The 144,179-nt window shown below is 33.3% G+C and overlaps 1 pseudogene; it reads left to right on the top strand.

Annotated features, from left to right (window-relative positions):
* Positions 1-69,336: 69,336 nt before the first annotated feature.
* On the top strand, positions 69,337-139,014 carry LOC143385880 (sodium-dependent phosphate transport protein 2B pseudogene; annotated as a pseudogene).
* The last annotated feature ends 5,165 nt before the right edge of the window (positions 139,015-144,179 follow it).

Genomic DNA, 144,179 nt, shown 5'->3' with positions numbered 1-144,179 from the left:
CAGAGATATAAGGACAAAGTTTTAATAGTTAGAAGATAAAATTAAAATTAAAAAATTATGTCAATATGGTTAATTCATTTTATTTCTCATATAAAAAGAAACCAGAGTTTCAAAGACAGCTTTAATCTTGCCCTTGCTTATTTCTTAGAGGAACTGAAAATTTTCCTTAATAATTGAGCCATAAGACACTTAAAAAAGAGAATAATTGTTCAGCAATATAAAACATTTTGTATTTTGAGTTATTGTCAATTTTAAAATTCAAGAACTGCAGTAGTTTAGCAATCAAACCTATGCTTATTCCATGTGTATTATATTTTTGGTTCTATGCGTATTTAATCTTTTGCATTATCATTATTAGATGTACTTTTATCACTCTTCTTATGGTCACATCTTGACTACATGAGATTTATATCACAATAAAACTTTGCTAATTTTTTTTCTCTCATTTAAACGAAAATGTGGTCTTTTAGAGATGGAAGCATTTTCTTATGCTAAATTCTTATTCTTTTGCTATTCTGCAAAATATATTTCTTGCTATCAAACTTCTCAGCAACGTGGCAAATGCACTCTTGAAATCACAAACTAGAGAGTAATTTGGGAATCATTGAAATGGGACTCCCTAAAGATCAGCTGGAGGGCCTTTACCCAGAAAGGTCAGAGCTGTAGGAGAGTCACTTTGTCACAGACAGTATCTATCACTCTTGAGGGAAATGATTAACAAGGTTTGGTGGCGGATGTGTATGACATTACCTTTCTTCTACCAATGATAGTAGCATAGAGAGATACTATTAAAGGGATTACTTATTTTTACAGCATGTTTTCTCAAAGGACCCTTCAAATAGTATGTTAAAAAGCAATGGCCTTTTATGAAGTTAATAAACCACAAATGAACAAAAGATGTATTTGAGCATTAACATGCCATTGGCCCATGAGTGTGACATCTTAATCCCCAGGACAAAAACTATTTTAATCTCTGAGGAATAGTTTTGCTTCATCATAGGTTAGAAAATTTATTCCTAATGCAGAAGACTACATACTACTGTCTCTTATTTTCTTGCATAGAAAACTTTAAATAGGAAGTGAAATATCTTATGGATATCTGTTTCTCTCATTTACCTTGACAGTGTACTTTTTCCCCAGGCTCAGTCATTCCTCTCTTATTTCTGAGCCAAAGTTTCTAGATTTTTAATACTTACATTACTTAAAAAGTTTTTGAATACTTAATATCCCTCCCTAGATTCAAAAATGTAAAAGTTATTACAGGGTTTAACATTTTTGGTACTAATACATACCATAATAACTAATGATGTCATTTTCAAATATGGACATTAAAATCCTGGGTAAAATGATTTAGCCAAATTCAGAGTGAAAGAGAGTCTTTCAAAGAATATTGAGTAAATTTCTCAGAATTTAAGATTAATAATTTTATAACATGGTGGTGTGGAATATTGCATTCTGACAGAAGATCAAAAGCACATTAGATTTCCATTACAGATCTGTGATGCAAAGAGTTATATTTTCTTGCATAAGGTGAAGTATACTGCTGATAATAACTTGTGCATTTAATTATTTAGTAAAGTCTATTTTAATAAATGAAGGTTAGAGTGTCAAATGAGCATAATGTAAACTATACAGGCCAATGCTCATGTGGTATATAAAGCTTAATGTTGCCTACTGTAAATATAATCCTGTGCTAGTATCCTGAGTTCACTAGAATTTATGAGGGAGTTGAATTATTTCCAACTCTAAGATAATCAATCTCTCTAAAAGAAAAAATCTACATTTATTGAAAATGCATATACCTTCTATATACAAAAGATCATTTTAATGCATTTATTATGTCAATTGAACTGCAAGTAATTTGAAATACCTTTGGATTTTAAGGAATTATTTGAAATCAGTATTCTTATTTGTTGACATTTTATTTTATACTTTGCATGTACCTAAGATATTTGATATATATTATATCTAATTAATCTTCACTCATTAATTCATTAAGTAAAATTAATCATACACTTAACCTTAAATTTATATGGAAAAATAGGGGATCTAGACTATCCAAGATATTTAGTTAAAGAGGAACAAAGCAAGAGAACTAACACAATTTCAAGATATAATTCAATGGAAGAGCAATCAAGACTGTGTGGTATAAAAAGTGCCAGATCAGTGGAAGAAGAGAGAATGAAAAATGTGGAAACATTCCCTTACATATAAGGACAATTTTTGACAAAAAATGTGCAAAGACAACTCAGTATATTTAATAATTAAAATCCATTTGCAAAAAATAAACAAATAAAATCCTATACACACAAAAATATTGTATACCATGTACAAAAATTAATTCAAAATGATTCACAGTTGAAAATGTTAAATCTGCAATAATAAATCTTCAGAATAAGACACAGGAGAAAATCTTTGTATACTGTGTTATACCAACATATTTTAAGATATGATACCAAAAGCAAGATCCATAAGAACAAATCAATAAATTGGACTGTTTTAAAATAAATACATATGCTCTTAGAAATATCTATCTGCATATATAAAATATGGAATAATGAATCTCACTGTCATGTATAATTACAGTGCATCAATAAAATAATAATAATTTTAAAAGAAATATATTATGAAAAGAATCAAGAGACAAGTTATGTGTGGGGAGAATATATTTCCAAATAATTTCTTTTCTGAAAAAGACTTGTACTCAAAATTCTCAAAATCAACCAATTTAGCGAAAATCATAAAATATTTCACAAACACCAAAAAAATATGCAGTCAAGAATCACATCAGAAGATGCATATCATCACTTGTTATTAGAGAAATAAATATTGAAATTTCTAATATCACAATGGCAAAAATTTAAGAGACTGGCTATTCTAAACATTGTCAAGGATAGGAGGAATTCGAATTCTGACATACTGATGGTGGAGATGTAAATTAATATAACCACCTTGCAAAATGTTGGTTTCTTAAGAAATTAAGTATATGACTTCCATAGATCTATCCACTCCACTTATATGTATTCATTAAAGTTAAATGGAAATATATTCATATAATACAACTTTTACAAGATTGATTAAAGAAGTTTACTTGTAACAACTAGGTCACATATGCAACTCAAATATTAATTGATGAATAAATAGATTTTTAAAAAATTGTGTCATGTCTATAATGTGACCCATTATTTAGTAATAAGAAAGAAGGTAAGAATAACACGTATCACAGCTTTGATAAATTTAAAAATAATAATACAAAGTGAAACAAGTCATGAGTATAATATGATTTCATTTACATAAAACACTAGGAATAGAAAATTCAAATGAATCTTTTGAGCCTGTCTATAAAACTGATAACTTTGTTTACCTGGAAAAGAGGTAAGGGAGTTGGTGATTAAAGGGAGGAATGGATGCATTATAAAGAAACATATGGAAAAAAGTGATGTAATAGTTTCGTGGACATATACATATCCAAAACCTATCAAATTATATATTTTGAATGTGTCCCAATAAAGCTGTTTAAAATATGTGAAAAATACTTTAAGCTTAATACCTACATGAAAGTTCATTACAATATGATTAATGTAAAATACATATTGATTAACAAAATAGAGAAAACAATAGTATTATATAAAAATTCATATATATATATATATGCATATAGAGTAAATATATTATAAAGTGAAAGAAATAAATTGAGTCATAAAAGACAATATAAATGTTGGGCAAAATGGTGATATAATGGGAAAGAGAAAAAAGTAAAAATAAACATATTTGCTTATCATTTGCTTTATTATGAATTTGTAAAAAGCAAAGTCATTTTGTTAATCTCTTACTTGTTTTATCATAATTTGGTTGGTGAATATTGTAACTGCACCCCACACAAGGTCAAATAATACTGCTTATGGTCTCTAGAGTTCAGGCTGTTTTAATTGCACATTGGAAAACAAATATGTTTATGCTTTGCAGTGTGTGTAGTGTTTAAATGGAGGAGAAGGGAACATCTGGGGTGTCATAAAATTAGAGGCATGACTACAAAAAATTAATCAGCTGCCACTTTTCATTATCATAGGGCTAAATGACTTTCAAAAGACCACAGTGTCTGTGCTCATTTGGACACTGACATTAAAATGTTTTAGGTACAAAATAGCATCACTTTGACACATTTTGTCTTCTTAAAAAATAACATGATATTACAAAGAATACTGAAGTTAGAATGCCAGAGGCTAATTTGTAACCTTCCTGTCTTTCTGCCAGTGATTATTTTATTCTAGTTGTGACAAATAAATGTTAATGATGAAAACGTTTTCCAAACTCTTTTTTAAAACATCATATCATATCATATCATAACATATATCCCATCATATTATTTCTTTAACTAGGACATTTATTTTGAAGCTTTGGTTTCTGGTAATTTCCTCTCATCCCTTATTGTGTGTTTAAATCCTATACACTGTTCAGTGTACAATATAAGCATTGTTATTATAAGAACAGCCTCAAATCTACAGACTTGCTTTAGTACTTCACATGTTTTCTAAATATGTCATCTTGTGTTTATTACCTTAATAGCATTTAGTCCATGGGTTATCTTTTATCTTTTTTGTCTCCTCCACTGGGTCCTCTTGTATTAATTACCATGAGTACTTCTACATGCCTAGAGACCCCTAACATTGAACACCTATTTGATTGGAAGCACTAGGTTCAATGCCTTTTTTCTGAACTGTTACTAAAAACTGCACTGAAAAGATAAAACTTAAATAATTATATAACATACCAAATAATTGGAAAAACCAACTAGTCATATTGAAGAATTTATAGAAACTGAAGAGTTCTTTTGTACAAATCAACAACAAAACTAAAGATAGTCATGCAAATAAGTAACTGAATATAGAAGGGTTAATGAAGAAATGAATATTGACAAGAAATTTCCAGAAACCATTAGTCAGCAGCAACTGTTTGGTGTTGTAAGGGGTGACTAACTAGATTAATTCGCTGTATTCCAATCAAAGCATAATTATAGAGAATATATGTATGACAATGTGAGGGAAAAAAAAGAAGTGAGTCACATTAGATGGGTAGAGAGAAGTGATGGGAGGGGAGGGGAGGGGAAGGGGGGAAAGGAAGGACAGCAAAATAAAATAGACATTATTATTGCTGTGGGTATATACGTAAATGTATGACCAAAGTGTTTCTGCAACCTGTACAATCAGAAAAATGAGAAATTATACCCTTCTGATTCAAATGTATGATATGTCAAGATCATTGTACTGTCATGTATAACTAATTAAAACAAATAAAAAATTAAAAAAAAACAGTTCTATCATGCTTTGTTCTTACATTAAGGATAGCTAGAAAAACCAACTTTCTAAGCACAAATGAGTTGTTTGTCTATGATAGTCTATATACAAAGCATGTCAGAAAGAAAAGTAAAATGGTGTAGTTGGTGACTTCAATTTTTCTCAAATGATCTGTATAGCGCACACATTTTAAGCATAGCTGACTCATATATCTCCAGTAGGTTTTAGTCATTAGTAGTTACATTTCATGACAATGACCTGTATAAGGAAACAGAGTAGTTTCCTATACAAATCATTCAGTATTACTAATCATTATTGATCACTCTGATCAATAATTATTTATATGAATTGACAATTAATTATCACCAGATATGTGAGGCAAATGGAGACAAGGAAATAGAATTACCAAGCCAACAAATAAATCAATTTTTAAGAAAATAGAAAAATATATTGTAAAGAATATATCTAATTTATATTGTCAGAAATTTAAGCAGAGTTCATATCCTTAAAACAAGAATTGGTAGCTTTGGCTAAAGGAACAACGAGATTAAGCAAATAATTCAAATTTAATTTTAAAAAGTCAATTTATTCAATAAATAACAACAATCATGTGAATAATTAGACTATTAGTATGTGGAATACATACTTACTCAAATTTTTTATGAAAACCAGCTTAAGTTAATAAAGGAGCCAATTTTAAAAAACTAATAATTTAATTAACCTAAATTCCATTTGTCTTAAATACCAACAGTAATGAAAATACTTATTAAATCTTTTATTCCCATCACTAATGACAATAAATATATCTGCACATCGAATATACACACACACACATACACACACACCACAGAGGTAAGAAATATATTATGCCTCTGTGTAGAGAAAATAACTATTCCTGAAAAATGCCTATACCTTATCTCTGGAGCCTGTGAACCGCTACCTTATAAGGTAAAATGTTACATTTATGGATGTCATTAAGAATATTAAGATGGAAATATTATTTTGCAATATTTGGATAGACACTATGCAATCACATTATAAGGCTCTTAAATAAGGGGAAGGCAAGAGGTTCAATGTCAGAAAAACAGTATACATTGAAGAACACAGAGTTTATTCTGGTGCATATTCAAGGTTGAAGAAGGGGTCACAAGCCAAGGACTCAAACTGACCTCTAGAATTTGGACAAAGCCAAGAAATGTGTTTTCTCTGGAGTCTCCAGAACCTGGAGTCTCCAAACCTCCAGAACCATAAGGTAACATATTTGTGATATTATAAGTGATACATTTATAGTAATTTGTCACAACAGCAACAATTCTAAAACTGTTATGGAAAAAAAAGGAAACTTGCATACATATTGTAAATATATGAATAACCCCCCAATTAATCCAAAAATTCAAAGTGACAAAATTCATATTTTGTATTGTTTAAAACTCATGAAAGTCATTCATTATTTTTGTCATTGCCAAAATAGTTCTTAATTACCGAATATGTGATAGACATACATTTAAATTTAAAACGTTATTACAAGCAAAACTGAAAGTTCTATTGCTAATTAAGGTTATAGTTCATAAAGGAGATAGAAATAAACTTTATAACGATACATACATATATATGTGTAGTGTGTGTGTGTGTGTGTATGAGCTTCTGACAAGCTCAAGAAAAAAGAGGATATGGAGTTCCATAAGAAAATACAATAGAAGAATTGAACAAGAACATCAGGAAGCGATACTTGAGACATAATCTTCATACTGAGTTGAAGCAGCCTGCTAGGGGGAATGATGGTACGGCATATGTAGAAACATTTCAATGAAAAGATTCCTTAAGCTGTGTTCATGGATCATAGATAGAAAGGTCATTATATATTAAATCTTATTTTTTGGCATAGGTCAAATTAAGAATTTTGTTTTTTCCAAATAACACAAGTGTAACTCGGGTGCACAAGATATGTGTAAGAATGCTTACCATGAAGTTTTTATAATATCATAATAATGCGGGACAAACTTAAATGTTTATGACTGAATAGATGAGTAAGACATATCCATATACACATAAATGCACAAAAATGTAAAATTACCCACATAGCCCAAAGAAGATAAAAAAGGTAGTAACATTTGAAAAAATCCATAATACATTATAATGTCAAGTACGTTATCAATATCTGTACAATAGCAGTTTTCATTTTAAAATATGTACGTGTATAAATTTACAAAATTATATATACATTCACATATGCTTATTTCCTTATGTTTTATAGTGTAAATAATACAGACCAAACATTTAATAGTAGTTTCATTCAGAATGTGGGGTTGGGCAAATAGTATTTTTGTACTACTTGAGCTGATTTTAAAGAGAGAGAGAGAGAGAGAGAGAGAGAGAGAGAGAATTTACATATTTGTTGTAAATATACATGAGTAAATGTTGAACTGAAGTGAAACAAAGTTGATGTGAATGGAAAACATTGGCAAAGTTTTGTTTTAAACATATGTGATAATTGATCACCCACTGCTTATTGAGTATTCATTACACTTAAGTGATTAAAAGTCTGGGTCTTAAACTTATTATTATTTAAATTTTCTAAAAGTAAATACATGGATGGTTGAAACTATGTGGGAATTATTTACTGTTTCATCCTTGATGGTTGTATTATACTACCAATGCTCATATTTAAAATCCTCTTATAAGCAGCCCCTAGTTTAAGCTAATTCCAGGAACAAATTAAAGTAACAAATTTGTTCATAACTTTTTCTATGTGATGAATCATCCAAAGATATCTTGAGTGGTATAACTGAAAAAAATCTGTGTCATACCTTCTGATTTAAAATTTGAGGACGAGATAGCAAAGCAAAGATACAGCGCTGCTGATTCTGCGGGCTCCTGCCAGCTGTGCATTTACTGTACTCAGAGCTGAATTCTGGGTTTGAGATGGGGGAAGGAAGCGGCCCAATTCAGTTCTCCACACCGGTCAGACCACAGAGGAAGCCAGCGGCCACCATCTTGGAGAGCTGACGTCACCATCCCTGTTTTCGACTGATCTCAGCTCTTTCAGCTATAGAACAGGTAATTTCAGGCTGACATTTGTCTGCGTCTCGCAGACAAATTACAGGCTCAGTGATAAAGAACCCGCGGAAACTGCTTCTTGGAGCCTGCTCCTATCAGAACATACACCGAGCCCGGAGAGGCCGAATTCCGGCTCCCAGAACTGCTCTGGCCCAGGGATAAAGAACCCGCGGAAACTGCTTCTTGGTCCAGGTCCTGCTGAATACTCTGGAGGCCAGTGGAGCAGAGCAGAGCCTCCGCCCGCGCCTGGAACAGGCCCAGCGACCCGCCGGCGTGGCAGTCACGTCACCCCATTTGGAGTAGGGGCAGAACAGAGCCGCCGCCCGCATCCGGAACAGGCCCAACGACCCGCTGGCGTGGTAGTCACATCACCCCAATTGGAGTAGGGGCAGAGCAGAGCCTTCGCCCGCGGCCAGAAAAGGCCCAGCGGCCTGACAGCGTGGTAGTCACGTCACCCCAACTGGAGTAGGGGCAGAGCAGAGCCGCCACCCGCGCCCGCAAGGTAGGCAGACTTGCGACCGACCGGCAGATCAGGCCAAGCGGCCTGCCGGCGTGGTAGACACGTCACCCCAACTGGAGTAGGGGCAGAGCAGAGCCGCCACCTGCACTCGCAAGGTAGGCAGGACTGTGACTGACCGGCGGAACAGGCCCAGCGGCCTGCCAGCATGGTAGACACGTCACCCCAACTGGAGTAGGTGCAGAGCAGAGCCGCCTCCTGCGCCCGGAACAGGCCCAGCGACCCGCAGGCATGGTAGTCACGTCACCCCAATTGGAGTAGGGGCAGAGCAGAGCCGCTGCCCGAGCCTCCAAGGTAGGCAGACCTGTGACCAACCGGCAGAACAGTCCCAGTGGCCCGCCAGCGTGGTAGACAGATCACCCCAATTGGAGGAGGAGCAGAGCCGCCGCCCGCCCCTGCAAGGAAGACTTTTCAACCATACAAGAGCAATACAAATATATAGGGGGAAATTTTCAAAAACACAATAGTTTCACCAAGCAGAAAGAAACACAAGCAATATGAAAAGACAAGGAAATAAAGGACCACAAGCAATGCAGGTCAACTCAACTTTAGAAGAGGTAATAGCTGCAGCAGATGGAATGTCAGATAAAGAATTCAGGATATACATGCTTCAGATGATCTGGAGTCTCAAGGAAGACATTAGACTGCAAAATCAGACAATGAAAGATCACTTTGACGACTTCGACAATGAATTACATAAACAAATCCAAGAAGCAAAAGATCAACTATACAGGGAGATAGAGGTAATAAAAAACAAACAAACAGAAATCCTAGAAATGCAGGAAGCAATAAACCAACTTAAAAACTCAATTGAGAATACTACCAACAGAGTAGAACATTTAGAAGATAGAACATCAGACAATGAAGACAAAGTATTTCAACTTGAAAAGAACATAGACAACTCAGCAAGACTGTTAAGAAACCATGAGCAGAACATCCAAGAGATATGGGATAATATAAAGAGACCAAACTTAAGAGACATTGGGATATAGGAAGGTATAGAGGTTCAAACCAAAGGAATGAGCAACCTATTCAATGAAATAATAGGAGAAAACTTCCCAGACTTGAAGAATGAGACAGAATCCCAAATCCTAGAAGCCTACAGGACGCCGAATGTGCAAAATCATAAGAAATCCACACCTAGACACATTATAATAAAGATGCCCAACATACAGAATAAGGAGAGAATTTTAAAAGCTACAAGAGAAAGGAAGCAGATTACATTTAGGGGTAAACCAATCAGGATTACAGCTGATCTTTCAACACAGACTCTGAAAGCTAGAAGATCCTGGAATAACATATTTCAAACACTGAAAGAAAATGGGTTCCAACCAAGTATTGTGTATCCAGCGAAATTAAGCTTCAGGATGGAAGATGAAATTAAAACCTTCCACGATAAACAAAAGTTAAAAGAATTTGCAGCTAGAAAACCATGTCTTCAAAACATCCTCGGCAAAACATTACAGGAAGAGGAAATGGAAAATAACAATGAAAATCAACAGTGGGAGGTAGGACAGTAAAGGGGGGAAAATAATCAAAAAAGAAAACAAACCATGTTTAGTAACATAAATAAACAAATATGGCTGGAAGAACAACCCATATCTCAATAATAACCCTAAATGTTAATGGCTTAAACTCACCAAATAAGAGACACAGGCTAGTAGAATGGATCACAAAACAAGACCCAACAATATGCTGCCTACAGGAGACACATTTGATAGGAAAAGACATACATAGACTGAAGGTGAAAGGTTGGAAAAAATCATATCACTCAGATGGACTTCGGAAACAAGCAGGAGTGTCTATACTCATATCAAATAAAATAGATTTCAAGCCAAAGTTAATCAAAAGGGATAAAGAGGGACACTACATACTGCTCAAGGGAAACATACACCAACAAGACATAACAATCATAAATATATATGCCCCAAACAATGGTGCAGCTATGTTCATCAAACAAACTCTTCTCAAGTTCAAGAGTCTAATAGACCACCATACAATAATCATGGGAGACTTCAACACACCTCTCTCACCACTGGACAGATCTTCCAAACAAAAGTTGAATAAGGAAACTATAGAACTCAATAATACAATTAATAACCTAGACTTAATTGATATATATATAGAATATACTACCCAACATCAAGCAGTTACACTTTTTTCTCAGCAGCACATGGATCCTTCTCAAAAATAGATCATATATTATATCACAGGGCAACTCTTAGACAATATAAAGGAGTAGAGATAATACCATGCATCTCATCTTATTATAATGGAATGAAACTGAAAATCAACGATAAGAGAAGGAAGGAAAAATCATGCATCACTTGGAGAATGAAGAATAGGTTACTGAATGATCAATGGGTTATAGAAGACATCAAGGAGGAAATTTAAAAAAGTCCTAGAGATAAATGAAAACACAGACACAACATATCGAAATCTATGGGACACATTGAAAGCAGTTCTAAGAGGAAAATTCATTGCTTGGAGTACATTCCTTAAAAAAAGAAAAAACCAACAAATAAATGATCTCATACTTCATCTCAAAATCCTAGAAAAAGAAGAGCAAAACAACAGCAAATGTAGCAGAAGGCAAGAAATAATTGAAATCAGAGCTGAAATTAATGAAATCGAAACAAAAGAAACACTTGAAAAAATTGACAAAACTAAAAGTTGGTTCTTTGAAAAAATAAATAAAATCGACAGACCCTTAGCCATGCTAACAAAGAGAAGAAGAGAGAGAACTCAAATTACTAGCATATGGGATGAAAAAGGCAATATCACAACAGACACTTCAGAAATACAGAAGATAATCAGAAACTATTTTGAATCCTTATACTCCAATAAAATAGAAGTTAGTGAAGGCATCGATAAATTTCTTAAGTCATATGATCTGCCCAGATTGAGTCAGGAGGATATAGACAAACTAAACAGACCAATATCAATTGAGGAAATAGAAGAAACCATCAAAAGACTACCAACTAAGAAAAGCCCAGGACCGGATGGGTATACAGCAGAGTTTTACAAAACCTTTAAAGAGGAACTAATACCAATACTTTTCAAGCTATTTCAGGAAATAGAAAAAGAGGGAGAACTTCCAAATTCATTCTACGAGGCCAACATCACCCTGATTCCTAAACCAGACAAAGACACTTCAAAGAAAGAAAACTACAGACCAATATCTCTAATGAACCTAGATCCAAAAATCCTCAATAAAATTCTGGCGAACCGGATACAAAAACATATCAAAAAAATTGTGCACCATGATCAGGTAGGATTTATCCCTGGGATGCAAGGTTGGTTCAATATACTGAAATCAATAAATGTTATTCACCACATCAATAGGCTTAAAAATAAGAACCATATGATCATCTCGATAGATGCGGAAAAAGCATTCGACAAAGTACAGCATCTCATTATGTTCAAAACTCTAGAAAAACTAGGGATAACAGGAACTTACCTCAACATTGTAAAAGCAATCTATGCTAAGCCTCAGGCTAGCATCATTCTGAATGGAGAAAAATTGAAGGCATTCCCTCTAAAATCTGGAACAAGACAGGGATGCTCTCTCTCACCACTTCTGTTCAACATAGTTCTCGAAACACTGGCCAGAGCAATTAGACAGATGAAAGAAATTAAAGGCATAAAAATAGGAAAAGAAGAACTTAAATTATCACTATTTGCAGATGACATGATTCTATACCTAGCAGACCCAAAATGGTCTACAAAGAAACTATTAGAGCTAATAAATGAATTCAGCAAAGTGGCAGGATATAAAATCAACACACATAAATCAAAGGCATCCCTGTATATCAGTGACAAATCCTCTGAAATGGAAATGAGGACAACCACTCCATTCACAATATCCTAAAAAAAAAAAATACTTGGGAATCAACCTAACAAAAGAGGTTAAAGACTTATACAATGAAAACTACAGAACCCTAAAGAGAGAAATAGAAGAAGATCTTAGAAGATGGAAAAATATACCCTGTTCATGGATAGGCAGAACTAACATCATCAAAATGGCGATATTACCAAAAGTTCTATATAGGTTTAATGCAATGCCAATCAAAATCCCAATGGCATTTCTTGTAGAAATAGAGAATGCAATCATGAAATTCATATGGAAAAATAAAAGACCCAGAATAGCAAGAACAATGCTAAGCAGGAAGTGTGAATCAGGTGGTATAGCGATACCAGACTTCAAACTATACTACAGAGCAATAGTAACAAAAACAGCATGGTACTGGTACCAAAACAGGCAGGTGGACCAATGGTACAGAATAGAGGACACAGAAACCAATCCACAAAACTACAACTATCTTATATTTGATAAAGGGGCTAAAAACATGCAATGGAGGAAGGATAGCATCTTCAACAAATGGTGTTGGGAAAACTGGAAATCCATATGCAACAAAATGAAACTGAATCCCTTTCTCTCGCCATGCACAAAAGTTAACTCAAAATGGATCAAGGAGCTTGACATGGTGTCTGATAGAAGAAAAAGTTGGCTACAATCTACATACTGTGGAGTCGGGCTCCAAATTCCTCAATAGGACACCCATAGCACAAGAGTTAATAACTAGAATCAGCAAATGGGACTTACTCAAACTAAAAAGTTTTTTCTCAGCAAAAGAAACAATAAGAGAGGTAAATAGGGAGCCTACATCCTGGGAACAAATCTTTACTCCTCACACTTCAGATAGAGCCCTAATATCCAGAGTATACAAAGAACTCAAAAAATTAGACAATAAGATAACAAATAACCCAATCAACAAATGGGCCAAGGACCTGAACAGACACTTCTCAGAGGAGGACATACAATCAATCAACAAGTACATGAAAAAATGCTCACCATCTCTAGCAGTCAGAGAAATGCAAATCAAAACCACCCTAAGATACATCTCACTCCAGTAAGATGGCAGCCATTATGAAGTCAAACAACAACAAGTGCTGGCAAGGATGTGTGGAAAAGGGTATACTTGTTCATTGTTGGTGGGACTGCAAATTGGTGCAGCCAATCTGGAAAGCAGTATGGAGATTTCTTGGAAAGCTGGGAATGAAACCACCATTTGACCCAGCTATTCCTCTAAATAGAGCATGCTACAGGGACACTGCTACATCGATGTTCATAGCAGCACAATTCACAATAGCAAGACTGTGGAACCAACCTAGATGCCCTTCAATAGATGAATGGATAAAAAAAATGTGGCATTTATACACAATGGAGTATTACTCTGCATTAAGAAATGACAAAATCATAGAATTTGGAGGGAAATGGATGGCATTAGAGCAGATTATGCTAAGTGAAGCCAGCCAATCCCTAAAAAAACAAATGCCAAATGTCTTCTTTGATATAAGGAGAGTAACTAAGAACAGAGTAGGGATGAAGAGCATGAGAAGAAGATTAACATTAAACAGGGATGAGAGGTGGGAGGGAAGGGGAGAGAGAAGGGAAATTACATGGAAATGGAAGGAGATCCTCAGGGTTATACAAAATTACATACAAGAGGAAGCGAGGGGAAATGGAAAAATAATACAAGGGGGAGAAATGAATTATAGTAGAGGGGGTAGAGAGAGAAGAGGGGAGGGGAGGGGAGGGGAGGGGGGATAGTAAAGGATAGGAAAGGCAGCAGAATACAACAGACACTAGTATGGCAATATATAAATCACTGGAACTGTAACTGATGTGATTCTGCAATCTGTATATGGGGTAAAAATGGGAGTTCATAACCCACTTGAATCAAATGTATGAAATATGATATGTCAAGAGTTTTGTAATGTTTTGAACAACTTATAATAAAAAAAATTTGTAAAATTAAAAAAAAATAAAATTTGACATAAAAAAATGCAGATGGACAAGTGGATCTCCACAGTGAAAACAAACTGCCCTAAGGCTATGAGCCCTGATAACTGCTATCTTTAGAGTTTGTTTCCATCAGAAAGAAAATCAAACTTTCTGAACATTAAAAAATGACACAGAAACATTTTAGTGTAAATTTCTTAAATGAAAAAATCAAAATTTAACATTTTCAAGCAAAAATAAATTCATATAATTTTGAAATAATATTATGTTGATTAGATAAATAATAAAAACATATACTTATAACTTTTAAACTCTGCCTCCATTATTAGTTTAAATTGGGGAAATTTCAGCGTTTGGAGGTAGACATTTTCTTTGAAATATAGATGATGAAATTGAGCTACAGTATGGCTACTACTTTCCTAAATTTTCTCTCAGGAATTCAAAATCAGGGACAGCTTCCTTTTCCCACTTTAAATAGTACAATTTTAAGGTTCTTCTATGGATAAAGAAATATGTAGTTTGACATTCAACCTACACAACACATGGATTTACCCTGAATGCAAATCTTCATTTAGTTTGTCTACTTTGATATAGGGAATTGTCATGAATATATAACTTACTATTCTGTTGCTAACCCTCCTTCAGAATGCAAGTTCTATTCACACTCTGTGAACTCATATCCAACAATTTCAATTCTACTGAATACGCTATGACAGTTATATTCTGTATTGTGTACATTTGCATATTTAACTGTGTGCTTCTATGTGTTAGCTTTGTTTCTACAACTAAACTGTCATCTTCTTAAATTCAGGCAGCATGTTCTGCACTTATTGGTTGAACTGACATTCACAATACATATGGTATATTTGACTAATTTATTGCTAATTGGAGAATGGTGTGGGTTGACTTAACTTTCAAGCAGGATTGTGGAGAAGTTTTGCATGATTTGTGGAGAAGTTTTGAAGCTGATATTAAATGAAGCAGTCAATGTAACTTTAAAGATTTTTTAAACATTATTTTTTGCCTTTGTATTTTGTATTTTCTTATGATTTGATTTATAGCAGGTTTTTGTACAGATGCTTGAAAGTAACTTCACAATAAAGACAACTAATGTCCACTAATGTCCAGTCTATTGATGCATATGGGGTTCATTCAGTTGTTATGGGTGATTTCTTTTTTCTGAGTACTCTCAGCATTTGGAATAGCCTCTTATCTTGCTAGTGTGGTAGCCTCAATTTGTATCTTTGCAGAATTTGGTATGCCTTTGCACTCTGCAGACAGTCTTTGGGAGACACTACAACTATTGCATAACCTTTTGCAGATGAATTGGGCCTTAATTTATAGTATAATTCCCATTGTGCCAGGACATTCGTACCTCTGCTGTTTCCATACTTCTAATGGACCTCCATTTGGGTTTTGCTTTGTGGCATGATTTTGTGGTCTCCTGGACTGTTAAGCTCATGTTTGTCTATTAAACATACCACATTTAACCCACTAACAGGTTAGTAAAAACAATCCTATCGCCTATAGATTGTTCTTCCTTCAGCTTGTACTGCAAATTTGCCTAGATATTAAGACTTTAGAGTGTTAGGCTGTAAAGAAACATCTGTGAGGGGAGACTTGTGGAGGAGGCTCACAAAGGACAGACACAGCACACAGGGAAGGTGCAGGCAGACAGAAGGATAGCAGACAAAAGGGTGTCTACCCCTCTCTGCTGTGGTCTTTAATAATCCCAAAAGTTATTACCCACCACCAATGACAACTCTTTAGCCAGTATTTTTTTTTTTTTTTAATCCGGAGTACTAGCTAATTGAGATAAGGTCCAGGTTAATGCAAACACAGAGCCTCTCTCCTTCAAAGAATGTCACTATGTAAACCAGGTAGTGCAACCGCAGAATTATCTTCATAGCCTCAGTGGGGAATTGTTGGGCATTCCAATCCTGGGAATCAGGGAACCAGTTACCCTTCTGAAATGCACTCACCAGGGGAAGAGTTTCTGGTCTATTTCCATGGTCAGAACACGTACAGCAGGCTCAAGTTTTTGTGTGTGATGCTGGGGGATAGAACACAGGGCCTTGTGCATGCTAGGCAAGCACTCTATCACTGGGTTACATTCCCACGCTAGGCCCAAGCTTTCAGATGGGATAAGTATAAGAAATAATCATCATGATGTTTCTGGAATCTGATCCATTGTTGAGGATACCTCCCTCACTTTTTATGTATTTTCCTTAAGCAATAAAATCATTCGTTCATTGTTTTTATAAAGTCTTTCCATCCTCATCCAATGTACCAAAAAATACATGTGCATATTTAAAGCCTTAAACATCAATATAATTGATTTGTTTTCCCATTAATCCTCTCAAATAAGTCTAAGAAAATAGTAATCTCAAATTTCTATTAAACTGAGATCAAACTACCTATTATAAAGGAGCAAAATGTTATCTTTTTCCTTATAAAGTTTTTTTTTTAAATAGGAATTACAAAATTCAGTCACTATGTCTGTTTTCAATACTACACATTTGAAAATAATTATGTTACCATTTAGGGAGACAAGATTTATATACATATCTACCTTATTGTGTTAGATGAGAAGAACAATAAATTAGATAATGGGAAAAAGAGGGGGTATGGAGTGACTTACTGGTGTGTGTGTGTGTGTGTGTGTGTGTGTGTGTGTGTGTGTTTTCCCCACTGCGCATGTCTACTAGGAGAAGACTTTCCTCATAAAATTTTATTTATCAGCTTGAAGAAAAAGAGTTTGTGAATCATGGGGAAAGAGGTTTCAAAGCACAAGGGAGAGTAAATATAAATACGCAGACAAGAATCATGTTCTTTAAATGTTCAGAGAATAAGGAGCTAAAGTGGGTGATGGGGACTTCAGGCAAGAGCTGATGGAGCAGCCACTGGGGAAGGACTGTGTACAAATCTCTAGCTCTTGCCTTTGACAATCCTTTGTCAGTAGAATCAGATTGGATAAGCGAAAATAGTGAGAAAAGTCATTGTAATATTTTGAAACGTGGTGATGAGATTGTGAATATACTTTGAAAGGAAAGTATGAACTCTTAAGAGAGAAGATAGAGATTAATTTATGTGCTGGTCATTCTTTCAGGAACTTGCTATCTCGCATCAGACAAATGGACATACACTGTCTCACAGACATAATTTAATGGTGATATTTCTCACTCTTTGTTCTGTGTTTTCTTTAAGAAGTATAAACTGAACACAAATAATAAATTCCTAATTATTTATGACACAGCCATTTACAGATGTACTTTTGTTTAAAACCCCAAGAATGACTTTTGAATATTGAAACCTGGGGGAACTACTGCTGTATTTTTAAAACTGTAAATTAACCAATTTATACCTTATGACAGAGTAGTGGGTCACAAGTTCCAGTAAGACAGCTGGTAACAAATATATTTTTAAAATAAACAGAACAAGACATACCAAAACAGCAAAATCAGAGTAAAGAGCATATAGTAAGTGCAAATATGTCTCATGATCATTTGTTTCCTTTATGTCTGCATGTGTGCATGTAGTATTTGAAGACTAATAGTTATTTTAAAAGTTTGTAAGTCACGTGTAAAAACCTAAGCTTCCACTTCACAGATTTTATGTGCCCCAGAAATGGTATTCAAAATTCTTCATATATGCATTTTTTCCTGGAGAAAATTGTTATGGCTTTTATCTGATGCTTATAAAATATTTTTAAAAGCAGCTCAAGAGACATACTAATTTTAAAGCACAATTAAATTATTATATTTCTGGTTTGGTAATAAGTCTACTTTAAAATATAATATAACAATTATAGTAATTTCTCTTGACATATTTCTCTATTTTGTAAACAGATGCACCATAATTAATTACTTATTTGCTCCTAACTTAAATTCAGTTTCCAATCAACTAACATACTAAATTTATTTATATTCCTAAAAATAAAATGCATTTAGAATTATAACAATGTGAAAAACATACCATATTTCTTACTAAAGTATCTCATTTTCCTTAAAACAACTATATGTGTTAAAATTTATCAAAATATTATATTCATAGGCTTATGATAATATATAATACATTAAGCAAATAATGAGGACTGTGGTCATAGATGTATAGATATGTGGGAATGTAGATGAAAGACTACAGAAGACCTATTAGTAAAATAGAGGAACAAAGCAAAAATCATGCATCCTGGTCAGTAATTATGTGCCTCCCACAGTGCCAAGATCTCTATAATCACTATGGTTTTCAGCATAGAAACACCGAGTTGGACTCCATTTATATATATCAAAATACACTCTACTGTCATGTATATCTAAAAACAACAATTAAAAACAACAACAACAACAAAAACCACCCTGTGAAGAAGAAAATGCTACCCAGAATTTGAAAATAAATAAAATGAAGTCAAGAACTTTTGCCATGAAACACAAAAACCAGGGAGGGATAGGACTTGGACATTAATCCACCTGTGTCATACTGTACAGGATAATGAAAGAGAAAGTAAGAATTCTCAATTCTGGTTCTCTAATGCATGTAATTCACGGATATAAAGTACTGACTTCCCCCTTACTACCCAATTATGGGGACAACCTGAAAGTAGAATTATTGTGGAAAACAGCACCCCATACAAAGGGTATTACATTCTTTAGCTTCACACAATTTATTCCAGTCCATTAAGGCTGAAATGAGACAGAACTGATTTGGCAGCATTTGTTAACAGAAGGAATAAAATGGATCTGGAGAAGGTATATGTAAACAAAAAGCACATAATTGTGGGCATTGGTGTTATGAGGGAGTTGGACAAACACTGGGACTGGAGAAATAGGAAAAAAACACACCATATATTATAAGAAGGTATGTGGAAAAGGTCAGAGGTGAGTAGTGGATACTGTGTTGAGTTTCCCAGGTCCCCACTGAGAAATGGATGGACCTATTTCACTATCTGCTGTGAGCGTGCTGCAAAGTGGCTCTCTGCTGCCATCTCTCCCTGGAAGTTGCTCTGGGTTTGAGATTGCCTCACTTCCTGATGAGCAGCCTGAATCCAATGACTGGTAACTTTCATAGCTTAAAGGACTGGTCCTCAGAGCAACACAGGACTACCTAAAGAAATATTTTGTATGCAGAAAAACCTTCACCAATGCACCATCAGTTGATGCTATTTTTTATTAGTTCATTTGTTTATACATAATATTAGGGTTTATTTTGACATAATAATACAAGTATGGAATATAATTTGGTTCAATTAAGTCCCCAGTACTTCTCTTTTTTCCTTCCTTTCTGCCTCCCCTCATTCCTTTTTCTCTAATCTAGTGATACTTATTCTATTTATATGTCTTTTTAAATAGATATATATATATATTCATATATGTACATAGGAAAGTTTGGTATATTTATATATGTACATAGGAAAGTTTGGTCAGATTCATTCCACTCTTCTCTCTCCCTCAATCCTTCCTGTGCCCCACTGATATATCTTCTATTTTCATGTAATTCTCCCAACTTTTTCCTTCCCTCCCTCCCCCTCCCTCCCTCCCTCCCTCCCTCCCTTCCTTCCTTCCTTCCTTCCTTCCTTCCTTCCTTCCTTCCTTCCTTCCTTCCTTCTTCTTTATTTTTGACTAGACTCTGCATATCAGAGAAAACATTCAACCCTTAACTCTCTTGAATATGGATTAATTCATTTAGCATCATGTTCTTTAGTTCCACCTACTTACCAGTAAATCCCATAATTTCATTCTTCCTTATGGATAAATAATACTCCACTGTGTATATATGCCACATTTAGAAAAAAAATCCATTCATCTGTGCCGGTTCCATAGGTTGACTATTGTGAATTGAGCTACTAAAAAACACTGATTTGGCTGCATTCCTCTAATATGATGCTTTTAGATTTTTGGATATATATGGAGGAGAGGGATAACTGGGTCATATGGTATTTCCATTTGTACTTTTGGTGAGGAGTCATGATACTGCTTTAGAGTGGTTGTACTAATTTGTAGTCCTTACCAACAACAATGTATAACTTTTCCCTCACATCCTTGCAAAATTTCTTACTATTTGTATTCTTGACAATTGTCTTTCTGAATGGAGTTTTCATTTGTATTCTCCTGATTGCTAGAGATGCTGAACATTTTTTCATATATTTATTGGCAATTTGAATTTATTCTTTTTAGAAGTGTCTATTTAGCCTAGTTCTTTTGCCCATTTATTAATTGGGTTCTTTATTTTTTTAGTTTTTTTTTTCAGTTCTTTATTCTGGATATTAATTCCCTGTTAGAGTAGCAGCTAGCAAAGATCTCCCATTCTGTAGGCTCTTTATTTGATAGCAGCCTTTTCTCTTCCTTTTTCTAATTCTTCTCCTGTTTCCCTCTTCTTCTATAATGATAATTCCTAAAGCACACCCTAAATATGTACAGGGAGATGGAAATGCTAAATTATCCTAGCTTGATCATTACACATTGTTTATATGTCCTACAATTGATTCTCCACCTCATAGTCTGTTTTCAAAGGGAACCCACCTTCAAGAGGAGCCACAAAAAAATCTGAGAATACATCCATTATCAGCTGCCAGAATATCCACAGATATTGCATAAGATACACAGGTATGGATAGACAAAGAATTTTTTTTTTATTGTTGGTTTGGGATAGCAAACACTCAAAGGGGAAAAAAAGGAAAGGTTTTTGGTAGTGATCATATATGTTCAAACTGTAAGCATGTTACCATACATGGCAAAAGGGACTTTGCTTATGTGATCAATGTTAAAGACCTTTATATAAAGATGGTGTTCTATATTATCCATGTGGACCCAATCTAAATATACAGTTCCTTAAAAGCAGATAACTTTTCCAAGCATTTCTCAGAATGGTAGATGATCATGGGAAAATGCATCAGAGAGCTATAAGGTTGCTGGTTTTAAAATAGTGAAAAAATGTAAAGATTTGAGTACTGAAATCCCCCCCCCCCATTTGAAACTGGGAAAGGTGAAGAAACAAGTTCAGCCTAGAACTTTCCAGTAAAGAGCACAGCTGTGCAGGCATATTGATGGTAGCTGGATGAGTCCTATCTTGAGCATCTCACATGTTTCTAAGAAAATATATTTTTTTTCCAAAAACTAATTTTGTAATAATCTACTATAGAAGTAAAAGAAATATATCATTTTTCAATAAAACTAACTATAGTACTTGAGACACTTGTGAGAGGCCAATATGGAAACTATAAGTGTTCTGAGGAGCAAAGGATGATGAGACTTAATGTGTACTATCCAAAAGTGACTAACAGGTCCAATACAATTCCCATCAAAATGGCAAGAATATTTTTCACAGAAATAAAAAAAAATAAACTTAGAATTTATGTGCTATCCCAAGAAAGCCTAGATAGCCAAAGAAATCTTGAGTATAAAGAACAAAGCTGAAAGCACACAATACCTGATCTCATAATATACTGCAAAGTCATATTAACCAAAACACTGACACACATAAACCATTGGAACAGAATAGAGAACCTAAAAATAAATCTTTGAATGTATAGCCAACTAATCTTTGAAAATAATGCCCAAAACATAAATTGGAGAAAATATAGTCTTCTTAAGAAATGGCACTGGGAAAACTGGTTATTCACATGTCAAAGAATGAAAGTAGATTCCTTTCACTTAATATATAAAAATCAGGTCAAAATTGATCAAAACTTAAGTGTAATATCTCAAACTATGAAAAACATTGGATAACAAGAAAAATAAGTAAAATACTTCAAGTAATTGTTATGTGTAATGTTTAGGAGGATTAGTCCTAATGTTCTATGTCACTGTAGGGAGACTATAGTTCACAACAAGGTTTTATATTTTTTATAAAGAGAATTTCAAAGGAAGAGTTTGAAGTTTCCTAACACAAGTAATTGATAAACATATAGACAGATGGAAATGCTAAATTACCTAGTTTGATCATTACACATTGTTGACAGGTATTGAATTGTCATATTATGTCCTATAAATGTATACAACTACTAATGTTAAGAAGGAATTTTTTTTGAAAAATCACTATAATCTCTTTTTTGAGATATCTTCTAATATTTTAAATTAAAAAATCCATATTCAAGAAAATGATAATTAATATTTATATGTAGATAATCCTAAATTCAAAACTTCCAGTAAGCATTCTTAATGCCCCTTCTCACATGAGATCTAAAATTACAACAAGTAAATTTGTGAAACTTCTTTGCAGAGACAAATAACATATTCTCTTTTATTATATCATACTTTTTTCTATATATGAAGCATGAGTGGATTATCTTGTCCTTTCATAGCAACAGTTACTTCATTGACTGGAATTTCTTCTTGAATGTTTACTTTCCACTGAATTAAAAAGATATTGCTTCTTTTATCTCATCTGACATGACTGAAATACTTATACTGAAAAATTCTGACAGACATGTTCTCTCAAGAGACTACTGTTATACCTCCTTTCCCCCCATTTTTTTTGGAAAAGTACATATGGAAAATGGGGTTTCAGTCTTGAAAAATTATTTGTTCTGAAGTAACTAAACAGACAGAATTAGCATTAACTTTTGAAACTGTCATAAAATTTATACATGAGTCCAGATTGCTAGAAATATTTCATGCAGACACTAAGTTTGTAAGGCAATTTAAAAGGCATTCTGTAAATAGTAATTCAGAAAAAATACTGTGTTTCATCTATGGGAAAGTAAGTAAAACCCCTATGTTAATAAACTTGCTATTTGAAGAATTTTCCAAGCTTCAAGGTAAAGTGTTATTTCTTTTAATTCTTTTCATGACTTTTGAAGCCTCATTGTCTTTCTACACCTACAGCTTTTAAATTTTTCTGAGCTATTTCATATTGATTGAATTTTGCTCTTGTCTTCCAGTCTTGTGCAGTAAGTTATTCAGTACTTTTTTCCCCCAATACAGAAAATATAGGTTCACTTTACTGGACCCACATTCATTTATTAGTTTTTGGCTGCTAGTTTAACTAGATAGATACAAAAATAATTTTCTCAGAATTTTAAAGGAAATTGCACATTATCTTTTATCTATGGATGTTGATGTTAGAAGTTACACCAATGACTTGTATTCATTTGTACATAAAAATTTCATCTTTCTTCAAATAGCATCATGATCAATGAAGTTCTGACTTAGCTAGCATATTGCTTTCCATTCATTCTGTTTTGAAGGAATATTTGTGCACACTGAAAATATTGCATTTTTAAGTTCAGGAAAATATGTTTTGTCATACCATAGTGTTGATAATTGCTTTGTTCACTTTCTAGAATCTTCTTAGATGGATTAATTATCCACAATTCTTATGGTTTTATATTTTCCATAATATTCTTCCTGCTCTGGATTTTAGTCTTAACTAAATTTGTAATTACAAATTACACATATTGCTCCCTTCAGTCTGTTACTTAACTATCCTATTTAAAAATTGACCTGGTTAAGATCATATAATCCTTAATAAATCTTTCTTCACCCAACTCTTTTTTACTTGTTGGCTATTTGTATTTTCTGAGAATATTGACAAGAATTAAAAAAAATCTTCTCTTAGGTTTCTAAGTCAGTTTCCTCCTAATACATATATATATATATATATATATATATATATATATATGCATATGTGTGTGTGTGTGTGTGTGTGTGTATGCAGTCAAGTGCTAAGGGTTATTTGTCCACATTTTTTAATGCATAGTCAGGCTGATAAGTGGAGGTAATTTCTATGTGTTTTCTCTGCAGATGTGTAATTCCATTTCTACAATAGCTCCTTCCCTGGATAAAATAAAAAGTGAGTATTAAATGAGTTTTCTGGATGCCCTGATTATCATGTTTGGCTTAAGAGCTTTATACAGCATATAATATATCCACCTATGTCCAAAATAAAAATGTGGATATTGTTTGAGTGCATTTGCTTCATAGAAATACTTATTTCCCTCTCTCTCTCCCTTCCTCTCTCTCTAATTTGGAAGTTCCAACTATGTACTCCTTTTCTCAGATCCTAATTCTGTGCAAGATACATTCCTGTGTATTGAACTAATGTTTACTTTAGAAAAAAATTTTTTTTTGATCTATTAAGGTAGCTTTTAAAATTAGAATCATTTTTTATAACTTGGGGTATCATAAACATTTATTTTTCTTCTTGTTTTCCCTTCCTTGTGTTGTATGTTGGGAATTATTATGCTTTTGTTTTATTTTTCTCTTTTTTCAAAAATTTGTTCTTTTAGATATACATGAAAGTAGAGTGTATTTTGACATATTATGCATACATGGAGTATAACTTATTCTAATTAGGATCCCATTCTTGTAGTTGTACATGATATGGCATTTCACTAGTAGTGTTTTCATATATAAACATAGGAAAGTTATGTCATATTCTGATTTACTTTTGAATTAAACTCATTTTTTATATTTGCATTTTGTAATTCAGAAATTCTTTAATTCTCTGATTCAGTGGGAGTGTTTTCCTTTAATTTAGAGATATACTTTATCTTAGCAAATGAAGTTCTTATGCCATTGTTTAATCTACACAGCTTCTCTAAAAAAGCTTTCTTTACCCTTAAATCCTTTCATTTTACCCAAGAAATTAAAGCCAAGTATCCTATGTTCTATGACATAGTTATTGAGTGACTGAGCTCAGTTTCTCTGATTGCATGTTCAGATCTCTCATCTCTAACTAGGAATAATCATGTACTTAATTCTGTTAACTTCCACTGAGTTCATCAAAACTTTTGAATGTCTACAATGACAGAAATGGAGAAGTTCTGAAAAGCACAGTGATGGCTCAATTACTTTTACATTTATATGTGGACTTTGATAAAGAAGTAACTTGATAAAAAAGGAAAATAGTGTGAAGCATAGATTATATAATTTTGTATAGTATTAAATTGCTTACTGTATAAATTTGCCTGAGTTTCATTTGGCATGGGCAAATTGAAAAACTAATGCAAATTGAAAAATAAATCACTATGAATACTCCAAACATGCCATAATTGCTTCTCTTTTTTGCTTGATATAATTCACAAGATATTGGATATATAAAGTGAACATGATAAAAGTAAAACTGCTCATGTACATGTTGTAAGTATTAATCTTATTTTTAACCTATGTCTTACTTGTTGGAATTAATTTACAACAAGGAGGTAAATAAAATAATCAGTAGTATAATTAATAATAAACCATATTAAAATATATTTAGGAAAATCAATTACCTTGCTTAACTAGATAATTTACAGCTTTCCTATATCAGTTTAAATAAAAAACATTTTGGATACTCCAAAAAATACGACATATTAAAGATCACTTAGCTACTATCACCTGTCTCTAGTTTTAGAGAAATAGAAATTTAAAGAAGTTAAAGATTTGTCCAGGATACCTATAAATACAGAAGCAGAGCCACACATCTACTCAAGGAATTGCATTTCCTGTTTTTCTTTGATGAAATGGGACGATGGGAGGTGTTTTAGTCACTTAATTCTTCAAATTTTCCTTGAGGGAAAGTTTTTTTTTTTTTCCTTCATGTTAGCGGAGTACAATATCTCATTCTGTTTTCATGCTTCCTTTGAAAAACAGCTCAGCTTAAGAAGGGCAAGATAATAGTAAAACAAATAGAATCTGAAAAGTGTTTTCTTAATCATAATCAATTCTTTTTCATTATATTTAGGAAAATTATTTAAAAATGTCTTTAAAGGCTCAAACTCAAGGATAGCTAATAAAATCAATCTTTTTTTAGTTTTGTCTGCCAACACATTGAAAAGAATACCACTGATGTTTCTTCTGCCATCAGAATTTATGCAGGAAATAGACTCAGATGGTGCACAGTGTAGAGTCTTATTTTTCACTCATTCCACTCTAGCTCAAAAGTAAATTAGGTGACTGAGAAAGTGAGAAACTTTATTGACTAAATATAAGTAGCATTTGATAGAATCCAATAATAAATGAGTGAAAAAAACAATACTAAGAGAGATACATCCACATTCTTTGTAGATGCTGAGGACATAAAAAAGGAAAACTATGCATCTTATACAATGTATAACTACTGCAGAGTCAAATCACCCTTGAGCAAAAATAATAGCCAAACACTACAGAAACCATTGCTGCAGACAAGATTCACCACTGAATGCTCAGAATAGCAGGTGAAAGTTTGAAAAGAACAGGCCATTATTATAGCTTCAAAGCATCTAGGACAAAATATTTATTAACTGCAAATCAAAGACAGGGGCTCAGCAAATGCTATATGTAACCATAAAGTCATGATGAACATCACCAATAATAAAACTTATCAACATTATGGACATTTTGATGCAATGCATTGAAAAGGACACGTTGTCTTGTCTGTGGTGTTTATGCAAAACATTTTTAAGTTCAGTCCAATCATGAGAAAATATAAGACCAAATCAACTTAATAGCATTCTACAAAACAAATTGATAGAACTACTCATAAACAACAAGGTCATAATAAGTAAGAAAAGACAAAGGAGCTGTTTCAAGATTGGAAGAGAATAGGAAAACATAACAGAAATTCAGCATGACATCCCATATTAGATCTTTAAAACAAGAGTCTATTAGTGGAATACATGGTGAACTTTGAATATGATCTGTGGTTGGATTATGAATACGTTAATGTAAATTTCCTGATATTGGTACTTTTACTTATAGGATAAAATCGTTAATACTACTGATGAGAGATAAAAAGAAACTGTTAAGTTATCTTTGAAACATTTTAGTAAGTCAAATATTTGAAAATTAGAAATTATTAAGGTGATTTTTCCATGAAATCTACTTTCTTTCCCCACATTTAAATGTCATTGAGAGAAAATAGACTAATTTGTGGCTGCTGCCTAGTTCAGAAAAATATTAATGTTTGCATGAGGAAGAAAAGAAGGCCTATAGGGGGATGCTAAGGGAGCCCTGGGAAGGCTTCAAGCATCTGAATTCTGTTCATGTTTGTTCGCCATTCTTCATTGGAAGTAAAAGTTGGAGTCCTGGAAAAATTGCATGGCGCTCCCAGACTTGCAAATAGAGAAGGCAGGTTCTGAAATAAAGATAATAGGTTTCAGAGGCATACCAATCCCCTCTCAAAACCCAAATATTCTTCTTGGCACCTGTGTGACCAATCTATCCATCCCAGACTATTTATTATTCTGTGCCTTTGCCTTCATGTTCAGTAGAGAGAACAATACTTATTTTGCTAGATTTACTGAAATAAAGAATGAACAAGATCTATTAACCCCATCTCTCTTTAAAGCCATACATTTTCTTATTAAACACAAACAACATCAGAACATAAAGTCTAAAAGAAGGGTGAAAAGATACATGTGCTCTTTTATTAATGGTTTTGTGTAATGCTTTTAAATTCTATGATGGTATCTTTTAACATGGTTGTGATTTTGGCAAATGTTTTATTTTGCATTTTCTCATATTTTTATTATATATTAATTTTATCAAGTTACTACAGTATATTTTAAATGATAATTGTACTTACTATTGAGCATGTAGGCTGATTATAATATTTTCACTACTGTATACATATAATCATAGTTGTTCTTTTTTTCAATTCAATAGTTTAAATTTGACTATTTTCATATATATTTATAATTTAACTTGCAGTTTTCAAATTATATGGGGAAGTCCATTATAGTTTTTTCCACTCACCTGCAATTTATATTAGTTTTTTGAATTTGACAGTGAGTGGTTTTCATTACCTTATGACCATTCTTCCTGATCCTTTGGCTTTATATCTGCTTCTGATTATTCTCATAGACCTCAAACAAAATTATGAATTCCAATTTTATATTCTCTTGATTTTGCTTGCTTATGTGATCTCTGCTTTTTATAGTTCTTTCATGATTTGACCTCATATTGCTTCCTTATTCAACTTTTAAAACATATACTCATCCTTGATCCAGCAAAAAAAAAAATCAAAAGTTATAGAGATAATGAGAATTAATGGAAAATATCAGATAACTTTTAAATTTTAGAAAGAAAAGACAAAAGATTCAGAAAATATGGCAAGTGCAATGGTCTTTTCCTACACAGAGAAGGAAAAATGAGATAACATTTTCAAGTTAGAACATGTGCTGTTAATTCTGAGACTTTTAGAAACTACCAAACTAATAGCACAGTGGTTTTAAAAGCAATGTAGTTTTTTTTTGTTAATCTGTAAAAATATAGAGAACATAAAATTTACTATTGTAACCATTTTAATGTAGAGTCCATTGGCATTCTCATTCTTGTGCAACTATCACCATCATCCATCTCTGGATCTTTTATATATTCCCAAACTGAAACTTTGCACCTATTAAGCGAGGACTTTACATCTTCACAGCTTCCAGACCTTGGCAACCAAAATTTTACCTCGATTAATAGAGATATCTGGAACTCACATTTTATTTATTTATTTATTTGCATCTTTGTTTATTCATTTTTTTATTCTGAATATCTTACCTCACTTTGCCTGATATCTTCAAGGTTCAAGCATGTTATTCATGTATCAAAACCCCCTTCATTTTAAGGATGAATAACATTCCACTATAAGTATATATATTGTTTGTACATTTGCTTATAGATGAACACTTGACTTGCTTCTACTCTTTTTACAAGTAAAGCTGCCATGAACATATGTGTACAACTATCTGAATCAATTCTTTTAGATATATATCTAGTGAGTAAAAAAGAGAAGAACTTGACACTCTTCAAGAGGTACATTTTCTTCTTTTGCTTTCTTTCATTTCTGATAGTGCACTTTCCCAAATGCCCTATTGTCCTTGGAGATTATTGATTTGGGTACAACTTAGGTCACTTGGGTTCATCTCAGATGACTCTGTCTTGCTGGATTCCACCCTTCTGCAGCCTCTTCAGATTTCCCCAACCCAGCCTTCAAGGAAATCCCCCCCTCCATATGGCTAAGCAGAAAATGTGTGGTTAGCTGTCAGGATACTGCATATGCTTGAGCCTGCCTTACCCACCCCCCACCCCCGACCTGTGGTTCAGAGGACTGAGTGAACCCAGGGCCTCACACATTCTCAGCAAGTGTTTACCACTGAGCTAAATTCTCAGTCCCTACCTCTTTTGTCTATATCAGCACCCTTCCCCATATGCTTATCAGACTGTCTCTATACTATTTCCCCTTATGCTGCAGCATAAATCTTAATAAAATCTCTTTTGGATGGTTATGTTTTGCCTATTTGTCATGAGAAAGTATATGGTTTGAATATGAGGTGTCATCCCTATCTCCTATGCTGATCAGGAGGTGAAAGGATTAGATTATGAGAGTGGTAAATCAACCCATTCTAGTTTGAATGGACCAACTGGGTGGTAATTGTATGCAGGTGGGGCATAGAAGGAGGTTGCAGGCATGTACTTGGGGCATGCCCTGGAAGGGTGCATTTTGCTTGTACCCCCTTGTCCTCTCTTTCTCTTTGCTTCTCAGCTTCTGTAAGCTGAGTAGCTTTACTCTGCAGCATTCTTCAGCCATGTTGTTCTGCTTCATTTTTGGCACAGAGAGATTAGATGCACAGAGCCTCAGAAACCATGAGCTAAAATAAACTTTTATTCCTGCCAGTTGTTCTCATCAGGCATTTTGGTCATGGTGTAAAAAAGCTGACCAACACAGAAAACTATATCATTAACATTGACCAAATATGTACGTGTCTTTTTAAACTCTTGAGAAGTTATTTAATAAGAAGAAATTCACAAGCTACACCACTTACACTTTTGTTAATTTACTGAATACTTGTGGGTCAGCTGATACTCAGAAGCCAGGAAATCATGTTTCTTTTTTCCATTCAATTTTAATTTCAAATATCTATAATTCTCAAGTCACAAATCATACTTTACAAAATGATATGTATATACAAACATATATTTACATGTTATATGTCATATATATATATAAATATATATATATTTACATCATATATATATATATATATATATATATATATATATATATATATATATATCACAGATCTAAGAAAGGATTAAGGTGGCCACAGGATTATAGGCTTCAATGCCAAGAGCCGATAAGGTAGAGAATGATATAAATGTAAAGTCAAAGAGTCACTGTAGATGGTCAGATAAGGGCTTTAATGGACCAGTTCCATAGAGTTGTCAATACAAGGGGTCCAAATGAATGGCAGTTTCACTTTCAGAATATCAGCTTGAAGTGTCAATTTGAGATATCAACTTGGAATGTGCTGTGCATTTTTGTCACAGACAGGAGAAATAGCACTGTCCAGAAACCCAAAGGAACAGAAAAAGTAGAGTTATTTGCTGTGCTAAAATAAAGTTTTCCTGGGCAAGACTCATGACAAGGGATTAAGTAGCAGGGTCAGATTGTTACAACTATTTCCAGCCTTGGAGGGCTTTTTGTTTGGGGTCTTAGGTGAGGGGATTGCATCTGGTGTGGCTGATAAGCTCCTGTGTCTAGTGTTCCTGATATAATTAAGGATGTTCACATGTCCAGGTACTCCTAATTTCATTTGTTGGTTTGGCACAACTAAATTATTTATCATTTTGTTCCTTATGGTTGCACTAGAAAGATGGTGGTTGTTTCATTGTATAAACAAGATTTAGAGTCATCTTAGTTTAGCACTAGTACTCAAAATGTACTTCTCTACAAACTGGAATAACTCAGGGTTGGGCACAGCCTGAAAATTATTATTCTATACATTATTGAATAACTCATAGCAGGGAACAGGATTCTCTTCACACTATTCATGATTTCTCTTTCAAGTATAGCACCCTGAACTGGTTTCATTAAGAACTGGTAATGCCAAAGCTACAGATGTCTTTTTAATGCTAGCAGCCAAGGCTGGTAACACTGAGGATGGCTAGCAGCTAGAGAATAGTGGGGAGTGACAGAGAGCAATAGAGAGTTGTTGGAAGCTGCTATTTCTGGTAAATGCAAGAATTCCAAAGAATTGCTGGTAGCTGCTGACTCCATTGTCAGAATGGTGAGGAAGGCTGCTAACACTAAGAGCTGAAAGCTGCTGGCATCCAAAGTTCAAAACTGCTGAACACTAAGAGCTGAACCTTGTCTATTCTTGATTTTTAACTGAATTGAACAAAAGAGATCTCAGCAGATTGGTAATACTAATGGTGGAATTTCTGGATTATATAATAATCCTCTTTTTAAGTTTTTGAGGAGTCACCACAGTATTACCTTAGCAGCCATACAATTTTACCAATCCATCCACAATGTACAAGGCTTCCAAATTCTCCATAACTTTGCTACCTTCTAACACTTGCTATTTTGGAAGTTTCATTTTGTTTTGTCTTTTTGATACTTGCTCGCTTAAGTTATGTGGTGGTAGCTCATTGTGATTTTGTTTTGCACTTCCCTAATGATTAATGATGCTGAGTATCTTTTCATGTGCTTATTAGCAATTTATATATTTTCTTTGGATAAATGTCTATTTAAATCATTGACCATTTTAAATTTTTCCACTGTAATTTAATGAGAGTTTTAAACTTTGAACCAAAAGGTGGGGATGTCATTGGCCTCAATCCAATATACTAGGCTGTAGATGAATATTGTACATGTGTTAGTCAGGAGGATAAGGTAAACCAGCTGTTATTCCCTAGGAAGTACTACATTATAGCTGAAATAATGGATAGCAAAGACTCTACAGGTTATAGGGAAATAGCAACATCTGGAAGCACCAGACCCTTAATCAGAGCAGATGGTTCTTCCCCAGGGGATGTTAAAGTAACTACTTTCCTTAAATAAGCCATCTGTCTGAATAATCATTTTTACCAATTAATAAAAAAGTTAGTTGAAGGGCTGAGAAATTCGTTAGTTCAAAAACAGGAAGGAGAAATGAACTGTGATTTACCCAATTATACAAAGACACTATTTCAAGACATAAATGTTGAATATGAAACAGGATCTATTTTTATTTCCCTTTCTGAAATATTCTGTGGGGATAGCTAAATTGGTTAAAAAAAAATGAAAAGAAGGAAAAAAAATCAATTCATGAATCTTGTCTGTGATGACAAATTTGACTTACTTGACCACAATGTGTGATTGTTGATCTCCACAATCAAACCAGGTGAAGAAAGCAATCACAAGGGCTTGTGCTAAAATAAAGATCTAACTGCTGTTATAAAACTAGTGGTAAATTTAGGAAGGTAGATAACTTTACCACATTAATAAGCCCATGTAGATTCTGATATCAGCAGCTGTGCCCTCTATTTTGCCAAATTGGTAAACCCTTCTCATTCTTCAGGTTCCATCTTGATCATCTTTGTGAAGGATTATCAGCTAAGAAAACTGTTGATCCCATTTCAGACCATTCCTTGATTCCAAAGTGCATAGGTATGCAGTGTTTTTCTCATTGTACTAATTCAATGTAAAAGGCTGCCTCTTATTTTAGCACATATCTACATAAGGAAGCAGACTTTCTCTCACATCTGCTGTCCTGAGTCCCAGAAATAAAACATTAAAACAAAACATTTGTTAATGAGGAAAAAAGTAGGAAATACTGTTAACAAAATGAGTTTGCTTTACAAAAATCATACCATTGATTATTTGTTAAACCTTGAATTCTTCATTGTTTAAAATAAAAAGCTATGAGTAAATTTTTTCAAGCAGCAAGAAAAAATAAATTTTATTTTTAAAAGCATTTAACTTTCTCGACATACAGATGTTGAGATCTATAACACTGATTCTTTGTGTTTAGAGTTAGGACTTATTAAATAGGATTTTCTGTTATCTGTAATTTAATTGTGAACTTGGAAAACTGTGGGTTTCAAAATTGTTCCCTTATCTTTCCCCTATAGATTTATGTATAATAGTAATTTTAAAATGGTGCTTTGTGATCAAAGACACTGTTTTAATTTCTTAGTTTTATTAACTATTCTTAATTATACAAAATCGAAAAATCGAATATTTATTTCCTCTGGTCTGTTTGCAGTACAACTTCAGGCTTAAAATGTCTCTTCCTCCTAACAAAATTTTTTGGGGATACACACATAAAGTGGAATGATATCATATAGGCCAGACTTGAACATTACAGCAAAGGTAACAATTGTGTATATTCACAGCAAAACTCACACACCTTTCCTCCATAACAACAAAGAAAGCTAGTTTTGATGAGGCTATCCATCTGAGCCTGCAAACCTAGCTAGATACACCAAGGTTACTCACTGCTGGTATGTTCTCCTCTCTCTTTCTCTCTCTTTACATATATGTAAATTATATATAGTTTTTAAATTTGTTACATGTTGATAGCTTCCTTTGCCACAACAGTAAAGTTAACTTTCATTTTTTAATGAATTATTTTAAATTTTTACCCATCAGTCTCAATCTTTTCATACTTACTTCATTTTTTTCCTCTATAATTTTCTGAGTAGTGAGTGTTTGCTTTTGGCAGTCCTTAACGATGTTGCTTAACCAAAGGCAGTACTTAGAATGAATTTTATGTCTGTTGTTTTATCCAAGTAGAAAAACACTTTTGCATCCTATTCCTTGCCTGGTTTCCTTAGTGCTGCATTCTTCCTGGATTGATGGATTCTGTTCTGTCTGTAATCACTAACCACAGTGTCATTCAATTCAGCCTGGGTTCTTGCACTTTAACTCAAGCCATCTCATTGCCCTGTCCTCTTAATTTAAATGCTTGTCTCCTTGGCTCTCAGTCTAATAGCTTGATTCTTCTACTCTCCTATTACACACTATTGTTTCTTCATCATATCACTTGCAATTTCCAGGATGACATATTTTACTTCAGATCATAGCTCATTTAGTCTTTTCTCCTGCTGGTATGCTAATAGCATCTCAAGCTAATCATTAATTTCCACCCTGTGGTTTTAGTAATTCCTTCCACACTAAATCTTGCATGGGAAAATTGTTTTAGATTTGGCACCTTAACTTAGTCTAAGGGAAAAATGAGCCAGGATAGGCTGAATTACCACCACAGGCAACTTCTGGTCAGTGTGAGCATTATTGCTCACATAGTTTAAAGTTTCCTAAGGGATGAAATAGAAGGCTCTGAAATTACTTGAAGTCTGCTATTTTATGGATACTTAATCAATCATCTTTTGGAAATGAATAGAAAATATTTTACAAAATCATTGTTTATTTGACCCTGCAAATAAATATGTTATTGGGCATAAAATGTAAAGCATCAAAAGAGAAGAAAAAAATCATAAGATAGCCATGATTGAACCATTTAAAAGATCAAAATCAAGCTCTTCATTCCTTTATATGAAAAAACTGAAGTCGATGGAATTTAACATATTACCATAGATTACACATTCAAGTACATGAGGTTGGTTAAAAGGAAGTTCAGGACCATGACTAACTTATGTGCAATACTTGAGGTAAGACAACAACAAAGAGATAGCTCCAAATTCCTGCACATATTAGCATACCATACTCTATTCCATCCTGAATTTATCTAGAGCATAAACTGTATAGCAAAGTTCCTTACACACTGAACTTATCCTATTCTCAGTTATCTATGGCTACTCTGGCTTGATCTGCCTTCAGGAAAACAATCCACAAAAGAAAATGGCAGAACATGAAACCTGTCTCCAGCTCATTTGGGAATTCTCAAGCACTGAAAGAGACAGAAAAAGTCTCTATTTTTTTTATTGTTCTATTTCTTCCATATTGTTGCTGCTCCAAATCTGTACTCCAGTCCTTACAAGTTTACAACACTAAGTGTATGTATAAGCTATGTGTTGGGTTGAAGAAGGCTGTCAACGAGTGGTTTTCCAGGTAGAAAGCTAACATGGGCAGTCCAGAAGACTCATCCCTTTAGTTGAGGACCTGTAAAAATCAGTATCTATACATCTCTTCTATTGAGCCATTTAGTGTTTTTCTAGCATAATCAGCTTATCTGATACCTGGGTGATGTACATCTGATTGCTAGCATTCTAGAAGTTTTGAGGAAAGCTAGAAGCCTCAACATTCCAGGCCTGGAATTTTACTTAATATTTCCTGGGTTTTTAGGAGTGCAGTTGTCTTATTCTGCAGTGACCACTGTCCCTGAGTCTAATGCATCTGTGGCTGAATTTTCCCAGTTCTTTGGTAAATAATCAAAGTTTGGGAGTAGTAACTGTGTTACATGGAAAGAGAAAGCCATCTGGGATACAATTTCTCCAATTTGAGCCCCCACACATAATTCACAGCCAGCCCATCAACCTTAACCCAGTAAATTAGTGCCTCTTACTTCTAAGTCTTTTCAAGTTTCAGCAGTATAAGTTATCTTGCCATCCATTTGCATTATCCTCTGCAGGTGCTTGACAATCAGCTTTGTGAATCTGCTAATGTGTCATCCACTTTCCTCATTAAAAACTTATTAGCATCTTTTATCCAACATTGTTTCCTTTCTTATTCTCTTCAAAACTAAATTCACAATTTGAAAATTCCTTTTTTATTTTTTAGAAATTTCAGAAGGCAGCAGGGAGTTAGTGTGGAATCAACTGCTGACTATCAGATACCTTTTAAGTAGGGTAATGAAAGGAGGATTTATTATTTATTATCCATTATGTCTTGACTTAGAATAATCATCAAAAGGATTTGATCAACATCTCTTGAAGAACTTGATGAATGACATTGATAAACCAGACCACCAAGGCAGATCCCCACCCTGTGAGATATGAGATGCTATAGAATTAAAAACAATCATTATCGCTTACCCTAGGACCAATCTGTGTATGCCATGCACTAGAAAAATAAATTTTTTTACCTTTGTTTACCTCACGTTTCTCCACAATGATAAAATTAGGTTCCTGAATGTGGATTTCTGACATAGCTCATGTAGATCAAATATAAATATGGTCATACTTGCTGGTAGGAGCTGCATTGCATCTCTGTTTCATGATGTCTTCTATTCTTTCAATATCAAATGCTGTCATTTTGATTTGGTTTTATGTAGATGAGGTACATGTTTGGAATTGCAGTGACATTTTAGAAATGTGATTTTTAACTTTTTATCCACTAATATGTAATAAAGAATATTGTAGGGGAATTGGAATGGAGTCAGGTAAGCTTCTTAAAAGTATTTTCCACATCATTAACTGAAATTCATTTATAATATATATTCTATTAGTTCATACACACACATACACACATATTAATTCATAGATATATATGTACATGTGTATATACATATAAACATATATGGATTATATATTATAGATAGATAGATAGATAGATATCAGTGGTTCTCACCTGGGGGTAATTATCCCCCAGAGAAATTTGGTCATCTCATTTTTGAGTGTCACAACTGAGATATTGATGGCTTCTATGAGATGGAGGTAAAGAATATTGCTAAAAAAATCTACAATGTACAGGACAGCAACTAGTAATAAATAACCTGGTCCAAAATATGAATAGTAGTAAAGTTACCAATGTTAAAACCAGAAAACTGGTTTCTTTCTGTCATTTATAAAGGTAAAGAATATATTATGGAAAAAAGAAGAAAACTTGAGATGTTAAAGATCTTCACATTTTGCAAACTATAAAACACTGATGAAAGAAATCAAAGACACACACGCACACACACAAAAGGAAAGACATTCCATGTTCATAGATTGGGAGAACTGATATTGTTAAAATGTTCCTACTAACCAAAACAACTCACAGATGCTATGAAATTCCTATAAAAATATCCAAAACGTTCTTCACAGAACTAAGAATCATTCCAAAAATCTGTATGATTGCAAAAGCAAAACAAAACAAAACAAAGCCAAACAGCCAAAGCCATCCGGATCAAAAAAGAACAAAGCAGCAGGCATTGCACTACCTGATTTCAAAATACACTAGAAAGCTTTAATCAAAATGCTATAAGATAGGCATAAAAACAAAAACATAGATCAACCAAGCAGATGAGAGAGTCTAAATGTGAACCTATGCATCACAGTCAACTAACTTGTTTTTTTTTTTTTTTTTTTTTTTTTAGACGTTGATTGTCCTTTATTTTGTTTATGTATTTCTATGTGGTGCTAAGAAACAAACATGTGCCTCACACATGCTAGGCAAGCACTCTACCACTGAGTCACAACCCTGCTCTGGTCAACTGACTTTTGACAAAGTTGCTAAGAATACACACTGGAGTAAGGACACTCTTTTCAGAAAATGATCTTTGGAAAATCAGATATTTATTTACATCTGTGATAAAGAAACAGGGCCCCTATCTCTCAACAGTAAAAAAAAAAAAAAAAAAAAAAAAAAAAAAAAAAAACCCATTGTAGATTAAAGATTAAATGTAAGGCTGGAAACTCTGAAAATAATAGAATAAAATAGGGAGAATATTTTTGGCATTGAAATGGGCAATTATTTTTTTATAAGACCCCAGAAGTACAGGAAACAAAAGAAAAACAGATAAATGAGACTACATCAACTAAAAAATCTTCTACACAGTAAAGTAAATAATCATTTGAGTGAAGAGAAAACCTACAGAATGGAATAAAATTTTGAAAACCATACATCTAAAAAGGAATTAATATACAGAATATATGAAGAACTGAATATAAAAAAACTGAATAAAGGGGCCGGGGATGTGGTTCAAGCAGTAACGTGCTCGCCTGGCATGCGCAAGGCGCTGGGTTCGATCCTCAGCACCACATAAAATAAAATAAATATGTGTCCACCCAAAACTGAAAAATAAATATAAAAAATTCTCTTTCTCTCTCTTCTCTATCTTTAAAAAAAACTGAATAAAAAACTGAGTAGAGAAATAAACAAGTAAACCAATTAAAAATGGGCAATAGATCTAAGTAAACATATTAACATATCTCAATATAAAACACACATATGGAAAACATGTATATAAAAAGATTGTCAAAAATCACATTTTATTTGCAAATCAAAATTTAAATTGCAGATCAAAACCATAAGACACCACAATTTTACTACTGTAAGATTTTTCTTAACAAAAAAATAAGATTTTTCCACTACTAACACAAAAATAAAACTTGTACATAGTAATAAGGTACCATGTTATGTTCTCATACATGTATTATTGTGCAATGTTTAAATCAGAACAAACTTTATATTTTCAAACATTTATTTATTTATTTATTTTTAGGTGAAACATTCAAAATTCTTTTGGTAAGAATTCCTATTATCAAAAAGCAAAAGGTAATGAGGACATGAAGGAAACCCTGGCACACTGTAGATAGAAATATAAATTAGTGAAATTATTATTAAAAACAGTATGGAATTATTCAATATCACAATATCTAAGAATTAAAAACAATCAAAATGTGCATTGACTAATGAATGAGTAAAGGAAATATGATGGACATATACAATGTGATAGTACTCATCCACAAAAATGAAATTCCATCGTTTGTGACAACATGGATGAAACTTGAGATTATCATGTTAAATGAAATAAGAAAGGTACAAAAAGACAAGTACTGCATAACCTCACTTATAAGTGGAACCTAAACAATTTGGTCTTATATAACTTGAAAGTAGAATAGTGGTCACCAGAGGGTAAGGAGAGTAGTGAGGGAGGGAAGGATGGAGGAATTGATCAATGGAGACTGAGTCATAGTTAGACAAAGAGAAAGATATTTTGCTGTGTTACTGTACTGAAGGGTTATGACTAGGTGCCTCTAAAATCTAGAAAAATAATTCTGAATATTTTCACATTAATAAATGGTAAATGTTTTAAAACTAAACAAGTTCAATCTTATTGAATATTATACAATTTATACATATATCAAAATATCACCTTATGCCCTATTAGTGTGAACAAGTTATATATTTGTATATTAGTGAAATAAAAATTAATTTAATACCTGATATCTAGGTAGTACTAATAAATATTTAATTCAGAACATCAGGGATTATTATCTAGGTATTAATTTTTTATTAACTTAATTGATTACATACCTTAATAAGTCATATACCAAAATATCCCTGGATTTAAAGTACTTACTTTGATGTATACAACCAGGAATCCAGTTAAGGTATAGGACATTTCTGTCATACCAGAAAATTTTATCTGGCTCCTTCAGGGTTCTGGTAATTTGTACACTTAATAATAATTTGTGGTCCATATAGCACTTGAAACACCTATGTGTGCAACAAAGTCTTATAATAAAGGTATGAGAATATACTACCACTAGAGACTGTACACAGCCATTTAAGTAATGCAAAATTTGAAATACACATTTGTGCCATTTTAAGTATTTTCCTGCCTTCATTCTCTGTCTGTTTTCTTCCTGATCCCTCTCATTTCTTTCTTTTGCTCTTTCTTTCTTTTGGGTTATTAACTATTTCATGTTATCATTATTTTTACTTAAAAAAAAAGAATCCTTGTCTTTTGACCCCTGTAAGTCTACTGAGTTTAATGTGCATTTAAACTGGAAAATAAATAAAGCAAATTAGACATTTTTGAGGAGGAGGGGGTTTATTTTAATGGATAAATTATATGATATTTTTATTTGATATTATGATATGTCTCACTTCCCTATGTGATATTTAGTTTCGATCTTATGCCATGAAGTCTCACTTCCCTGAATACAGTATTCTACCTGGGTATACATTATTTTGTTCTGCTTTATATAGTTGCAGGATTATTCCATCTTTATCATGAATTTCATAATCCTCCTAATCTGTTACCCCTTGGCTAGGAAGTACCCCCAAAGTCTTGCATGTTGAAGACTTTTCCCCCATTGCAGCAATGCTCAGAGGCAGGGTTTTTAGGAAATTATTGTATCATGAGACTATGATCTCATCAGTGTATTAATCCATTTGATGGATTCATAATCTGAATGGAAGGGGCCTCATATCGAGAGTTAAAAGCTTAGTTATGTATTTAGCTCCACTAGTAACTCATTATGTAAATTTGTGTATCTTTTACAATCTGTGTAAGATTTGGTTTCTCAGTTGGAAAAGGAGTACTTTGGACTGAATGATTATTAAGGCTTCTGTTATGGTTTAGATATGAGGAGTTCCCCAAAACCTTATGTTAGAATTTTCACAGGTGAAATGATTAGTTCAGGAGAGGTATAACCTGATCAGTGTATTAATTCACTGATAAGGATTCACTGAGTAGTAACTGTAGGCAGATAGGATGTAGCAGGAAGAGGTAGATTATTTGGAGCATATTTTGAGGGTCTGTATTTTGTCCTTGGTTAGCTGAGCTCTCTGCATACAGGCCATCTTGTCCAGAGCTGCTTTTCTCTGTCACACTCTTCTGCCTTGATAGTCTGCCTCATCTTGTGCCCACAGCAATGAAATCTGCTATCTATGGACTGAGACCTCTGAAACTGTGAGACCAAATAAACTTTTATTCCTCTACATTGTTCTTCGCAAGTTGTTTTTTTGGTCATAGAAATGTAAAGTTGACCAAAACAGGTTTCGCCAAGTCTGATAGCCTGTGATTCTCTATGTACGCTTCTCTGTGTATACTTCTCAAAGCAGCATGAACCTGAGTACCGGCTAATTCTGGTTTTAGAAGGTTGTGTGTGTTCATCTTCAGTGAACAATTTTGTCATCAATCACTTAACATAAAAAAGTATGTTGTGTAAAAAAATCATAGATCTACGTAGTATCACAGAGATAATTCTCTAACAAATTTAATTGCAATTAAAAAGGAAATAACAGTATATATTAGTGTTTATTTGCTTTTATCTTATAACACTTTCACATTTCACTCCAGTATCTCTTTGCTTAAATTTTTTAAGGAAATGTTCTAAATAAATCTTGAATTTGTTTTTTGATATAGATATGATGTGGGGTTTTTTGTTCGTTTGTTTCTTTTAGTATTTTTTCTTGAGCTATAAATATAAATATGGTATTTTGAATATCTTATATTTTTGTGTAGGTTTTTTCCCCCATTTATTCTACCTGATTTTTCTGTGAGCTTCCTGTATCTGTTGTTTGGTGTGTAACTTAAATTTGAGGAAATTCTTAGTTGTTATTGCTTCAAATATTGCTTCTCTTCTTCTAGGAGTCCCAATACACACATTAATATGTTTAGTAATTGTCTCAATGTTGTTGGAGATTCTTTTCCATAATTTCAGTCTTTTTTCTCTTTTCTTTGCAGATTTGGAGTTTTTTTTTTTTAATTGTCATATTCTCTAGATCAGAGGGACTTTCCTCAAATATGTCCAGTCTACTAATGAGGCCATCAAAGATATTCTTTATTTCTATTATAAGATTATTTTATATCACCTATTTCTTTTTTATTTGTTTTTACAATTTCCATTACCCTGTTTTATGGTTTAGATTAGGTGTCTCCCCAAAACACGTGTGAAACAATGCAAGAAGGTGAAATAATTGTATTATGACAGCCTTAACTCAATCAGTGAATTTATCCAGATAGGGATTATTGAGCAGTAACTAAAGGCAGGTAAGGTGTGGCTGAAGGAGGTGGGCTATGGGCTGCCTTTCTGGTCTATATTTTGTCCCGGGCAAGTGGAGTCTGTGACCCCCACACCCTTCTCTCTCTCTCTCTCTCTCCCTCTCTCTCCTTCCTGGCCATGTCCTGAGTCACTTTTCTCCACCATACTCTTCCACCTCCCGCCCTGCATAATGGAGCCAGCCAGCTGTCTATGGACTGACACCTCTGACACCTTGAGCTTCAATGTAAACTTTTACTCCTCAAAAATTGTTCTTGTCTGGCCTTTTTGGTCATAGCAGTGATAAAGCTGAGTAAAACACTCTACTTAATGCCTTCTCTCCTTATATGTTGTTTACCTTTTCCAATAAAGTCTGCAGATATATTAGTAATAGATTTTGGGGTTTTTGTTGATATATTTACATTCCTTGTCTGATGATTCCAACATTCCTGTCGTGTCTTAGTCTAATTTTGATTCTTATTTATTCTCCTCCAACTATATTTTTGTCTTTTAAGCATGACTTTTTATTTCGGTTGATGTTGTGTTTGAAATCCAGACAAAATGTATGGGCTACAAGGAACTACAGTGAATAGGTCTTTAGTGTTATGGTGGCAAGGTGTGGGAGGAGGGGAAGCACTCAATAGTCTCATGATTAGGTTTCAGTCTTTTGGTGAATCTGCATCTTTGAGCTGTGAACCTTTTCAGTACTTCTGATTTCTTCTACCTTTATTTGGTGGGACAGGGAGGCTAGAAGGAACTGATTTTGTGTATTTCCTTTTCTTCTGGTAGCTTATCCTTTAATAAATTCCCAGAAGGATAATGGATGGTGAAGTAATTTGTTATAAGGGAAGATTGTGTTAAGAAAAACAGAATGTGGCCAGGCACTGTGGTGCCTGCCTGTAATACTAGTGACTTGGAAGGCTGGAGGATCACAAGTTCAAAACCAGTATTAGCAATTTAGCAATGCCATAGGTAACTTAGTGAGACCCTGTCTCAAGATAAAGCAAAATTTTAAAAAGGGATGGAATATGGTTCAGTGGTTAGGTGTCCCTGGGTTCAATCTCTGGTACCACAAACAAACAAACAAACAAGAAAACATAATTAACAGGAACAAACTCTCATGGAAAAATATAAGAGGCAAGGAGACAAAAGAGAAAGAGAGCTATTCAAAACAGATGTCTGCCTTTTTTAATATAGACTCTTCTTTTATATTTTAATCAATATAACAGCCAATACTATAGTTTTAGTGATACACTTAAGTGCCTTTCTGAAGTACCATTTCTTGCTCGTCCTGCGTATTTTTTTTTTCAGTTTTGAACTTCAAACCTTTCCAGTGTTAAAAAACTAATTCATCTTTCCCTCTTCATCTTCACTGATCATTATTCACTCATCTTTTAAAAAATGTTTTTGGTATGAACTATGGTAACAGTCTTATTAATAGTTTCTTCACCTTCAATTTCCTGAACCCTATTAGTTTGGGGATTTTTTTAGATCAGAGATGATTGAGCCAAAATTGAGGCAATGATCTTAGTTCCCACATTCATGGTGGTTATCTCTGGTCACGGTAGTATTTCTGGCTGAAAAATTATGATCACAGGCTTCCTATTAAAGTTATGATCCATGTGGACACAGAAAATTGATTGGGTTTTGTGTGAAAACAAAACCTAATGTCCTTTCTTTCATCAAATAACTGTTACATTTCTAATAGATATTTATGTCTCTCAGTAGACATTTCTAAATTGAGGAATAAAAGTTAGAAATTATCTGAAACTTTAAAAAAGGAGTTAGAAATTTAGAAATATCTCATAACTGACTGTTCTCTTAGATACTTTAATCTGATTGTAAAAATATAGCAGCCCAATTCACAATACATCACCAGTAACTGACTGTTTATAATTTGTTTTTCTTAGTTTCCTGAAATAGAGTTTGTTGGAAGCTGACATTTAATTGTACCAAACTTGAAAGGACTATTATTATTGAATCACAGATTGTTACCTAACTGTAAGCAGACATTGTCTTAATGGAAAAGAGAAAAACAGATACTCTCAGAATATAGCAGTCAGGAGAAAAATTAAGGAACAGCAAAAAAATGAATAGAAAAGAATGATAAAGATCTTCAATACTGGAGAGGTTTAAATGAAAAAGAAGCCCAGTCAATGTGAAGGAGATTATTTTCAAAAAGTCAAACCAATTCAGAAAATAAGCTACAGGTAGTCATAGGAGCTGGTTAATAAATTGGGGTTTTAACATGTATACAAAATCATCATTAAGCTGGGCTGGAGATGTGGCTTAAGTGGTAGTACGCTCGCCTGGCATGCTCGGGGCACTGAATTCTATCCTCAGCACCACATAAAAATAAAACAAAGATGTTGTGTCCACTGAAAACTAAAAAATAAATATTAAAAAATGTTCTCTCTCTCTCTTTAAAATAATTATCATTAAGCAGTATGAATAGCAAGACATAATACAAAGATATGAAGGAAAAAAGTATAATATTGAGTTAGCATTTTAATAAGAACTTAATTTCTAAGCACAAGATAGAAAAAAAATGAACAAGAAATATGAAGAGACAATGTGCTTAGAGGAAGATTTTATGAGGAAATTAACATCAGAGAGACTAAAAAGAGAACATTTGATATTATGGAGAAATGATTCAATACTTTTGACAGATGAATCTTCAAAGTGAAGAATTTTTTCAATGATATATTTTAAATTTATTTTTATTTTGGGAATGGGAAATACTGGGGATTGAATCCAGGATGATTTACAACTGGACTACATCCTCAGCCCTTTCCATTTTTCATTTTGAGACAGGGCCTCACTAAGTTGCTTAGGATCAAGCTAAGCTGCAGAGGCTGGTCTTGAACTTGTGATCCTCCTGCCTCAGCCTCCTGAGTCTCTGAGATTATAGGTGTGTGCTACAAATCCAACTTAAATTGATTTTATATGGTTCAATCTCTATTTTTTTTCCCAAGTTATATCTTTGGAACATTTTTCTTTTTTTCCTTTTTCAATTAATTAATTAATTATAATTAGGTATATATGACAGCAGAATGGATTTTTATTTATTGTACACATTTCAGGACAACTTTTCATTTCTCTGGTTGTCCACAATGTAGCATCATGCCATATTTGCAGTCATATATGTACCTAGGGTAATGATGTCCATTTCATTCCACAATTTTTCCTGCCCCTATGCCTCCCTCCTCTTTGCCTCATCAAAGTTCTTTTTCCTATTTCCACCCCCATTATGGATCAGCATCAACTTATCAGATAGAATATCTGGCCTTTGGTTTTTGGGGATTGGCTTACTTTGCTTAGCATGATATTCTCTGGCTCCATCCATTTATCTGAAAATGCCATAATTTTATTCTCTTTTAATGCTGAGTGATATTCCATTGTGTATATATACCACAGTTTCTTTATCCATTCATCTATTGAAGGGCATCTAGGTTGCTTCCACAGCATATAGTAATGCAGCCACATCAATGTTTATAGCAATTTCTAAATATTTTTTGAGGCTAAGGAAAACATTCTCTGATGTGAATATCATTGTTTCAGAGAAAAAAAATATCTTCATCATGCTTTGAATAATATTGTATTAATTAGAATAATTTAAAAATAATAATAATGAATACTGTTTTATTTTATCATGAAATTAATAAGAAGGAGGTTTCATTCCAAAAAGTGTACATATAACATTTGAACCTAAACTAACTGCCATTCATCAATGCCATAGCTGGACGCAGAATCTGTACATTGTGGTAGTATCTTCTGAATCATGTTCCTATGTTCACCTTTCACAAGGTTAATCCCTCATTTCTCATGGGGTTCTTGAGCTATTAGCCTTGAAATTCATTGAACTGGCACATCTTTTATTATTTCTGTTAATATTTCATTTCAGAAATGCACTGAAAAATAACTAGGTAGAAAATCTGGATGGCCTAAAATTTTACCTGAGAAACTAAAACAAAGAACACACAAGGAAAAAAAAAGCTATTTCTATGAAGCAGTTATATCTTTAAATTTTTAGTGCTTTCATATAATCACATAATAAGGATAATGTAGGAGGAAATGAGATTAAGCAAAAAACCAATAGAGTTAGTAAGGTTAGATCCTTCCAATACTGAGATTGATTTTTTTAAAGCACAGGTTCATTGTACTACCACTGCTCCTTTACATACGAAATTTTTGAAATTCAGCTGACCTTTCAATCAACAAAAAAGTTGTGAAAGAAAAGAATGTAATGAAAAGTCAAAAGCACCACAGCATAATGATTTTGAAACCATTGTATTCTGAGAGATGACAGCTCAAAGTTTGGGTTCAGTTAACATAATTGGAGACTGTTTGTTCCTTCCAATAAATTCAGAAGAAATTGTACATATGAGTAAGTGTATCTATATACAATATATTCCCTTCTAACACTTCACAATATGTGTGTACATGGTTCCATTTTCAATTCTTTATGGAATTTTTTAGCGATATAAGAGAAGATAAATAAAAAACAAGAGTGACTGCTCTTCTTCCTGAAGATGGAACATTCTAAAATGTATACTTATGTTAAAACAATGGTGAGCTTATGAAATGAATAAATTTTTAAAAAATCATAGACTATACTTCAAAAATAAAGTAGGTTTAGATACTACCTGTCTGAAATTAGTATTGGGTATAGCATAGAAATCTATATGCTTTACATAGAAAAATGAGAAAAATAATAGGTAATGTAAAAGAGAAATAATTACTTTCAATGAAATAATGGGGCCTGATGAAGGAGTCCAACAATATGAAAGCTGGGGCGTAAGGCATGAAATTAACTGGGTTTCCAGCACTCTCTCCTTGACAGCCAATTCTGTTTGATTTTAATAGTTCCTGCAGTCAAAATAAATTTATATAAGAAAATACAACTTATTCTTCTGTAGCAGTTTGGATAATTAATTTAGTTTTTCATTATAAAAGAACAAACACCCTGGCTGGATTTCCAAAGTTGACCATATATTTTGTTTTAGGGAGTAGGTATGTTAGAAAGTAAGAATCATAATTATATCTTTGAATAGCAGGTAGTTTAGCTACATATTTACATTTTAAAGATTAAAATACCATATGTACCTATGGAAAGATAAAATGAACAAAGAAAATGCATACAATGACACAAGGAATATTTTCCTAAAACTTCATCATAATATGGAAAATCTAGGCATCATTATGTTTTGTTTTGTTTTTTGGTGCTGGGGTTCACACCAAGGGATTTCCAGACTCCTCTTTGCATCATTTTTTACATCAAATATTGTGCATTATGTTTGATAGTATTCATGATATTTATTTTTGGAATATATTGTGAGAGTGTCCTTCAACCAGAACCATCAAAATTTAATTGTAAAATAAATATTGAATCTATCTGATTCTCTCTATGTCCAACATCATCCTGGGATAAACCACCATGTGAACTAATAAAATACCTCATGAAGTTATTAAACTTCTTCCATGCTTACCATTTCTCAATTTATTTTTCACATTGAAAAAAGGGTAAGCTTCAAATTGAATCTCTGCTTCAGATTCTCCAGTGATTCTTTATACAACAACTAATATGAAACTGAAAGTTGGTCAAGATCTAAGGTTTCCCATGTGGTCCAGCCAAACCTTAAGGCCATTCCTTCTTCCCCTCTGAAATTAGATTAATATTCAGGTCCTGTCACCCCAAACCTTTTATTTTTTCCTACTTTCTAAATCCCAGTGTCGTTGTTTCACTCTTTTCTCCTCCTTGATCACATGTGTTTTTCTCCCTGTTCTTTTTTTCTAAGAGACATTTTAAAGCATGGGAAAAAATGAGATCTTGTTAAAGGATAACTAGGAAAGATAGAGGAAAGCTAACTTGATCTGAATAGGAGAACTAGAGAACAATGCAATATCAGAGCATTTTATAAATCCCACCTATCAGAAAAAGATGGCACAGGCCTGGCACTTCCAGTGCCCAACCTTGCAACAGAATGTAGTATTATGTGATTCTACTTTTTAATCAGCTGAAAATGGAGTCCTGATAAAAATGTCCAGTAAGGCCAGCAGCATATGCCATAGCCAACGCATAGCCTAGAAAGCCTCTTTGTCCTGTAATGTGAGACTCTTCTCTTGTCACTGAGTGATACTGGCATGGATGGGCAGCTCTGGCAAACTGTATTCCACTCCAACTCACTTGGGTTAAAATCCTCTTTGTCTCCATGGTCTGGGTGTTCGGGCAGAACCTGAAAGAGGAATTGAGCTACAAAAAGTGGCTTGGTGTATGAAAACTCTTCATCTTTCAGGGTCTGAGACTATCCTCTTTCATTGAAAGAAATCTAGTGGCAATGAGCAGCAGGATTCCATGAATATAAGTGGCCCAGCTCAAAAACACACTGTTGCTGAATCCCTGAAACCCCTAATATCCACTCAGAGACACCAGGTAGCTAGAAGGCCCCCAGAAGATGAATCCCAAAACAAGGCACATTCACCCCTGAAAACATTCTCCTTCTTCCAATGGCAGGAGATATGGTCCTACCACAAGTTCCAAACCCTGAAGAACAGTTCTGAGTTTGTCTAAGAATCTACCATTTTACTATGACATCCATCAACCTAGAGAAAATGAAAATGGTACACTGCCACAGCAGCCTAGCATAGGTTGCCTCTTTATCCCCAAAGGACTGAGGCATTCCTCCTCCACTTAGAGACACCATATTAGGGGATGGACATTGACTAGAATAAGACCAAGAATCTCTTAACACAGTAGATAAAAATCCCATGTTACAATAGGAAGTAACTTGCATACCAAGAACCAGGAAATTAGCAATTTGAATAAGTAAAGATAATTATTGGAGCAGAGCCCAGTGGCACATACCTGTAATCCTACCAGCTTGGGAGGATGAAACAAGAAGGATCATGAGTTCAAAGCCAGCCTCAGCAGAAACAAGGCACTAAGCAATTCATTGAGACCTTGTTTCTAAATAAAATACAAAAGAGGTCTAGGAATGTGACTCAGTGGTTGAGTGCCAATGAGTTAAATCCCAGGTATTCACCCCCTACGCCCCAAAAGTACAATTATTTGATGCCAACAATCACATGAATCTGATGAAAATGAATAAGATCTAGAAAATTTATTCAGAGAAATGATTGCTAAAAATATCTTGGGAAAGATACGAACATCCTGATCTTGGAAGCTCTAAGAAATCCTAATAGACTTGGTCTAAAATTATATTCTGTGCAGTATATTATATTCAAACTGTCAAAAGCACAGGCAAAGAAAGAATTTCATAGAAATGCAAGAGAAAATCATCAAGTCACATAAAGGAATGCCCATTGGACTAAAGCAGATTTCTCTGCTGAAACCTTATAGGCAAAAAAGAAAGGGATTTTTTTTATTCAAAGTCCTGAAAGAAAATTGCCAACAAATACTATACTCACAAAAGCATTCTTCAGAAATCAAGAAGTAGTTTATTTGAAAACAATCAAAAACTGAATTTATTGCTACCAGACTTGCCCCACAAGAAATGCTTAAGGAAGTCATACACTTGAAGCAAAAAGAGAATCATAACCATCATGAGAACACACAAAAGTACACAACTCACTAGTAGAACAGATTACACATATGAGAAAGAGAAAGCTTATCAATATACTGAACAACTGAAACACAAGAAAAGAATAAAAAACAACAAGAAGTGCATCCAAAGAGGATAAAAAGAGTTCAAATTGTCCCATTTCTCAGATTATATAATTTTTTTTTATGTAGAAAATCCTAAAGATACCAATAAATACCAAAAAACTGATAAATTCAGGAAGGTTACAGAATCAACACAAAAAAACAGTAGTCTTTTACATACCGATGACAAAATAGTTGAGAGAGTAAGCATAAAAGGAGTATTTCCCAAAAAGTAAACTATCTACAAATAAGTTTAACAAAAGAGTTGACAGATCTCTACAATGAAAATTGCAAAGCACTTAGAAAAGTAACTATAGAGGACATTAAACAATGTTAAGATATCTCATGTTCATGTGCTGGAAGAATCGATATTGTTAAAATGTCTATACTGTCCATAGAAATCTACTGATTTGATTCAATTCTTAGCAAAGTACTAATGACTTTCATTACAGAAATAGAAAAAAGCAAGTGGAGAACTTTCACCTAAACTTTGTATGGAATCAAAAAAGACCCAAAATAGCTAAAACAATCAGGGCCTAAAGAACAAAGAATCATTACAAAATCTGAGTTTTTTGATACAAATCAATATTAAGCAAAGTAACATGGTACTGGAAAACACACATACACACACTAATGGATTGATAAAAGAACCCAGAAATAAACTTATAATTATAGCCAACTGATTTTGAACAAAGGCAATAAGACAATATATTGATTAATAAACATTTTTTAACAAATATTGCTAGAAAAACTAGATATCCATATTCTGAGGAAAGACATCAGACACTCTCTCATCAGTTATAAAAAACATCCCAAGAGACTCGAAGACTTAACTGTTAAATACAATACTTAAGAAATTATTAGCAGAAAACATAGGGGACGTGCTTTGGGATATTGATCTAGAAAAAGATAATTTGAAACACCAAAAGCACAGGCAATACAAGCAAAAAAAAAAGAAAAGAAAGAAAGAAAAAATGGCAAGTGGTTTGGATATGGTTTGAATGCTCTTAAGGGTCCATTGTGATTAACCATATGGTTCCTGTTATGGTTTGGATGTGAGGTGTCCCCCGAAAGCTCATGTATAAGACAATGCAAGGTTCAGAGGAGAAATGGTTGGATTGTAAGGGTCTCTTTCCAATCAATGAACTAATTCCCTGATAGGGATTAACTCAGTGATAACTGAAGTAGTAGGGTATACCTAGAGGAGACGGGAATTGGAGCATGGCTTTGGGGTATGTATTTGTATCTAGAGAGTGGAGACCTCTCTCTCTCTGCTTCTTATCACCATGTGAGCTGCTTCCCTCTGCCATGTTTTTCCACCATGATGCTTTACCTCACCTTAAAACCCAAAGAATGGAGCTGGCCTTCTATGGACTAAGACCTTGAAACTGTAAGCTCTTAAATAAATTTTTCCCCCTTTAAAATTGTTTTGGTCAGATCTTTTAGTCACAGCAGTGACAAAGCTAACTAAAACAGTTTCCAAAGTAGTGCTGTTTAGTTATGGTGGAATCCTTAAAGGGTATATCCTAGTTAGAGCCTGGTCATTGGGGATATGAGGTATTTTTCAGGTGACACTTTTAACAATTATTGTGTGCATTAGCAATTATTATGTGCACCCTCAGTAGCTCTTGCAAGATAGTTGGCACATAAGGAGCAAATATGACCTTATCTATTTCTTTCCCTCTCCTTCCTGTCTTGAGATATTACCACTCACTCCCACTAGCACTCCTGCCATTGTTCTCTGTGCTGTCATGTGATATAGCTAAGGGTTTGACCTTGCTATGCTTGTGCTATGCTGCTTGGATTTATCCTACCAAACTGTTAGGTAAATAAACCTCATCTTCTGTAAAAGTAAAGTATGTCACGTATTTTGATTTATTGACAAAATGTTGGAATAAACAAAAGTAAAGGAAACAATCAGGAAGACAAAAAGGCAACTGGTAGAATCAGGGAAAAATTTGCAAAATATTCGTTCAACAAATGATTAATTTGTAGGATATATAAGGAACTCAAGCAACTCTATAGCAAAACCAAACCATACCAAATATCCAAATAATCTGATTAAAAATAATGAATAAATGATCTGAACAGACATTTCTCAAAAGAGGATATACAAATGGCAATCAAAAATATGTAGAAATTATCATCAGGTAAATGAAAATCATAAATGAGCTATCATCTGATTGGCTATGATCAAAGAGACAAAAAAACAAACAAATGATGGTGAGGATGTGAGAAAGGGGAAGTCTCACATACTGTTGGAGGAGATGTAAATTAACAACCATTATGGAAAAAATATGGATATTCCTCACTAAACTAAAATAGAGCTACCATAAGTACCAGCAATCTCACTACTGGGTATATATTCAAGGAAATTGAAATCGGTATGTCAGAACTATCTGTCCTTGCACATTTATGGCAGCACTAATATAATAGCCAATATATGGGTCAACCTAGATGTCCATTGGCAAAAAATGGATAAAGAAAATGTGTAAATAGGATGGAATATTATTCAGACTTAAAATGAAGGAAATTCTGTCATTTGCAAGAATGTGGATGGAGTTGAGGGGCATTATGCTAAGTGAAATAAGTCAAGCACAGAAAAACAAACGTTACATACATCACATATGTGTGAAACCAAAATTAACCTTAAAGAAGTAGAGAATAATAGTACACTTCATACCAGAGCTTGGAGAAGGCTGAGGGAGGGTGATTGGAGATAGGATCATTAGAGGGGAGAGGCAGGTGCAGCTGGAAAGGAAACATAACTTTCTATTGCTCTACTGCACAGAACCATAACTCAGTTGGCAAAAAGTAATTAAATATTTTAGAATAACTAGCAGAGAGGATTTTGGATGTTTCCAATACAAATCAATGATAAAAATGAAGTGATACATTAGCCAAAGCCTTGAGCTGATCATCATACACAGAAATATCACATTTTGCTCATAAATGTTTACAATTACAATGTGTCAGTCAAAAAAATTTACAATATTCTAAAAAAGAAAATAGTAAGGACACAAACATTGAATAGATTAAATGATGGCATAGTGGGCAATATTTTTGTTTGACATATCAGTTATTCTTGTCACATTGGGCTTTTGTAAAAGTTTATCTATCTAGGAGACTTGGTTATTACTTGCTATTCCTATAAATTAATAAACTTGCTTAGAATAAAATGCAGATATGTCTTTTGTCACAGTATCTGATGTGCATAATTACTACACTTACCATGGAGTCATATTAATGATGATGTTGTTTTCTTGTGGTTATGATTAGAAGTTTGGTTATTCAGTTCTTTTTAAGAATTATATTAAAATTATATTCATTAATATATGGCTTTAGGTTATAAATGTTCTATACGCTTATTTATACTTACAGGAATAGCAATTGCCAGCTCAAGCATACACCCATTCTTTGTGGAAGTATGAAATAAATTAAATTTAAAAGAAACGTATTATACAACATAATATCCCTTCAAGGTTTGCTGTTGTTGTTGTTGTTGTTGGTTTACCTATTTTAAAAAAATATCTTATTTTCACTTTGCTTCTGCTTTTGAGACCTTCTCTAGGTAATTTTTATAGTAAACAATTTCAGTCTCCTCCTCCTCCTCCTCCTCCTCTCCTCCTCCTCCTCCTCCTCCCTTTTATATCAAAGATTGAACCCAGGGGCACTTAATCATGATCCACATCCCCAGCCCACTTTATGTTTATTTTGAGACAGAGTCTAAGTTGTTTATGAGCTCCCTAAACTGCTGAGGCTGGGTTTGAACTTGTGATCCTCCTTCCTCAGCCTCTCATGTGGCTGGGATTATAGGCATGCACCACAGCACCCAGCTGTTATTCTTTTAAAGTCAGTTAAAATGGAAATTATTACCCACTCACATCTCAGAAAGTTAAGCAAGTTAGAAATATAAAATGAATGTTGCAAGGAGGGTTTAAATTATACAAAGTTAAGAAGAACAACTAAAGTAATGTTTACGTGTCCATATTATGTTTGGTATCTTTAATATTCTTTTAAAAGCTCATATGTTAAGTAATGTAGCAAAGTTCAAAGGTGAAAAGAATGGATTAGCCGAGTTGTAAAGTTATGAGTGTTCCTGGCTCCTCTCTCTTGCTCTGCTTCCTGACTGCATGAGTGGAGTAAGCACCTTTCCTCCAATATGTTCATCTGCCATGATCTCTGCCTCACCTCAGGTCCAGAGAAATGGAGTCAGCCAACTATGGACAAAAACCTCTGAAACCATGAGCCCTCCCAATTTTTTCCTTCTCCAATTTGTTACTGACAGATATTTGGTCAAAAAGATGAGAAGGTGAACAATAGAGTGAACTTGAGATAGCGAACATATTTCCCTAAACCATTGCTTGGACTTTTTGTACAAATGATAAAGTGATATTATATATTTTAATGCATCGATGTTTTCATTTTTTTTCCTAAGTGTGATGAGAATGAAAATTGAGATTGAATGCTTTTAGCCTATTCAATTACTTTCAATGGTAAATTATTAGCACACATTCTATTATTTGGACTAATCTTTGATTATTTTAATGGGTTTATAATGATCAATGTTTCATAGCTATTTCATATTTTTATTTTAGCAATATATTTTTTAAATTTCATTGACATTTCTGATACATTTTTCCGAATACCTTAAATCTTGTTAATTTGATTAAGTGAATAATATTTTCAAATACCCGAGTAAATACAATAGTGCAAATAATATTCTTCTGTTATGGAGTTTAAAATAATTTCTGCATAAAATTAATTCTTTTACCAGATACGTAAATAGAGGCAAGTAATATTCATTTTATTCATTTGGAGACATTGTATCTGCAAACCTAAACCAATTTAATGGTAATGACTAACTTAATTGATCATCATTTTATTTTTATTTACTAATAGGACCATTAAAAATAATCAAACATCCTGGTGTTCTGGGAAGATTATTAAATACAGCTGGATAACAAGTCTATAAATATAATAGAGCTCCATTTCCAAAATAAATTATTGAAACATTTTAATTTGTAAGGCCATTTTGCAATTTTAGAGAAGCTATATATGCTTTTACTATACACAATATTTAAGTCTTTGACTTATCTCACTTAAAAAAGTTAAAATATGCCTTGGGGCATGATAATCTCATGGTTTAGTAATAAGAGAATATCGGATGACAATAATAAGCAAGCTTGTCTATGTAGTAATAAGACATTTTCTATGTCTTTCTTCAATTGTTTCCTATGAGACTTCATCTGCAAGCAAAACATAAATCCAGGTAAAGAAAGTAGTGGACTTATACTCAACTTCGTTTTTTTTTTTGTTTTTATTTTTTCCACATTCCCCAACAGAGTGAGTAAAACACATTGACACATCATTATCACTCAAAGAATACAATTTACATTAGGGTCCACTCTTGGTTTTGTAGAATCTATGAGTTTAGACTGATGTATAAAGACATTTTTTTTTCACCATTATAGTACAGGACTTTATTGCTCTAGAAGTCCTCTGTATTCTACTCATCCCCTTTCCTCTCCCCAACCCCTCAAAACCATCATCTTTTAATATCTCTTTATTTTTGTAATTTTCAGAATATCATGGAGTTCTAATCCTATTAAAAACTTTCATATTTGCTTCTTTTGCTCCGTAATATGCATGTACTTTTTCCTTTTTATATTTTCAAAGTTTGATGTTTAATTTCTTTTAATGATGAATAATAATATATTAGGTGGATTACCATAGTTTATTTATATACTTACCTCCTTATGACTATCTTGATTGCTTCCAATTTTTGGCAATTATGAATTAAGCCATTATAAACATCCGTGTGTGGGGTATGAACATAGCTTTCAATTCCTTTGGGTAGACACCAAAGAGAACAATTGCTGTACCATATGCTAAGATTATATTTCATTTTATAAGAAACAAACAAACTGTTTTCCTAAGTGGCTGCATTTTAAAATAAATACAGATATTCCTTTTACAATGATGTTACATTTTGATAAACCCATTAGGTTTATCAAAATTCTATCATATGGTAGAATCAAAAATGTACTTAATACACCTAACCTACTGAAGATCATAGTTTAGCTTAGTCTACTAAATATGCTCAGAACACTTCCATTAGCCTGTAGTTGGGCAAAATCACCTAAAAAAATCTATTGAGTGAAAAAGTATTGAATATCTTATGCAATTTCAAAGACATTATTAGATGTGAAAACTTAAAACAAATTTCCCAAAAAGTGCTGGTAATACACTGTAGAGTACCGCTTGCTTGCCTGCATGATTGCATGAAGAACTGGGAACTGCAATTTATTGCCACCACCCAGCATCTCCAGACTATCACATGGCATGTTGCTAGCCCAGGAGAAGACTAAAATTCAAAAATCAAAGTATACCTTCTACTGAATTTGTACAACTTTTGTAACATTGCAAAGTTGAAAAATCAAGTTGAAACATCATAAATTAGGGGCCATCTGTATTTTAAATTTTAATGTTTTTAAAAGAGTAAAGAAAGTGGAATAGGAGAGAAAAGGGGAGGAAAAGGGGGCCACCAGTGATGGCAATGGAGTAAATGAAATCCCATGCATGTATTATTTTTGTCAAAATGAACTTAATCATTTATTATAATGCACTAATACAAGAAAAAATGTAAGAACAAAAAATAAGAAGTTGGATTTGTTCTCCCATGATATAAGTTTAGTTTTGGGTTATGGTAAAAGTTAGTAAAGTTTTACCTAGTCAGGCTTATACACTGATCTCAACCTAAATATATACCATGTATATGTGAAGGAGAATGATTTTATAAAAGATTATTATGGAATTTCATATTAGGCAATTTAAATATACAATAAATCTTTTTAATTATAGAGTAGATATGATGTAAGGATTCTCACGGAAAATAGAATTCTGAAAGAATCACCACATTTTCAGATTGTGTAATTTTATTTTCTAGGAAAAACTGGAACATCCCGACTTAACACAAGTTTCTATCTAGAACACTAGGGAAATACACTTTTTTATTAACATATATTATATTTTTTCTACCAGTGTATCTGCCTCTCTCTTCCTCTGTCTCTCAATGTCAAGATACTACAGCTCAATTTTTTAACTCCGAGTAAAATTGATTGATTCAACTAAAAGGCATTGCAATGGGACATGAAATCTATAAAAAAAAAAGATTAAAGAAAGAAACAATTTGATCACACAATGATTTTTAGTTTATGTTCATGATCTTTGCAATCAGTACTCATATGCCTTCTGCAAGATTCACTAGATGGCTTATTTCATAAGATTGTTGGAATATTTTATAGGATTGTTCAGGGAGAAAGAGTATTTTCTCACTCTCAAATGCTTGCCATCTGTATATCACAGAACACAAAACTGTTTCTCCACCACCTTGTATAGTATATTGCACATTTTCTTGCATGAAGTTATTATCTTCACAAATAAGTGTTCAATATAAATTTCTCTTGCTAAATTGTGAGCATAGTGAATAACCAATTCTATTTTCACATATAAATTTTCACAAATGACTGAGCTGTTGCTTAATAATAAGAACATGAGCCATATTGTTAAGCTCATTCTTATTTCTAAGTATTCAAATGTAGACTAAGAGTTATGACAACTAAAATATTAACCTCAGAATCAGACTTTATGTTAACCAATGAAATCCATGTGATTTCACTGTTAGTGTATTTTCCTTTTTGCTTAGGACTGAAATGTGCTGGTTGGTTAAAATATCTTACTTTAAATTACATGGATTGAGTAAAGGCAACCAAATATTTTAATAGGCAGAAAAACTTTATATGACTTCAACAGAGTTTTGAATGTTGAATAAATCTGTACTTAACCAATATTTTTGTTTCTTAAGCAGAAAAAAATCATTTATTTTATTGAATTAAAGTATTGCTTTGAAAACAACCTCAGGATTTACTATTATATAACAACAAAACAAAATACAAGAACTACTTTTTAGTGAATTAGAAATTATAAAAGCAAGTTTCTTTGACTCACTTTTTTTTAACTAATGTGTTCATACTTGGAATTTCATTGTACACATGAAATAGTGTAAGTTTTAGAATTACAAACTCTTAGGCTTGTATTTCTACCTGCCTTAGATTTGTCAGCCTTGAGTATCAGCTTGACTTTCAAAACCTCAGATTTCTCATCTATAAAATGTAAATTGAATGGATTCTATAAATATGAAATCAGTACATACAACATGATCAGGAAAGGTAGAAACTGATTAGATGTTAAGTACATTTCATTCATTTAGGTGTGAGCATGTAATTAGAATTCAAAAGCAATGGAATATAAGCATACAAATGCAAAGCTCTCTCCCAACTGAATGCAATTTCTAGTATAACATTTACCCCTTCCTTCATCCTATCCCACTTCTGGTGAAGGGAAGCTGTGGGAGCCACATGTTGAAAATGCCAATTCTCCTGGGATAGTAGGTCTCTGAATGACTCCCAGGGGCAGAGGTAAGAGATGGGATTTTAATGAAAGAAATACTGATTTCTATTTCTTTCTAAGTAAATAAAATTTCAAAGTATGTCTATTATATTGCTGATATTACTTTAATTTACATAGTATCTGGAATTATAAATTTTAGAAGTGATTGTTCTTCATCTGCAGAGGAAGAGAACAGTATCTTCTAGGTACACAGACGCAGGCATCCACTTTAAAAAAAGAAGTTATTCACTATTCACTATGCAAAATAAGAGCCCAAATGGCCAAAACACAGCACAGTAGAAATGATACCACTGATTTATATTACATATGTCAGTGCTCAGAAGCAAAGAGCATTGCATTTTTATGACATTCTCCTCTGCTTATAGGATCAAAGTCTTTCTGTTAACATTTTAACTTCAAGAGACCTTTGGGCAACAAAGACTTTGGAATGTAAAGAGGAATGAATATTTGGCCATGGAGTAGTTTGTAAAAAGTAGAGATGATGGAAACTTAAATTTTTAATTTAACTGAGATATTAAATATTCCATATTTTCTACAATATTTATTTATTCAGTTCCAAAAATTAAATAAATTTGGAGAAATATTGTTAGAAAAAAACTAGTAACTAAACTTAATATCATATTATAACCAGGGGTTATGTGTGATTTTTATTTAAGTATTTTTATTCCAATTAGGAAAAAAGGGGATGATGTAGAAACACCAATATTAACTCATCTGCCTATCAAGGGCCCAGGCTGGGTGGTGACAGTCTGATAATTCAGGTTTTTTTAACTTAAAAATCTTACAGAAATGGGTGAATGAGGTAGGTGGATCAAAAGAATGGATTATATCAGGATAACTAATTGTTCCTTCAAAAATTATTTAAAACTGTTCTTCAACCTTTCCTTTGCATTTGAATTATAGTGAAAACATTTAAAGATCCCCATGTCCAGGGAAACTAAAACTTTTATGTCAGGATATTATGGATATTATTAAGATATTAGTAATTTTTAAAGTTTTCGTATAATTCTTATTTGCACAGAAGATGAGAAAGAGCATCTTAATGACAGGTAAATATTTTTAAATTAAATTTATTCTAATTGATGCATAAAATCACCAAAATTACTCATATTATTGGGGTAATATGATGTTTCAATATATGTATATGTTGTGAGAATATTTAAATCAGGGAAACATATCTGTCTCCTAATTTATCATTCCCTCAAGGTAAAAAAAAAAAAAGATAATTAAAATAACTTCTTTCAGATTTTAGAAACATGTAGTATCTCACTGTTCTATTTAGTCATCCTGCTGTAAAATATCACACCAAAATTTCTTACTCCCATCTAACTGTACCTTAGTACTATTGGCCAACTTTTCCTTATCCCTCATTTCTCTTCGTCTCCTGTGCCTCAGGTGACCACCTTCCTATTCTCAACTTCTGTGAGAACAATTTTCTTAGGCTGTACATATAAATGAGATTATGCAGTATTTGTCTTTCTGTGCTTGGAATATTTTGCTTAATATAAGGATCTCTGGTTCCTTGCATGTCGTTGCAGATGACAGGACAGGTAACTAATTTTTATGAGATTGTTTCACCCCAAAGATGGAAAGTGAAAAATAGAAAACAGAAATATTTTCTCTTCTAAGAAGATGGAGCTCATGTACTTTTTTCTATTTCCTCTCACTAAGTGTAGCCCAAAACCCTTGATACAATATAGAGAACAAACACAAGATGATTCTGAAAGGTAGGGAAAATAAAGAAAATGTGCCATGGACTTTACGATCTGTGGAACAACAAGATGGTGGATTCCTTGTATTCATTTTACTTTATTAACTTATAATTTAGCGCTGGGGAAACTGAAAACCTGAAAACACCAACAAAATAAGTGAGAACTGAGAAATAGATAAACCCACAACTATTGCTGTAGAGGCTGACATTCCTCCGCACCAGTCATTAAACCAATTAGAGAATCAGTGGTACATAAAATAACTCAAAAACATCACCAGAATAAAGGATTTGATGACATTTATACAACATCCCATTCAACACCAATGCTCATGATTTCAAGTGTTCAAGGACCATGGGCTAGATAGACTAAGAAATGATGCCCAGTTCAACCACAAAACAAACCTAAACAAATTCAAAAGAATTTAAATCACCCAGGATCTCTTCTCCAGTTACAATGCAATCAAAGCAAGATTGAAAGAAATTTTATCACAAGTAGGCACACACATTAGGAAAAGAGAAGTCTTGAATTAGTACTCTGAATTCCCATTTTAAGAACCTAGTAAAAAGAACAAAATAAACTCAAAGCAAAAGAGAAAATAAATAGCAAAAGAAATTTATGGCAATGAAAGAAAAATACTCAAAAACAAAATCAATGAAATGAAGAACTGTTTCAATGAAAAGATCTAAACAGTTCACAAAGCTATAATGAGATCCATGAAAAAGAAAAAAAAATGTTATAAATCTTAGGAATGAAGCAAAGGACATTTCCACACATGTTGTAGATATCTGAGGGATAATAAGAGAATAGTACAGAAAACTCTACATACAAAAATTTAGTAGCAACATAGATCAAAATAGATCAATATCTCAAAAATAGATCAATATCTCAAAAAACATTAGCTATCATAAATTATATAATAGGAAATAATTTGAATTATCTTCTAAGTATTAAGGTCATTGAATTTATAATCTTAAAACTCTAAAAAGAGAAATAAACAGATCCATGTTTTCACTGAATTAACAGAATTAACGCTAATTCTACTCATTTTTTTTCCAGAAAATATAAAATGAAGAAATGATGCCCAGTTCAATTTATGAATCTGCCTTCATAACAAAAACAGAAAAACCTTATATCCTTAGAGGATATAAAACTATATAAAACCAATAATTCCCATGAATACGGATGCAAACTTTCCTAACTATGTTACTAAGTATAATTCAGCAATATATAAACAAATTATATGAGGCTTATTCAATATTTGAAAATCAATCAATATAACTCACTGTATTAGTCTTTAAAAAATAAAATCTAAGTGGTTATATCAAACCCTATTAATCTGAAAAAAATTTAACACCCATTCATGATAAAAAAAAAAACTCACAGAAAAGCCAGGAATAGAAGGAAATTTGCTTAGGATCATATATCAAAACCCTACAGCTATCTTACTTGATGAAAGACTGAAATGCTTTCCCCTTTACATCGAGAAAAAGGTAAGGACGTATTCTCTTACCAATTATATTCAGCATAAGGTTAAAGGTTCAATACTGTAAAATGAGGTGAGAAAAGTAAATAAATGAAGAGATATAATGTGCTTATGATTTGGAGTACTCAAGGTAGGATATTAATACAAATATAGTCTCCCAACAATAACAAGATTTGTTTTTGTGTATATGTAGAAGATATTATTACAAAATATGGAAAGGCACAAAAGCTAATTAGCTAAAGTAATTTGGGAAAGAAAGAAAAAAGTGTCAGAAATCTCTCCACTTAAGTACAAGACTTTATAGTCCATTAGCCAAGATACTGTGGTATTGACAGTGGGGTAGATGTAGAGATCAATGGCATAGTGCACATACCCCAAAACAGAACAACAGACATATGCCTATTTTTTTTCAACACATGATAATCTAGTAGATTCTCTATAGATTGAAAATTAATCCTTGTCTCTTACCCTATACAAAAATAATATGAAAATGGATCATGGATTTATATATTAAAATTAATTTTGGAAAATTACATAGAAGAAAATCTTTAAAGAGTTCTTAGACTTAACACCAAAATCATAACCTATGAAAATAAAAAATACATTTTTTTCCTACATGGAAACATTTTTAGTATGTTAGGATAAAAAGCCCAGCTACAAACTGTGATGTAACATTTGAAAACCACATTTCAGATAAAGGACTAGTATCTAAAATATGTAAAAAACTGTTGAAATTCATTAAAAAGAAAACAATTCAATAGAAAAATGTATAAAATCCCAAAGAATTAAAGTCATCATACTTTAGAGATACAGGCATACCCATGTTTATAGCAGCACAATTCCCAGTAGCCAAACAATAAAACCAGCCTAGGTGTCCATCAACTGATGAATGAATAAAGAAAATATAGCTTATATACACAATGGAATTTTATTCAGCCACAAAGAGAAATGAAGTCATGTAATTTTCAGGAAAATTAGTAGGATTTGAGACCATTATGTTAAGCAAAATAAGTCAGACTCAGAAAGTCAAAGGTCCTGTGTTTTCTCTCATATTTGGAAGTAGTGAGGACAAGTTAGTGATGGGTGAACTTAGGAAAATAAAAAGGGAGGTCAGTAGGGGAAAGGTGCCAGTGTTGAGAGGTGGGAGAGAGGGGGAAGTGCTAGAAGTGAGATTGGCCAAATTATATTGTTATATATGTGCGTGTATGGATATGTCACAAATAATCCCAACATTATATACAACTATAATCCACCAATAAAAAATGTAGAAAGAGCAAAAAAGACAATGGATAGAATATATTAACAGACTTTGATAAAATAAGCAAATGGCAAATAAACACAAACATGCTGTACATTTTTGGATTTTAGGGAAATTCAAATTAAAACCCTAATTAGGCTGGGGATATAACTCAATGGTAGAGTACTTGCCTAGGATGCAGGAGACCCTGAGTTCAGTCCTGGGTACTACTGTACTACTGGGGATAACATGAATATAGAAGGGAGTCAAATGGAGTTGAGAGATGAGACCAGGGATAGGGAGGAAGAAACGAAAAGGATCAATATTGAGAAATGCAATTGATCAAATAATTGTTATGGGCATGTACAAATAAGTAACAATAAAGTCCACTATTATATATTATTATAGTGCATTAATAAAAATATTTAAAAAATAAAACCATAATGATATTAATATGCATGAATCAATGTGGCAACATATTTTTAAATAGTGGATGCATCGTATATTGGTGAACATGCAGAGATACTGGATTATACTAGATACAAACACATTGAACCGTTTAGAAATTCACGAAAAAAAAAAAGAAATCATGCAACTACCATATAACTCACTGATACAACAATTGTGCTCTTGGGCATTTTTCCCAGAGAAATGAAGATGTATGTTCATATAAAAATCTACTCACAGTGTGCCATTGTACAGACCCCCATATAGAAATAATCAAATTGTCACTAAACAAGTTAAAGGTTAAACAAACTGTTTAACATTGACACTGTGTAATATGATTAAGAAATTAAAAAAATAACACACACATTATTGGCACACATAAAAACCAGAGTGACCCTTCAGAGAATCATGCTGCATGATAGAAAAAAGGAGGATATAAACTATGTTACCTAAGATAATGTAAGATTCTTCAAATGACAAAATTATAGAAAGGTGGGAGGAATTGGTTGTTTTCTGGGTTTAAAAAGAGGGTAAAAATTGAAAGGAAGTATTTGTGGCTCTGAAGAAGAAGCTAGAGGGATCTTTGTGATGGAAAGTTCTGTATCTTAACCTTATCAATATTAACATCTAGGTTGTAATATATTATTGAAAGAAACTACTACTGGGAAAACTGAGTGTAGAATGTAAGGAATGGATTTTCATGTTTTTTCTTACAATTGCATCTAAAACTGTCTTAAAATAAAAAGTTTAATTAAAAACTATAATGGGAAAAACCTAAATTTGTGAAAACTTCATTAAAACAGAAAACTGGAACAATTCCAAGAAGACAACAATTAGGGTCAGCCTAATGCAGGGGAAAAAGGTATAGAACATATCAGAACCTAAAACAGGAGTGTATGAGGTTCTAATCAAAATGGAACTGAGATTCAACAAATAAAACTCTGGGAGTGGTTGAGATTTAGGACAGCTGGTTCATTTTTGACTGTTTATTCTGGATCCGTTTGTACATTTAATACTGTTTTAAATCCTCACGAACTTGTTTCACCATTTCCAAGTTTACCTGGCCATTTTTCCATGATTCTCTCAGATAAACTTAGACACAAAGGTTTAATTATTTCCCTATTTATCTCTTCAAGCAGATGTGGAAACATCAAGAAAAGTGGTGGGTTTGGGAAAAATAAATCAATGGTTAAATTAAGGGATAAATCTTATATTTTTTTTTCAAAATTACATTTTTACTTGAAGAAACCTGATGTATTTTTCATTAATTCACATTTTTTAACTTTGAAAATATCCATAATTTTATTTCCTTAAATGTGAGAAAACATTTGGCAATTGATTTCTTGGGATTAGCTAACTTCACTTAGCATTATATTCTCCAACTCCATCCATTTACCTGCAAATGCCATGATTTTATTCTCTTTTAATGCTGAATAATATTCCATTGTGTACATATACCACACTTTCTTTATCTATTCATCTACTGAAGGGCATCTGAGTTGGTTCCACACTTTAGCTATTGTGAATTGTGTTGCTATACACATTGATATGTCTATGTCTCTGTGGTATGCTATTTTTAAGTCCTTTGGGTGTAGACCAAGGAGTGGGATGGTTGAATCAAAAGATGATTTCATTCCCAGGTTTCCAAGGAATCTCCATACTGCTTTTCATATCATCTGCATCAATTTGCAATTCCACCAGCAATGTATGAGTGTGCCTTTTTCCCCACATCTTCACCAACAATTATTGTTGTTTGTATTCTTAATAGCTCCGCCATTCTGACTGGAGTGAGATGAAATCTTAAAGTAGTTTTGGTTTGCATTTCTCTAATTGCTAGAGATGTTGAACATTTTTTCATATATTCATTGATTGATTATATATCATCTTCTGAGATGTGTCAGTTCAATTCCTTGTCCCATTTATTAATTTTTTTTTGGTGTTAAGATTTTTGAGTTCTTTATATATCCTAGAAATTAGTGATCTATCTGGTATGTGTGTGTGGTAAAAATTGATTCCCAAATTGTAGGCTCTTTATTCACCTCACTGATTGGTTCTTTTGCTGTGAAGAAGCTTTTAAGTTTGAATTCATCCTATTCATTGATTCTTGATATTAATTCTTGTACCATAGGAGTCTTATTAAGGAAGTTGAGGCCTAATCCAACATAATAGTGATTTGGGCCTACTTTTTCTTATAATGGACACAGTGTCTCTGGTTTAATTCCTAGGTTCTTGATCCACTTTGAGTTGAGATTTGTGCATAGTGAGAGATCAGGGTTTAATTTTATTTTGTTGCATATAGATTTCAAATTTTCCCAGTAGGATTTATTGAAGAAGCTATTTTTTCTTGATGTATGTTTTTGTCCAAGATACCTGTATTTAAATGCATTTGTCTCTGTGTCTCCATTCTGTACTGTTGGTCTACAAGTCTGTTTTGGTGCCAATAGGATGTTGTTTTTGTTACCATTGCTCTGTAATATCATTTAAGATCTGGTATATTGATGCCACCATCTTCAGTCTTTTTGCTAAGGATTGCTTTGGCTATTCTGGGTCTTTGATTTTCCAAGTGAATTTCATGACTGCTTTTTCTATTTCTATGAGAAATGTCATTGGGATTTTGATTGGAATTGCATTGAATCTGTATAGTGCTTTTGATAGTATGGTTATTTTGACAATATTAACTACTATTGAAGAATAAGGTAGAGTTTTCCATCTTCTATATTCTTCTTTAATTTATTTCTTTAGTGTTCTTTAGTTTTCGTTGTAGAGGTCTTTCGCCTCTTTTGTTAAGTTGATTCCTCAGTATTTTATTTTATTTTATTTTTTGAAGCTATTGTAAAGGGGGTAGTTTTCCTCATTTCCCTTTCAGAGGATTTGTCACTGATATACAGACATGCCTTTGATTTATGGGCATTGATTTTGTATCCTGTTACTTTGTTGAATTCATTTACTAGTTCTGGAAGTTTTCTGGTGGATTTTTTTGTGTCTTCTAGGTATAGATATATCATATCCTCAACAAATAGTGCTAATTTGAGTTCTTATTTTCCTATATGTATCCCTTTAATTTATTTTGTCTGTCTAATTGCTCTGGCCAGTCTTTCAAGAACTATGTTTAAATAGAAGTGGTGAAAGAGGGCATCCCTGTCTTGTTCCAGTTTTCAGAGGGAATAATTTCAATTATTCTCCATTTAAAATGCTGTTGGCCTGGATGATGTTAGCATAGATAGCCTTTACAATGTTGAGCTATATTCCTGATATCCCTAGTTTTTCTAGAACATGAAGGAGTGCTATATTTTTTCAAATGCTTTTTCTGCATCTATTAAGATGATCATATGATTCTTATCTTTATGTCCATTGATGTGATAAATTATATTTATTAATTTCTGTATGTTGAATCATCCTTGCATTCACTTGATTGTGGTGCACTATTTTTTGATATGTTTTTGTATGTGATTTTCCAGAATTTTATTGAGAATTTTTTGCATCTATGTTCATTAGAGATATTGGTCTGAAGTTTTCTTTCTTTGATGTGTCTTTGCCCCATTTTGTAATCAAGGTTAATTAGTCTCATAGAATGAGTTTGGAAGAGCTCCCTCTTTTTCTATTTCCTGAAATAAATTGAAGATTATTGGTATTAGTTCTTCTTTAATGGGCTTGTAGCACTCAGCTGTGTATGCATCTGGTCCTGCGCTTTTATTTGATAGTTTTCTGATGGTGCCTTCTATTTCATCACTTGAAATTGATCTGTTTAAATTATGTATGTCATCCTGATTCAATTTGCGTAAATCATATGACTCTAGAAATTGTTTGATGCCTTCAATATTTTCTATTGTATTGGAGTACAAATTTTCAAAATAAGCTCTAATTATCTCCTGTATTTCTGTAGTGTCTGTTGTGATATTTCCTTTTTCATCACCTATTTTAGTAATTTGAGTTTTCTCTCTCCTTCTCTTCATTTGCATGGATAAGGGTTTGCCAATTTTATTTGTTTTTTCAAAGAACAACCTTTTTGTTTTGTCAATTTTTAAATTGTTTCTTTTGTTTCAATTTCATTTATTTCAGTTCTCATTTTAATTATTTTCGGTCTTCTACTGCTTTTGATGTTGACTTGTTCTTCTTTTTCTAGGGCTTTGAGATGTAATGTCAAGTCATTTATTTGTTGTCCTTTTCTTCTTTTAAGGAATGAACTCCATGCAGTTAACTTTCCTCCCAATAATGCCTTCATAGTGTTCCAGAGATTTCAATATGTTATATTTGTGTTCTCATTCATCTTTAAGAATTTTTTAATCTCTTTCTTGATCTCTTTTGCAATCCATTTTTCTTTTAGTGGCATATTATTTAGTCTCCAGGTGTTGGAGTAGCTTTTATTTTTTATTTTTCATTGATTTGTAATTTTATTCCATTATGATCTGATAGAATCTGATAGAATGCAGGACAGTATCTCTACGTTTTTGTATTTCCTAAGAGTTGCTTTGTAATATAGTATATAGTCTATTTCACGGAAGGATCCATGTGCTACTGAGAAAAAAAGTGTATTCTCTCATTGAAGGATGAAATATTCTATATATTTCAGTTAAGTGTAAGTTATTGATTGTATTATTGAGTTCTATAGTTTCTTTGTTCAACTTTTGTTCGGAAGATCTATCCAGAAGTGAAAGAGGTGTGTTAAAGTCATCCAGAATTATTGTGTTTTGGCCTATTTGACTCTTGAACTTGAGAAGAGTTTGTTTGGTGAATGTAGATGCTCCATTTATTATTGTTATGTCTTGTTAATTAATGGTTCTCTTAAGCAGTATGAAATATATATTGTTATCCCTTTTGATTATCTTTAGCTTGAAGTCTACTTTTTTTTATGAGGATGGAAACCCCTGCTTGCTTTCACAGTCCATGTGAGTGGTATGAGTTTTCCCAAACTTTTACCTTTAGTCTGTGGATGTCTTTCTCTATGAGATGAGTTTCTTGAAAGCAGCATATTATTGAGTCTTTTTTTGAATCCAATCTGCCAGTCTAGGTCTTTTGGTTGGTGAATTTAGGCATTAAATTTTAGGGTTATTATTGAGACATGATTTGCATTCCCAGCCATTTTTGGTATTTAACTTGACTTGGTTTCTCCTTTGACTAGTTTTTCCTTTAGTGTAATACCTCCCTTTGCTGTTTTTCATCGTTGTTTTTCAATTCCTCTTCATAGAATTTTTTGCCAAAAATGCTCTGTAGTGCAGGCTTTCTAGGTGTAAATTCTTTTAACTTTTCTTTGTCATGCAAGATTTTTATTTCATTAACAAATATAAAGCTTAATTTTGCTTGATATAAGATTTTTGGTTGGCATCCATTTTCTTTCAGGGCCCGGTGTATTTTGTTCCAGGATCTCCTGGCTTTGAGGGTCTGGGTTTAAAATACTTCTGAGATATGAATTGGTCTCCCCCTATATGTGATCTGATTTCTATCTTGTGGCCTTAAAGATTCTATCATTTTTTTCTGTATGCTAGGCATTTTTATTATAATGTGACTTGTTGTAGATCTGTTATAAATTTTACATTTGGTGTCCTATAAGTCTCTTATATTTAATTTTCCAATTCATTCTTCATGTTTGAGAAGTTTTCCGACATTATCTCATTGAAGAGATTGTGTATTTCTTTGGTTTGAAACTCTGTGCCTTCTTCTATCCCAATGAATCTTAGACTTGGTCTTTTGATGCTATCTCATAATTCCTGGATGTTCTATTCATGGTTTCTTACCATCTTCACCTTGTGGTCAACTTTATTTTCCAGATTGTATACTTTGTCTTTATTGTCTGATGTTCTGTCTTCCAAGTAATATAGTCTGTTGGTGATGATTTCTACTGAGTTTTTTATTTGGTTTATTGTTTCCTTCATTTCAAGGATTTCTGAAATTTTTTTAGAGTCTCTATCTCTTTCTTGAAGTAATCTTTTGCTACCTGTATTTGCTCCCATATCTCTTTGTTGGAGTGATCATTTTTTGTCTGTATTTGCTCATTTAGGTCATTCTTTAATTCACAGATCATTTTAATTATGAATATTCTGAACTCCTTCTCTGACATTTCATCAACTGCACGGTCCATTGGTTCTGTTATTGTAGTATCCTGGTTTGTTTGGAGCACATTCCTCCCTTGGATTTTCTATGTCTATGTAATTTCTTTTCTTGCAGTGTGGATCTGAGGTATTACAGTTTCTATCCTATAATCTTGTAGTATCTGTGCAGGCTATCGGTGTCTCACCTTGGCATTGGACTTCCACACTCTGCCAGTGTCCCAGGATGGATGCTACTACTATAGGTGGTGGTGGCACTAGCAGGAAGTAACTGGAGATAGCACTAGAGGTTCCCCAAGATGGATGCAACGTCTGTCAGAGATACAACTGAAAGAGTGGGCCTTACACGGGCTTTGGGATGCCTGTCCAAGATTAAGCCGCTTCTAGGCCCTGACTATTCTCCCAAGGTAGGGTCTACTACATGGGGAATACCATGGGAATGACTGTAGCAGTGACACAAGATGGAAGTTGGTTAGACCTGGGTTCCCAGGTGGTGGTGGTGGGATGACTTGGGCCTACCCTGGGACCAAGCTTTCAGGCAGTTCATCGAGGGGGGATCTGGGTCAGGCTTGAGCTCTGCAAAGTGTCTACTGTTAACGGGATGGACTTGGGCCTCTTTTTACTGAAATCTATTATCAGTTACGCAATGTTTCAGTTATTCTGTTTGATTTTCTATATATTTAAATTATACAATATTTAAATATTGCTAGCATTAGTTTTCCTTTGTATCGGCCAATGAATGATTGCATTATATTCATGTTTTTTTTATCATGTTTCCCACAATACATTGAAATGCTAAACTCAAGTTTGTTCATGAATTTAATGTTATGTTTGTTTACTTTTTTTGTTGTTACATTTTTTTTAATTTTTCTTTTCCTGGTTTGTTCAAATATATTCAAATTTCCATTATCTCTGTTTTTCTCTAGTCAATAATAAAGCTTAAATCATATATATTTTTATCAATATCAGTGACAAATTATGGCAGGGGACCGAAATCTAGTATCTCATACTTGAGTTTGTTCATTTCTCCTGGTATTCCTAATCTGATTTTCATGACTTCTGTCTTTCATGTGAATTATATTTTTTCCTTTCTTTTTTAATTTTTTTATAGACTTTCAGAAGGATTCTGTACAAGAGATCATAGACTAGTCATTTCATTCCACAATAATTAATGAAAATTCCAGATGATTCTGGAAGATTTGTGAAATCTAACTAAGCATACTAGATGTGGCTTGTGGGCTTTGGAAGAATTAACTGATTCCTGAATATGGTGTACTGTCCTCCGGGTAGGTCAGAGCATTTTAGATATAGGGAGCAGCATTAACAAAGACCTGGACTCTAGAAATTACAGTTTTTCAGAAATTGAGTACTATAATCTACCATGATTAGAGGAAAATGGAGAGTGTTAGGGCGTATTACCACTAGTACGTTTTCTAGTGTTTTATCCATATCTTAATCTTTCCAATAGACTTTTGAAGCAGTTCCTATTAAAATCACTGCCATTTCATGTAAACAAGACATAGAAAATTTTAATAACTTATCCAAAGTTACACAATGTTTGTTTTTAATCCAAAATCAAATGTTGTTGCCTGAAAATCTAATTTAAGATTGCAGTATCTAAAAAAAGTTCTATACCTTTAGAAAAGCTGGTAAAATTTGTGTTTTTACAATTTGGTAATTTTCTTACACAGGTATTTCATCTATAAATGTACTGTGCATTTCAATGGTTAGTTTTATCCTGTCACAGGTATTTCATCTCTGTCTTAATCTGTATTCCTAACGTGAGTATGGGCTTTCCACAATCAAACAGAACTCTATATATCAAAAGCTCCATAAACCCTGGCTTTGTCATAAACTAACACATTGCTAGAGAAGACGGATCAAGTGAAGTTTAAGTGACCTTGTTTTCTAAGCAAGACAAAAATGACAAGATATAAATAAATAAAAGCAAGAAATGTATTCTAAGATGGTACTTTTGTGATTCTGAGAAATATAATCCATGTTTCAGACTTTTATTTAAAAATACCTAACTCATGGACTCTGATGTGACAGCTTTATACATTTTACAATGAAACAACTTTTTTACTCCTTTTAATTTGGTTTTAATTTGTTCTATTACTTTCAGAATTCAGAAAGATGATTCATAGCTAATACTTTCATAATAATCTTAAGCAGAAATTGGCAAAAAGTAGAATATACCTCTGGTTCTAACAGTGGGTTAAATAGACATTACCCATATATTTAAATACCTACTAGAAAATTCATATTTTTGTTTACAAGGATTATACATTTGGAAAAAAACTTACTTCAATAACTGTAGAATTATGTTCACGCAATTAAGAGACAGCACCTGATAAGTGGTTGGGGTTGTGGCTCAGTGGTAGAGCGCTCACTGAGAACATGTAAAGCACTGGTTTTGATCCTCAGCACCAAATAAAAATAAACAAATAAAATAAAAGTACTTTGTCCAACTACAACTACACACACACACACACACACACACACACACCGCACGCACACACATATATGGTTAAAATACCTAATAAGTTCTAAGTCTCACATTTAGTGCATAGTTCAAATTGCATCACACTCTGAGACATGAATATTTGATTAATCATTCATTTTAATGATTCTGAATAAGTTAATTGCATTGTGATTTTGACATTCTCACCTCTCCATTACTGTTTTGTTTACCAACTTGTGTCTATAAAAATAATGTGTAGAGTATTATTTTGGCATCCTACGAATGTTATCTTTTACTTTCACCATATACTAAATGCTTTTAATGCACCAGTCAATGACCTTCATCTCAATAAATTTATTGAATCAGTGTCACAGTTTAGTAAGTTTCTATTTCAATCAAATGGTTTATCATCATTGGAATATTTGTCTCTGCTAGGAAAACTGAAATTGTTGAAATCTTACAGAACTTTTAAAAGTGGTGATTTGTGTAGCTTCCCAAATGCATACAACGGATTGCTTTCCTAACAATTTATTTTAAAAGTAAATGATGTACTGTTTGTATGCATTGATTCCATGTGTTTCAATTTTCTTAAAAATAATTTCTGATGTTTATGTTTTTTCACACCTTGGCTTATTAGGCACAATTTTAAGCTGGCATTTGTAACTTCTTTTGTTTCATGCTTTAAAAAATTAAAGCTTTTGTGATGGTTTTAATATTTATGTCCCTTCCAAAATTGATGTTAAAACTTAATCACCAATATCAAGAGGAAGGACATTTTGGGTGATTAGTTTAGGAGGCCTTGTGAATGATGAATTGCATTAAGGCCTTCATGAAAGAGATTTCATACTTTTTAATTTTTTTTTTTTGCTATTACACTTCCCCACATGTGAGCACACAATATTTTTACTTTCCAGGGGATTCAGAAAACACTTGCCATCCTGCAGTCAGAGACAGCAGCCCTCACCAGATGCTGAATGCTGGTATAGTGATCCTGGACTCCCTGGCCTCTGGAACCATTAGAAAATAAATTTCTGTTCTTTATAAATTACTCAGTCTCTGATACTTTTTAAAAATAGCAGCACAAATGGATTTCCTCTTTCTGTTATCCTGGCCTACATCAGAATTAAGTTGCATTTTCCCTGACAAGGATCTGGAATCAGGTATTTCTCTGAAAATCACAGGTTGTATTTAATAAGAAACTCTTTTAGAGACTTAAATATGCTACCAGCAAGGTTTGTTACTCAGATGTTATTTTAGGTTTCTGTATAGACTGTGTATGTATGTGTATGTGTGTGTATAATATGTGTGTGTGTGTGTGTGTGTGTGTGTGTATATATAATATATATATATATACAAACACACCCATATATAAGTATATATAATTTCATGATGCTTTCAGTTTAATTTAACATAGTAATTTTCACTAATCTATTTGATTTTATAATTGCACCTTTTCTGTTTTATATTGAATACACTTATTACCAATAATTAACATGACTGTGTGATTGCTTTATTTTCCATTGTAAAAATTTCAAAATAAAAATGCAGATATTACAACAAACAACAAAATAATGGAGTATTAAATTTTATTATTTTCTTCTAATTCTCAGAATACATTCAACTCAGTGAAATTAGAAGGCAAATTTGGTAGAAGTAGTTCATTCTGGGAGTAGGCAGTGAAGTAATACATTTTCTTTAGAGAAATTTAGAGTAATAATTACATTTACAAACACATAGTCTAATTTTATTCTCCCCATGTACTAGCAATTTTAGTATTGCTGTCAAGAAATTAATAGCCTCCCTAATCTTATTTAAGTTATAAATAATTTTTACATAATAACTGTAGTTATTATGAGTTTTAATTTATTATGTAGTTATTGTTGAGTTTTAATTACTTACAGACATATATGCTTCATATTAGCACATTCGTATTATTTATCATTAATAAATAGTATTTTATAGCTGGAAGTTTCTTTACAGAACTCAGTTATAAAACTGAGCTGAAAACATGTAGACCCAGTACATATTTCCTTTCAAGAGCAAGTTTGTAATATTTTTAAAATTCTCTCAGCTTTCCTCTGATTTAGTTTTTGTCTCTAGTCTCTATGATTTCATGTATTCTTGACTATAGACATAAAATTCAAATAAGCAACAAATGCTGTGGTTGTAAAGCACAAGATGCCGAAACTAAATTATTGCATTTCTACTCTGCCATGTGATCATGCCATGGAATATTGATTGGAAAGTGGTAAGAAATTAGCACACAATGTCGATTCCTCCTTGTTGTCAAGTTGTGTACACAGATAAAAAATAAATTTTGAAAACTAATCTTAATCTATGATACTGTGTTATGTTGGGGGAAAAATACAATACAAGAGAATATGCTCAAATACAAATACCTGTATGGGGTTTTGTGATTTTGAATTATTTTTTTCCCCCAGGGATACAATTTTAAAATATTTGCAAGCAGTTAAATGAGGATTTGACGGTGAAAAACCAAGACTTAAAACTTCTCTGTTAAGAATGAAAATTTAAATTGTATAAAGACCTTTAATCGAACAAAGGAAACAGTTACAGAAACACAGAAAAAATGTGGCATTTGTGTACTAAAATAAAAATCAATTTTCAAACAACAATACCAGAGACACAATGAAAGGTGTTGATCATGATTTTTTTTTTAAATGGACATTATCCAAAGGAACAAATCAAATGATAATATCAATATTTTAAATTGTATGGGCATTTTCCTGTTTGTTTGTGTGTGTGTGTGTATTTTCAGGAAAAGAACAATTTCAAAAATTTAGAATTTATTATGAAAGGAAGTTTTAAGCATCATCATCAAATTAATTTTTAAGATAAATTACTTACATATTTATGCGTTTATTGTTTTCTGTAAAAGAACATTTCCAATGTTAAAGTATTGGAAATTAAAAGATTCTTTTATCAACTATGAATGCAGATAGTATGGCATATAAACTAATTTCATAAAAATATGAATGTGTGAAGACCACGGAACAATTTATAGAAGTTAAGCCTTCAAAGAAGGAACTACAGACCACACAAAAGAAAACAATAGGTCGGTGTTTAAGTTTTACATGTTATAAGGACAAATGCAAGAATACATTTTAAAAGTATTACTCTATTACTTTTATCTTTATTATTAATCGTATTTAATTTTTAAATTTTTAATGGCATGATTATATATTCAAAGTTTAATAAAAGAAAATTTTCTCTGAATTAATTTTCTGGTCATTAGCACTATTCAATTATTTCATCATTATTGTTTATATATTTGTCATGAAAACAAAAGATATGTTTAAAAAATGAGCTGCTGTAGATATCTGAACTTTTTATCTCTGAGTTTCATTATTTTAGTTTCTTGATATTCTTTCATAGTTCCAAAGGATATATCTATATATCTATATAGATACACACACACCCACACACATATATGATAGAGCAAGCTGTAATTTTTAAAAAAATTTTGGCCCCCATTTTTTTGCTGAGAATTTCTCAATTTATTTTTAATCTTTGATAAATTGAAAACACCAGTCTAATTTGGGTAAGAAAAACAATGTTGTTTAACTGGCACTAGCTCTGTCCCCAAGCCAGCACAACTCAGTTGTAAATAAGATGGCAACTTTGATCCAACTTACATGGCTCTGTAAGATTGAGAGGGAGTACATAACTCTGAGGCTTCTCCTAGGAGCAAGGAGATCCAAAACAGGGATAAAGAAGAACAAAGAATGTGTAAAACATCCTGGTCTTTCCTCTAGCTAATTTTACTTAAAATAACATCCTCCAGTTTAGTTTGTATATTGCAAATGGTACAATTTTTTCCTCTTTTTAAGACTATATTTATTTTTTAAATCCTAAAATTCTTATGATGGCTTAGCAGATCTGAAGAGCCAAAACAACTTGTAGGAACAAAGCCAGAAGCATCACACTTCTTTACTTAAAAATATACTGCAACCGTTATAATGACAAAAAGATCATGGTATTTACTTAAAAATAGAAATATTGACTAATGGAGTAAAATGCAGAGCCCAGAAATAAACTCACATGTGTATGAGCAATAGGCATTTGACAATGGTGCCGAAATAGAAATGGTGAAGGACAGTCTCTTCAACAGTGAGTGCTGAAAAGTGTGTATTCACATAGCAAGGAATGAAATAAGACTTTAACAGTGAATAATGCAAAAAAAAAATCTTAAAATAGAGTTTAATATGAGAATTTAAATATAATACCTGCAATTGTAAAAATCCTAGAATAAAATATCAGTATTGAAGTTGCTTCTTGACATTGATTTCAGCAAGTGCTTCTTGGGTATGCTACCAAAAAGCAAATGTAATGAAAATAAAACCAGACAAGCAAAACTATATCAAACCAAAAAGCTTCTGCACAGCAAAGGAAAAATCAACAAATGGAAAGTCATCCCACGGAATGGGAGAGAATATTTATGAGTCATTCATCAGTAAAGGGTTATGATACCGAATTTTAAGAAGTACAATTTAACAACAATGACAACCACAAAACAACCCAAATAATAAATGGGCAAAGGATTTGAATAAATGTTTCCACAAAAATAATTCAAATTTTCACCAGGTTTATAACTTAGTGATCAATATTTTGAACTGGAGAAATGCAAATCAATTCACAATGAAATTTCACTTCTTAGTCACCTGTTATATTGAGGATTACCAAAATAACAAAAGTTAAGGAGGTGGAGAAAATAAAACACTTGTTCAGCTTGGGGATATAAAATGGCATAACTATTATAACAAAGAGCATGAACATTTTTTTTAATTATAATAAAAGTACTACATTATCCAATAATCCAATTTCTGGATGTAGATAGTAAAGTATTGAAATCAGGATCTACCCATCATCTTGGTTTTTACAGGATTATTCACAATATTAAAAATTTAGAAATAATCTAAAATTCCATGAAAAGATTAATAATTGTGGCCTATGTACACAGTTAAATAGTGTTCAGAAGAAAAGGGATATTTTGCCACATGCACTCACATGGATAAACCTGGAGGATATTATTCTAAATAAAATAAGGGACTAATAGCAGAAGAAATTCCAGTTTTATGAGTCACAGAAGTGATTATGCTTTTAAGAATTACCTAACACAGTCAAATTCATAGAAGCAGAGTGGAATTGTGTTTTCTAGGGCCCTGGTGGAGGTGTAATGAAAAGGTGAAATTCAATGGATGTTTCACTTGTGTAAAATGACTATGTTTTAAATAAATGCCATATAGCATAGGGCTTATAATTAACAACAGTGCATTACACACCTAAAAGTTAAGTAGGTAGAACTAGCATTAAGTGTTTCACATTGTGGCATCCTTGGAGAAAAAGAGGACAGTAAAAGTACTATTCCTTAAAACCTAGCCAAGTGAAGGGGACAATAATTGCAAGTTTGGACACAATTATCCCCATATATATTATCTTGGAAGACACTGGCTTTCTCTAATGTACTATAGTAATTAGTGCAAGTTAGTATGATCTGTAGAAAGCTGCTTTCTTCCATGTATGCCAAGCTCCTTGGGGTGCTGATCCTATAACAGGACAAAGCTAGATAAATTGATGTTATTTCCGTAACCTAATCTACAAACCCCCATTCGCTGCAGTAAATGCTATAGATTAGAACATTGTGGAGAGGGAAGTGCTCATTCAGCTAGCTACTGCTGAACAAAGAGTCGTAGGGGAATGGGGGCACTATTTTCTATTAAAGCCCTGGAGGCATTGTGTGAAACAGAAGTGCACCTGTTCAGCTCATCACCACTGTAGCCCCTGCAAAGCACCTGCCCATCCCTCCTCACTACATCTTCCCTTAAGCTTTTGTCTGTAAACCCTGTATTTCACATCTCATTTCCAGATGTCTTCTTTGATCTCTGGACAACCAATCACACTGCCCTAGCACAATTTGGATGGCGCGCGCGCGCACACACACACACACACACACACACACACACACTATATATATATATATATATATATATAATCATGATTTTTAAAAAATCAGTATATTTAAATATGTTAATATCTATGTGTGTTGAATTTTTTTCTACTCGAGCTTTTCCTACTCCAGCACTTTCTGAATTTCTTTTCTACCCTATTTAGTTCCAGAATTAATTAAGTCAATTTACACAAGGGGTGGGGATCTTCTCATTCTGGAAATATTTTAGTCTTCATTGCTGTTGTTCTCTAGTATGACTTTCTCTAGGTCTTGCTTGAGTTTCTGGATTTTCCCATGATACCTGCCACACTGTTGAGCTAAAAATTAAACAGAGATATTTTCCAAAGAATCATGATATATATTTGAAAATATAATAATATTGTGATAGGAAATAGATACTGTTTGCAGAAGATATTTTTAAACAATATTTATTGGCCACAATATAAGAAAGGAGAGGCAGTCTGAAGTTAAGTAATTGAAGGGAATATGTTCTTGCAGAAGATTTTTTTTTTTTTTGCATAAGGTTGTGATGATTTTGTGTAAGGTTGTGGTACTATAGTCATTTGTGATAGTGATATTAGGCACTTATGTATAAGAATATTTCCTTCATTGTATCCTGGCTTTTAAAATTTATTTTTCCCTTATCATTGAAACTAGCAAATCCCATTTTGATTCAGACAACTTTCTCAATACCATCACATCTATTTCCAGTAATTCTTCTAGACTTGAAGATCTCCTGCTTCCTGCTCATTTACATCTTCCAAGAAATTTTCCATTATCTCTAGATCACTTTCATTGATTTGGGGGGATTTATTTTTAGTTACCACTATTGCTTTTCCATTGAAGACATAGAGAATCATTAGTACTAGTTTATTTTCCTGCTCAGAATGGAAACTAAAATATGTAAGAGTATTGTTAAAAAAATTAACTATTACAATTTGAAGGTGGAGAGATCCAATAAGTGATCTAAGCAATCTGTTCATTTTTTTTCATACAGGAACAAAATAGTGTCTAAAACTAAACTGTTTTTTCATATTTTTATTAGTTCTTTTAGAACTCATTATGATATAATTATAAAAGCATAGAAATACAATTTGTTCTAATTCAGTTCCCAATACTTCCCTTCCCCTAGTTTCCTCCCAAACCCAGTTCCTTGCTCCTTTTCCTCTACTCTACAAATATTTCTGCTATTTATTTATATATATATTTTTTAAATTAGTGCCTTCTGGATGCACAGGATGGTTAGATTCACTATGGTATATTCATATATGTACACAGGAATGTTAGGTCAGATTTGTTACATTGTCTTTATCGTATTCCTCCTGCTTTTTTTCATTTCACTTTGTCTATTTCAGTGTTCTTTCTTTTATTTCCTTTTTTTATCCTCCCTTCTTCTTTAGGGCTAACTTCTACCTATCAAAGAAAACATTTGATCCTTGACTTTAGAGACCCAGAGTAGTCAAAGCAATCTTTAGTGAGAAAAGTAAAATGGAACACATAAATTTCAATACCAGGTCTCAAATTATACTACAGAGCTATATAACAAAAACAGCATGGTACTGGCACAAAAACAGGTATGAAGACCACTGGGATAGCATAGAAGACACAGAAATAAACCCACATACAGTTATCTCATACTAGACAAAGGCACCAAAAATATACATTGGATAAAAAGAGAACTTCTTCAACATATTATGCTGGGAAAACAGAAAATCCGTATGTAGCAAATGAAATTTAACCCCTCACCCTCAATCTGCACAAAACTCAACTCAAAGTGGATCAAAAACATCGGAGTTAGACTAGAACCCATAAATCTGTTGAAGAAAATGTAAGCCCAATACTCCAACATGTCAGCTCAGGAACTGGCTTTCTTTTTAAAAAAAAAAAAACTCCTAAAGTGCAAGAAATAGAGTAAAAAATTGATAAGTGTCATGCCTTCAAACTAAAAAGCTTTTTTCACAGCAAAGGAAACAATCAAGAATTTGAAGAGAATGCCCACAAAATGGAAGAAAAATCATCGCCACCTGTTTCTTAGGGTATTAACACCCAGGATATACAAAACTAAAACAAAACAAACAACAACAACAACAACAACAAAAACCTAGCAAAAGAAAAAAATACAAATGGCCAACAAATACATGAAGCAATGTTTAACATCTTTAGTAATTAGAGAAATGCAAATTAAAACTACACTGATACTTCATCTCACTCCAGTCAAAATGGCAATTATCAAGAATACAAGTAACAATAAATGTCCACAAGGATGTGGGGAAAAGGGTTCATTCATACATTGTTAGTGGAACTGCATGGTGCAACCACTCTGGAAAGTTATATGGAGATTCCTCAAAAAAAGAAGTAGGAAATGAACCATTATTTACTCAGTTATCCCATTCCTCAGTGTATATCCAAAGTATTTAAAATCAGCATACTACAGAGACACAGCCATATCAATGTTTATAACAGCACAATTTATAATAACTAAGCTATGGAACCAATCATGGTGCCCTTCAACACATGAATAGATGAAAAAAATGTGGTATATGTTCACAATGGAGTACTAATCACCCATAAAGAAGAATGACTTTATGACATTTGCCAGTAAATGGATGGAATTGGAGAATCACACTAAGTGAAATAAAGTTAAAATTTATTTAGCATTTCTGAGATAATAGCTGAAAGTCCAAACTGAAGAATGTAGTTTCCTGTGGTAAACAGCTTGTGGGTGTAAGGAGTGTTGGAATTAGACTCTTTCAATATTTTTTATAAAGTATTATTTCCTATCCTTATTTACCATGTGCCTGTGTTGCTATATTCTATTCTTTCTCTCTCTCTGTCTCTCTCTCTGTCTCTCTCTCTGTCTCTCTCTCTCCCTCTCCCTCTCTCTTCTCTTTTTCTCTGTCTCCTTTCTCCCCTTTCTCTCCTTTTTGTGTCTCTGTCACTTTTTTCTTCTCCCTCTCTCTGGTCATCACTCCCAGGGATTTGTTTGTTGTAACTCTGACCCATTCTATTTTCTAATACTAGGAAATTTGCACCCTAAAGTAGGAAAATACAAGGTCTAGGCTCATATGTAGTTGAGGAGGATGTTTTGTGACTGTCATGACTTCAAAAGGATTTTCTGGTGATTGCTAAATAAAAGTACTGATTTTATTTCTCCCAATTTGTGGGAGAAAATATATGCAAACCATATGTCAAATAAGAGACTACTATACAAAATATTAAGGAACTCAACTTAATAGCAAGAAATCAAAAAAATTTAATTAATTAATGGACATTCAACCTGAGAAGATATTTTTCAAAAGAGACAGACAAATGAACAAAAACTAATACCTGAATAATTCATCACATCATGTCAAATCATTAGAGAATTAAAAATTAAAACTACAATATGGTATCACCCCACACTTGTTAATATAACTATTATCTCCCCCTAAAAAAATTAATAAGTATTGAGGAATATGTGGAGAAAAGGCAGCCCTACTATATCACTAGTGGCACTGTAAATTTGCATAGCCATTTTGGAAAACAATATGGAGGTTCCTCAATAAATACAAAAAGGACTTATATTTGACAAAGAAATCCCACTACTGGGTATAAATACAAAGTAATTGAGATTGGTATGTTGACTAGATATCTATATTCCCTTATTTCAACATTATTCAAATAGCAAAAACTAGGAAGAAATCTAAGTGTTTTGAATAGATAAACAAAATCTCTCTCTCTCTCTCTCTCTCTCTCTCTCTCTCTCTCTCTCTCTCTCTCCATCTCTCTCTCTCTCTGTCTCTCTCTCCCCCTTCCTCCCTCCCTCCCTCCCTCTGGAGGAATACCAGTCTCAAAAAAGAAGAAAATTAGTAGAATGTCCCTTGTTTGAAGTTTGTATTTTCTATTTAATTCCATATAATTATTGTATATAATTTATCTATTATAATGCAAGTCAATAACCATTCAAAATAGCACATAAATTGTATGTCAGTGTAAATCCCTCCAGGGCAGTCATTTTTCTATATTATTCTGTGATTCTAGACATCGTCTAGCATGTAATAAAAACAATACATGTTTGTTCTATGAGGAAATGTCTTTTTGTAAATGTATTGTCACTTAAATATTGACAATTAAAATGATTCAAATATATATGCTATAGTTTTAAGAGTTTTTCTAACCCTGATATTAAAATCAATTTTATATCAAAATATTTTGAAAGATGTATTCAATTTTGAATATCTTCAATATCTGGTGATTAAAAAGTATAGTGACAACTTCCATCTTACCAATATATTTTTTATAAAAAATGTGTATATACAGTAAAAGCTTATTCACCTAGCATATATTAACTGCACATCTCCATGCAGTTGGTTCATCTACTCATCTATAGAAAATTTTGTTAATACTGTCTAAATTCTAGAGTAACTTCCAATAATCAAAAACATTATTACATTGTGTTTATTAGGTTTAATATGACAGTAATAACAGTGTATACTGTAGTGGTTGATGTATGAGACACAAATACTATTTCGTTTGTTTCATCAGAATTACAAAATATTGGTATTAGTATCCTCGTTTTGCAAACTAACACACCTCCAATGTTGAACAGCTGGATAGTGACAGGATTAACAATCAAAGTCAGATTTGTTTGATTACATAGTCCAGGCTCCAAAAAACCACTTCAAGTGCCTAGTCATTGGAATTGGAAAGATTAAAAATGTGAGATTGACTCTCTCAGGGGATCTGTGCATATTTGGGTCAAAGATCTGGTTTTCAGCATTTTAGAATTAGGAAAAGTATTGATTAAGTCAGTTCTCTGTGAAAAGAGTTGATAAAATAAAACTTACAACAGACTTATTTATAGACATAATGGACAATTTCTGGGGCTGGGATTGGGGCTCAGTGGCAAAGCGCTCACCTGGTACTCATGAGGCATTGTGGTTCAATTCTTATCACCACATGAAAATAAAATAGAGTTACTGTGTCCACCTATAAAACACACACACACACACACACACACACACACACACACACACACTGCAAACTATTATAAAAATAGACAATTTCTTATTCTACCCCAAGAAATGTTATTGTCAAGCTGGCTTCGATACCCATGCTTAGTTGTTTGTATATCTGACATATTCTATACTAGGCTATAAAAGTGGAATCCTTTGAGAACTGTGGCTGTTAACTAGGAGTAACTAGGAGAAACTGGCATTCAAATAGTTGTCTCATTGTGCTATTCTGAATGGTGTTGATAAGAAATATTTCCCTAGCTAGCATTTATATTTACACATCATTGTACAGTATATTACTATCTTATTACTCCTCTCTTGCCAACATTTGAGATGAAAAAAAAATGTTTTTTTTCCTATAATTAAATGGTTATTCATCAATCTTGCAGATTTTAAATTTAGCAATTTCTTCAGGTCTTTGAAAGCAGCTACATCCTGCAGGGTCAAATACCTACTAACCAAACTCATTGGACAAATAAATACATTTGGCATATCACTTTATCTAGTGTTTTAAAATGTGCATATAATAACTAAAGGAACAACCTGTTCTTAACATACTCTGTGACTAGTGCATTCTTTTATCAGTGGAAGAAAAACATAAACAAATCAAAAGCATAAATAGGCTCCATGATCATATAGTAAGAACAGAAGGCTTTAGTGAGATGTGTTAAAAGTTTAGTGGCACCAGATGAAAGTAGACTACTTTGCCCTAAGAACTTGAGATGACCTTAACAATGGGGCTAATTTAGAACAACTCTGGACACCCAGGGTTGGACACTGTTCATTGTCATGGGTTCCTTCATTACTCCTTTTCTCTTCTACTAGATGGGACACTCTTTATTTTTTAGATGTAAAATATTTATTTACATATAATTTTCTTGACAAATAGCAGTTACACATTTTTATGGGCTTCAATGAGATACTTTAGTATATGTATACAATGCATAATCAGATCAGTTCAACTGGTATATTGACTACTCAAATATTTTGTTTTCAAGTATAATTTTTTTTGTTGGCTAGTCATAATTTTCCCATTTTGAAATATGTATCAACTGTTGTTAACCATAGTAATTCTAGTTTGCTATAGAACATTAGCAGTTATTTCTTCTGTCCCACTATACCTCTGTACTTGTTAACTCTCCCCTTTCTCTCACTTGAAGCTGTGGTCACTACTTTCTGCTCTATCTTCCTATGAGATCACCATTAGCACCCATGCGTAAGTCAGAATGTGTGGTATTTGTCCTTCTGTGACTGATTTCTCCTCTTCCTCCTCCTCCTCCTCCTCCTCCTCCTCCTCTTCTTCTTCTTCTGTCTGTGGAAAAATATTTGCAATACATATACGTGTTTACAAAACATACAAAGACTGGAAAATTCAACAATCAGCAAATAATGCAATTAAAAATTAACAACGACAACAATAACAACAAATACACACACACACACACATATACACATGCATCATATATACGTACTTTTTATTTTTAGTTGCAAAATAAAAGTGTTAACAATAAAATTAATCTGTTGCTGTGTACCATATGATAAATGACAGAATGAACAATTAAAACAAAAACACTCCAACAATCTTCTCTCTGACCCTGATAGCAGGCCTCTTTAACCCATTTTACAAAAAAAAATCACATTTTCACACCTATCATTTACCCAATTTTCCACTAAACTTAATGTTAGGTGATCTTTTTTTTTGACAATATCAATAATGAATTTAAATATAAAAGAATTTAGATATTATAAAAAGCAAACAATGTTACATGTTCTATACATATGTCACACTTTAAATATCAATAGGTTAAAAGGAAAAGAAGGGGAAAATAAGCATGAGAAATCTGAAGTAGAGCTATAAATATAAAATAAATTTTAGGAAAAAATATTTTCAGAGATAAAGGGGAATATTTCATAACCATATAGGGTAACTTCTTCAAGAAAGTATAACAATCCTAAAATAACAAAATTTCAAAATACATGAAGTAAAAAATTAATAAAACAAAAAAGAGCCAGGCACAGTGATATAAACTTGTAATCCCAGCAACTTGGGAGGCTGAGACAGGAGGATCTAGAGTTTAAAACCAACCTCACCAAAATGAATGCACTAAGCAACTCAGTGATACCTTGTCTCTAAACTAAATACAAATTTAGGGGGGATGTGATTCAGTGGTCAAGTTCAAACCCCAGTTACCCATGCACCACTACTAGAAAGACAAATCCATAATCATATTTGGAGATTTTAAACCCCTGCACTTTGCTGGAAGGAATAATGATATAGAAGACTTAACAACATTATCAGTCATCTTGAACTTCTTATTATTTACAGAGAATTATACACAAAAAATGACAAGTGGAAAATTAATAAGGAGAGAATATGTTCTGTCATCGAATAAGCTTTGAAATTTGTTAAAATTTGGAAATCATTCAGACTGTGTTTCCTGCATGATTTATTACATTATCAATCAATTACCTTAAGATAGATAGAACCCCCAACTACTTCAAAATTAAATGGCACACTTAAAATATCTCACAGACCAAAGAAGAAAGCACAAGAAAAGTAACTAAAAAGTCCTTTGAACTAAGTAATAATAAAAGGTTACACTATCAAAATCTCTGAGATAAAAGAGTACTCAGATGAACACTTATAACTTAAAATATTTGTTCAGAAAGGAGCTAGATTAAAACATTATTTTCAAATTTGGTCTTAGGAAGGAAAAATTAAGAGTAGGAACAGAAATATATGAAATAGAAAGAAATAATACAGCTAAAAGTTGATAAAACTCTAACAAATCTAATCAGGAAAAAAATATCAATGTAAAGGGAGCTATCAAAACAACATTAGAGATGCTGAACATGTATTAAGGTTACATTACAATTGTATAATTACAGTTATATAGCTTACATTACTTGGTCTACTTTAGAGAATAGAAACCCCAGTTTGTTTACTTGATCCATGTGAATGATATGTTTTTTCCCATCCTTTCACCTTCAGTCTGTGGATGCCTTGGGCTAGGAGTTGAGTCTCTTGGAGACAGCATATTGTTGGGTCTGTTTTATTATTGTTATTTATTTATTCTAACTTGTTACACATGATGGCAGAATGCAATTCATTTCATATTACACATATAGAGCACAATTTTTCAAGTCACTGATTGTACAGAAACTATTCTCACACCATTCATGTCTTCATATATGTACTTAGGGTAATGATGTCTAACTCATTCCACCATCATTCCTACCCCCTTGCCCACTCCCTTCTCTTCTCTGTGCTTTGCCCTATCTAAAGTTCCTCCATTCATCCCATGCTCCTCCTCTATTCCCATTATGAGTCAGCATGCTCATATCAAAGAAAACATTCTGCCTTTGATTTTTGGGGGATTGGCTTACTTCACTTAACATTATATTCTCCAACTCCATCTATTTACCTGCAAATGCCATGATTTTATTCTTGGTTAATGCTGAGTAATGTTCACTTGTGTATATAACCAAAGTTTCCCTATCCATTCATCTTCTGAAGGGCATCTTAGTTGGTTCCATGAGTTAGCTATTGTGAATTGTTCTGCTATAAACATTGATATGGCTGTGTCCCTATGGTATGCTGTTTTTAAGTCCTTTGGGTATCGACTAAGGAGTGGGATAGTTGGGTCAAATGGTGGTTCCATTCTCAGTTTTCCAAGGAATCTCCATACTGCTTTTCATATGGGCTGCACCAATTTGCAGTCCCACCAGCAACGTATGAGTCTACTTTTCCCCCATATCCTTTCCAACACTTATTGTTGTTTGTATTCTTCATAGCTGTTATTCTGACTGGAGTGAGGTGAAATCTTAGAGTAGTTTTGATTTGCATTTATCTAATTGCTAGAGATGTTGAACATTTTTTCATATATTTGTTGATTTATTGTATATCCTCTTGTGAGAAGTGTCTGTTCAATTCCTTAGGCAGTTATTGATTGGGTTATTTGGATTTTTGGTGTTAAGGTTTTCGAGTGCTTTATATAGCCTACAAATTAGTGCTCAATCTGATATGCAAGTGGTAAAGATTTGCTCCCACTCTGTAGGCTCTCTATTCACTGATTGTTTCTTTTGCTGAGAAGAAGCATTTTTAGTTTTAATCCATCCCATGTTGATTCTTGGTTTTAATTCTTGTGCTATAGGAGTTTTATTAAGGAAGTTGGGGCCTAACTTGACATGATTGGGATTTGGACCTACTTTTTCTTCCTTTAGGTGCAAGGTCTCTGGTTTAATTCCTAGGTCCTTGATCCACTTTCAGTTGAGTTTTTGCATGGTGAGAGATAGAGTTTTAATTTCATTTTATTACATGTGAATTTCCAGTTTTCCCAGCACCATTTGTTGAACAGGTTATCTTTTTTCCAACGTACTTTTTTGGCACTTTTGTCTAATATAAGATAACTGTAGTTATGTGGGTTAGTCTCTGTGTCCTCTATTCTGTATCATTGGTCTACCAGTCTATTTAGGTGCCAATACCTTGCTGTTTTTGTTACTACTGCTGTGTAGTATGGCTTAAGATCTGGAATAGTAATGCTGCCAGCTTCACTCTTCCTGCTAAGGATTGCTTTGGCTATTCTAGGTCTCTTAATTTTCCAGATGAATTTCATGATTGGTGTTTCTATATTTATGAGAAGTGTCATTGGGATTTTGATTGGGATTGCAATGAATATGTATAGTGCTTTTGGTAGTATGGTCATTTTGACAATATTAATTCTGCCTATCCAATAACAAGGTAGATCTTTCCAACTTTGATTTGAATTTGTAAAAGGTGAGAGATAGAAATCAAATTTCTTCTACAAATCAACAGCCAGTTTACCAAGCACCATTTATTAAAATGTCTATCTTTTCTTCAACATGTATTTCTGCACATTTGCCAAATATCAAATGGCTATAAATACATGGAATTCTTTGTGTCTTCTGTTCTCTTTCATTAGTCTTCACGTTGATATTTTTTATTTGTTTGGTTTTTGTTTTTTGCTTTCTGGATATTTAACTCAGGGTGATTTACTACTGAGCCACATCCTGAGATCCCCCACATTCTTTTTTATTCTTTTTATTGAGAGGGTCTCTCTGAGTTATCTAGAGCCTCCTTAAGTTCCTGAAGCTGACCTTGAACTTGGGATCCTCCAGCCTCAGCCTCCTGAGTTGCTGGGATTACAGACATGTACCACCATGCATAGTTTCATGTCTATTTGGATGGCAATATCATGCTGTGTTTTTACTATAGCTGTGTAGCATAATTTGAGATCAGATATTGTTCCCCAAGTATTTTAGTTGCTTTTTGAAGTTATTGCGAGTGGGATGGTTTTCACAATTTCTTTCCTAGCAGAATCACTATTGGAGTATATAAAATCTACTGATTTATGGATGTTGATCTTTTATTCTGCTACTTTGCTGACTTTATTTTTCAGGTCTAGAAATCTTCTCCTGGAGTATTTTATTTCTTCTTGTTAAAAGACCATGTCATCAGCAAACAGAGACAATTTTACTCTTTCTTTTCATGTTTGTATACCTTTAACTTTCTTCTCCTAACTGATTGCTCCCAATAAAATTTTAAGTACTGTGTTGAATAGAGGAGTGGGGAGAGTGGGCATCCTTTTCTTGTTACTAAGGAAATGCTTTCAGTTTTTCTCCATTCTCTGTGATTCTGGCTTTGTTTTTGTCATATATAGTATTTATAAAGTTGAGGTGATTTTTTTCTATTCCTACTTTCTAGTATATTTCATGTTTTTAATGAAAATGAATACTGGGTTGTGTCAAAGGCCTCGTCTGCTTCTATTGAGATAATCATGTGATTTTTGCCTTATTTCTATTTATGATTTGAAGTACATTTATTGGTTTGTATATGTTGAACTAACCTTGTATCCCTGGAATAAAACCTTCCACTTATTCATGGCACAATATCTATTCAATGTGTTTTCTAATAAAGTTTGCTAATATATTGTTAAGAATTTTTGCTTTTATGTTCATCAGGGATATGGGTCTATAGTTTTCTTTCCTTGATGTGTCTTTGTCTAGTTTTGTTATAGGGGTTATACTGCATGATAGAATGTATTTGCTAGTGTTCTCTCCCTTTCAATATCATGAAACAATTTGAGGAAGATAGATGTTAGTTCTTCTTTAAAAGTCTGATGGAACTTGGCTCAGACTCCATCTGGTCATAGGCTTTTCTTTGTTGTAGACTTTTAATTGCTGTTTCAATGTCATTACTTGTTATTGATCTATTTAAATTTTCTATATCTTCCTGGTTCAATATGGGCGAGGTCATATGTGTCTCTAAATTTGTCAATGTCTTCCAGACATTCCAGTTTATTTAAGTATTAATTTCAAAATAGCTTGCATAATACTCTGAATTTCAGAACTCTCTCCTGTGACATCTCCTTTTCTTTTCTCTAAATATATTTATTTTAGTTTTCTCAACGTTTCTTCTGGTCACTTTGGATAGTGTTTTGTCAATCCTGTTTATCTTTTCAAAGATCTAACCTTTTGTTGACTTGATCCTGTCTATATTTTGTTTTTGTTGTTCTTAATCTCATTAAATTTGGCTCTAATCTTGATTATTTCCTGTCTTCTATTGATTTTAGCATTTAAAAAAAGTCTTCTTTTTTCTAAGACTTTGACATGTAGAATTAGATTATTTATTTGGAATTTTTGTTTTTATTCTTTTTATCAGTTTTTTTTAGTCATATACAACATTAGGATTCATTATGACAAAATTATAAAAGCATGAAATATAAATTGTTCTAATTCATCCCCCACTAAGTCCCCCTTTCAATCACTCTGTAAAGCAATATGGAAATGCCTCAAAAATTAGGAATGGAACCACCATATGTCCCCCATCAAACTCCTCAGTTTATATCCAAAGGATTTTAAATCACCATTCAACAGCAATGGGGTCACCTCAATATTCATAGCAGCAGAATTTATAAGAGCTAAGCTATGAAACAAAATGAATTCTCTTTCAACAGTTGAATTGATAAAGAAAATGTATAAATTTGGAGTCTTTCTTTTAATGTGGGCCCTCAAATCTATAAACTTTCTTCTTAGAATTGCTTTTATATATTTATAAAATATATAAAAATATTTATATATTTTATGTTGTATTTCCGTATCTGTAACTTCCTTTGTTGGAGAATTGTGAATTTCAGGGGACAATTTGTTTTCCTATTCCCTCATATCTTCAGTGTTCTTGGACTTACACAGCAATTGAGATGGGTTCCTCTTTCTCTTTAGTGTCCTTTCGTGTATAGTTTTCTTTTTTGTTCTAATATCTTTCCTCTATTTTGCTGAATGAGTAGATGTCCAGGAATGGGACTAAGGTTCTCCCTTAGTTATTTCTGCTTGGGGACTGGTTGTTGGGTTATGGTTTTTCTCTCCCTTAATCTATGTATTGAAGTATTGTTGAGACTAAAGTGGGGTTAGTTCATGTGTAATGTGAGGAACTGAGTTGTGAGGTTCACTTAGCATCAGGATCTCTACTCTGTGAACTTGAAGTGTCTCAATAGCATCCCAACCCTTGCATTCTGCCTTGTAATGTATCTTACTGCTTTCATAGATCTTTAAAAATATCATCTCAAATAATTATATGAACAGATCCTGGGCTTTATTTTATATTAATCTCATTGTTCATATAATAAGAAATAATTTGTAAAGACTAAAATAACTATATCAAGCTGTTTAGTGACAAAACCAGAATTTGAACACCATTATTGTGTGTTAATTCAGGGGACAATAGCCATGTGTGTCACATCTACTCTTCTCAGTGACTTGGGGGCTGAGGCAGGAGAATTGCTAGTTCAAGACCAGCCTCAGCAATTTATTGAGACCCTGTTTCAAAACATTAATAAGAAATGGAGATGGAACTCAGTAGCAGAGCACCCCTGGGTTTCATTCCCAATACAAAACAAATACAAAAGCACTATTCATAGTCTAAATTGGATTTATTTAATTTAATAATCTATAAACATTCTAGGAAATCTAACTATAATTTTAAGGATGTGATACATTCTGTAATTCTAAAGGTCTTCAGGTTAAACGTTGGTTTCCTGAGCCACAGTATGCCATTTCATCACCATTACTTCTCAAATTATTTACAAAAGAGATCATCATTGCATTTAATGCTGCACACAAATCACAGACCTACAAATGAAGTACTTCACATTTTAAAATTATCATTTACTGTTTCAAATTTTCCACAATATTGTTGATCTTATTTTGTTAAAAAACTCCTTTAGTCAGGACTTAATTTAACTTTTTTAAGACTCTACACATTCCATTCCAAGAATAATAAAAGTTTTATCAATCTATAAAATTTAATTTTTAACCAGAGTTTAAAAAGAGTAGAAGACATTATGTAAACAAACCCGAACATTGTAAAAATGTTATGTTAATTTAGTACATGTATTTCTTTTCTCTTTGGATTATTTTTTATATTGAATGGAATGTGTTTTGGAAAGGCAAAAGTGTTTTTTTTAAATTAAAAAGAAAATCCATATTTATAAGAATATTAAAATGAACTGTGGCCCTGTACCTTGTTTTTAATAGTTAATTAATAAACACTTCAGAGAGCAAATGCAACAGAACATGAATTACTTGTCTTATGGGAATATTGTTTTTATTCTTTAGCATATATGAGACAACTACAAGGGTGCACAGTGCTGTATATAATGAATTAAACCTACGGTGATTATTATGCTATAGTATAGTGCTCATTCACAGTAGGTACCCATAAAATAAGTCAGTGGGCCACCTATTTCTTTGCTAATGGGTAAGGGAGGTCAAAATGATTGAGGAGGATCATGAAAATAAACCCTAGGTAATTGTGATTCACAATTTTTTTTTTTTTTGCCATAAACCTCATTATTCTCAAAGCATTGAAAATGGCATTGCCAGACTAAATTTAAAGTCACAAGTTACTTCATAAAACGTTTTATTTTGGTACTTTTTCCTAATATAGGCAAATTCCCATTGATTCATATGAAAGCTGTAGAGCTCCCTCAGTAGTGGGGCACAATAGAGCACTACCTTTATGTGCCATTATGTGTCCATAAGGACTATGAACTAGTGGCATCGTCACTGGTATCACAATCAATCACTTTGTAATTTTGGTCCATGTTTCTTTGAGCATCTTATTTAAATTCTAATAATCACTTGCATATTTAAATTCAAATTTCCATTTGTAAATGAATGTTTTTTACTGATTTAAAACAAAAATGACAGTGGAATGCATTACAATTCTTATTACACATATATAGCACAATTTTTCATAGCTGTTTGTATATAAAGTATGTTGACATCCAATTCGTGTCTTCATACATTTACATTGGATAATGATGTCTATCACATCCCACCATCCTTGCTAATCCTCTGCCCCTTCCCTTTCCCTCCTACCCCTCTTCCCTCTCTAGAATTCATCTATTCCTCCCATGCTTCCCCTCCCCACTCTACTATGAGTCAGCCTCCTTATATCAGAGAAAACATTTGGCATTTTTTTTTTTTTTTAGGATTAGCTAACTTCACTTAGCATTATCTTCTCCTATGCCATCCTTTTACCTACAAATGCCATGATTTTATTCTGTTTTATTGCTGAGTAAAACTCCATTGTGTATATATGCCACATATTTTTTATCCATTTATCCACTGAAGGGCATCTAGGTTGGCTCCACAGTATAGCTATTGTGAACTGTGCTACTGTAAACATTGATGTGGATGTGTCCCTGTAGTATGTTGTTTTTAAGTCCTTTGGGTATAATCTGAGGAGAGGGATAGCTGGGTCAAATGGTGGTTGCAATCCCAGATTTCCAAGGAAACTCCATACTGCTTTCCAGATTGGGTGCACCAATTTGTAGTCCCACCAGCAATGTATAAGTGTACCTTTTTCCGCACATCCTCACCAACACTAATTGTTGTCTTCATAATAGCTGCCATTCTGACTGAAGTGAGATGATATCTTAGAGTAGTTTTGATTTGCATTTCTCTAATTTCTAGAGATGATGAGCATTTTTTCATATATTTGTTGATTGATTGTATGTCCTCTTCTGAATAGTGTCTGTTCAGGTCCTTGACCCATTTGTTGATTGGGCTACTTATTTATTTATTTATTTATTTATTTATTTATTTTTGGTGCTTAGCTTTTTGAGTTCTTTATGTACCCTAGAGAGTAGTCCTCTATCTGATGTGTGAGGGGTAAAAATTTGCTTCCAGGATATATGCTCTCTTTTCACCTCACAGATTGTTTCTTTTGCTGAGAAGAAGATTTTTAGTTTAATCCCATCCCATTTATTGATTCTTAGTTTTAATTCTTGTGCTAAATGAGTCTTATTAAGGAAGTTGGAGCCTAATTCCACATGATAAAGATAAGAACCTACTTTTTCTTCTATTAGATGCAGAATCTCTGGTTTAATTCCTAGGTTCTTTATCCATTTTGAGTTAAGTTTTGTGCATGGTGAGAGATAGGGGTTTAATTTCATTTTGGTACATATGGACTTCTAGTTTTCCCAGCACCATTTTTTGAAGATGCTATCTTTTCTCCAATGTATGTTTTTGGTACTTTTGTCTAATATAAGACAGTTGCAATTTTGTGGGTTAGTCTCTGTGTCCTCTATTCTGTTCCATTGGTCTACCAGTCATTTGTGTGTGTGTGTGTGTGTGCCAGTACCATGCTGTTTTTATTACCATTGCTCTGTCTATAGTTTAAGGTCTGATATAGTGATGCCACCTGCTTCACTCTTCCTGCTAAGGATTGCTTTAGCTATTCTGGATCTCTTATTTTTCCGGATGAATTTCATGATTGATTTTCTATTTCTATGAGGTATGCCATTGGGATATTGATTGGAATTGCATTAAATCTGTATAGTACTTTTGGTAGTATGTTCATTTTGATAATATTAATTCTGCCTATCCAAGATCAAGGTAGATCTTTCCATCTTCTTTGATTTCTCTATTATAAGTTCTGTCATTTTCATTGTATAGATCTTTCACCTCTTTTGTTAATTCCCAAGTATCTTTTTTTGTGAATGGGGTAGTTTTCCTCATTTCCTTCTCAGAGGATTTGTCACTGATATACAGAAATGCCTTTGACCTATGGGTGTTGATTTTATACCATAATACTTTGCTGAATTTATTTACTAGTTCTAGAAGTTTCCTGGTTGAGCTTTTTGAGTCTTTTATGTATAGAATCATATCATCAGCAAATAGTTCTAATGTAAGTTCTTTTCCTATACATATCCCTTTAATAATAACTGACTTAGAGAAGATTGGATAATTAAATTAGATTATATATGGGATTGTATCTTATAAACTATGAAAGTATTTGCTCAATGTTGAAAAAACAGTCCTAAAATGAAGAATAAAGTCTTAAGAGAAAGTTCATCACATAAATGACCTTTTGTGATATTCCTCACCTTTGATGAAATGAACCATGCTTTATTTGCACATTTTATTCTCCCATTTTAATCAAGGTATCATTTACACAGCATGTATCCATCCATTTTAAGTGTAACTCTGGACAAATTATGAAGCTGTGAAATCATTATAATCACTGTGTCTAATATTTTAATTATGCTAAGAAGTTCACTCATGACTGTGCAAATCATCACCACCACCCCTGACCACATGTCACACCTGATGTGCTTTCTGTCACTACAGTTGGAATGTTATTTCTCTATAGTTTCACATAAATGAAATAATGAGTCATGCAAGCTTTCTTAACATGGCATATATTATAAATGCCTCCATGGTTTTACATATACCAGTGGTAGCTTCCTTTCCTTTAATATTTTCCATTTTAAAAATAACCATGATTTGGGGCTGGGGTTGTGGCTCAGCGATACAGCTCTTGTCTCACACTTGTGAGGCCCTGGGTTTGATCCTCAGCATCACATTGATAAATAAAATAAAGATACTGTGTTCAACTACAACTAAAAATAAATATTAAAAAAACATAATTTATTAATTAATCTGAAGTTGGAAATTGTAATAGTTTTAAGTATATCTGACTGTGAATAAAGCTGCTATCAAGATTCTTATATGTTTTTGATGAGATATGTTTGCATATTTCTTGAGTTAATACTTGAGAGTGGAATGTCAGTGTCTTCTGATATTTGGTGAACTTATTTAAGAAGCAATAAATTTGTTTTCTAATTAGTCCAAACTCTTTACACTTTTATTAGGAATTCATGAGAGTTTTTGTTGATGCATTTTAACACTAACACTTGATATGGCCCAACATTTTAGCCAATGTAATGCATGTGAAGTGATATCTCATCGTTTTACTTTGCACATTCCTGATAATAAATAATATTTTATGTATTTAAGGTACATATAGAAAATTTAAATTTCTATTCCTTTATCAGTCAACTGTATGCTTTTCTATTCTTTTATTTACTGGGGCACTTAACTAATAAGTCACATGACCAAAACTTTTGATTTTTCAATTTAGAGACAAGTCTTAAACTCCTCAGCCACCTGAGCTGCTGGGATTACAGGCATGAGTCATTGTGCCTGACTTGGTTAACTGTATCCTTATATACATTTTTAAATTTTTCTTGAATAGATATCTATGGGTAGCATTACCAACTTTTAGGTACCTTCATATTTAGATTTTTGAGAAATCCCCAAGCTCTTTTATAAGTTGGCTATATTCTTCATTCTCAACTGTAAATATGTGTTCTCATCTTTTCATATATTTAAGAATATTTGTTATTGTCTTATTCATTATAGTTATACTATAACTACATGAAATAATATCTCATGGAAGTTTCAGTATTTCTTTTTAATTTTTTTCTTTTGATTTTTTTTTTAGTTGTCAGTGGACTTCCATTGTAGTTATTTATATAAGGTGCTGAGAATTAAACCCAGGGACTCACACATGCTAGGCAAACTCCCTACCACTAAGCCACAACTCCAGCCCCCAATATTTGTTTCTTTACTGAAAATTATGTTCAGCAAGTTGTCTTATGCCATTTCACTACTTCTTTGGTGAAATGTCTTGATATTTGAACTCCCTTTTTAATGAGTTCTTCAATTATTAAGTAAATTTGCAAATTCTGGGTAAAAGTCCTAATATGGGTATTACATATGTTTTTATTTTCTTTATGGTTCTTGTAATACCAAAAATTTTGAACTTTGGTAAAGCTTAATTTTTACTTTTTTTCTTTTAAGGAGTAAGCTCTTGGATTCTTAGCTATTACGGTAGAAAAAAAGAACTGTAAGTTCCCTATACCCACCCCACCCCAAAGCATTTTAAACTTAAAATTACCATTGACCTCATCCCATCTGCATCCTGGGCTCTGCTATGTGGTAATACTTTTAATTACATACTATATTTATGTATTTGTTTTTATTCTATTCTGAGTTTTTATTTCTTTTAGAGTCAGTTTTAGAAGAAGCAGTATATTAGGGATTTGGCAATTTCATCCTTGTTACTAACTTTTTGGCAGAATATTTAGCTTAATATTTTCTTATTATTTGTATTAATAATGCTTATAATAATTAGCATTGATCTACTAATTACCACCTTATCCACTGTCTTATGTTTCCTCTTAATCTCCATTCTAGTACATATAATTCCATTTCTACTGCTTGTCTTATTTTGACTGCCTTTAATTTTCAAGATTTTAGAAGAAGTTTTAAAAATTATTTATTAGAATTTTTTCTTGTTTTCTAATTTATATATTTAAGTACATAAATTTTCTTTAAGTCCTAATTTAGTTACATCCCATAAAGTCTAGTATGCTATTTTTCCATCGAGAAAAAATCTATTTTTTTAGTTTTCCTTTAAAACATTTCTTTAGCTCAGGGGTATGTAAGCATTTTTAAATTTTTAAATGTTATGTTTAAAGTTGAAATTAATTAATTTCCAAATACTTGCATATTCTCCAAATTTCATTATTGTCAGAGGATAAATTTCCTATGATTTCAGTGTTGTAAATTTGTGAGTACTTTCCTTTGTGGCTTGGTATGTTCCTTATCTTACAGAATATTCATGTGAGCATAGGTGGACCTCTGAGGCCAAAGAAGATCCTCCTAAGATTACTCATTATGCCTATATCCCCTTTGTCAACCAATGTGTTTGTGCGTGTCATAGTTTGAATCTGAAATGTCCCCCAAAACCTAATGAGTTGAAGCCTTGGCAACAATTTTCAGAGGTAGGGATCTGGGGAAGTGTTAGACCATGAGGGCTTTTATCTCCTGTGTGGATTAATCCATTGGTAGCTGAAAGGACTACTACTACAATAAAATTGTAGGTAGGTGGAGCATTGTTGGAAAAAGCATGTCACTGTAAGTGTGCTCTTGGTGACTATATCTTGTCTCTGCATAGCTCCTTCCCTGCTTTTTTGCTACAGTGAATTGAACACTCACTTCTGCCAAGCTCTATTGCCATGGTGTTCTGCCTCATGTCAGGCCTAAGGCAATAGAGACAGTCAACCATTGTCTAAAATTCCCCAGACCTGTGATCCTCCTTTAAATTGTTTATGTCAGATATTGTGATCACGGAGACAAAATTGACTAATACAGTGGGGTTTATTAAAAATTCTTTCTTCTTAGAGATCATGAATCAGAATTTAATAAAATTCATAAATGAAAACAATAGAACTTTTAAAACATTCCTATTTGTATCTCAATACCACGACACCTGGCTGAACCATCCTATTTGAGGGATTCACTAGTTAAAAGGATATCAGATTTTCTCATAAGTTGAATTCTAAATGATATCTAGTGATGCCATATTCAGAGCAAGCAATTTTATATATTCAGTGGGCTAAAACAGCACCCAGGAAATAAAATTTTATCACTGTTTCTATGAATCAAATGGCATTTTTTTTAAATGTAGATTGCTCTTCCACCTGAGTGAACTTTATGACTCTGGCCAAAAGAAAATAAAATGTGTCCTTCACACAGAAAACTAGAATAGTTTCAAACAATACTGCATAAATGTTAAATAATCATCTTTGTTATTAATTTCCTGAGTTCAAAATCAATCTCAGCTACTCACAAGATGTTTGGTTATACAAGTAAGTTATCAGGGCCACATATTCTTAACAAGTGGGAATTAACATAGTATAAAGCTTTTGGGAAGATGAATCTAAAAGTTCCAAATGGTGAAAACTTCCCCTAAATAAGCTACTTCCATTATTGTGATACTTTATTATTGTAACACTACTATTGTTATGTTAGTTACCTATTTATGACTCAATCGTTAGAGGAATACATAAGTGATCTAGTCAAAATCAAAGAACAAAAGTCACATAACAGAAATGGTCAGCTTCAAGGAAATTTTAATCATAGCTTTTTGATGAAGTGTGAAATCTGAAATCAAATTGAATTCCAATGTCTAAGTAACCATCTGTATAGATAAAATTTACCTGGTTGTAGGTCTGCCATAGCATGTGAACAATCTTCCCTCTTGACTATTTCAACTCTTTAATATCTTTCAAGATTGCTATGATTTTCCAGTTGGAAACTTTGAAAGATAAGCACTTAAGAAATCAGCAATGTTATTGAGAGACAACAGCCTCTTGAAGTTGATCTTGTCTATTTTATTATTGATTTGAGTCCAGCATATCAATCTTATTTTTAGTACTTTTTTTAAAAGCAAAAGAAGTAATTGTTTACAAATGGCATCCTAGTTTTGAGTTCTTAAAACATAAGCATTAGTTACAGAATTGTGTATCCATTACTTTTTGTCTTTTTAAAACAATTTTGTCTGTACCAAGGACGCAATAAGAGGCTTTATCATGGACTAAGGAACATAGTTCCTTAGAACTATCAAAACATTATAAGCACATCTTAAATGCTTGATGCTATGCTAAGCAGAGGTAATACATCACTGGGAAAAAAAGAAAAAATAATAAATTGATAAATAATTATAATGCAATGTGACAGAGTCAGAAAGTGGTAGGCTGACTAATTGACAGAAAAGATATCCACATCCTAATTATCAGAACTTGTAAATGTTACCTTATATGGAAAGAAATGAGTTTGTAAATGTGATTAAGTATATGAGCTTTACTATCCATATTAGCCTTGTGTAACCGTAAATGAGAAACAGGCAGAGGCAGATTGGAAAGGCAAAAAGCAATGTGTTCACTGAATCAAGATGCTGCTCTGCTGGTTTCAAATACGGAGGAAGGATCTCTGTGCAAAGAAAAGTAAGGAATAAAGGTTGAAAAACAATAAGCTTCCACCCCCAGAATTTCTACACGGAACAAATCCTAATGCCAACTTCATTTTTTTATTCATTAAAACTAATTTTAGAGTTTGACCTCTATAAATGTGACAGGATGAATTTGTGTCAGTTTAAGCCACCAATTTGTAGTAATTTATTATGGTATTCATAAAAATCTTACACATATGACTAGAACATTTTTTGTTCTTTTTCTTTGTTTTATAATTTATTTATTTAGTTCTACTGGGGATTGACCCCCCCGCCAGGTGCTCTACCTCTGAGCTACATTCTCAGACCCTTTTATTTTTATCTATCATCTATCTATCTATCTATCTATCTATCATCTATCTATCTATCTTTCTATCCATCTATTTATTGTTTTGAGACAGGACCTCACTAAGTTACCCAGTCTGGCCTTGAACTTGAGATCTTCCTATCTCAGCCTCCCCAGTCACTGGGATTACAGGTATGTACCCTAACTCCCAACCATATTTTTTTCAATGAAACATTTCTTTTGAATCCTATCCCACTGTTCTTTTACTGTATTTGTCTCTGTAGTAGTTTTAGACAAGAATAGGAAGGTAAGGGTTTTGGCCATCTGCCTCATTGAACATTTTGACTAAAGTTTAACATGGTGCTAGGAAAGCCATTTTCACAGTTTACCTCACAATCATAGGAAAATGACATTACATCATGCAAAGGCAAACTGCAACTGGAAAATGATTTTAAACACAGACTTTATGGAATGACCATGGTATCCTGATTAGCGTTTCTGACACATTTGGAAACTGAATATAATTCCTGCAGTTTCTTGTCCCTTTATTCTCACAATTAAAGTACTTGTGTAAATGTTTGATGTGTCAGACTTTTAATAATCTACAGTTTTATTTGAGGAAAATGGAAACTTTGTTCCCAAAGTGTCCATTTAATGATTGAAGGAACTGGGTTTTAGAGATAAATTGTTCTATGAAAAGTGGATAGCAGGAGTGGGCCTGGAACACAAATTTATGATGAACATTTCATAAAATTAACTGCCATTAAGGTATGAAACTAACTTTTAACTAAATGTAAAAAAAGAAAAAAATTCCTAAAAGCTTCACAGATGAAACTTTCAAACAAAAATAATAATAACTAATATGACTTCTTTACATTACAAATAAAATTTGAAACCATCAATAATTACATTATATATAAAAAAGAGAGGGGTTTTTTTTGGTTTGAAGATTAAATCCACGGGTATTTTAGCCCTGATTTACATCCCCAGTTCTTTTCATTTATTTTGAAACAGGTTTAAAAGAGACTCTTCTAGCCAAGAATAAACTATTTCAGATGATGGAACCACAGAGTAGAGCTCATATCAAGATGGAAACAACAGACTGAGAAACTTCAGAAAGGACCATATTTAGTTTCTGATTCAAATATTCTTATGACATGGCTCATACACTGCTGCACAGAGTGGAGTATTAGGGATCATAAAGGAACAATAATGTCACTTAAACTCATTTTCAATTACTTCTTGCTAATTAGCATATTTTTATTAGTCAAAAGGCAAGGGGTTTATGAATTTCAGAACAAAAAAGTGTGAATGGGTTGATGTTAATTTAGTGGAAACCTTATAAAGATTCTCATTTCTATTCTACAGGGTTATAATACAAATGCTGTAATGAGCTTTATGGATAAAATACTGTGCAATACTAGCTCAGTGTTTTCTTCCTAATATTTAATATAGGACTTGCAATGTTTCTTCTGGAATGATTTCAATAATTACCCCATAACACAGAATATTTGGTATTATGTATATGCTTTTCATTAATTCTAAGAAAAATATAAATGTAATAGCTAATTTGAATACATACAGTTTAAGAATATTTTATTTATGGTACTTCTTAGGGTAATATGATTTAGAGTTACCCAATTTTCTATTTTATTTCTGAAAAAAAAACTGCATTTAGAAATATAATGTATACACATTAAAATTTCAAATAATATTCCTATGCTAATATTACCACCTTAGGTGATACTCTGTGCCTAGTAGATACAAAATAAATAGGCATTGGATTAAAACATAATAATCCTAATGCATATTTCTTACTGTAAGTAATTGACAAGGAATTCACTGTTAGTCATTGCAAACTCTACATTTATTATGAATTTGTTTGCCACTCCGAGTGACTGCTGAATGATGAATTGGAGAGTATATTCCCAAGGGGAAATTAAAAATACACTTGTTAAGCACTGAGACATGTTTAAAATCACCTCACATTTTTTTTTACCTCACATTTTTATAGTGAAATGTCTCATATAATCCCACAGCAATTGTCAATATAACATTTAAATTGTTTTAAAGTATGTACAATTATTTGAATGAAAGGCTTTAATTTTAATCTAGCACTTGTAAACTAAAATTAAAGAATTTAATTGAATTTTTGTACAATGTATTTTTTTAATTAGGATTTTCAGGTAATTCAGCCAATGGTTTTCTTTTTAATGTTGAATATAGATAGGGTTGCCATGGATGCAGTAGTTAAGAAAACAGACTTTAACTTGTATCAAGCTGTTGGGAGTTCAAATCTGTGCTTGTGGATTTCATAAGTGTGACAGCCTTCCAACTTGGGGAAGGAAAGTAGAATTTTCATAGTGATTTAACAAGAGACAATGAGCAGAGTTCAGCTTATTTCAGAAATAGTTGGTTAAGGATAGTTCTAAAGAGGCAGGGGGAAATTTTCTCAAATTCTCACGAGTTATTTTTATAACTTGAATTTTCTCAACAGGGGAGGAGAAGAAGTTAGTGACTGAAGTCACGTGCCTGAGTGGATGAATACACAGCCAAAAAATAGATAAATTTTATAAAAAAAAAAAAAAAGCTTCTGTCTATCACAGGACCTGATGGACCTATGGAGTAGGAGAAAATACTTGAAAATCATGTAGCTGATAAAGAAGTTAGTATCTACAATAGATGAAGAGATGTTTTAACTCATATCCCCAAATAACTTAATTAAAAAATAAACAAAAGACTTGAAATTATATTTCTGTGGAAACAATATACAAATTCTCAACAATCCCAGGAAAATATGTTCAACATTGACAGCTATGCAAATGCAAATAAAAACCACAATGGGATACCATTAGATTCATTAAGATGTCTAATACTTAAAAACAAAACAGAAAATAATAATTTGGGAGGGTGGTATGAGAAACTAGCACATTTGTACATTTTCAGTGGGAATACAAAATGATATATTCATTGTGGAAAGCAGTATAGCAGTTCTTCAAAACCTTAAAAAGTAATTACCATATGATTCAGCAATCCCACTTCTGGGTATATAACCTAAGGTATCAAAAGCAGGGTCTTGAAAATATATTTTTACACCCATACTTATAATTGCATTATTCACTATTCAAATGGTGGAAGCTACCCAAGTATTCACTGATTAGATGAAAGGATAAATAAAGTGTAATATATCCCAAAGTGGAGGTATTATTTACCCTTCAAAAGGAGGGAAATTATGACACATGCCACATCTTGGTTGAAACTTGAAGATATTATGCTCAGTGAAATAAATATTGTATGATTCCGCTTACAGGAAATACTGTGAGTAGTCAAACTCAGAAACAGAAAGTAACCTAATGGTTGCCAGAAGCTAGAAGAAGGTAAGAAAGAATTGTTTTTTCAATAGCTGTGGAGTTTTAGTTTTGCACGATGAAAGATATTCTGAAAGTCAGTTGCACAAAACATGAATGTGCTAAGCTTTAAGTAACTGTATATTTTAAGTTACAAAATTTTTTGTTTCATGAACTTTAGCAAAATAAAAGAAAAAGGTAAAGAGAAGGGAAATATTTGGAAACAGGCTTACAATTGCTGCAGTAAAAATTCCTTAGACCATCATTCTCTTATGAAAATATTGGCAAATTATGTAACTCCGTCTGTCTCAGTTTTCTTCACATGAAAATAATAGCTCCTCCCTTGTTGAGAAGATTAATGAATTTATACTTTGACATACATAGAACACTACCTGGGACATAATAGCACTATAAAACTGTTAATAATTATGGTTTCTATTAAAGAGGAATTTTTCCTACTAGCAAGAGAAAGGGGGTGGGGTGGGGGTTGCCCACACAGGCTGCAAGGGCAGAGAAAACCATTAAACATTGAATCATCATTTCAATAGTATAAAAATTTTATACCTTGAAGTAGCCTCTATCGATTTACTTTAAGTACATTTTTATAAAACTAATTGCCCTGATTTTCAAAATGCTTACAAACATATACTGAGCAGTTATTTAATTCAACCTCTAAATTTATGCTTAAAATTATAATTCATTGTTTTAAATGAACTTTACAGAGTTTAATTTCTGTTAATTTCTACTTTGGATAGAACTATATGTTTGGTTTGCAAGTTGGTTGACTTGCGAAAAAAGAAGGATGTCAACAATACTTTTCGAAAAGATAAGCTTGGCAAAGTGGTATCACTGTAATAGAAATTCAGTACAAGGTAATTAGTTGTAGAGGCATAAGATTGCCCAGAAAAAAATCCATGTCATTAATGGTGGGCATAATTTATAAGAGGTTAACGTTGTGAGTCTTGATACATATACAAACGTTTTTAAAATGTAGAAACATAGTCAATGTAAATTACCTAAAGCCTTAATGTGTAACATACAGTTTTATACTATTTGTATAAATACGAACATATTTACTAAAAATACAAGTATTATAAAATTCTGGTTTTAATATCTTTTATTAATATTTATTAATATTAATATTTTGCAGTAAAAATACCAACAATCATAAGTGAATATTGGATTTCATGTGACTTCAGAAACAGTGATTAACACTTTTGCATTTGATTCAAATATAGTGGGGTTGAATGTATATTATTTTACATATTTTTATAGTATTTATATTTAAAAAAAGCCACTAATTACCTTGTCCTTTTTGTACTTTCTTTTCGTTTGTTTTTATGTTAAATTTATATTTTAGCGAATACATAAAAACATAAGAATTGTACATATTAATGGTATTACATAGGATGTTTCAATATGTGCATATAATTTGAAAGGAAATAAGTTTTGAAAAACAGGCATTTACTTTTATCCATCCTATAAAAGTCAGCATCCTCTTTCATTAAATGTTTTTATGAGTCCATAAGAAGGGCTGAATTGGACTGTTTGATCTTCTTTTTTATTTCCTGTATTTAGCCTTTGACAGAGGTGCTAATGAGCTACAAATCAGAGTTAAAGATAAGCCTCAGGAGGGAGGTAGCAGGAATCAGACAGGCCTGGAAAATTTATCAACAGAGCAATCTGTCCCTAATAAAGAAAGGATGTTGTTAATTTTAATGCAAAGTAAAGGTGGAGATGAAATTACAAACCAAAGGCCTTGGTGGGCAGAGTCAGACTTTAAAGAATGTTTTTGGGGGTTGGCAATCAATGAAATAATCTCTTAGGAGAAAACAGTGATTTTTTTTTTTTTTTTGACATAGGAGTTTTCTAGAAGAGAAACTTTAACATTATCTGCTATTAACATACCCAGAAATGTCCCATAGGGCTTCAGATGATGTTATTTTTGTTATACAAACTTACTATTGGAATATGTAATCAACAGGAATTTTCTAAACAACAAGATCATCATTAGGGAAATTTTGTCATCAGGTTATATTTAGTGGTCCAATCTCCTTTTAATTTTATAAATTGCAGGAGACTCTTCTACTTCTAGAAGATTAGAATCCTTGTGGGTTTTTTTCTTTTTTCATTCTTCCATTTTTTATTTCCCTGTACATAGTTTCAAATCCTATCCTCCCAAGTAGATCTTCTCAGTAGTCATATAAATCTAATGAGGCCAATTTATTAAAGTTCCAGGGATTATTACCATTTTGTTTCTAAAGGAAACAGAGTTCAATAAAATATGTATACTCTTTTTTTTATTTTTTTATTGGTTGTTCAAACCTTACAAAGCTCTTGACATATCATATTTCATACATTAGCATACATTAGCTTCAAGTGAATTATGAACTCCCTTTTTTACCCCAAGTACAGATTGCAGAATCACATGGGTTACACATCCACATTTTTACATAATGCCATACTAGTAACTGTTGTATTCTGCTACCTTTCCTATCCTCTACTATCCCCCCTCCCCTCCCCTCCCCTCCCATCTTCTCTCTCTATCCCATCTATTGTAATTCATTTCTCACCTTGTTTATTTTCCCATCCCATTCACGACCTCTTATATGTAATTTAGTATAACAATGAGGGTCTCCCTCCGTTTCCATGCAATTCCCTTTTCTCTCTCTTTCCCTCCCACCTCATGTCTCTGTTGAATGTTAATCTTTTCTTCCTGCTCTTCCTCCCTGCTCTGTTCTTAGTTGCTCTCATTATATCAAAGAAGACATTTGGTATTTGTTTTTTAGGGATTGGCTAGCTTCACTAAGCATAATCTGCTCTAGTGCCATCCATTTCCCTGCAAATTCCATGATTTTGTCATTTTTTAGTGCTGCGTAATACTCCATGGTGTATAGATGCCACATTTTTTAATCCATTCATCCATTGAAGGGCATCTGGGTTGGTTCCACAGTCTAGCTATTGTGAATTGTGCTGCTATGAACATCGATGTGGCAGTATCCCTGTAATACGCTCTTTTAAGGTCTTCAGGGAATAGTCCGAGAAGAGCAATAGCTGGATCAAATGGTGGTTCCATTCCCAGCTTTTAGTATTATGTTAAATAAGAGTGGGCATTTGTGATTTGTTCTAGATCTCAGAGAGGAGGCATTCAGCTTTCCCACATTCAGTTTGGTTTTATGGGGTTGTTATATATGGCTTCAGTTAAGTTGAAGTACATTTCTTATACACAGAATTTGTTCAGTCTTTTGGTCATGCAGAGGTGTTGAATTTTACCAAACACCATTCTTTTGTATTTAATGAAATAATGATATGAATTGTTTTTTCCCTTCATTCTTCATTGTTGGAGTTTATTTTTTGTTTACTGATTTTTGTATGTAAAATAATTCTTTCATTTCTCAATTAACGCCACTTGATTATGTTGAGTAATATTTTAATGCCCTGTTGAAATTGGTTTGGTTGTATTTTACGAGGAATTTGTATCACTGTTAATCAAGGATATCGATCTGTAGTTTTCTTTTTTGATGTGTTCTTATCTGGTTTTGGTATCAAGTTAAGGCTAGTTTCCTAAAATGCTTTTGGAAAAATCACAACCTTTTCAAATTTTTGGAATGATTAGAAAAATTGCATTAGTTTTGCTAAAATATTTGGTAGAGTTTTTTAGTGAATCTATATAGTTCTGGGCTTTTCTTTAATGGGAGTCCTCCATGCAGATTTAATCTCATTATTCATAATTGGCATATGCAGGTATTCATTTTTCTTCATGAATCAATTTTCTTCTAGGTTATCAAATTTGTTGGTATATAGTTTCTCATAATAATTTCTGATGATGTTTTTTATTTCTGTTGTGAGTTGTAACGTTTCCTTTTTCATCTCTAATTTTACTCTCATTTCATCATTTGTTTTCATAGTTTCCTTAAGGTTTTGTCAATTTCACTGGTCTTTTTGAATCATAAACTTCTTTCATTGATTGTATTACTTTTTACTATTGCATTTATTTCTTCTTTGATCTTTATTCTTTTTACTCATTTATCTAATTCTTAAGGTACAATGACAGGTTGTTGACTGGAGATATTTCTGATCTATGAATATCCCTCTTAGTACTGCTTTTGATGTTTCTCATTTATTCTGGTACTTGTATTTCCAATTTCTTCTAAGAATTTTTACATTTGTCTATATAATTTTTTTCTTGGTTCATTGCTTGCCCAGGAGTAAGTGGTTTAATTTTCCTGTATTTGTATATTTTACATTTTTTATTGATTTCTAGTTTTATTACTTTGTAGTTTAAAAAGTTGTTCAATGTGATTTCAATTCATTAACTTGTTGAGACTTGTTTTATGTTCTGCCAGATGACATAACCTGGAGAATATTTCACATGCTGTTGAGAAGGTATATTCTGCTGCTGTGGGTGAGAAAGTGCTTTTGCTGTCCATGAGAATCATCTGGTCTAATGTATGGTTTGACTTTGCTGTTGCTATGCTGATTCAGTGCCCACTTGTACATACCCTAGAACACATCACACCATTCATTGCCTAGTGTACATATGAGTACAGCTGAATCTCTTCAAGTAGTAGGTGCACAGTCTTCTTCTCTTAGGTAAGTCAAATAAACATATTTATCTAATTATTTTACATTAAGTAATGTAAAATAATTAGATAAATATGTTTATTCAGTGTCTACCATGTAAATAATTTTAAACACCATTATGGGAGTACACAAAGTCCAGGCTCTCAGAAACTGAAACACAAAAGAAAAGCCTAATAGATTGCACATAACATGGTATATTCAAGGAACAAACTAGTGACAGTCATATTGAGGAAACAATGAACAAAGAATCAAAGACTTCTGTAAATTTAGAATAACTAAATAATAAAATTGGATACAATTTAGGAAAAAGAAAGTGTATAGAACAATGTATAACATACTACAAAGATGAAGCACTGTTTAGTATTAGATACTAAGGAATAATTTCTTATTGACAACAAATGGTTTCTTATTTTTTTACTGTTGCACTTTTTTTAAAAAAAATCTATGGATCGAATCCAGAACTTGCCAATGTGAACATATGGTTCACCACTGAGATATACGCCCAGAACCTCATGTAATTATTTATAAAAGCAACTTTCTTAAAACTTTTACATAAAAAACAAACTTTAAATAAAAGTAATCTACTTGTAAAACTTTAAGTGTTTGAAAAAATAATCTACTTGTTTTGTAATGCATTGACAAGGCAGGTTCTTCTAAGTCAAGTTTGGAAGTCTCCTGTAGAGAAACTCTGTTTCTGGTATCAGATAAAACAAGAGGGTTTGTAGTAAAATGTTTACCAGAGGTTTTATTTGCTTTAATATATTTTTGTATATTTTTTCATTGTACCTTCAGTGACTTTAAGAGAATCTTTCAATTATCTTCATTTTAAAATTCACCTGATGGGGATATTTCTAATTTTAGTAAAATCATTTATTTCTGTTGCTTAAATACCCCTAGTTGAGACCTTGGTAAAAAACAAAACACGTTTAATAAGGCAAGGCTTTGACCAAGACCGGTTTGGTCATTTAATATTTGGCATGTATTATGCTGAGCAAGCTTAAAACCTAGGTATTCAGACTTAGAGTACTAAATCATGGGATCATGAAAATACTGTCATTATAGATATCTGCAATATTGACTGACTTCATGTATTTAAAAAATGCTTTACTCATTCCTGACCTAATAAATCAGATACATATTTTTTACTATAAAATCATTTCTTGAAAAATAAATGAGAGCAAAACTAATGACTTACTCTCTACTTCATTCAAAAAATGATGTAAAACTTAAGTGCTTTATGTGATTGGAGAAAGAAGACCTTCACTAAATTTACTTAAGTCACTCTCATTCTTTCTCATTTTTTAAATACAAATATTTGTCTTACTAAAGAGCTTAATAGAGATACAAATGTCAATAAGAAAATAAAACTACAGCCAAGTAGATAATTTAAAAATGAGCCCTGGGTCACAAAAAGTAACTTTTTTTTTTTTTTTTTTTTTTAATGTAGGGGGCTGGGGATGTGGCTCAAGCAATAGCGTGCTTGCCTGGCATGCGTGTGGCCTGGGTTCGATCCTCAGCACCAGAAACAAATAAAGATGTTGTGTCTGCCGAAAACTAAAACATAAATATTTTTAAAATTCTCTCTTTCTCTCTCTCTCTCTCTCTCTAAAAAAAAATGTTGTTCCAAGTCTTCTGGGTACATTTGATTCAAATTTTGTATGCAACCTAAGCAAGTGATCTTAGAGCACTATCATTGTCAAATATGGAAATTAAGAAATTTATACCTTGAAAATTTTATAACATGATACTATAAAGAGATCATCAGATCCCTTCTGCAGTAAAATGTTTTTGAGAATTATTTTTTAAAGAAAACCATTAATTAAAAATATCTGGAGATAATTCTAATGGACAAAAGAAAATGAAGAAGCATCTATTCAATAATTTTTTTTTGAAAAGTACGTGGGAAAATTGGGAGTCTGTGGTATCTAAACCCCATCTTCCAATTTCCAATGATATGGTCATCATTCCTTTCTGAACCTCAGTGGTTTCACCATTAATATATGTATTTCCTCTCAGAATCTATGGAGGCAATCTTGTTTCCTATCATGCTTCTCAATAATCAATCTCTGCTCATGGCTCAATTTCAAAGTCACTTAAATGTTTTTTGAGGTTTACTAAAGGACCATAATATGTCCAGGTACAAAAATCTCTATCAATCACATTTCACCCAAGGAAACAGAACAAATTATAATCTATGTTTAAAAACTTCCTGTAAGAAATGGCAGACCTGATGATAGATTGCCTGCACAGGTAAGTCTGAAGTTCATAGGCAGCCATCATAGACACTCTATCTAGCCTATAGTTCTCAGGTTTTCAATAAAACACTATCCTCATTGCTGCTATAAAGATATTTTTAGATGTAGTTATAGTTCAGAATTAATAAAGGAAGGTTATCTTAAATAATCTGGGTAGTCCTGTGTCACTGAGTTGAAAGGCCTCCAGGGGCCGAATTAAGGATTCCTGAAGAAGAATTTCTGCCTCTGAAATCCAGTTTCAACCACATCTGAAATCTCTATCCTGACTGTCCTTCTGGGCAGTCATCCTATGGATTTCAGGTTTCCAAGCCAGCTCTCAAAACTGCATGTGTCAATTCCTTGTAGTAAATCCATTAATATTGCTCTTCTACTGTCTCTATCTCCAGTTGAATGAATACACCTGGATTTACATTACATTTGTTTTCTATAAACTAGCAAAAATCAAAATAATTAGATGGCATCTATTTTTAATAACCAGCATCACTAAACATGATTTATAATAGTTTAGTTTTGAAAACATAAAATACCTGCTTGTAAAACTAGGAGATTAATGATTAATATTAGACATAAATGGGTATAATCAACCTCTGAATGGTTTGGTTTGGTTTTCTCATAAAAAGTAATCATCAGAAAATGTGGTAAATGCCCTTGCATGTAACCAAGAGAGTATATGTTTGTCTTATGTGGATTTATTTTATTTCAACTGAAAGAGTCACACAAAAAGATCAATTCAATTCTTCAACATAAGTGATCTCGATGCCTTTTAAGATGATCTTATAAATATCACCTTAGATTGATTATTTTCAGAAGTGTTTAGATCCTGTTTGATTTCATGGTCTTAATGAAGTAAACTAAATGACCTTTTCAACTATTAACATTTTTCACTGCCGTAGGCAACAAAAGCTTCTTGATGAACTGCAACACAGATAAAAGAGAAAGAAACAGACTTTTTTCTTGTTTTCTTATTAGTAGAAATTTTTATTTTATCTGTAATGAACTTAATTTAGAGAAGAACCATTAGGTCCCCAAATGTAAACAGTTAAATTACTATTCTTATGCTTTAGGCTGTATTTTTTTTTATGTGCAGCTAGATTAAAAAATACACAATTGTCAAAAATTGAAAGCAATAATAATAAGGAATAATAATGTTTAGATATTTCCATCAAAAACTTACTAAGATGTTAATGGACTTAGGCTATTCATTGGAGAATTATAATGATTCCAAGAGCTTTCTGAGCAAAGATTTCCAAAGGGTTTGTCATTCTATGCAACTAGTGTGTTATTTTAGATAGAAGTCTTCTACTTCCAGGATTGTCCAGAAATAGGAACTAGACTTACTTTCCCAGGAAAAATCCACTTCTACACTAGATAAAACATATAAGCTAACTATGAACAGTGCACAAAATAGGAATATAATTACTGCAAAAATCAAATCATGGAAGGCAAGACCTAGGTGAACCGTTTTTACCTTATCCAAGGAGTTGCCTTCCTGAGATGAACTAAGAAGAAGCATACTGAATCTTGAAGGCAGATATTGGAGTTCCTTTTCACTAAAATGACAGGATTCCAGGGAAAGATGGATAGAATGTAGAACATCAGTGAAAAGTCACCACAATCAATACACTGAAGGCTATCTTGCCTGTGTTACAGGCAAATTCTCCAAGACCTAGCATGTTTCAACTGCTTCAGGGCTGTGGAATAACTGACTTATATGGGGCGATATCATACTGGTGAATAGCCAGTGCACTATGATTAAACTCCAAAATAAAGAAATGCTAAAGAGTATGGAACATACCCTAACATAATGGCCATTTTCTAGTAATGACCCACAAACCATTGTATACCTGCTTTAACAAAGAATTTGGGAAGACCAAAAATATCTCCCAGTAATTTAACCATTGATCAGAACTGCTCACCAGAGAAAGATAAAATCCAGAAACTTTTCAGTATATCATCATAAACAAGAATTGCTTGAGACTCAATTATAATTAAGTATCAGAGCAGATAACAAAACAAAGTAAGAGTTTCCCCAGATGTTTACCTGAGGGATGCTGATTTCCAAGCAACTTTATAATAAAATATTCAAGAATATGAGCATAAATGAAAAGAAAAAAGATGAGCATAATGAATGAACAGTGAGAATTTAAATAGAAAAATATAAATATAAAAAAACAAAAGCAATATGGAGATAAAATATTCAATTTCTGATTTAAAAGAATGATTAATAGTGGGGCTGGGGTTGTGGCTCAGCAGTAGAGAGCTCGCCTCACACATGTGAGGCCCTGGGTTCTATCCTCAGCACCACATAAAAATAAATTTTAAAAAAAGTTTATAAAAATGAATATACTCTTAAAAAAATCATTAGTAGTGTTTAACAGCAATAAAGACACATAAGATTTACTAAATGTAAAGACATCGATACGAAGTACCCAGTTTGAAGAACAGAAAGCAAGAAAATTGAAAAATGGTCTCAGTGAATTGTGATGTATTATCAAGTTAAATATGTGTGTAATCTAATTCAAAGATAACTATAATAGAGAAGGGGCAAAATAATTATGGAGAAGACATTCTAGGAATGCATTGAAAAGGTTGTTTTAGTTTATCCAACATTAGATGTTTTACATTGGATGGATTGGTCAAAATATCTAGTCTGCCATATTGTCTCAAGCAGAAGTCCAAGACATTAATTTTTAAATTGATGTTAATTCATTTGTTTGAATATTCTGTGTATCTGTTCACTATTATACTTCTGATAATGGCAGACAGCATGGATATTTAAATGAATTAGTGTATTTTCCTGGTATGCCAACAGAGGATAAAGTAGATGCTTAATGAATCAAATGTATTTGGGCAGTAAGTGGTATTCTAATTTCAGTAATTTTCCAGTATAATAATATTAGGCAGTAATCATGCCATGGCAATTCACTGTAGATGGCTATACACAATAATAGAATTTAAAATCTAGATTTATAAAAGACTTCAAGGGAAGGTCTGTTTGAAAAATCTATTTGAGTCAATTTTCCAGAAGGAAGCAAAGGAATTTTGTTGATATGTCAAACAAATTGTTACAAAAGTCACAAATACTGTTTAAGAATAACTTTTGATTTTATCCATATATTGCTGAATGGCCCAGATCTCCACTTTTAAATGCAATATTAATAGTATAAAAAATACACATAATTTATAATTTGATTTGCTTTTGCCTTTCATAAAACTACTTGCAAATAATTAACAAAATAATAAGGATATATATATATATATATATATATATATATATATATATATGCCTCTAGTCATTTCCAATACTAGTTTTTTTCCCTTGCCCACATTACTGAGTGTCTAAGACACCCTCAGATTGTGATCCTACTATAATCTCTTGGTGCATGTTAAAAGTACTTAATACTCAAAGAATGACTATATACATTGGCCCATCCCCCTTGGGAATATAAAATAATTGCAAAATTAATCTTACACTAAATAGTATCTAATATGAACTGAATGAAGTACAAATTTTGTCTGTATTTTCTAAAATTAAACAATATTTTCAAATTCTTTACTTGAAGCAGAAACTTGAAACTACACTTTTCAATAGTCAGAGCAGGGGTAAACTGAGCTTTTAGAACTACTTCCAAATGAAACATTTTAAAAGTGTTAGTTTAAAAGCAGCACAATTTACAATAGCTAAACTGTGGAACCAACCTAGATTCTCTTCAATAGACGAATGGATAAAAAATGTGGCATATATACACAAGCAACAAAAGACATTAAAATCATGACTTTGCAGGTAAATGGATAGAGTTAGAGAAGATAATGCTAAGTGAAGTTAGCCAATCCTAAAAAACCAAATCCTGAATGTTTTCCTTGACATAAGGAGGCTGATTCATAGTGGGATAAGGAGTAAGAGCATGGGAGAAATACATGAACACTAGATAGGGCAGAGGGTTTGGAGGGTAAGAGAGGGGACATGGGGTTATTAACTATGGTGGAATGTGATGATCGATATTGTCCAAAGTACAGGTATGAAGACATGAATTGATGTGAATATACTATGTAGATGACCAGAGATATGAAAATTGTGCTCTATATGTGTAAAGAATTGTAATGCATTCTTCTGTCATATATAAATAAAAAATATATATAGAAAGAACAACTCTCAAAAGAAATAAAAATAAGAGTGTTTTTTTAAATTTTTATATTATTTCTTAACTACTTGAAATTGAGATGCCTTATAAAAATAAGTTTATTATTAGTTTATTATGACTAATAAACACAGATTTAGAAATTTAAAAATAGAAATAATATTTAAAAAATTATGACAAATACATATACTTATTGAAACATAATAAAATATAATTTTAAGTTTCAAATATTGAATTAGGACAAAATAATAGTCCACTATACCATAGCACATGAACAAGCATGGTTTTAACTTAGGGAAAAAGTAGAATAAGAATTGCTTGCTTAACTATAAGACAAGTTCAGAATTATCCCCGAGGAATGCCTGATTTTGAATAGGAACTGCAATCTGACCTCAGTCAACAAGTAGAACTAGATTTCATTAAATTATTCATTTCTGATTGTAGTTGTTTTGTTTTGTTCTTTGATACTAGCAAAAGCAGTTACATCGTTAAACCATTTCCTTTTTGTGGAAATAAAATCATGGAAAATTTTCCTATTTCATAGGACAATGGTCTTTTATTAATTAAAAGTTATAAAAGCAAAATTAAGCATAACAGTAGCATGATTAAGTCATTAAAATAAAATTTAAGATGATGAACTCATTGGATGTACACTGGTTGTACATGAGTCAAGATTATATTTCATTTTTTCAAGGATGTTGTACTTGCCCATACTGATTCCCCTAGTAGTTTCTTAGTTTGTGACTCTCCAGTGCTAAAGATCAAACTCAAACACATAAAAATAAAAGTATAATATGAGACAATTCAGGCCTTGAAAATTCTAACATTAGTCATGCCAATTTTAAAAATTAATATTTTTAATTGAACAGGTATTTCTATTTCCATCATTAGAAATAAAATGCTATGTATGAAATGCTATGTTGAAATTCTGAGATGAAAATGAAAATAAAAATAGAATTATAGCTTTTAAAATATTTATTGATTTCAATGCATCAGTAAGGTTTGGAAAAAATCTCTAAAACAATTTTTTAGGTATTAATATTTATATTAAGAGATGATTTAAGGGATTTGCAGGTAAGATAGTTTACCTTAGAGTTAGATGTTAACTGTGAACATTAGCTATTAAAACAGAGACTATTTTAACACCTAACAACACCTGAAAAATTGTACAGCTTTTCCAATAACTATTATAAAAGTGTACTTTCAGAATTTTCCTTGTTGAAAAATGCTATGCTCTTACCCATGACTTGTTCCAGAATCTCCCATAGAGAATAGGATTAAATTTTACTTACTAATGATATAATGGAATAGAATGTGTCTAAAAAGATTTGAAGTTCAATCACTGATTCTGTTCTTTCCTCCAAGTGTATTTTGAGCAACTACTCTGTACCAGGTTCTGTTTTAGGCATTAAGCATAATGCAATAAGCACTATTTATTTTAAAATGTCAATCAAATATACACTGAGATTTCATCTCACTCCAATAGGAATGACAGTTATCAAGAGTACACATAATATTAAATGCAGATATGGATATGGGCAAAAGGATACACTCATATTGTTGTGGGATTCATGCACAGAGAGGTAGAACACCCAGACATTCAACAGAAAACAGTGTTTATTTTGTGCCAGCACAGAGTGTTATGTTATCCAAAGGTTGAGCCCGGGAGCAGGGATGCGCATTATATACCTTACATACCTCTTGTAATTCTTTGTCTCCAATATAAGGTAATATATATTTTGAGTGTATATTCTTATGCTATAGAGTTGCAACAGATTTGCAATAGTATCACCTATAACTGAGTTACAGGAGTCGCAACAGATATATGACAGAGTTGGCATGTACACTAAGTGACATATAGCATTTTATTTGCTCTGAGAGAGCTCCTGCCACAATATATTGTCAGTAAAAATTAATATACCCACTCTGGAAACAACAATGAAGATTTCTGAAAAAAAAAAACTATAAATGAACCATCATATGGCCCAGCTATCTCATTTCTTGGTATTTATATAAAAGAACTAAAATCAGCATACTATAGTGATATCATCATATAAATGTTCATAGCACCATAATTCACAATAGCCCAAGTTAAACAACCATCCCAGGTGCCCAACAACAGATGAATGGACCAAGAATATGTACCATATATACACAAGGGAGTTTTGGCCATATAGAAGAATGAAATAATACCATTTTCCAGTAATGAATGGAAATGAGGATCATGCTAAATAAAATAAACTAGACTCATAAAGATTATTTGTATATTTATTCATTCAGTGAAAAATATTTTATTCACTGAAAAATTATTCAGTGGATATGATGTGCTCAGTATACCCTATCCATGTTCTCAGGATATGGCAGGAATCAAAGCAAATAAAATCCTGCACCCATCTAACCTGCCTTTAGAATTCAGTAGAGACCAGCACAAGTGACTCAGCTATGCTTTCCAAATCTGCTCTACTTGGTAGCTAAAAACAAATAAACCAACCTCTTAGGATAAGGAGAATAAATTCTTAAAGTCAGGATCTCACATAGTTCCCACACCCTCCAATAATCAGCAGATCATGTCTTTTCCTTTGTGGCTATATCTCTGATTATTAGTTATTAGAATGAAATTTTTAGGGACCATGTAATGTCATGGAAAATTCATATACTTGAAGATAGAGATTACACGAATCCTTATCTTGGTGAAAATAGCAGAACAGATTCTGTCCAACATGGCAAAATACAAACTTGTTGGAAAAATTAGAGACTCACAGTTGATAGGGTTGAAAAATTGAGCCAAGAAGCAGATTCTATCAGCAGAACACTAGAGGTCTAAAGAGGAAGGAGTAAAGCAATTATTTTATTGAATGATCAACCTTGTCTGCATGCCAACCTTGTCAAGAATGATGCTCAGATTTAACTTCTGCCCTTGAATCAAAATTTAATTTTGAGACAGAGCATCTAATTAACTGAGATTATTCAAATATCTTCCTCTGGCTTCTATGACTCAGAGAATCAGAATCTATTTCCTTTGGGTTTTGCATTGGAAGATAGACAACTTGATTTGCTCTTTCATCAAAACCACACACAAGAAGTGATGATTTCTCAAAAGGAAGTAGGGACCAAGTTAGGACTGTCGCCTGGAAGGGGGTCTGACTAAAGAAACAAAACATACATAGAGGGCAGGTTTATATTTGATTGCAATTTGTTACTGAAGTCCCACAACTAAAATTTATTACATTTCATTAATCCATCTAATTTAAGCTATAGAAAAGTCAGCAAAAGTCACAGGGTGAGAATACATATTTCTTACCAGACTGAATCATGTAGAGCAAAGAGGGACTGAATTTTCAAGAGTGAATTTCTTTTGAGTCTCAGAAATGCTATCCAAACACCCTAAACCAAGAACAAGTTGGGTTAACTTTGCCCAAACATAATCTTCTATTTATGTAACTCCTTTTTGGGAAATTGAATGTGATCACTTCTAACGGAAATACAATAAAGGGGAAATAAATGTATTTGAGTTACATATATAATTGTCCTCTTTCAAAGAAAACTAAGATGGGTGGTGAAAGAAAGAAGAGCTGAAAGATATTCCATTTCCTTAAATATTTTTCGCTGATACTCCTTAGGTTTTGCCTTAAGCATATGTCTCTAGCAGAAACCAAGTAAGTATGTATGTTTCCTGAGTTAATGTAGAGTTGTAAAGGGGCTCATAAAGGCTGTAAAAAATGTGCTGGCTGCAGGAGAAAGGAAAACACTAAATAAACTTTATCATAAGAGATTAAGATAATGTTCACTAACTTATCTAGTGCCAAAAAGTTAGACTTTATTTTAATAATAACACTAAGTAAATACCATTGATTCTATAGTTTAAAAATCAAGCCAAGGCAAACGCAACATCATATCCTAGGATTAAAAATTCATGTCAAATGGCATGATTTTAAAAGTCACAAGTTGATAGATTGTTTTGACTTCATGAATTTCATTAGTTCCCAAGCTAATCAGTTATATCAGGTGTTTCAACATAGACATTCACTTTGGCCATTATCTGATGAATCATTATCAATGGAGCTAAAAACTGAAAATTTTTTCTACTATATAGTTAAATATACATATAGGAAATAAACAGATCCCCCATTTAAAAATAGTTATCTATAATCAATATCAATGGAAATCTACACATACTATGGAGACTAGGTATAGAAATTACTTTATGTTAACTTTAATTTTTAATATTCTATTTTTAAATTTAAATCCTAAATTGACTCATTCTCTATTTGTGGCTTATTCAAATACACACACACACACACACACACACACACACACACACCATGCTATTTAGATAATTTCTCCTGGATAGTGATATTTTGCTCTAAATCAGTCTTAAAAATTCTTAGTTTCACCTCAGGCCCCAAAAAAGTGAAGGACACTCCAATGAGGATATCTTAACTACTTAATCTTCTCCTTCGATTTCACTTGCTCGAGGGTATCCGATCCTTGCTTTTCAGTAAATTTTCTACTTTACCCCAGGATTGTCACAAATAGCAGTAATCAGAAAGGATTCATGTACTTATCAGTATCGGGAGAAAGATTAATATGAGCACAACTAGTCTGTGACCAATCCAATTTCAAGTGAATTGTACAATATAAAGGAATCATTTGTTTCCTGTGTCTGTACATTTTATGGAGGGGAAAAAGGTGGAAAAGGGGGAAATTTTAAATCCTTTTTTCACTTGTGCATTGAAATGAGATTAATCTTTGCAACTACATTAACATTTTCTTTCCAACTGTAGTAGTAGTGTCAGAAGAGGGCACAATGAATGCACATGAGATAACTTCCATCTTTTCCAAACCAAAAGCAATCAATTCTATAGCCAACTATCCTCAGACAGCTCCAACATGTGTTTGTCCCTCTAGTATCCTTAAATAATTAAAATGAAAAAAATATAATCTAATATTAATGCATACAACTGGGATGATTTCAAATTTTCAAATTTGTTTTTGACATATTTGCTTTCAAAATTATATTCGGTTAAGTGAATAAAAAACTCTGCTTACATAACAAGTCACCTTATTCACTGCAAATATTACTGCACTATAGGAATTTGGCATATTATTATAATTAATAAACATCTAAATTAGTCTGAAGAGTTGGGAGTAATTGATCAAAAACTGCTCAGTGTAGCTTATGTAAAATGCATACACACAATTAGGAATTAATGTCTTTATGGAAAAAATATCATTTTAAAATTTTCATCATTTCCAATATCTGTAGAAGTAAAGGTCTGTCAGGTCTCCAAGAGATGAGATAAGATCTTGGTCATTTCTTTATCTCCATTTCTTCTTAGTACTGAGCAGTTGAATACTTCATCATTTCAAAATGTGAATTTTTAATAATTTATCATCTCCAAAGTTAGAGTACATTTTATAATCATTGACACATGATTGTTTAATTCATACTTTTTATCTTCATAATGGAACATACATATTGGTACATCTTACATCTTATAATCAATAGTGTTTGGTTGTTTTGTTTTGTACCAGGTATTAAACCCAGAGGTGTTTAACGACTGACACTGAGCAATATCCACAGCTGTTTTTTTTTTTTTATTTTTTATTTTGAGACAGAATCTTGCTAAGTTACTTAGTAACTTGTAAGTTTCTGAGACTGGCTTTGAATTTGAGATCCTCCTGCATCAGCCTCTGGAGCTTCAGGGATTGCAGGTATGCATGACTACACCCAGATCAATGGTGCTTTTGATTCAATTGAACATTGGAAAAAAGCATTATTCACATTGTCACATTGAAAAGCAACATAGTATAATGGAAAAATAGAAACTTCTAGGATCATGCCTAGATGTTTTTTCAAAATATGAATTGAAACAATAAAGTTGGTAGAAAAAGTTTGACTTGAGGCCAAAAGTGGGTGGCATTTTTCTTAAGTTTAAAAAAATCAGTTGTATTCAAATAATCAAATTTGTATGTATTCAAGATGTACAACAGGATGTATGATATACTTACAAAATGTGAAGTGATTCTCACATTTGAGCTAATTAACTATTGGGTGACTTTTATAGATGGGACAAGTTCTATAAAATGAGATAGGATAGATTCAAGGACAAAATAGAAATTTTGCTGATGGATGAAATGAAGAGCACATATACTCCTCAGATATGGAGAAGATGCTTGAGAATTGAAGAAGCATAGATTTCAACAGGAAGGGCCAGGATTGATTGGGAAACAGAACTCATAACTTTTTTGTTATTAGTAAATTGAAACAACCATCAACTGAGAGCTAAACCAGCTCTAGGCATACAGCTGGGAAAGACTAGTTAATAATATGGTGCTCCTGCTACTCAAAAATTGAGATTCTCAAAAAAATGTTCTGTCAGCCCTAGTGTGACCATTCTAAAGAAGAGGTATGACAGTCCTCTTGGTGAGAGGTTGAAGAGATCTTCCAAGGGATTTATGTTCATAACCTGGATCATTTCCTCTAGTCCATTTCATGTCCCGTACAACAAAACAAAGATCCTGAGATTGGGAGTGAGATTGGAACAAAATATTGGTCTGAGAATATTTCTAAATGTGTCTGCAATTCACCTCATTGAATTATGCCTCTACAAAGGAATGATGACCAGCAAGAGGCAATAGAAATGGGAAATATAGTTTGTATATTAGAAAAAGTTTATAAGAAAAAGTAAAAGGAGAAAGACCATTTGATTTAAAGTTAAATGACAATTTAGACTGTCCCATTGGGGATTCTACGGATGAATCCAGGTGAGATTAGAGAAAAGATGGTAAGATTTAAATTCTGTCCAAATATGTAATTCTAAACTATTAGTGTTTAAATTCTTATGTACTATAGTATATTGTTTTTGTCTTATCAGATTTATCATGTAATAAATTATGTATTTTTATTTCACATAGCAGTATTTTCTGTATTAGTTTGTTTTCATATCACTTCTTAGAAGGAAACTTAAAATCATGGAATGTGAAAGCAGTCAGATGCTGGCATTCTTGGTCTTGGATGCAGTATTCTGGTATATATTCTTAATGACCTGTGGTTTTTATCACTTTCCATTCTGACTCCTAATATTCATGCTCAAAGTCCAGATAAACAGCAGCTTTTCCATTGATTACAGCTTTTATTTATGTGGATCTATACACATTGTTCACCTATTCCTCTATGTGGTTCTATCAGAATTCATTAGGAACCATCAGCTCTCCACTTCAATTCTGATGCCCAGAAATCATTGATTTTCTAAAAATGGCAATAATAATTTGAGATCTAACAGTAACCCATGCATATAATATAAATTCCATTAACAATTTTATATATCCATTTAAGACAAATGGAAGCAATATTTTGACTGTGTTGGACATTGTGTGAATTGAATATTTTTCTTGTTTGTTTTCCCTAATCCACTGGTAAATTTACTTAAAATGGTCAATTCAGCTCTATAATTATGCAAAACTAATGGATTTCTTGGACTAAGTTATTAGGTAATTCTATTTAATAATTTTATTTTGCTTGTTAGCAATGAAAGCTGACTCCCTCCCTTAGCTCAAACAAAAGAGGAATCTTAGTGGGAAGACATTGAAATCCTTTACATCATCAAAGGAACAATTGAGCTAATAAAACCAAGAAAAGGATTGAACCAAGGCAGCTTGAAATTCTTTTTGATCCATTCTCTTAACTAGATCAGAATTAAGCAAACTTTCTTTTTTTTTTTTTCCACAAAGAGCCATACAGTGTACCTTTAGAGCTTTGTGAATGGTCTGGTCTGTGCCATGCTATTGTTCTTTTCTATTGCAGTGTGATACAACCTGTGCACTGAGTCAAAGGAGCATGACCATGCTCCAATAACATTCTACATACACTGAAATATATATATGTTAAAATTTTTGTGTACTATGGAATTTGTTATTCTTTATATTTTTTTTCATTAACCTCTTAAAAATGCAAATTTTTTTCTTTCCTGCAAATCACAATCACACAAAACAGTCAGCAGGCTGCATTGAACTGATTTGACCCAAAGCCTTCATCTGAATATATTTTCACTGCTCAGTTTTTCTAAGAACTCTCAGGGACACTCAATCTCCCTATACAAAGTTTAAAATTCTGAGGAAGATAATCTTATTATTTCATTTTTAGTTGATTTTCAGCTCCTCAATCAACTGCTCTCTGCCAGGAGGATAGGATTGCCTTAGGCAGAAATGGTATCTGGAAACTTATCCTTGTACTATGTGCAGTTACTAGAAAAAATGAGGCAGCATATTGTTATGAGCTAAGCGGACCCATAAACAAAAACCTACTATGATAATATTATGGGTTTTTTTATATAAATAAGTAAATGTACAGAGCAGGTAGGAACTTTGCTATTCAGTGCAAGCACATTTGAGCTTTTTTTAACTCTTTTTCTCTCTCTTTTTTTTTGAGGAAAGAATGGGACTCTAAGGTCTCCAAATATCAGTGCAATTTGTTCTGATCTGTTCAAAGTTCCATGAAATCTTATCTGAAAAAGTTTCAGAGGCTGAAAAGGTTGTCTCTATAGATTCCCTGTCTTACAGAAGTTTTCATCTACAAGCCACATTTTTCTCCTTTTTCTTAAGAACTCCTGTTTGGCATTCATAACCCACACAGGGTTAAAATTCAACGTGTCTCTGTGCTTTTTAAATCCTCTACTTTAAACATCTGTTAATCCTTATTATAGATTTATCACAGCTGTCTAATTTTTCATTCAAACATTGAAATACCGCTATGGATTGGACTTTTATTGTTTGTTTCTTCCTTGTTTTTTTCCATGCACGTCGTGCCATCTGTATATCCTCATCCCTCTATCTTAATCTAAGTTATACACCCCATAAATCATTATTGATAACAGTTTGGATTTGAACTATGCTTGAAATATGTTATTTTCCTCTTACTGAATGTTTCAAGCTCAATATACCATTAGGTTAATTATCTTATTTTTTATAGCCTATAGTTCTAGACATAATTCTAAAACTACCTCCAAGATTCTACCTTTTGATATATACATTATCAGTATTATCTCCTTCTTATGAGTGAGGGAGGGCATGTGAATATGATGGGCTATCACACTCATTATTGTGTTACATTAAAAAATAAATTTGGAGATGTACCTAAGATCCAAAATGATTAGATGACTCTAACATCATCATATTGGTGATATTGCCACCGATGGGCTTAGCCTAAGTAGGTGTCTTTTAAAAGAAAATGAAACTTCAAAGAAATGCTCTTGAGATGGACTTGAAGTTGACACAAATTGCCACGATTCCTGGCTTATAGATAGGACTTTTTGGGAGAAATTAGTTGGAGAAAAACTGTGCCCCAAAGAATAACTTAAAGAATCATACACAGGAGCTTTGCCCACACCTGCTTTAGAATTATTTAAATTATGAGGAAACTTTAGATTTTGAACTGATATTTAGATATTTTGGATGTTAAGATTAAAGGTATGATAAAGAATCATTCTCACAATAAGGACACCTTACAGAGCAAAGATAAAGACATTTTCTCATGTCATTAATCAGTTAGCTTTAAGGGATTTGAAGGAGATTATCCTTATTGGAGTTGAACTGGGAAGGTGAGTTTTAGAAAGAGGAACTCACTTCATTGCCTGAAAGTAAAAAGTGAGGAAACACCATTGTAAAGAAAGAAAAAGGAGACAGAAGCTATGTGGAGAGGAAAAGTGGCAGAATAGAAGGTTGGCAGGATGGCAGAAATGCTCCTTGTCCAAGCTGTTAGCTTTATTTATATCAATAGGTTACATTAGGTCACTGGCATCAGTAGTACATTATTATTCATTGTATCATTAGGCAGGTTACAGAGTAGCAACATTATGCAGCTTATTCCTCAATTGTATATAATAGTTGCTATGTGCAATGTTAGGAGTTTTGTGTAGCTCTCAAGAAAGTCCATTGTTTAAAGTTATTCTTATATGGACAGGTTCAAGCTCAGGGGGCTTGGGTGAAACATAGTGGTTGTCTAACAAGAGAGTTCCTGTATTCCCAGGAACTGAGTGCCTGTGATCAAGGTTGACATGATAAGACTCTAGCACAAACCCTACTCATGAAGAGCATTGCCATAATAGCTAGGCACTGCACATATATTAGTTATCTTAGTAGTTCCTGGGAAAACTGCAAATTATTCCAACCATGGGAAACAGGGCACCTGTTACTCCAGGGGACTTCACTCACCAGAGAAATGCTGTGCTGTGAATTTCCACAGTCAGAACCCTTACATACCATACTGTGTACTACCTATGGGAAGGGGCATTTGGTTAGTATCGAGAGGTATGGCTCATTAAAAGAAAGTGGTCCCTAGATGACAGGAATCAAAAGGAGTGTCAGACCTGCAGGAGCAAAGAATTGCATTCTACTAATAAGCATTTGAGCTTGGAAATGGACCCTGATCACTAGAAGCAACAAAGACCTGGTTACCACCTTGACTTCATTCAACCTAGTAAGGTCTGAACAGAAGATCTAGCTAACATGTACCTCAACCTCTGATCTACAGAAACTGTGAGATAATAAATGGGTGTTGTAGTAAACATGTTAGTTTGTGATAATGTTTAATACAGTAAGAGAAAGACTAATACCGCTGTGTTTTATCATCAGTATGAATTACCTGAAGTTAGCTTGATATGATGAACTATAACTTATAATCTGTATCTGAGTGGAAATCTTTCAAAGAAAATTTAGTTCATATTTGTATAACTCTTCACTAGTAATTTAAATCTGTTGTTTCTCTTACTGGAAAGCTCAAATATTTCTATATTTATTGTCTATTCTTTGTTTCTATCTTTGTGCTGAAACTAGTACTATTTTTATTTGTTTTTCTGTCAATTTTTTCTTCACAATTTGATAAATGTTTATGCTTGCTTTACTGGTAATCCTCCTCCCTAAAAAGAAAACATTATTAAAACTTTTATCTATATTTTAGAAAATGAGGCTATTTTATGTCCTGTTGTATAGAGTAACTAACTACATTTCCTCAGCAGGATAAATATCCAGAAACATGGGCAATTTTGATTTCATTATGTACTTGGTCTCTATCAGTTGTCTTCAGTATCTTGAATACACACTATGCATAAGTTCATTTCACCAACTATTCCTTTAGCCAAGCGTCAGAATCTAATATTCACAAGTTCTCAAAATTTTAGGAATTATTTTATACAAAAACCTAATTTAAATACTTAAAAGAACATTAAATAATAAATTAATCACAAAAATAAATATATGAAGTAGGAAAAACTATAGTTATAATTCATTCTTTCTGAAATTTTAGGTAAAACTCATCCTAAAAATTTAGAAAATAATTTAAAGAATTTGATGTCATTTTTTAAAGCATTGTACATGATTTTCAGAGAACATATAATTTCAATTACCTTGAAATCAATAATGGATATTAAAATAGTCAAAAGACAAAAATGTGAATAAAAATTATGGATTCTAAATTTCAATTTCTTCATGAAAATAGAAGGGAGAGAATATTATGTTTTGTTTGTTTGCTATCTATTTGTAAGATGGCTAAGAGAATGCAAATAGCTCAGAGGATTTTCTGCCCCTCAAGTTGGAATTTGGTGTGGTTGGAGCCATATAAGGAGAGTGTTAAGATACAGAATTCTTCCCATGTCCAAGAAGGTCAATAGTGAGCTATGTCAATAATGGCATCCTTGCTTTCCAAAGCAGTCTAACAGTTGTCTCTTTCTTCCCATTGTGTGCTATGATTTTATGTCAATTTACATTCAATTTTACTTTGGTCCTGGATATTAAACCCCATTTTATATCACAGCACTTTGGAGCTGCAAACACACTCTTTTATACCCCTCACCATATCCACATTTTCCTTTCATTCGTTCCCAAGTTTCACAAACACAGTTTGATATGTAGAGAAAAGTCTGATTAAATAAATGGGAGCTTAGGAAGAATTTCAAATAATGAAAAAATACCAGAACCAAATTCTAAGACTTTTCCTTTGTCTTAGGTTAGATTTCCTTGCAAAGTTATTACTACTTTGTTTCTGAAGATAAGTTTTCATATCCTTGACCTATTTTTTTTTAATACTGAGCAATTTAATTTTTAGTCTTTGTCTTCTGTATCCCAGTCACAATCTACATAATTAATTTATTAATCCACTAATGGGTTTGGCTGACAGTGTATAAAAATAAAATAAAATTAATTATTTCCAGATCATTCTCCAAAGCTTTCAAACTATCACAACAAAAAAATAACCCCCCCAAAAATCAAGTTTTTTTCCCTCAAGCATCAAAGCCATCTATCATCAAACATCATCTCTCTCTGAAAGAATTCTATCTAGTCCCTGAACTTAGAATATTAAAACATCAGATATTTATTATGATCAGTGTATTTCTTGTCATTCTCTTAAACTACCAGTGTCATTGGACCCTCTGTTATTCTTACTGCTGCTGTCACTAGTACCACTACCACTGCTATACCTACAATGACCTTTGTGATTACTCTGAATAGGTAGAATGTCATTATTATGACTGATTTCATATTTAAACTAAGGATTTATTGCTGTATTCTTATAAATTCATTATTAACATCTGTAGCAGGTAGCTTCTACAATGGTTCCCAATGTCTCCTGCCTCCTAGCATTACAGCCTCATGTCACCCTCTCCCCTAATGTTTGGGCTAGATTATTGACTCACTTTGATCAAACCAAATGGGACAATAGAGAACAATTGTCACTTCCAAGTTTCAGTTATCAAAAGACTGGCTCCTGTCTTACTACTCCTCCCTTATCTCTTGCTTGCTGGTACTCATGGAAGACAGATGTCATGTTTTAAGATGTGCTGTCCCTGACCAGCATGGGCAACTAAACTAAAGGCTGCTTGAGTGAATTTCCTAAGGTATCAAATAAAACACAGACACACAATTTACCTGTAATTTAAGCCCTAGTATGGCTCCTCTCTCCTTGACCTCAAGCTCCCCAAATGGGAGAGCAAGGAATATCACAAGAGGCTGGAGAAAGTTGGGAGACTTTCATTCTTTAGAAATTTCCATCCAATAAAGATCAAGAGGAGCGGGATTACAAGGACAGGTAAGGTAACTGGACCCCTGGGGCTGTAGGAAGGCACTCCCAGGCATGAAGACATACTTGGCAACATTTTTTACAACTTTCAAGATCAGGGCCACCATCTGTGGCCACTTTGATGTGGCCAGATCACTGGAAGTGACCGACAGAGCCTCACCAATCAGGAAAGGAAAATGCTGGTCACATGACGTGGCAGCCTCCCAAAGAGAAGACTTTTACATAAGCCCCCAAGCAGAGATAGAAGACCTCATACCAATAGCCCACAAAAACCAAGTCCTAACAGGAACCATGTGAGCAAACTTGGATACACCTGCTCCCTGAATTGAGCTGGAGTTGGTGATTATCATTGCTTACATTAATTGCAGCCTTGGGAGAGAGTTTTTTGAGCTGGACTATTAAAGTAGCATATTTGTTTTTGAAGCTCTGAGGCTCAGTTGTGTTGATGTGCTATGTTTGGGGGGTTATTTTGTTTACATGACAAAAGAAAACTAATAGAGCACTTTCTACAATTGAGTTTACTGCCTCTTTTATGGTTCTGTGGCTCCCTAGGTATCCCATCTTTGTTACTCTTCAGATGATTTAGGGATTTCTTGTTTATTTCTCTGCCTAATTTACTAGACAGTAAGCAGAATGGGATCTGCCCCTTTCTGGTCACTGCCTCTCCTTTGGTCAGCATTGGGCAATATTCTCTCAGTGTTCTCTTCTTAGTGTATTACAGAGGATACCTACTAAGTTAACAGCACACAACAAATATTGGGAAAAAAAATGAAGTCCCATAGGGCATATCAGCTATTATGACAGCACTTTTAGACTCAGAAATAGTACAGTGTACAAAGAGAAAGATTTTCTATTGTTACATATTTTGAAGATTAAGGAAAAAGATGGTAAAGAGAATGTCTCTCACAGAAGAGACTGAGAAAAATTCAGTCAGGAAAAAAAAAGAGAGAGTGTCCAATTTATTAATTCTCTAAAGAAAAAAGTGAGAAAAGCAAGTTAAACCATGTGAATTTTACTAATATTAAGATTTCTGAAGTTTTTTTTTTGGCGGGGGGGTGGTTGTTTAAGACAACTACTCTTATAAGTGCTCTTGGATTTGAGTAAAGTACTTGTTGAACACCTGGCTTTTTATATCCCTGATATTCTGGTGGGATTTGGATTATTCTCTTCTGAGGGAGGCGAACCTTTAAGGACCTGTTGTTACTATCTTCACAATCACCTCCTTTACCATCCTCTTTCATTCATTTCCACATTAGATTTTAGAAGTGATTAATAATGACAAAGAGGAGGAGGGGATCTTCAAGCAACTTGATTGCCACAGGGTGCATCCCCTTCTGCTTCCAGTAGAACTGGTATGTGGTGGATTTCAGGAGATCCATCAGCTTATTCTTCTAATGAATACTGTCAAGAATTCTAAGATTGTGTTGCTTTAGGCAGTGCTCACAGATATTTCTCATAATCTCCTACTTCTTCCTTAATTCCTGGATGTTTTCACTTCAGATTTTATTTCATTGCACAATTTAATACTTCTCTCTAGCACTACTCTACAATTTCTGCTAACTTCTGTGATAAGAATCACCTTGGCTATGTTCAAATCTGATATAACCAAATCTTTCTGTTAATATATTGATTCTGCAAAATCTGTGTGTTTGACCAGTGTCCAAGGTGATACTCATCCGTGGGGTTATTTCAAAATCACAGGAAGACAACTTACATGAGACCAGTGGTAAATACTTGCTACAAATATCCATTTATCCTAAGTCATCTAATGGCTTTAATTTCACATATTTTACAACTATTACTGTACCTTTACCTAAAAAATAATATTTTATTTTAATATTTTCTTACATAAAATTTAAAACATCTATGCTAGGAACATTTGCATTTTGGAATATAGAACAATCAGACCTCTTTCCTATCCTTGAGAAGCTCATGTTCTGATAGTATAGTGAAACACAGGTTAAAAGGGAGATAAACCCTTCCAAAAAAGAGAATTAGAAATACCAAGGCTCTCATGCCAGAGAATAAATTCCATAACACATGTAAACATGGTAATTAAATCACTCTTAAATTACAAGGCTAGAAGAAAACACATCAATTCATATGCTTCTGTCAATGGGAAATGGAGGAAACAGATATATGGGAGGCAACTCAACACTACCAGGAATTAATTACTTAGCTTTTCTTAGAGGAGGAATATTAAATATTTATCAATGTAATGGATTATACATTCATTACTGATGATTTTGACTCTTACCGGGAACAACATGTAAGACAGAAGAGTGGATAGTCCTTTGGAGAAGTGGAAGAAAAGGAAAATAAATACTGTGCTGTGGGATTTAGTTAAAGGGTACTAAAAAAGTTCTGTGTCTGTGACTCAGCAAGCAAGCACACTTATTACATGCTAATAAGCTTGTCAATAATGGAAGTCAATATGATCAGAGTCTTTATTTTCACGTGTGTGACCTTGAACACTGAAAAGCATCTTTGACATCATCTTTAACCATACAATTTGCCACATGACATGTAATTATAATCATTACACGATTGCCATATGTCACTGTCTCCATTTAAGACTTAGGGAGTATGGATTCTCTTTACCACTAATCGCGGGAGTCTGGCAGTACGACACCTGTTGACTGCTGGATACAGCTGTGCCCTTCACATGAGGTCATTATCAAGAGGCTCCATTTCAGTACCTAATGAAGATTCAATGGTGACTCTCTACCAACAGTTTATGAAATCTAAATCTTGGAGTTGCACAGGTATAGCGTTTCCATAGAGTACTTTGTAGAAAATGGATTGGAATCTGCTATGGTCTTACATCTCCTTGACAGTCAATTTTGTGCCTTATTCGCAAATGTAGCACTTTGTGTGAAGCAGTTTGCCATCAATGTTACAAATCCTAATGAAGTGCTTTACCTCCTGCCAGATTTCAGTGGGGAAGGCTTTCAAATGTATTTCCATTTATACATGCCTGTTTTTTTTGCCCTTAGTGCACAATGAAATCCTACTGAATAATGTGCTTTACTTTCCATTTCCTTTCTCTGGGATGTATGTTGAAAGTCAGGAAGTAGATTGGTGTTATAAATGCAAAGAGAGGAAAGCAATTAAGTCATAAAAAATGGGTGTGCTTTGCCTAACATAGATGTATTGTTATAAATAAGAGATGCATAGAAGTCTGTATGTAGACTTTGGGATTTCCTTCCCCATGCCACTGCTTCCAGTTTTCTATCAATGGTGAGACAGCTGTGATTATATTTTTGTTTCTCCTAGTGGTTGCTAGATCTCCAAAACACTACATTCTATCTTGCAGCTTCAGAGTTTTAGAGATCTTGTTCTGAATTTCTTTTCTTTTTTAGCCCAGTGCCACCAAGAGCAATAAATTTCAGGTGCAAAGGGAAACTGTCACACATGATGACAATGAATGAAGAGAAATATATGTCAAATAAATAAAGAAAAGTCACAGAAAGAATTTAAAAATTTACTCTTGCTTTGCTTCAGACCACTCAATACCAGTTAATTATTACAGTTGTAAATGTAAGTTTGATTATATTGAGAGATGAGGTTTGGTAAATTGGCATCAAAGCCTCTAACAATTTTATACTGGTTTCAATCTTTTAATATTATACAATTGAAAGACATGATACCTTGACTGAGCATGAACAAAGTGTTCGCTTAAACCCTATGTTGAGTTATTGGATTCAAAATTATTTTATCACCCAGTGCTAGGAAAGTTTAAAACAATGCTATACTAATAAATTCCAGTATTTATCACTGATCTGTTTTACAACTACCAGTGTCATATGAAAACTTCTTGAAAGAAAGATATATATTTGATTTCTTTGCCAGGAGTTAATCAAAGTGAAATTACAAAAATGCTAAATGTGGATTTCAAAGAAATTTGTTTAATATTTTATTCCTGATCTTCAATAATACTAATATGCAGTACTTCAATAATACTAATATTAGTCCTACAGTGTCAGGCTGGGTCAGATGTCTGGCAAGTGCCTCCTAACTTCATTTTTCCTTCTCAATGGTGTCATTAGACAGATGAAGAAACTAAGGCTCAGAGAATGTAAGAAACATGCCCCTGTCCCCACTATTGACCATCTAGTAAAGAAGTGTACTGGAATGTCAATCTAGACAGCTTGCTTCTAACATCAGGTTTTTAAATTGTTATAATCAACCATGCATTTCCAGTTACCTCTAATCCTTGGTAAAGGATTCTGCAACCAAGGTGAGAGAGAATAAGAAAACTAAAAGCTGGGAATAGAGCTTGCTCTATTACTACCACTCCTTTTCCCAGCAATGACAAATCAGCAAGAAAAACTATTTTTAAGAGATGTTGGACAAGCAACTCATTATAAGCCCCCGCCAACTTTACATTAAAATATCAGCGGGCACAAAAAAGTGTGAGAATACACAGCAGCATTTTAAAAATTAGATATGGTAGGCCATTTATTGCTATAACCTGTGAGACATCTCAGCTATAGAAAAAGGAATTGAACACATGTGAACTTCATATCATACGATTTTCTAGTAAAAGGTAGAAGAGGGAATACATTCATATGTTGAAGGTGGTATGTTTTCTTAATCATTCACTCAAGGTGCATTTTCCCTAGGCATTGTCAGCATAGTGTGTAGTCCTTTAAATTCCAAAGGCCTGGAATAATTTTTTAAAAGACTTTAAAAAGTATAAACTTCAAAGTACAAAATGTTAAAAAACATGAAAAGTTTAAAAATACATCATTAAAATGTTTATAGAATATTATATATACAACTAATGACTTGCAATTTGACACACACACACACACACACACACACACACACACATACACGAAATGCATGAGCTGTATTTACATGGGTAGTAGGTGCCAGAGAGGCCTGAATATTCCTGAAAATGTCCTTGCTTTGAATAAGCCTTTGCCAGATTTATAGCTCCTGCCTGTGCCTGCTCCAGTATGTCAATCCCATGGATCTTTCCTTCTGGTTTGACAAAACTTGGTTTCCCAGGCCAAACAGGAATTACAAAAGCAGAAACAAAGGCAGCCTTAACCAACCCCAAAATTGGCAGGAATGTTAAACTATTCTGATAAAGGGTGAGCATAGCATAAGGGTGCATGGTACTTATATTTTTCACGGATTAATATATATATTTATATCTTACTCTTGACCACATCTATCTGTCTGGTATTTAGCATTGCATTTCTTTTTATTTGTTCTAATTAGTTATACATGACAGTAGAATGCACTTTGATACATCATGCATAGATGTAGTATAATTTCTCATTCTTCTGGTTGTACCTGATGTCGAATCCCACTGGTCATATAATTATATATGTATATAGAGTAATAATGTCTGATTCATTCTACTATCCTTCCTATCTCCATAACCACTCCCCTCTATCTAATCTAAAGTAACTGTATTCTTTCTGAACTTCCTCCCTGCATTGTGAATTAGCATCTGCATGTCAAAGAAAACCTTCAGCCTTTGACTTTGGAGTGTTGGCTTATTTCACTTAGCATATTCTTTAGCTACAATCATTTACTGAAAAATACCATAAATTTATTCTTATTAAGGCTGAGTAATATTCCAACATATATATATATATATATATATATATATATATATATATATATGATATATGATAGATAGATAGATATCTCCAATATATATGTATAACATTTTCTTTGTCCATTCATCTGTTGAAGGACACCTAGGTTGGTTCCATAGTTTTGCTATTCTGAGTTGAGATACTATAAACATTGATGTTGCTGCATCACAAAGGACTTAAAATTAGCATTGTATTTCAACCATGTTCATCAGGCTAATTTAATTTTTAGTAGCCAGTCCTTAGTAACATAGACTGTCTGCAAAGCTGAGGTCTAACATACCTCTTGAACTCCAGGTCCCAGAGTGTGTCCAAATTCATTTTCAGGACTAAGCTGCTCTTTCAATGGCCTTTCTACCACCACAATCCCTTTCTTCTTAAATAAATCTCCTTTTCTCCTCTAAATTCAGAACATTGTAGATGATATCTGTGACATATCCATCCATGGATTGCTCTAAGTTTCAGCTATTGCTTCTCTGATCTCTGGAGATCCCTGTATGTCCAATGCATGGTGAAAGAAGATGACCATTTTTGTCCATTTAGATCTATGACCAGTCATATCCAAAGACATCCCTTGGGATAACATCAAATCTCAAGATTTCCTCCTGATATAACTTTTCATAGCTAAAAATGTATGCTTTATTGACACCTCCAAGAGTCATGTAGTCTAAACTCTTCTCTGTTTTTATACTTTTCTTCTGTAAAAGATTCTTTACATCCCGTTTTGGAAACACAGCAAGCATTGTTTTTATGAAGTGAGAGGTGTATTCTAATATCCCAGTAGTAAGATGAAAACAAATTTGAAGCACTCCTACCTAAAACATTTTTTTGGCAGTATGGTAAAATAAAATAACCCAAAGTCTATTAAAGCTCACCAGACTTGGAATTCTAGCACTACCTTCAAGATCAATGATTAGTGACTTAAGAAAGAATCAGTATTTTAAACCCTTGGAATAATGAACTACCACAACTGGGAAGGGTTTAGGGAATATTGTGATCAAGAAATTCTCAAAGATAACTTATTAGCTAATCAGAAGGAGTAAAGCATGGGCTCTGGGTGAATAAGTTATTTCTCTTATCTTTTCTCAATTGGACTCTGCTAACTCTTTTTCATTTCTCACATAATAATTACCAGATAGTTTACCCTTTTTATTAGGGACTCCAAAGTGATTGATTGGCAGAAGGTGGCTTCAAGTATGAGGCGTTTAATTTTAGCAAAACTTTGCATAGACCTACATTCATAGAAAAAAAAGAATGCTTTATTGTTCATTTTTTATTGTCTTAGTATATCAATAAAAATGAATAACTAATAAAAATTGAGTAGAATGCCACAGAATGTGAATTGCTGTTTGTCTAAGATGCAAACAAATGTACTTTCATAAAAATCCTGACTTGATGGCCTATTTTATTCTCTGTGTCCTTTTTTTCTTTTCCTTTCTTCTTCTTTTTTAAAATTTCTTTAAAGTACAAAATATTATCAGTGGGTATGAATGTCAGGAATGCTGGCCTCTGCAGAGAAAATTTCTGAGTTTGTACAGGTGTACAACTATGCCCTACATAAATACATCTACCCTCTTTAACATGTCTCTGTGTTCCCGGGGAACTGGGTAAATCTAGTGATTCATTTAATCCTATGAATGTATTTTTTAATAAACTCTTAAGACCACTGAAAAAACTTGCAAGCATACTTATATTTATTTTCTAGGCAGCGTTATTTTAAAAAATCAAAAACCACATTTTTATAAGTAAGTTTAAAGCCAATACACTTTCATTCTACAAATTCTGTGACCAAATTTTAGATGGGTTCAAAAGAAATATGGGCAGAAGATTTTATAAGATAAATAAATAAACAAACAAACAAACAAATAAATATGAGCACAGCAAAATCTTCTTTAGAATTAAAAAATCATTTGGCAACTTAGGCATTGTACAAAGGAAAGCAACATCTATTATTTCTGTGTGATTAAAAGTTTTACTTATTTTTTTCTTTTGGAGATAAATCTTCAGGCCAAATCTTTATTTATTAAAAAAACAGAAACCAAAGATCAGAAAGGAAAAAAGGATTTCAGGTGTACTAAAAATTTAGGAAACACCTTCAGAGAATTTTTATCTTAAAGGAAATTTTTGTTATAGTAACTTTTGAACCACATTTGCATATATTGTGTCAATTGTATATCACTTTTAACTTTTACTTGACAAACTCTTAAAAACGTTCCTAGATGTTTGTAAGTCTAAGAACTACCTACATCACAATCTGTTATTAGCCACATTTCAGAAACATATCAGATAATTTGATATCTATACTGACAAATCTGAGAAAATTGTATCAATTTTTATTAATTTTTGAAATAATCAAATGTCATTTTCTCTTTCTGTTCTTTATTTTAGTTTATTTTCCACTTTTTTTTTCATTACATAGATTGGCAAAAAATTCAGTGAATGACAAGCTAAAGGATCTCTTAGAAAAACCATTGTCAAGATCAGTTACTACAATGAAGAAAGCATAATTTTTATAATTGACTATAAATGACATCATGGAAAATGGTCTCACAAGTTTGTTTGATGTTTTGTAGTCATACATTCAGAGAAGAAACAGATTTCATTCTCTATTTGTTTCATTTCTCTTTTGAGCCTATTTGTTCTTAGCTCAGTGTGGAACTTAGTGAGATTCACAGTATCTATTAATTGAGAGAAGGACCAAAGGCATATTTTCTAATGAATGACTAAGCAAATGATATTTTAGATATTAGCTTATTATAGAAGGAAGAAGAGAATTACACTAATTCTAATTTAGAGTCATATGTAAGATGAGATTTACACCAACAAAAAAGAATGATACATTAATTAACTTAAAATGAATACTGGGGAAGAAGTTGGAGACAGTAGTGATGGTAGGGAAAAAATAGAAAAATATATGATGAGGTAGAGGAGAAGAAATATCAAAGAAATTGGTCACACTACAATAAAAAGAAGCTCAGGATCCTGCAGTTTTTAATTCAGATGTTCACAAGAAGAGGATTATTCTCAGTGTCTAGGTTACTTTGTAAAAGAACAATTCCCATTGTGAAAAACAGTAAGATATAATATAGTTTTGGGCCAGTGAAAATTCTAATATATACATATATATATATATATATATATATATATATATATATATATATATATATATGTGTGAGCGCACACACATGCGTGTGTGTATTTCATTGTAGATGGTCACCATACCTTTATTTTATTTATTTATCTTTATGTGGTGCTGAGGATCGAACCCAGGGCTTCATATATGCTAGACAAGCCTCTAGTAGTGAACCACAACCCCAGCCTGGCCTGTGCAGATTATGACATCCCCTTGTATATGTATGTGTGAAATTACAGTTTTACTTTGCCTATCAATACAAGAAACTTCATTATAGAGTGAATATTTCAGAACTTTTGTTAACTTTAGTTTGTACAACTGAGAAAACAATGTGAACCCTTGAAGGAAAACTTTAAAGGAATAAGTTTAAAAGCAGATATATTGAGAACCTAACTATGTTGATATACAGATATATACCAAATATTTAGAAAGGAGTATGGATGATGGCAACAAAAATTGTAAGAAATTCAGTTCTATATTACATGTATAAAGAGAGATGATTACTCTGTACATTTCTGTGCAACTCTCTAGCAATTTGTCATTGTTTCAAAAGTTTTAAGTAAGCAAGGTAGGCTTTTATTTTCTTTATATACAACCTACCTTGAAGGTCAGAAACTTCCTCACTGACAGTGTATGCCAAGACAACACTGAAACATATATTATAAAAGGACAGTTCAAGCCACTGAATAGGTTGTGAAGAAAGAAGGCTTTAACTCATGCAAAGTAATTACAGGAAAGTTAGTCAGAAAAACGTCTATAAGACATGAAGACCAATAGTACCAAGAAGAAGACACAGAGACAAACCCACATGAATATAGTTATCTCATATTAGACAAAGAACCATAAATATACATTGGAGAAAAGATAGCCTCTTTAACAAATGGTGCTAAAAAAACTGGAAATCCATATGTAGCAAAATGAAGTTAAACCCCTATTTCTTACCCTGAACAAAAATCAGCTTAAAGTGGATTAAGGATCTAGGCATTAGAACAGAGACCTTGTGTCTACTAGAAGAAAACTTAGGCCCAACTCTCCATCATGTCAGCTTAGGAACTGAACTGCTCAATAAGACACCTAAAGTTCAAGAAGTAAAATCAACAATCAATAACTGTGGTGATGTCAAACAAAAAAGCATATTTGCAGCAAAAGAAACAATTGAAAACATGAAGAGAGAGCCTACAGAATTGGAAAAAATTGTTGCTACCTGCATCTCAAATAGAGTATTAATCTCCAAGATATATAAATAACTCAAAAAAGTTAACACCAAAACAAAACAAAACAAAATTCTAGATAGGGACGAGGGGTGGGAGGGAAAGGGAGGAGGCAGGGGATTAGCAAGGATGGTGGAATGTGATGGACATCATTATCCAACGTACATGTATAAAGACATGAATTAGGTGTCAACCTACTTTATATACAAAGATATGAAAAATTGTGGTATATATGTGTAATAAGAATTGTAATGCAAAAAAAACAAAGTACATATATAAAGACATGAATTGGCGTAAACATACTTTATGTACAAAGACATGAAAAATTGTGCTCTACATGTGTAATAAGAATTGTATTGCATTCTGCTGTCATGTATTTGAAAAAAATAAAATCAATTTAATAAAAAACAAAACAAAACAAAAAAACAACAAACAAACAAAAAAAGAGAATAAAATCATGGCATTTGCAGGTAAATGGATGGCATTGGAGAAAATAATGCTAAGTGAAGTTAGTCAGTCCCCAAAAAACAAATGTCAAATATTTTCTCTGATATAAGTTGACTAACCCATAATGGGATAGGGAGGGGGAGCCTGGGAGGAATAGATGAACTCTAGATAGGGCAGAGGGGTGGAAGGGGAAGGGAGGGTGCAAGGGGTGAGCAAGGATAGTGGAATGTGATAGACATCATAATCCAAAGCACATGTATGAAGACATGAATTGGTGTGAACATTCTTTATATAGAGCGATATGAAAAATTGTGCTCTATATGTGAAATAAGAATTGTAATGCGTTCCACTGACATGCATTAAAAAAAATGCAATCAATAAACAAAACAAAACAAAAGAAAGAAAAACAAAAACAAATAACCCTGGACAACAGTACTTTCCAGCTGTTCCTGACTACTTTCCTCTGGAGTGATTCCTTCCCAGACCATAGCTTATCAGCCTGAGTTGGAAAATGACTAGTGTAACCTCAATAAATACATAAAAGGTGCCATAAGTCATGAGTAGACACCAACCAAAGATAAGGAGGTCAACAAAAATGACAGCAGAGGACCTGCACCCAAGATGGAACTTCTACCCTACTACTCCACTGTGACATTGATAGAGAAGACTACCCAAGTGGAAGACCCCTGAGACTTGCCCGCACTCCAGGATACTACAATCAAGTGGTTTGAGAGAGGCACCAAATAGAAAATCCCCTGTGTCTTCCAAGAAATTGGGAAGTTCATTCTTGCTCCTGGGATTCCTCTATTTGTTTGTGTGCTCCTTGGAGGTCCTCAGAGTGCCTTCCAGCTGGTTGGAAGAAAGGTGGCCAGGCAATTCTTCAGAAACAACTCCATCATGTCCAGCCCTATGGTGGAGCTGGTAATCTGGGTGCTGGTTCCAGCATCATGTCAGCATATCACTATCAGGATGGTGGCCTCCTCATGGTTGACTGTGTGCACTGCCATCCTGTTATCTTGGGGATCAACATTGGTATCTCCATCACCAATGCAATCAAGGCAGTCATGCCTGCAGGATTCCAGAGTGAGTTCAGAAGGGCTTTTGCAAGCCACCATCTATGACTTCTTCAATTGGCTGTCTATATTGGTGATTTTGCACCTAAAGGCTGCCACCTAATACCTGAAGATTTTGACCAACTTGGTGGTGGACACCTTACACTTAAGAAATGGAGAAGATGCCCCAGCACTTCTGAAAGTCTTCCCAGATACCTATATGAAGCTCATTGTTCAGCTGGACTAAACCTCATCCAGCAAAATGTAATGAATGGAGAATTAGCCAAAAACAAGAATCTGATCAAGATTTGATGCAAAACTTTTTAAAACAGGATTTAGATGAATGTCTCTGTCCTCTGGTCTGAGAACTGCACTTCCCCTTTCCTTTGTTGGAGGGATAGCATCGATACCTGGACCATCGATAATGGGACCTACAAAGAAAACACTGCCAACACATCTTTATGAATTTCAACCTCCCAGATCTTGCTGTGGGCATCATCCTGCCCATGGTCTTCCTGCTGGTCCTCTGAGGCTGCCTGATTATGATTGTCAAGCTCCTGAGTTTCATGCTGAAGGGGCATATTGCAGTTGTCATCAAGAAAACCCTCAACACTGATTTCCCCTTTCCCTTTGCCTGGGGAACAGGCTACCTGGCCATCCTCCTCGGGGCAGGCATGACCTTACCTTCATTGTGCAGAGCAGCTCTGGGTTCTTGTCTGCCTTGACCCCATTGACCAGTATTGGTGTGATAATTATTTAGAGGACTCTGGTCTCCACAAATGGCCAACACAGCCATCCTTGGCCACCTTAGTCAGCCCAGACAACACTCTCAAGAGTTACAACCAGATCACCCTGTGACACTTTTTCTTCAGCATCAGTATGATCTTTCTTTGGTACCCAATATAGTTCACCCACCTGCCAATCCAATTGGCCAAGGGGCTGGGCTACATCTCCATCAAATACTGCTGGTTTTCTGTCGTCTACCTGATTCTCTTCTTCTTCCTGACCCTGCAAATGGTCTATAGCCTCTCACTGGTTGGTTGGCTGGTTCTGGTGAGTGTGGGGGTGCCCATAATACTCCTGCTACGAGTGGTCTGCCTCTGGCTGCCACAGTCCCACTGCCTACTTGTCCTGCCCATGAGGCTCCCCAAATGGAATTCCCTGTCCTTGTGGATGCATTCCCTGAAGCCTTGGGACCACCTCATCTCCCTGGCCACCAGCTGCCAACAGAGGTATTGCTGTTGATATTGAGGTGAGTGCTGCCAGGTGTGCTACTGAATATGTAGGACTGCAGCAAGTTCTGGATGACCTGGACTGGGGTGGGCAGGATATTCCCATCAAGGCTCCCAAGACCTTTGATAACAGAGCCATGAGCAAAGAGGCCAGGATGAGGTTGAAGCCCAAGCCAATGTCCCCCAAGCACTAAAGCCGTTTCCAATAGCGTGGCCTTCTGGCGACTGCCCAGAGTTTGGGGAGGACCTTAGATCCTACATGGTTCACCCTTTCTGCTTCTCCACACCTTCTACTGCCTCACAGGGATTTGTTCCCCAATAGGAAATTGTTGGCTTCAGTCCTAGCTCTCCTTCCCTTTGCATAGGATGTAAGCTTGCAGAGCAGTTTTATATCAGCCCCTGTCCCCTTAGTTCCCCCTACCAAAAGGCACAGGGCAACACTGAAGGTCAAGTGGGAAATGGAGCTGAATAGACAGGTAATCACAGCCACTCCTGCACAGGTGCAATAGGATCTATTTTCAAATTGAACCCACTCTTCAGAAGGAAGAGGGTTTATGGAAGGTTCTTGAAGGTACCTAGGTAACAGTGTGTATATACACATGTACAAAACTGTACTCAGTTGTGATAAAGCCCAGGTGCCTCTTTCTTAGCAAAGACTGACTTCCCTTGTCCCTACAGGCATCCCTTCCCCAGAACAGTTCTATTGAGGGCAGATACCCAATGTTGGAGACTTGGAGAAGACCATGGGTGGTGGATTCCCACTTCTCAGTGCTTCCCCACCCGCTGTCAGAAGTTCCTTATTTGGGCAGGTGTGGATGGTCCAAGCAGTTTACCTGCAGGGTCCTTATCCTCAAGTTTATAGGGAGCCACGCCTGAGTTACAGAGAAAGGGTCAGGATACATTGGGCTCACTTAAAGAAAGCAGGGAGAGGAGACAGAGAGAGAGAGAGAGAGAGAGAGAGAGAGAGAGAGAGAGAGAGATTAACTTTGATTCTGTTCCTGAAGACCTTTGATGATGGAGAGAGGGTCAGAGCAGGGAATGGTTAGCATTGGGGAGATTTTGATCTGCCAGGGGACCTCAGGCTAATTAGAAGTCAAATTGACAAGCATCAATACTACTTTCTTGGCCAGATAGAAATTAGTTCTTATTGGAAATTAGCATATGCAAGTCCTCTAAGCTCACCACCTCCACTGCTGCCACCTCCATTGCCAGGAATCCCCTGCTCTTGGGACAGGCCTGTTCCCTCTGCTTCCAGAAAGATGACTTTCTGGGCAGTGCTCAAATTCCATCCATCCATCCTCTCACCTACACATGGATCCACTGTAGTCTCTTTCCAAACATTTCCCAGAGATGACATCTGATTTCCCACCCTCTCCATGCCTGCCAAGCTCCAGACTTTTCTAGAAGGAGGAAACCTGAGTGCAGCTAGACTTCCCTGGGAACCATGACTGTGTGTGACTGAGGGGAAAGAGGTGTGCACTCCACGTCCCAGGTGCCTTCTCGGCCTTCCAGAGCACCCTGTTTTATCTACACCACTGGTGCTCACCACGACAATCGCAATTCTCCCCTGGCAGGTGAGATTCAGCCTTATCTGGGACTGGGGAGTCAGTGCAGCTGTGCTCCACGACCTTGTCCTCCCCCATCTCAGCATCTCTGTCTTAGCAGGTCGGGATACCAAGATGAGCCCTCTCTAACATTCCTCCCCTGCATGTAGATAACGATTCCCATAAAGAGAGTCATCTATGTTTTATATTTATAGTCACTCACCTGTAGAACATTTTCCATGAGTCATATAGTAAATAGTCTGTGGTTTCTTTTATTGTGTCTCATTTGGAAATGAGGCAGGGTTCTAGGAAACATAAATCACAAAAGACCACCTTTGTATATTTTGTAATACTGCCTTTAACCATGGCTCCATGGCCCCACCACCTTACACACTGTAAAATACAAGTTAAACCTGGGCAGTGGCCATGGCTGTCACTGCACTCTGCTTTTTAAAAATTGAATCCTTGTACCCGAATTGATGGCATTTTTTCCTTAAATTTTTTGCTGGCTATGGGAAGGGAGAAATAAAACAGATGATCAAACAAACCTACCATCCCCCAAAACAAACAAATAAACAAACAACCCAACCAATAAATGGGCAAAGGAATATAATTGATTAATTATAATTAATTAATTCCTTCATAAAAGAAGGAATATAATTGATTAATAAAAATATAAAAAATGTTCTACATCTCTAGCAAGTAGAGAAATGCAAACTAAAACAAAACTGATATTTCACTCCAGTCAGAATGGCAATTATCAAGAATACAAGTAATGATAAATGTTGGCGAGGATGTGGGGAAAAGGTACACTCATACATTGCTGGTGGGACTGCAAATTGATATAACAACTCTAGAAAGTAGTATGAATATACCTCAGAAAACTTGGAATGGAACTCCCATTTGACCCAGATGTTCCACTCCTGAGCATAATCGAAGTACTTTCAATCAGCATACTGTAGTGACACAGCCACATCAATGTTTATAGGAGCACAATTCACAATAGCCAAGATATGGAACTAACCTAGATGCCCTTCAACAGATGAATGGATAAACAAAATGTGGTATATACACATAATGGAATATTACTCATCCTTAAAGAAGAATGAAATGATGGCATTTGGTCATAAGGAATGAAACTTAAGACTATTATGCTAAGTGAAATAAGCCAATCCTGAAAAACCAAAGGCTGAATGTTCTTTCTGATAAGTGGGTGCTAACACACAATAAGTAGGCAGTGGGGAGGGGAATAGTATTTCATTGGATTGGACAAAAGGGAATGAAGGGAAGGGAATGAGGATGGGAATAGAAAAGACAGTAGAATGAATAGGACATAACTTTTCTATGTTCATATGTGAATAAATGACCAGTGTAACTCCCCATCATGTACAACCACAAAAATGGAAAGTTTTACTTTATTATGGATAATATGTCAAAATACACTCTACTGTTATGTACATCTGAAAAGAACAAGTTAAAAAATGAACATTAACTTGTTAAAAAAGAAAAGAAAAAGCTATGTAAGGAAATGTGATTCAAAGAAAAGTCTTATACTTATGCCATACTGAAGTCATACACATGTTGTTGTGCCTGTTTCAGATAGATTTTGAGATACTCAATAAAGATTTTGGATTGAGGTCAACACATAGCTTACTCTGGAAATTTCTTCCTGCATACAACATAAGTCATAATAACTACGTTATTAACAATGTTCAAATAAATTAGAGTAACATGAAGTAAAACAGTACAGTCCCAATAAAAGGAGACATTCTCCATGGAGTTTAAAAGCACAGAAATAAGCTGGGGATGCAATGGTGAGGCACTTAGGAGGTAGATCCTTTAAGGGAGCAGGGATCAAAAGAACCTTGGGAGTGACAGAGGTCCACAGGAGGCATGACAACTTCAACCAAGGAGGCTGAAATAAGTTGAGACTTCTGCCTGTGGCTACAGTATGTAGAAATCATCATGCCGCTGGTTACAGGGGAAATCATTGCAGACAAGACTTGGGTCAAGTCCCTCTTTGGTTGAATAACTGGAATTGGATTATCACCAATTTTCCTGAAATAGAAGCATTTAGCCATTGACAAAATATCTGAGTGTAGATTGGGAGTCCACTGGAAATGCTCACAAAGTCTCTGATGAAAATGAGTAGGTGAAGATGACAGAGTAGAAGATTTTCTAAGAAAATATTCCCACAAAATTAGACCCTATTCTTTAAATTCAAGCCTCCCCACCTGCCCTCAAGATACTAAAACAGATACCAAAATTTATTAGCAATTATGATACATTAGACTTAATAATCTCAAAATGACAAAAATAAATTAAGCACTGTAAACTATAAAATGAAGAAATAATAGGCATGGGAACAAAATAAGATATAAAATAAATATCTAACATGAGAAATGCACAAACATCTGTTTGCAGTGCTGAGTTCAATAGACACTATACATTTTTTTTTTAACATGAGTCTGAGTAGAACATGCAAAACAGGTGAATACTAACTAGGTCACATGGAATGTTGTTCTGATTACAAGGAGTGGGGATGGATTTTTTAAATTAAGACAAAACAATATATTTTAATATTTTTAAAAATATTTAATATTTGTGGATTAAACATGAAAATTACAGAATATTTAAAACTGAATCTCCATCCTAGGGGATGCCCAAAGGATTCTGTCACTGTTATGCATTGCCTGGTCTCCCAGGCTTTACTTTACAATCTTAATGGACACCTCAAGACCCTGTAACTCTTGCTTTCTGTATGCCTACAAAATAAGCACCACGTGGAAGAGGCCAGGGTTCGCCACCAGTGGAAGCAGTAGCTGGACTCACTTAAAACATAGGTGAGGCAACCTTTGAGAGCTGGAATGACAGGAAAGAAATCCTTGGGAAATAATTCCCTAGGCAAATCTGGGCCAGCAGTTTGCTCAGGGTCTTTTCTCAAAACTCTCTTAGGAATGAGTTTACACTTTTACACTCTTGATCTTGGAATGGGTAGAATATGGGCAGTTCCTTTGAAGTCCCCAAGACATCTTTCTTATAATCCCCATGCTAATTACTTGCCTTTTAAAATACTGATCCTAATCTCTTCAGCAGCCACACCTTCCTCACTTCCAAATTTATACTTTCTGCTTTCCTTACCAAACTGCAAGTTTTTAAAATCTTTGTGCTTTGATTTTTGCTCTATTCTCCTTGTCACTCTGGCTAACACAAGCAACAATGCCCACAGCAAACCGTGCACACTGTACTATTTTGAAATTTCCTCCACCAGATTAGTTATTCTGTTGCCTTTAAACTCAGCCTCAAAGTTTCAGGGAATGGACAAAACAGGAAATTTCCTTGCCGGAATGTAACATGATTACATTCTAGTCCAATTCCCAATAGAGTCCTCATTTCCATTAGAAATCACTTCAGCACAGTCTTTACTCTTGCATTCCTATCACAATCAAAGAAATAATGCTATTTCTTGGTATCAATTTTCTGTTAGTCAATTTTCTGTTGCTGTGACAAAATACCTGAGGAAAATTATTTAAAAGGAATAAATTTTATTTGGCTCAGAATTTCAGAGTCTTCAGTCTATGATCATTTAGCCCTATCAATTTGTGCCTCTGAAAAGGCAGAACATCATGGTGGG

This window comes from Callospermophilus lateralis, chromosome 2, assembly GCF_048772815.1.
Source record: "Callospermophilus lateralis isolate mCalLat2 chromosome 2, mCalLat2.hap1, whole genome shotgun sequence".
NCBI classification, from domain to species: domain Eukaryota; kingdom Metazoa; phylum Chordata; class Mammalia; order Rodentia; family Sciuridae; genus Callospermophilus; species Callospermophilus lateralis.
Note: the sequence above shows the minus strand (reverse complement) of the source record. Positions and strands in the feature narration are given on the sequence as shown.